General features: G+C 49.9%; 4 protein-coding genes and 1 pseudogene across 4 annotated transcripts; 4 read left to right on the top strand and 1 right to left on the bottom strand.

Moving 5' to 3' along the window:
• The first annotated feature begins 45,661 nt into the window (after positions 1–45,661).
• Positions 45,662–53,165, top strand: LOC123862496 (serpin A12). The gene is made up of 4 exons (XM_045902026.1): positions 45,662–46,301; positions 47,958–48,228; positions 51,258–51,405; positions 52,974–53,165. The coding sequence occupies exons 1-4, from the start codon at positions 45,662–45,664 to the stop codon at positions 53,163–53,165; spliced, it is 1,251 nt and encodes a 416-aa protein (XP_045757982.1).
• Positions 53,166–66,303: 13,138 nt separating this feature from the next.
• On the top strand, positions 66,304–76,626 carry LOC123862225 (serpin A9). The gene is made up of 4 exons (XM_045901819.1): positions 66,304–66,826; positions 72,332–72,605; positions 74,689–74,836; positions 76,423–76,626. The coding sequence occupies exons 1-4, from the start codon at positions 66,439–66,441 to the stop codon at positions 76,624–76,626; spliced, it is 1,014 nt and encodes a 337-aa protein (XP_045757775.1). The 5' UTR covers positions 66,304–66,438.
• Positions 76,627–84,268: 7,642 nt separating this feature from the next.
• LOC123862495 (uteroferrin-associated basic protein 2-like) lies at positions 84,269–92,262 on the top strand. The gene is made up of 5 exons (XM_045902025.1): positions 84,269–84,283; positions 86,476–87,143; positions 88,192–88,459; positions 90,037–90,184; positions 91,972–92,262. The coding sequence occupies exons 2-5, from the start codon at positions 86,498–86,500 to the stop codon at positions 92,179–92,181; spliced, it is 1,272 nt and encodes a 423-aa protein (XP_045757981.1). The 5' UTR covers positions 84,269–84,283; positions 86,476–86,497; the 3' UTR covers positions 92,182–92,262.
• Positions 92,263–93,884: 1,622 nt separating this feature from the next.
• Positions 93,885–107,612, top strand: SERPINA11 (serpin family A member 11). Its single transcript, XM_045902024.2, has 5 exons — positions 93,885–94,062; positions 97,416–98,061; positions 101,929–102,202; positions 105,022–105,169; positions 107,409–107,612. Exons 2-5 carry the CDS (start codon positions 97,419–97,421, stop codon positions 107,610–107,612), a joined length of 1,269 nt encoding a protein of 422 aa, XP_045757980.1. The 5' UTR covers positions 93,885–94,062; positions 97,416–97,418.
• LOC123862013 (ubiquitin-ribosomal protein eL40 fusion protein-like) lies at positions 101,160–101,645 on the bottom strand (annotated as a pseudogene).
• Positions 107,613–109,223: the final 1,611 nt, after the last annotated feature.

Genomic DNA, 109,223 nt, shown 5'->3' with positions numbered 1-109,223 from the left:
CTATCTTTCTGAGCTCTGCGAGGCACCGGCCTCCTTTCTCATCCCAGAGACTCCAAAAATGACTTAATCAGGTCACCTAACTGGTAAGTATCTGAGCTAGGGCACAAAGTCTCCAGACTCAGCCTGGGGCTCTTTTTACCTTTCATGTTTATTCCCTCAGCCAAGTGACCCAAGGTTACTGTAGCATCTACCCCACCGACATCCATGGTATGCTTTACAGTTTACAACATCATTTTAATGTCATTTTGTTTGAGCCTCTTACCTAGGTAGAGGTCAGTAGAACTGGCATTCCTACCAACGCTCCATACAGACACTATCACTGACATTCAAAAACTGATCTGCCCAAAGTCCCAGGAAAAGGATGGGTCTCTTTTCCTAGTAAACTTAACTTGCCCAAAATAGGGTGTTCTCTTTTCTTCACCAGATCTGCTCTGTTGCATCAAATGGATCTACCATTACTCTCTGGTTGTCATCCTTAACCTGTGTCTGGCCTTCCATCCCCTTAACTCATTCTATCTTTCTGCATGTCTGGAAGGCTCTTTCCTCAACCCCCGAGCCTCTCCACTGCCATGACCCTCACTCAGGCCTCCAGTGTCGTTCACCCGGACCACGGGTCAGAAAACCTTTCCTGCAAACGGTCAGAGAGTAAACATCTTTGGCTCTGTGGGCCATATGGTCATGTTGCAGCTGCCCAACTTGGCTGTGTTGGCTGGAAAGTGGCCACCCACAAAGCAGGCTTGTGTGTGGCTGGGTTCTGGTGAAACTTTATTTATGGACAATGAAATATGAATTTCATATACTTTTCATAGGTCACAAAATATTGTCCTCCTTTTGATTTTTTTCAACCATTTACGAATTTTGTACTTATATTTATATCTTATATTTATGTTATATCTTGCATTCTTAGCTCAGGGGCAAGACAAAAATAGGCAGTGGGCCAGATTTGACCCATAGGCCGCTGTTTGCCGAGCCCTGACTTAGACCACTGTTGTTTCCTACCTGGTCTTTCTACTTTCTCTTCTTTTCTTGTTTTTAAAGATTTTGTTTGTTTATTTGACAGAGAGACACAGCGAGAGCAGAAACACAAGCAGGGGGAGTGGGAGAGCGAGAAGCAGGCTCCCCACGGAGCAGGGAGCCCAATGCAGGGCTGGATCCCAGAACCCTGGGATCATGACCTGAGCTGAAGGCAGACGCCTAACGACTGAGCCACCCAGGCTCCCCTCTATTCTATTTTCTACCCCGGAGTTGGAGTGTCCACTTCACTCACCAACTTAACGCCAGTCCCCAAAGCATGGCTTCCTACCAAGCTATAATACCGTCTCCCGCCCTAACCCTCACATGCATATTTCTCTCTGACTTTGCAGCGAGTTACCCAGAATTCCCCTCTGTCAGGCACCCTCCAGAAGCACCTGGATCAGGAGCCAGAAGACCTGGGTCCTAAGTCATGTGTGGCCTTGTGGGAGGCTGTTTCTGGGCCTGGACACCAGGTCCCCCACTGGTGTGATGAGAAGGTTGATGCAGTCATGTGTAGGGTCTTTCCAGCCTTAGGATGTGTCACCTCTAGGTCTTTCCTAGTCTTAGCACTGAAAGTCTTATGTTGCAGAACTCCCAGTCCTGGGCAAACTAGAAGATTGGTCACCCTCCCTTTCAAGTCTCAATTGCGGCCCTCAGAGAGTTACTCACGGTCGGTCCTGGTATGGTCCCCCGGGCAGGTGTCTGAGCGCTAGAGGAACCCAGGAACATGGCCTGGATTTATCAAGCCCAGGAAGGTTGGCAGAACTTCTCAGCACCACCAGCACCACCTACCACCTCCCCTATTAGGTAATTATTAATGAACAGACCTATGGGTTCAGCGTGGAGTCTCAACACAGAGAAACTTCACCGAAAGCTGGCTCAACCCCTCCGGAGATGACTCCCCTTCCGTCCGGGGGGACTCCAACAGAGTTCACCCCTTGCTGTTTGTGTCATGCACTAAGGTTTGCCTGGCACATGCTTCCCCCTGAGGCCCAGGGGGCCTGTTAGTGGATGTGGTCTCCACATTGCCCCTCATTGGCCATGTGAACTCAGACACATCTATTCCCTTCTCTGGGTTTGTCATGCCCCCCAACCCATCCCCCACCACCTCTCATAAAATGAAGAGATGGACCAGACCAGGGGTAGCAAACCTCAGTGCCTTCACAAACCTGGGAAGACTGTTTCCAGGGTGACATAATGAGGAATGGTAGGCATGTGGGACTGGAGAGGGTTAGCTCTCTGCAGCCATCAGGACCCATCAGGAGGGGCTGGATCCTGCTCTGGGACTCCAGTTGTCAATCCTGGACTATGTGATTGCTCAGGAACTTTCCAGCTTTAAAGGTACATGATTCGGGGCACCTGGGTGGCTCAGTTGGTTAAGCGACTGCCTTCGGCTCAGGTCATGATCCTGGAGTCCCTGGATCGAGTCCCGCATTGGGCTCCCTGTTCAGCGGGGAGTCTGCTTCTCCTTCTGACCCTCCCCCCTCTCATGCTGTCTCTCTATCTCATTCTCTCTCTCAAATAAATAAATAAAATCTTAAAAAAAATAAAAAAATAAAGGTACATGATTCAGTGATGGAACCCTCTGAGAGACCACGTGTCGGCCTTCAAGGAGAATGCATCCAGGGGCAAGGGTGGCATAGGGTGGGAGCAAACCCCTCTGTGGGCCAGGAATCCAATTGCACACTTCCTTTTTAATTTTGGATCTTGAAGCTGCTTTACGTGCAGTGGTCGGTGAGCCTGGGCACCCTGGGACCATTCCGGGGCAGTTGAATATGTGGGTGACATGTGGCTGTTTCTTAAGCCCAATGGGGAAGGAAGCGACGTGGCCCTCGGTGTCCTGAATGAGATGCCCTTGACATTCAGGCTTCCTCTAGTGGGTTTTTCTGAATGTGTCTCCAGGTGCTTGGGGCTTTGACTTGAGCAGCAAGTTTGGCCTGCGAGCCCGGAGCTGGGCAGAGCAGAATGGTAGGGAAGCTAGAAGCACAGTTGGCCTGGGGTCTGCATCCCAGCCTGTCGTTGGGCTCTGAGAAATTCAGGGGTGTGTCCAAGTTCACATGACAGAAATGCATCAACGCCAGGGCAAGAGAGGAACTTGCCGTGCCCGGTGAGAGCGAGAGCTATTACCCACTTGCATCTCCTCTCTCACCACACACATGCACACACGTCCCCAGCAGGACTGTCCTTATCCCATTTCACAGATAAGAAAACGAAAGCCCAGAGAAGTTGCTAGCTCAGATTCCAGAGTTAGACTGAAGCCCATGTTCCTTGGACAAATCTGCTTGGACGAATCTGCCATTCCTCTAGAATATCAGCTCTGGTTTTGTCCTCAGCTGCAACCAACTTACTAGAACACGTGTGGCACACAGGAGGTGCTCCATCAATAGTCACCGAGTAAATGAATGAAGGCAAGGTGGTTACCGGTTCGTGAGTGTGAAAATCAATTATTCCCTTTCCAGAGTCAGCAATTTGGGTTTTGCTTTCTTAGTCTGGCTTCTGCAGTGAGTTAGAGCCCAATGCAGCAGATTGCAGGAGACAGCGTGTGCTTGGGACAGCTGGAAGGACAGGCGTCCTGACCCCAGTGTGAACACATGGCGACTGCCCTTTGGCTCCTGGACCCTGTCCCTGCAATGCTCTGGACGGAGCGGGGCTTTGAAGTCAGCTAGACGGTGCTGCTGCTGAGCTGGTGAACCTCACTCCACCTCTCTGAAACCCACTTTCCTCTCCTGCCAAATCAGGAACAATCACTAATTGGAAAGGCAGACGTGAGGGGACCGGGCATCCCCAAATGTGCTGGGCTCCACCTCTGGTTCCACTGTGTTTCCTTCTTTCCTCCTGGCTTCTTGCACTGGTGAAGAGCAGGGACTGTGGGGGCTCAGTCCCCACCCCACCACCAGCTGCGTCACTTCCTCTGCTTCTCCTCTGTAAGCTGAGGGCGATAATTTTTCCAAGTCTCAGGCTTGTCATGAGAAGTCAGCAAATTCGTGTCCACAAAGTGCTTCGAGTAAGTGTCGGCAACAGGGGGTGCAATGTAAGTGTGAGTTACTCTATCGTATTACTTTAGACAGTTTGTACACTATTTATTTATCCCTAAATGTGTAAATATGGCAAAATCAGTGTTTTTAAACTTTTTTTTTTGCATTGTGGTCCTGACAGTATCTCAAGAAAGCCTTGGACTCTCCCTAAAACATGCACATACTCTCAAATTTTCTTGAATCACACAAAGTCCTGTGTGCCAGGAACCATTTTCTCCCACAGGAAACATCCTGCATAATGGAAAGATAGAAATGACCTTGAGATCCTTAAAGGAGTCACTGCCTGAGAGCCTAGAGGATGGGGACCGATGGCCGGCAGCTCTGGCGGCAGGCCGGGCTCGGCCACTAGCTTGGAGTTCGCTCCCCTCCAGCATCTGGCTGCTTCTTGTCTTCAGGCCTCTGCATGGGCTTAAGGAGTGTGAAAACCTTGCATGGTATACCCCAGAATGCCAGGAGTTTCTCATTCATTGTCTGTGAGGTCTAAGAAGGCAACAGATCGTGTCACAGTCAGATTTGCATCTCTGTATCAGAATAGGACTGGCCCAGAGAAGATGCCTCATGGAAGTCAGTGAATGAATGAGTGAGTGAATGAATGAATGGACACCAGAGGCTCTGCTCAAATCTTGGGCGGGGGTGCGCTCCTGAAAACAGCAATGATCTCAGCAAGTACCTGTTTAAATGATAGAGGAAAAACTCTCTGACCTGGAAGTCCAAGGTGGAACAGGAGAAGCACGGGGCTTGACCATTTATCTCTGCCCCCCAGAAATGCTAGTGGATTTCACTGCTCCACGTGGGGCTGCTGCAGGGGCAGGGTCGAGGTCCCTGAGGGGGAGCTGCTTTCCCAACATCTGAGCAGCGACCTGAGCTGTCCCACAGTCAAGAGCCCTACTCCCTTGGGGCCCTCCCTCTGTCACATTGCAGCCTGAGACCCAGTCCTTTGCAGATGTCCTGGTTTCTTCCTCCTCACCACTCCCGATCCCTTTCTCATTCCCTGGACTCCAGGGAGAGCCAGGATCTTGCCCTCAAAACAGGCTGTCATTGTTTTTCAGCTGACGGTCCATGTAATAATGGTTGCTAGGAAAAATCGGGGAATGTGCAAAGTCTAAAGAAGAAAAGAAAATCATTTGTAAACCTGTCATAGCTAGATTTAGTTTATTTACTTCCAGTCTTTTTTAAAAAACGGTGTGTGAACATATAGAATGTCAACAATGAGGCTCTTCCTGTCTTGGTTTTGATGGAAGCACGAAGACAAAAAATGCTACCGTCCAGAGACACCCCCCTACCCCATGCAGAAATTTCACAAAAGAGGGTCAAGAACTGGTCTCCTGACACTTAAATACTTTACTGGCATGAAGGAAGATTCAGAAGTGGGGAGAAGGTGAAGATAGGAGAGGGATTACAAAAAGAAGGGAGCGGAGGGCCCCCCCGCCCACCACCCGGCCCTGTTGAGAACAACGGGGTCACGGTCTCAGGGCCAGCATGGTCCCATTCTGGTGAGGGCCCTCTTCCTGGTTCGCAGATGGCACCTTCTCGCTGTGCCCACACATGGTGAAGGACAGGAAGCTCTCCAGAGCCTCACTTTTAAGGGCACTAATCATTCATAGGGGGTCCACCCTCCTGACCTAATCACCTCCCAAAGGCCTCACCTCCTGACATCATCTTTGGGGCCAGGATTTCAACCTGTGAATTTGGGGGGGACACAAACATTCAGACCACAGAAAAGGCCTTCAGTGGGGGCATTCATAAAACACAACGTGCACCCCTATAATTGGGGGGGCCCAGTGCACTGGGGCCTGCTGCTTGTCTGAACCATCTGCCAGGCGCCGGTGGGCTGGTCGGACTTCCGGGGGACTCACTGCATCTACTTCTTGTTCCTCTCTGACTCATCACCTCCCACCTCGCTTTGAGCTAGGTCGATACGCATGTGCTGGGTTATGTATACTGGTAAAAAACCACCCCAAATTTAGTGGCATAAAAGAGCATCAGGCATTCAAACCACCACATCTTATGTCCCCACTAGATTCTGGGCTCTTTGGAAACAGGGACAGAATTTTATTCACTTTTCCCTCTGCGTCTGTCCCCTTCCCTCTAACGTTCGACGTTCAGCCCAGAACAAGCCCTGTGTGGGGGGTCTTCTGTTTGGTGATTTAACCATGTTATGTTCTCCTAGGGATCCTACACTAACCAGAGGAGTGAGTGGAGGCCGAGAGAGATTAAATATCTTGCTTGTGCTCACACAGCTGGTACATGGGAAGCTGGGGTTTGAGCCCGGTGATAGCTGGGCTCAGAGCCCAAGATCGTAGCCTCCACTTTTGACTCTTACTATTAGAAATGGGGTGATTAACCTCAGCATAGCAGCCAGTCAGTGCCCACGACGCCCCCCACCACTTTTCCTCCAAGGGAACTGGGCTTTCTTTAACTGGGTGATGCTGGGGACTGACAGCCACTGAGGGAGACACCGTGTGCCACCCGGACCCTGCTAATTCCTGCAGCCACTCTCAAGGTCACAGGATGGAGACATCTCCCTGGTAAGACCGCACGGCGGCTGGGAAACTGAAGGATTCGCTGCTTTTTGCCCAAGACCGACGTTCCTCAAAATGTGGCCCAGGGTCCTCCATAAGGGGGTACTTGTTAAAAGTGAGGGACCACAGGCTTTCCCTCAGGTTTCTTGAGTAAGAATCCTGGGGCTGGCTTAGAGTGGGTCCAGGAATTGCATTTTAATAAGCTCCCCAAATGAGTCTTGAAAAATCAGCCACTGTCTGGAAGCAAGGGCTTTGTGGGGCGTAGTCCCTGTAGTTTGACATTTCACCACGAGAGGGCGCGCCACCACTTCTTAATTGCACAGGCGGTTCCTCGGACCGACATTCCTAGAACACTTATCTCGGGGCTTTGGGTGAAAAAAGGGGTTTTGTGTTCAGGAAAGCACAGCTGTTCCTCTGCTATTCTGAAAGAGCATTAAAGCTAGCTCATTTAGGCCAAACACCTCCTCTTTCAGAGAGGGACAGAACTTGTCCAAAGCAAGTAAGTGGCAGAACTGGGCTCAGGAAACAACGCACAGCTCTGCGCAAACCACCACAGACCTCCTTCTCCTCTGAGCTCAGACTTGACTACAGCTTGGAGGAGAAATAGAAACCCCCACTGATCCTTGCATCCATTCATTCACTTCCTCAATCATTCCAGCTATTTACCAAGCTCCATCGTCATGAGCAACATCATTATGTCCTCGTTTGCGGGCTAAGCAGATGACTCCAAGTTAAAGCAAGGGGTTGCGGTGGGGGTACAGGGTTCCAGAAAGGGAAACAGCATGTGCAATGTCTTGCAGAAGAATGAGGCATGGAACGATGACGGATGCAAAGATGCCAATGTGCCTGGGGGTCAGGACATGAAAGGCAGGCTGGTGGGAAAGGACAGGGACAGGTGGGACTCAGGGATACACAGGTGCATAAGACGAAACCTTGACCCTAGGGGGCAGGAGATAAGGTCTGACCAGAAGCAGCAATAACACGAGATAGCCCAGGCAAGGTCATAAGCCACAGAGCAAGGGATTAGAAAGGTGACACAGGGGTGAGTTTCATGGAGGAGGTGACATCCAGGTTAATCCCAGTTTGGTTTGCTTTAGGGTGTTTGGCTCCTTTCTCTGATTTGGCAGAACGACTATTATCTTAGCCATGAGAGTTTTCTATCTGACCCTGAGCAAATTATTCCAGAAGGTAAAAAGCTTTCTGATTGGAGAGGGAAGGGAGGAGGTGAAGATGTCTGCTCTTCAAGGGCCAGCTTCATCTTCCAAACTCTGTCTCTCTCTCCAGCATGGCTCCATCCCACCCCAGGCTCTTCTGCAAGCACAGCCAGTTCTGTAGAGCAAAGTTTAGGCTTTGAGCCCCCTGCCCATGAACCCAGGCATCCCTCAGCCCAGAGCCCCCTGGATCTCAGCACTTGAGGGCTGATGAGGGTTGTGGGATAATAGGAAGGAATGGGTTTTATAAATGATTGTGCAGATGTGGAGGATTTACAGCAGGCCCTCATAACAGAATCTGATTCCATTTTCTGATGTTTGGCTGCTGAGGGCTTTTAAGCCTTGTCCCTCCATCTTGCCCTTTCTGCTCCTTTCTGGGAAAGTTGATGAAAAATCCCGTTGGCAGTAGTTCAAACCCTCCCCCAGCCCCATCCACCAACCATCATCAAAACCCCAAGCCAGCCTTCCATCGCTTCTCAAGCTGTTTTTGGACCATCTTCGGAGGCTGCCCTGGTCTCCCCAGAAAGCTTTATTATTTGAATAGTTAACTTTTTCCTGCCCTGAGTAGATGTGTGGTGTCATCACTCAATGTCCATACTCAATTTTAGGTGGGGATGGGTTATGAGCTGAACTGCGTGGCACCCCCCACCTCTCCCCTCCCCCGCCATCACATACTGAAGTCCTACCCTCACCCCCAGTGCCTCAGAATGGGACTATATTTAGAGACGGGCTCTTAAAAGAGGTAATTAAGTTAATATGAGGTCATTAGGATAGCCCTAATCCAATGTGAGGGGTGTCCTTATAAGAAGAGATTGGGACAGACACACATAATGGAAAGGCCATGTGAAGACACAGAGAGAAGACAGCCATCTACAAGCCAAGGAAAGAGGCCTTGAATAAATCTATTCCTTAGGGCCCTCAGAAAGAACCAACACTGTTGACACCTTGAGCTTGGATTTCCAGCCTCCAGAGAAATGAGACAATAAATGTCTATGGTTTAAGCTCCCAGTCTGCGGTGCTTTGCTCCGGCAACCCGAGCTGACTAGGACAGAGTTTAACCCGCCTCTGGTTCTCAATGACCCTTTTCCCCCAACACACTGGGCAGTCCTCTGTGCCTCTGTCCCTCAGACTGGGACTGATGGTGTCACTGATTGGAGGCAAAGAGTCCCTCACCTGAAAGTGGAGTAACAAGGACCGAGAGCCTTGTGGCAGAAGCTAGAAAGGCAGTTCCCAAACCACCACGGCTGAGTCCTGGGATTGTTCCTCCCATGGTCCGGTGGTTCTGCGTTATGTGGGATTCCGTGAGGTTCTCTGACAGTCTTGCTGTCCTCCAGGTACATTCTCTTTTGTTTATGTGTCCTAAGTCTCTTGGCAGCCAAAAGGGGTGTAACTAACCCAGTTGTTAAGCTGTTTTACAAATAAGGAGATGATTTTCTCTTAAGTTGGGCCGACATTCTCTGTCAATTTTGTCCATCGTGTGAGTTTGCTCAATAAGCCCATCCTTTATAGCTTAACCATCATTTGGCTTATGCTCCATGTGAATAATCATAATTATCAAGCTCGTGGCACTGGGTGAGGCCCTACCCCATGTGCCTGGAGCATAACAATCCGGGTCTTTCAATCAGGGCCTGGGAAGGGATCAGTCCCTGTGGTGAATTCAATATGGCTTCCAAGTCTTGCTGCTCCTCCCATCCGGAGGTCAGGCTATTGCCCCTCCCTCTGAGTCAGGGTTTCCCTTGTGACTTGTCTTAATAACATGGAGGCTGAAGTTGCGCTGTGTAACATTCGGAGGTTGAGCCTTGAGATTGGCCGCTTCTGCTTTCACGTGCTGAACGTTCCTTCTTGGAAACCAGTTGCCATATGAGACTCCCTGGGACCACTGTGCTGTCATGAAGCCCACGCTAACCAATGGAGAGAGAGGCCTCATGATGGAGGCGCCAGACATGCAGATGAGCTTCCGAGGACCTTCCAGCCCAGCCCAGACGTGGTCTGAGTGCCTCTGAGTGACTGACCCTGGCCAGCATCACACAGAGCAGGAGACCCCCCTGGCTGACCTTTGCCTGAATTCCCAACACACAGAATCCCGAGCAGATCAAGTGATTGTTTTCAGCCACTGAGGTTTGGGGTTGTTTGTTACATGTGCAGCGCATGTTCCAAACAATCCCAGGCTCAAGGCTTTTTAAATGTCTGTTCTTTTTCCTTCTTCTTTTTGGAAACTCCAAAGCACAGCCCAACACCACACCTGGACAGATGACGTTCTCATGATGGGGAAGGTGAGGTCTGGAGAGAAAGCGCAAATGCATGCATTTGCTCGTCAGCCCTTCAGGAAGCATCTGCAGGTGTAGGCACTTTGCAAGGCTCTGAGAACTGAGCATTGAGTGGGACAAGGTCCCCACCCTCATGGAACTTACGTTCTAGCCAGGGTGATGGACAGTAAACACAGAAACAAGTGATAGAATTTCAGATCGAGGTTCAGTGCCAGAAGAAATACGGTGAGGGAAGAGAGGATAAAGACTGATTGGGACTGCAGTCAGGGAGTCCACTCTAAGGAGGCGGCAGTTGAGCAAGACCTGCCCGAAGGGCAAGGACAAGCTGTGGAGACAAGTGTGGCTGAGGGAAGAGCGCCAGTTGCCCAAGACACACGGTGGGGGGGCGGGGGTCAGCAGCTGAGGCAGGTGGCGGGGCATCTGAGCTACACCAGCAAGACTGAATCCTCAGCTCCCGTTGCCACGGAAACCTTCTTGAAAAGACAGTGATGTCTCTCTTCCCCACTCACCATAGAAACCCCAGAGAGGGAGACAGGGCGAGGGGGACAGAGCCAGTGAGGTTGCCGACCTCCAACAGGTGTGCGGGCAGAAGACAAATAGCATCAGACAGCTGACAACTAGCCACGCATCAGCTGAAATGACTGGTTTCGGGACAGGGATGGCTGGGTTGGATGTGCCTGGTGGTATTTGATCAAAGTAAGTTAAAAAAAAAAATTAGAAAGAAGCCACAGTGTTACTTAAATGACAACGTTCCGGGCTGTGATTAGTGATACGCTGATGAGCCTGGGCAGCTGTGGGAGCTGCTGGTAATCTGCTGATAACGTGAATTTAAGTCAAGAGATGGAAGGGTTTATCTCCCCTCAGCTGGAGGGCAGATAGAGGGGCAACATAGCTGGGAATGGGAGTCAGGAAGCCTGAATTCTGCACCACATTCACCAATGATTGCTGAGTGGCCTTCGGCAAGTCACTTTCTTGCTCTCTGCCTCAGTTTCTCCATCTGTAAATCAAGGTGGTTGGATCGGTAGGAGATTGCACACTGGACTGTCTCAGGGACCAGGTTTTTAACATGATGATGAAGCAGGCCACAGGTGCATGGTGGAAAACCTGACGTCAGCTCCACAAAGACAGATTTCCAACTGCGCTCGCTCCGGGCATATTGTCAGTACTCGGTGGCTGCCATGTAGTAGATGCTCAGTAAATGTTTATTGAAGGTACACATACATGAACCTATGTACCCAGTCTAATGACAACTCCAACAGACCTTCTTACTATTCCAAGGAAGCTGGAACTTTTTAATGTGAACTAACCCGATTTTTAAATGCGGACCCCTAATTTAAGCGAGCTTTTAGAATCTGTACGTGTCAAACAGTTTGCCTGGGTTCCGCCTGTTTGTTGCCTGTTTGCCGTGACCTTGGTGCAGATCTTCAAGGCCTTTTCCAGCTTGGCATTCTCGGAAGACGGAAGAAAAAAAAAATGTTTATGACTCACTCGGTCCCATAAAGTATTTGAGGCCGGTTTAGGGGACTTGTCTGGATTTAAATTTAAAGGCAAAGCATTTAAAAATCAGACTCACAATCAATAAAAATATAAATTAAATCAGAATTCTTGACAAAGCAATGATAATAATAAAAAAAAAAAGAACAAAGCTGAGGACTTACCCTACCTGATTTCATGATAGTATAAAAAAAGGCACAGTAAATGAACAGAAACAGGATGCCACAGCTCTAAGATCAAATTAAGTCCTTGCTTACAAGCTAGAACATCTCACACGACTATTTGCCTCTAAGCTGCCTAGAGACCACAGTCCCCAGGGTCGGGCTCCCTACATTGTCCTCACAGGTTATCTGGACAGGGACGCAGCCTTGCTACTGAAGGAGACTTCTGCTGTCGGCAAGCCCACGGCTCTGGCTGGCTGCACACCTGCTCATTTCTGCTTCCCAGGATGCAGCGGGGAAGGACTCTCAGGATGGGCAGAGCAGGTTGCTTAGAAGGGCCTCCCTTGGGGCAGAACGCTTGGCTGGGGTCAGGATGCTCAAAGGGCAGCCTCTCTCTGTCGGCGTTAAGCGGGAGGAAAAGGAGGAGCTGTGTATTCAAGCCTGTCTCAGGTTGGGGGAGAATCAGGAAAAGGGGGGCCTTGGGATTGCTCCATGTGTGCCCCCTGGGAGGGAAGCACCAGCTTGAGATGTGGGGCCAGAAATGCACTTCCTCTTTGCTTCCTTGCCTCTGCTCCTGCTGTTCCCTCTGCCTGGAATGGCTTCTCCTCCTCCTGCTGGTCAGGAGGCACCACCTTCCCTTGTCCCCACCACCCGCCCACAGCTCCCAGTGCCAAGTAAGAGATGCTCCTTCTAGGGCTTCATATCATTCTGGTCGTTGTAGGTCAGAAATCGTCAATGCTGGTAATTTGTATGGTTCATTTTAGTATGTAGAGCATTGTGTCCTGCTTGTCCCACTCAGCATTAGGCTGTGAGTAATCCCCCACATTAAAAAACTCTTCCAAACATCCATTAATATCCCCTCTTCAAGATCTGCCATCATCATTGGTTTAGACAATTCCCTCCCACTGGATACTGCAGTTACTTATGAATTCTTTTTCAGCCTTCTGTGATTATGCTGGGTGTACATCCTTAGACCAAAATGCCTGCCCATTTCCAATTTCTTCCTTAGGACAGAATCCTAGAAGTAAGAGGGTTTTGATACTAAATTAGTCTCCTGGGGCTGCCATAACATAGTACTACACACAAGGTGGTTCACACCAACAGAAATTGATTCTCTCACAGTTTTAAAGGCAAGGAAATCCAAAATCAAGGTGTCACCAGGCTCATGCTCCCTCTGAAGTCTCTAGGGCAGGACCCTTCCTGATCTCTTCCAACTTCTGGTGGCTCCCGGTGTCCCTGGACTATGGCCGGATCCCTCCAGTCTCTGTCCCGCCTTTACATGGCTTCTTTTGTAGGTCTCCTTGTGTCTCAGATCTCCCTCTGCCTGGCCCTCTGTTTGCTAGATAGGGTGCTGCCCAATTCATGGATTGTTTAATAAAGCCAATTAGATCTTTGAAATTAAAAAAAAAAACAAATTCCCTCTGCTTTTTTCTTATAAGGACACCTGTCATAGAATTTAGGACCCACTGAATAACCCAGGATGATCTCATCTCAAGATCCTTAATTATATCTACAAAGACTTTTTTTTTTCCCCCCAAAAAAGGTCATATTCACAGGTTCCAGGGATTAGGACTTGGACATATCTTTTTGGGGGCCATATTCACCCCACTACAGATACCCTTGGCCAACTGCCCTCTGTGGAGATGCTCTCCCACTTTACACACCAACAGCATGTACCAGAATGCCCGTTTCTGTCACCTCTTACCAATGGCCTTGGGGAAATTCTTTGCTTCTTGAAGGCTCAGTTTCTCCTCAATCAACCAGAAATAATAATTCCTGGTTCTCAGAAGGTCAAAAGGAGATCGGGGGCTTTGTGGCTATTCAGGGGCCCACCATGGATGTCTGCAGGTTACCCTTCAGGTGCAACCTCAGGGCACCACCCCGGAGCAGATAGGACGGGCTGTGAGCACAGCCAGAGAAGACAGCCCAGTAGGAAGTGGGGTGTCTGAGGGAACTCCCCGGCAGGCAGCCACTGCCTTGGAAGCAGATGGGGTCACAGGAGATCTTGGCCTCAGGAAACAGGTGCAGAGGGCTGGGCCTGGTGGTATAGAGATTCTTCACGCGGCAGCCTTGCTGTAAGGCCCAATTCTTTGACTCTTCCCAATTAGATCTTTGAAATTAAAAAAAAAACAAACTCCCTCTGCTTTTTTCTTGTAAGGACACCTGTCATAGGATTTAGAATCCACTGAATAACCCAGGATGATCTCATCTCAAGAGCCTTAATTAATTACATCTACAAAGACTTTTTTTTCCCCAAAAAAGGTCATATTCACAGGTTCCAGGGATTAGGACTCGGACATATCTTTTTGGGGGCCATATTCACCCCACTACAGATACCCTTGGCCAACTGCCAGGCCAGCCTCCAGGGCAATGTGGCACCAGTGGGCTTTGGGAACTGCAGCAGCACCTGGAAGGGGGCCAGCCCAGCGGTGCCATCTGGGGGCTGAGCACGTGCCCTGAGGTCACAAGTCTACCCCCCAGATCTCCCCAAACCAAGGCTAGGTGAGCAGGCTCACAGAAGTCCCAGATGTGGAGAAATGTTATAGATGAGATATTAACCAGAGAGAAGGGAAGATAATAAATCCACCTTGTTTGTCCTAAATATAGACGAGATATTTGCATGATAGTTACAAATCCACCTTGTTTGTCTTTAGGGTTATAGACGAGATATTTACCAAGTTCCCTGATCAGTTTTCTATGAAAGACTGACCATAAAAGCCCTCACTGGCAACCCAGTGGGGACCCCTCTCACTCTTTCTGTTCTCAGCTTCCCTTAATAAACTTTCACTTCACTTCACTCTTTTGTGTCCAGGAGAGATTCATTGTTTGACTCCGAGAGAGACAAGAACCCTGCAAGTTTGCAACATTTAGATCTCTGCAAATTTGCAACATTTAGATCTCTGTAAAGAGTGTGGTCTGTAGTTGGTTACATCTGGTCTACATGTACTTCTGTCTCTAGAATCTGTCTTTCTACATAGACATGGGTGATTTATGTTATGGTTTATATTATATTGTATCCCATTAGATTAGGTTTCTTTCTGACACGTGAGCACATGCACTCCTGCGCGCGCACACACACAGGGAGGACGGAGAGAGAACGCAGAAGCCGTGACTTTTCTAGACCTACTTTCAAGGGGTTTTCCTCCCACAGGAAACCAGCTGGTGAGTGGGCCTCAAGGAGCAGCCAGACATCTGTACAAGTTGTTTAATCAAGGCCCGAGGAGGTGTCTCGCCGAGTGGCACAGATGCAATCAGTCGGCCACGGGTAAACACACACAGAGACACCACAGTCTCCAGCCGGTGAGACAGACATCGAGGGACCCCGGCTTTCTGCAGGCAGCCTCACGTGCCTCGAGTCCTTGCCGAGACAGTGTGCAAGTCCTTGATGGGGTGAGGGCCTCTTTTCTCCAAGAAGAACTTTCCAGATCCTTTTACACGGTTTCTTTCTTGGCAGCCCCTGACTTTGCGGTTTGTCACCAGGTACCCCTGGGCCGCTGAGGTTGGGGGTCTCACATCCTTTGCCAGTGGAGGGGGCAGGCACAGGGAAGCAGGACTTCTTCAGGAGTGGCATTTCCTTTGGGGGATTTAATCCTGCTGGTGTGTCAGGGAACATTCAGCGAGATGTGCTGTCCTTCCTGATCACACAGACCGCAGGCTCTCTCCACGTAGAGGCCACCAGAAGAAGGTGACACTTCAGCGGGCTTGTCTTGGCTGAGCCCTAGCGAGTTGAGGCTTTGGGCGCAAAAGGAGAAATTCCAGGCTCTGGAGGGAGCCCTCCGCCTCCATTCCCAAGCATCCTGCGGTTCCAAGTGGCCACACTGTGCAAACTTCGCAGTGGATAGACCTGCCATCAGGTCTGGCCTTGGTACTTGGTGTTTGCATGCCGAGAAGCAAGAGATTTCTTGTGGGCCTCAGTTTCCACATCTGCAGATTGAAGATTGCCCTACCTACCACAGAAGGTTGTTCTGGGGATTCACTGGTAGAGGAACCTTAGAAAGCTCTGTGAACTTCAAGTTCTAGCCCAATGTATGGCACGTGGATGCTATCTGACCCCTTGTCAGCTAGTGCACCTTAGTTGAAAAGCCATGTTCCCGCTATGTCTTCCCTTTTTTCCAGAAGCTCTGCCCTTCACTGAGATCTCCTTTCACTGACTACATCTGAGGGTGCATCCTTGGCCACATACTTCTGGATATGCTGCTTCCCTCTCCCTACCATCACCTTGCTGAGGGTGACCCTGCTGTGTGCTCTTGACTTCCCTCCCAGGGCGTCAGCGGACTGGACCAGGGAAGCACGACCCACCCACAGCTCGTCTTCCCTCCCATGAGGGTTGGTGGTCTACGGAAGGCCCCAGAAAAATGCCTGTCCTGGCCAGTGACCCAGTGACCAGTTGGATTCCCTCTCTCCAGGGGGCACAGGGTGCATTAGCAGAGGGCGATGAGGCTGGGGAGCCACGAGGCTGAGGAGGAGCTGGGGAGGTAGAAGCGGGAGCAGAGGCAACAGAAGTGGGAGAAGCTGAGTCACCTCCAAGGTGGTGACATGCCTCCCTCCCAAAAGCGTGGCAGCCAATGCTTTCCAAGGCTGTTCCCGTTCTGTATGCGAGGTGATGGTGCCACTGCGAGGCTCCTCCCTCCCTCCCCGAGGTCCTTGGGGCCCCTTCCAATAAATCTCCTAATCGGAGGTGTCCGAGTGTGTCTTTATTTTTTTATTTTTATTTTTTGTATTCTTTTTTTTTTTTTTAAAGATTTTATTTATTTATTTGAGACAGAGAGCATGAGAGGGAGGAGGGTCAGAGGGAGAAGCAGACTCCCCGCCGAGCAGGGAGCCCGATGCGGGACTCGATCCCGGGACCCCAGGATCATGACCTGAGCCGAAGACAGTCGCTCAACCAACTGAGCCACCCAGGCGCCCCTATTTTTTGTTATTCTTAACCAGTCACGTACCATCAGAGTTGTAGAAAGCCAGCCCCGGGGCTCCTGCCTTCCAGTGACATATTAAGGGTGAAATGAGGGGACAGATGAGAAGGGGCTTCCCTCGAGGCAACCACCACGTACAGGCCACAACACCAGCTGATACCGCGCACTTCCGCGGCAAACACAAAATTGTTCTGTTGAATCAGCCCCGCTCCCCTCGGAGCTTCGTACTGCTGGCATCACGCCCATTTCCCAGATGAGGAGACTGAGGTTTCCAGAAGTCAACTGACTTTCCCCAGGTTGCCCAGTGAGAAAATGGCAGAGCTGGCCTTCAAGCTTGGTCTAATTCCAGTTTCAGGGCTTTGCATCCCTCAACAGCACCAACCCCCAGTGAGCTACTTGCTTGTCCACTCAGCACAAGGCTGGGGCTTCAGGAATCATCATGTAAACGGCCGCGGCGGGTGGACTGCTCGCTTCGGCACGAGGGAAACTGACCCTTCTGGCTGGGTTATAAGCAAACCTGCTCTTGCTCTATTCCCTCCTGATCCTGCTACTACAAATTATTCCAAATGCATTTTCTGTAAGTTCTGGGCCTTTCCCCAGATTCGGCGAGTGCATGTTAGGGTGTCTCTAGGGACACCAAGACTCAGGGTCTGTCCCATGAGGCAAGGAGCTCTTGGTTTAGAGCAGGATTTCTCAGCTCAACACTATTGACATTTGGGCTAGATCATTCTTTGTCGGTGGGCCAGGAGGGGTGCTGTCCTGTGCACTGTGGGATTTTTTAGCAGCATTCCGGGTCTCTCCTCCCTAGAAGCCAGTTAATGCCCCCTCAGTTGTAACCACCCAAAATCTCTCCAGACATTGCCAAATGTCCCCGGGGAGGCAAAATTGCCCCTATTTGGGACAGACTGGAATAGAGAAGCCTGAGGTTTTCCCAGCCAGGACCCTGTTAGCTTTGGTTTCTGCCCAAACTTGTGAATCTTCTACAAAGCACACACATGAGCCTTACTTTCTCTCTTTGCCTTTCTAGCCATTTCCCCAGGCTGAGCTGAACCTCTGGGCATCCATCTTCCAGGTACATTTGCATCCCTCATGGAGGGGCAGACACCAGGCTTGGAGAAGACAGGCTTCGGGCTGCCAGCAGATGGCATAGAAATGCATCCAGGGCCTCTGAAGACCCGGATTTTTTTTCTGTGTGTCCTGATTAAACACCGAGAACCAAATAATGTTGGGGCTGAGGGGAGCTTTAATGCCCTGGCTCTCAATTTGGGGTGAGTTTGCCCCTCAGGGGCCATTTGGCAATGTCATTGAGACATTTTGGGTTGTCACAATTGGGGGACTGGGTACTCCCGGCATCAGGTGGGTAGAGACCAAGGATGCTGCTGAACACCCTACACATGCACAGGAGAGACCGCACCCCTTCCAGAAGCCCAGGCTGGATCCAGATACTGGCTGGCCCCAGAAGCCTCTGTTCAGAAGCCTGCTCCCCAGAGGGACCTGAACTCTGCCCCTAACAGTCTCGTCAACTCTGCTCCTGCCGGGCAGTCATGGGTTCTCCGGGTCTTCTGTGGAATGTCATCTGTGCCCTGGTGGGGAAACCCTGCTTTCTGATGTTATGATGGGTGAACAGAGGGGCCACTTGACTGCAGGGTGGCGTCCTACCATGGTTCGGAGACTGGATGAAAACTCTCTGTGATGAAGATTTGCAAGTCCAGCGGGAGTGTTCTGGAAAAGCTGGCTGAACTGGATTGAATCAGCCCCTCCATGCCTGAAGACGGGCTACAAGTACAGTTTGGCATGGCTTGTGGCTGCTTGGAGCTCCGGATTGAGAAACACAGGACTCAGTAGGCAAGAGCCCTAGGATCAACTAGTAATGTCTGCCACGGGTGCAGAACTGGATGATCAGAAAATCAGCCTTTTTGCTGATCCTAGGAGAGATACCAGAATACAGATTGGGGAGGAAAAGATCCCATTAGAGAGGATTTTTCTTATAAATCATAAGTCCTCTGAATTGATTCATGGAAAACAGATAAACATCAAGATGTGTGCAGAGAGGGTCACAGACAACAGAGGCAATGGTAAACAGGGAGGCTTCTGGATTTATTTCCCTCCCTCTAGCTGTGTTTTTGCAAATCAGTTTCGTACATTACATTGTTGCAGGATCAGAACACATCATCCACCAGAATTACTCTCATAGGGATTTCTGTCCTTGAGGAAGCCCTGAACGACCTCTCTGGGCTCTGGGTCAGGTTGGCTTATCTGGTCGCTCGGTCCCTGTGGGTGTCGCCTCCCTTGCTCCCCCCTCCACCTGTGGCATGTTTGAGGCCAGCCCTCCAATATACTCTGACTTCAGTCTTTGCCTCTGTGAGCTTAGCCAAGTGCAGTCACCCAAGCTTCGGGTTGCTCGTCTGCAAAATGCGAGTGATAATACTCCCCTGGCAGCTCTGTTGACGAATTTCTTGAGATAAGCGGTGGGGAGGTGTTTCCTACATTTTGAAGAGCCAAACGGCCGCTCGGAATCGTCCGTGAACCGCGCAGCAAGTTACGTGCTGTTGTCTCGTTCTCCTTGAGATGAGCACGAAGGCGAGGGTTTGGTTGCTTGTTTTGTCTTTGTTCCCTCATCCCCCAAGGCCTTGAGGCTGATAAACCTCTGGAACTTTCAGCCTCAGCCCTCTGCTGCTGTCATTTGATCATCTCCTTTATGTTTTTACCAGATAAAGACGGCCTTGGCTGGATTAGCTTTTCCAGGCAACGCTATTGCAACATTTGAACTGGGTTTTCAAAGCCTCGCCTCCCCCACTCCTGGAGCATCTGTGGGTCTGACTCCCTGAGCCGGCGGGGCCTCCCACGGCAGCTCCCATGGCCCACCGGGGGTACTTTTCATTGTGCCCTGATCCAGAGACGGGACCCTTAACCTGCCCCACATTCCCAAGGGCGTGCGAAGGGTTAGAGCCCATTCCCTCTACTCTCTCTCTCTCTGCTGAGGGGTTCTGGGACCACACCGCTGTCCTTTGCTGGGATGGGGCTGCGATAAGGGAGTTGGGGAAGCAGGGGCGGGAGGTGAAGGGGGAGCGATGGAGGCTTGTCCAAGACCCGGAGAACCCATGACTGCCCGGCAGGAGCAGAGCTGACGAGACTGTTAGGGGCACAGTTCAGGTCCCTCTGGGGAGCAGGCTTCTGAACAGAGGCTTCTGGGGCCAGCCAGTATCTGGATCCAGCCTGGGCTTCTGGAAGGGGTGCGGTCTGCAGAGGTTACAGAGCTCAGCTGTTTCCAAGCAACTGGTGACAATTTAAAGCTCTCCATGCCTGAGCCTCAGGGTCCTCCTTTATATAAGTGGGGACACCTGCCCCATGGGGCTATTAGGAGTAGATTCAATCATGTGCATACCCTGCTGGCGCATGATGGGTGCTCAATGCTTGTCCCTCTCCTTGTGTCACACCCATAAGTTGCATTAGAAGAAGAATAGAATCTAGGATAAGGGACATTCTTCTGCCTGTTTGCAACCTTGCCTGGAGCCCAGGTTCCCAGAGAGGGTGGCCCCCTCCTGCAGGCATAGACCGGGGACCATAGCTGGAAAATAGGACAGGGGTGATGAGGGCTCTCAAGATGGTGTCCTGAAGCCTGGGTAAAGAGAAGGTGGCGTTCACACTGGACAAGAGATGAGGTAGGCGCGTGCTGAGGTGCATCGTGAGATGTCTGAAGGCCGCCAGCCCTGCACTCAGCCGAAACTTACCAAGTGTGTCCCCGTGCTAGCAGCATAGAGCGCTCTGGGAACACGATGCCAGGCACAGTCCTCTCTCCCAAGGAGCTCGAAGACTCCGCAGTCTTCCCAGAGTTTAGGAAGGACTAGGCTTTGCCACTCCAATGTCCAATGGCCTCTTGTTTCACTTATGATACCAAGAGTCCTTACAATGACCCCAAAGGTCTAGAATGACCAGGCTTCTACCTACTTTCCCGCTTCACCTCCTACTACCCTTCCCTTCACTTATGTTCCTCCAGCCTCACTACTCTTCTTTCTGTTCCTCCGAAATGTTAAGCTTAGTCATACCTCAGGACCTTTGCATAACCATCTCATTCCTCCTGCCAGAAGCGCACTTCCAAAGTGGATTTTTCTTGTCATGCAGGTCTCTGCTCAAATGCAATGTCCTTTCTTTTTCTGCCACCACTGTGACCAGCAGTGTCTGGGAAGGAATCTGGGTCCCAGAGTGAAGCTGGTGTGCAGCAGACCCCAGCAGCCAGCTGGGGGCTCACATGTGGCGTGGAGCCTGGCCAGTGAGGCAGGGAAGGGGTAGTGATCTGGTTTGGTGGAACCGTTGGGGAGAAATAGCAGAAAATCGAGAGATGAGACTAGAAATGCAGGTTGGGATGGCACGGAAAGGGACCGGGCATCGGACGGGGGTGTGGGGGTGTGGGGTGTGCACTGGGAGTGGAGTCCCTAAGGAATCCCAGAAGGGCTGTGAGCCCGGGAGACCAGCCCAGAGCTTGCCTCGGAGAGTAGTTAGCACATCACCTCCATTGACGCAGTGGAGAAACGAGGCACGTCGGATGGGATTGTGGCGGCGGGTGGAGGGGGGCTTGCATCCGTGAGGCTGGCAGAAGTGGAACTCTGTGGTCCGTGACATCCTGCGGAGTCTATCTGTGGCAGTAAACACAGAAGCTTCAACTATCTTTATCAAGTACTGGGCTCTGTAGGGTACTTCACACACATGGCAAGGATCATGATGCTGCGTAACACTTAGGAGCACCTCCCCGAGGATCGGTGCCGTTAAAATCCTCGTTTCACAGAGGTTCATGTGCTGGGTAGATTGCAAACATAGCCCCAGTTCCTCACCTCTCCCTGCGTGCGCACCCTCGGCACATAGATTTGCAGTGTCCTCACGCCCTGATCCCGATTCTAGGTTTGGCCAACAGATTGAGGTGGAAGAGATGGTGTGCGAGTTCTCAGCCCCGGCCTTTCATGTGAGTTCCCGAGTTAGGATGGCAAGAGGCCAGCCCTGGGCGGCTCACAGAACCTGTGGCTAGTGGTGCCCCCAGGCTCAGCTGCCTGCATCCATGCCCTCCCCCCATCATGCCTTCTCCCCCTTCTCCTCCTTCCTCTCCTCCACCTCCTTCTCCCCACCTCCTTTTCCTTCTTCCAGTGCTTTATTTTTCTCTCTTACCACCAACCAGTTTATCCCCCTCTTCGTCCACAGGGCAGAGTGAAGCCACCAAGAGCGCCGGGCTTACATCTTTTATTCCAGAGAGCGTCAGACTGAGCAGGACTTAGCTTGGGCTCCACATCCCAGGGGAAGGAGGCTGAGGGGCCCAGCTTGTGTCTGGAGCTCCCCTGGGACCAGCCAAGTATGCATTGAGTTTGGGGACATGCTGTACCATACAGCAGCTGCCAGGGTAACGACAGAGACCCAGAGACGGGGATTGGGAAGTTTCTGGAAAAGGGGGTTCTCAGCAAGCAGAGGCCATAGATGTCCATTACAGTTATTTAATTATTTTAAAGTTAATGAGTGTGCAGCATTTAATTGAATAACAACTTTTCATATCTATGCATAAGGTTTCTGCTTATATATATTATTCCATTTCTTAGCATGACACCTACATTTCCTCACAAGAGAAAAGAAAAATATGACCTACAAAAACCTCCCTGTTCATGTTTGTCTCACAATCCAAACCCCCGATTTTCTCTTTTCTATGCACTAATATGCGTAACTGTTACGCCAGTAACAAGAATGTTCTTTTTTTCTGGTGTCATTCAGAGGAAGACGTCTCATGATAATGATCCGTGGTGTTTCCCCAACCTCCGTGAATATGCTAGAAGCCACTGAATGGTGCACTTTTAGTGCAGGCGCTGTATGGAATGTGAGCGATTTCTCAATAAAGCTGTTAAAAGAAAAATCCATGCCTCCACCCATCCAGTAGACATCTGTTGGGCATCTACCACCCACAAGCATCATTCCAGGCCCCGGAGGAAGGGGATGGAGGTGCCTCTTCTTGCGGACAGGGAGGGAAGGGCGAGACAGATGGCAGGAGAAGAAATAGGGTAGCAGGTGCCAGGCAGGAAAGTCAAGCAGGAACAGAGGGTGGAAATAGGGCGTTAAGATTTATTACTAGGTCACCAGGGGACCCAGCGCTGAAGCTGATATTTGAGCAGAGGCTCAAGGAAGGAGGACACAGACCTGGGGTTCTAGGGTTCCAGTCCGTCAAGGCCCAGGCGCATCGCCAGGGGTCTCGCTGTCCAGCCAGTGTTTCTCCACCGTGCTCCATGGCAGCCCGGACATCCTCAGGGCCCAGGCAGTGAAGGTGCTAGGGCAGAGGTTGTCACCTCCAATTTTCACCCCCGTCCCTTTTAATCAGAGAGCACCGCCACTCTGTGTTTGTGATATCAGAGGAGCGCGTAAAATTACATTTTAAAAAATAAGCATGCTACAAAATCCAAGAAGGTTGAAGACCACTGATCCAGGTGTCGGGATGGGGACAGGGAGGGGAGTGGCCCCAGGAGAAGAATATTATGCCAAGGTGTAAGACTAAGGTAGAGTCGTGACAGGTGTCCTGGGTTGAAAAAGATACATCGAAGTCTTAACTCCTAGTATCTCAGGATGTGATCGTATTTGGAAACAGGATCTTTATGGAGGTAATCAAGTTGAAATGACATGATTAGAGTGGGCCCTAAGGTAACTGGGGTCCTTTCCAAACAGGGAAAATTGGAACACGGAGGCAGACATGCACAGACGGGAGCTGACATGAACAGACATGGGGGGAGCATCACCGGACGACAGAGACAGCGACTGGCGTGTCACAGCCGCAAGCCAGGGGAGTCCAAGGGCTGCCTGGGGCCCCCAGAAGCTGGGAAGGGGCATGAAAGAGATCTCTCCAGAGTCTCGGAGGGAGCCCGGCCCTGCTGGCACCTTGATCTCAGACCTCCGGCCTCCAGAACTGTGAGGGAACCTTTTTCTGTTGTGTAACGGCCCGGTCTGTGGTTCTCTGTTACTGTGGCCCCAGCACACAGACGCACCGGGTGCTGTGGGATCCAGGAGCCGGGGAGGGGGGGCTTCGGTCACGGGGCACACTGGATCTGGATCCCGAGAGCGAGGAGCATGCTTCCCGATGGAGAAAGGCGATCTGTCAGGTGAGTATTGCTATAGCTGACAGCAGGGGCCGAGGGCCTGCCAGAATGTGGTGCAGCAGTCCCTTTGGCTTCGGGTGTGGTCAGCCCGGGAGATTGGTGGCATTGGGGACCTGGTGATGTGAGGGAGGGAGGGGGCGGGGTGACTGCCAACATCTGGGCTGGGCGGCTGGTGGACAGGGGTGGGGTTCCCTGGGATCACACACACGGGCAGAGGAGGGTAGTAGGGACTGGGGATGGAAGGGCCCCTTGAGCCACCCCAGGGCCACCCCAGGGCCTGGGAATGTTTGGTGAGATATCCAGAGGCTGGTGGACAAAAAAGACCTGGATAGATGCATGCTTCCCATGGCTGGCTTCCTCCCCGCCTTCAGCCCTCCACTCTAACATCGTCTCCCCAGAGAAGCTTTCCCACAGCACCCCTCTCTGTCTGGGGCAGTTACCCCCAAGCTACTCTCTGACTCCAACCTTGTCTGTTCTCACGGCATTTGCATCATCTCGTTCATGCACGTGCTCATTTCCGTTCTGGGTCCCCACGTTATTTGCTCCCAGATGTCAATTGCCCAGTGCAATGTCCACACACAGTCAGGGCTCGCTCCAGATCTGCTGAGTGGAAGGCTGAATGAGGGAGTCCAGGAGAAGGCCGGGTGCTGCCGGCTGGCCTCTCTGAAGGAGATGCTGAGAGGGAGTTCAGGGTACAAGATGCTTGGTAGGGATCAGCACCTGCGAACGGAAGCGGGAGGAGGCAAGATGGGCAGATGGGAACGTGGAAGAGCAATGCCAGCCGACAAGGCTTTGGCCAATTCCTGAGCTGGAGAGGGAGCACCATTCAGTGGGGCTGGCCCCTCTTGGGTTAAAACAGCGGGCCTTTTAATCCCATGTCACTCAGTCACTGGACACAGCCTGCCTGGGGAACAGTGGTCCCTGAAGGAGCCAACAGCTGGATGCTATCTGCTGATCACATTCCGCAGGGCCGAAGGCAGCGCGTCTCCACGTCCACCAGACCCGGACTGGACACACAGGTGCTGAAATCGGAGGAAACGCTGAGCCCCAGACAGGCTGTGACCCTTGCCTCAGAGACATGCAGGCCGAACACTGTGGGGAAGAGGAGGGTGCGACCTCTTCTTCTAATCAAGCAATCAGGGAGCCTTCTGGAAGGGGGTGGAATTTGACTTAAAGGGCTCACTTGTGTGGAGGCTGGAGTGGAGGGGCTTCCAAGAGAAAGGGCAGCCCTGGAGCAGGGAGTGCGGATGTTTGTGGGGTGGGACGTGCAGTGTAGACACATGATTCATCAAAATGCTTGTAGAGATGTGGGTGGAGGTCACACACGGGGGCGGGGGGCGGTGCTGGATGGCGGGCTGGGGGCTGGGAGATAGGCACTTACCCAGCAGTGGAAGCCGCCTTTGCTTCTCTTTCGAGAAGGGAACCAGTGTCTCGTGGGGCTGCTTGGGGAACGGGACCAGGTCTGCGGGACAGGTGTGCAGGTGGCGGGCTCACCCCGGTAGAATGGGACGTTAGGCAACCACTCCAGCATCCAGACTCTGTTGGAAGAAAAGAGAAGTTCAAGGAAATGTCTGCATAGGGCATTGCCCTAGAAACTGCTGGGAAGGACAGAATAGGAACAGGATCACAAGTGGCCCAAAAAGTGACAAGAAAAATCTGCTTTCGATCACAGTCCCCCAGAGGCGGATTGGAGCTTTCATCTGCAGCAGTGCTGATGGCTGTCGCTGTCACCCTCCAGGGTAGGAGATGAGAGCTGCTGACAATGACACATTCTGTCCCTTCCATGAGAGAGAGAGAGAGTGTCGGGAAAGCTGGAGACCCAGCGGCCATGCCTAACGCCTCCTTCCCCAGAGCCCGCCTTGCTGTGCGGTGGGGCCCCTGCCAGCAGTGGGCGCTCCAGCCTCCCCGGGGCTGCTGCCCTCTGGGACCCCTGACTACACCTGCCTGCTCCCTCCTCCCCCACTCCTCGTCCCAGGCCCAAGTCTGAAGCCCCAGAGATTCCCCAGACCTTGGGCACTCTGGACTGACGTCTCAATTCCTTCGCAGGCTCCAGCAGAGTGCAGTGGAGGAATTACGTGCCTGTTTTCCTTTTGTTAAATTTCCAGAGCGGGGACTTAATTACCTAGGTCAGCAGACTGGCGGAGCGGAACTAAGGGTGTGTTCCAGGCATTTCTCTGCCTGAAGTCCAGATGTAAGCAGGTGGCGCCACCATATCTCCCCTAGGGGGAACTGGATCGGCGGGAGCCTGCGGGAATTCTCTGAGCCTTGCGTCCCCGAGCCCAACACAGTGCCGGGCACATAGACGCGGTCAGTAAAAACTTGCAAGCGGATGAATGACTGAATGAATGAATGGTAGTGGAGGGCAGGCCAAGGGAGGGAATCCCATCTTGTGCACCCACAGCCCCATTTTCTGCCCTTGTCCCACTCCAGGAACCCTCTGCTATTTCTCCCGCCTGTCTTCAAAGGCCACCTGGCTACCTCCAGAGCCTTATTCCCGCTCAGGGATAGGTGACCAAGAATAGGTTGAGCTGAGGGCCCTGAAGATTTAAATGTATTTTAATGTTAAGGTGAAGAAAAGGAAGGGGTGCCTGTGTGGTGCAGTCGGTTGAGCATCTGACTTCTTGGTTTTGGTTCAGGTCGTGTTCTCAGGGTCATGAGATCGAGTCCTATGTCAGACTCCGCACTCGCTGTGGAGTCTGCTGGAGATTCACTCTCTCTCTCTGTCTCCGTTCCTCCCACCTCAAAAAAATAATTGATAAAAAGAAGATGAAGAAAGGGAAAATAAGTTTTTCTTTTCAGTCACATGACAATTGTCCTTAAATAGTTATTAGGGTAAGGATTTGTTCACTGTCAATGCTACCATCACTACCACCATCATCATCACCATCACCATCTCCACCATCACCATCTCCACCATGATCACCACCATGACCATCATCACCACTATCACCATCTCCACCACCATCACCATCTCCACCATCATCACCACCATCACCATCATCATCACCACCATCACCATCTCCACCATCTCACCATCTCCACCATTATCACCACCATCATCACCACCATCACCATCATCATCACCACCATCAACATCTCCACCACCATCACCATCTCCACCATCATCACCATCTCCACCACTATCACCACCATCACCATTATCTCCACTATCATCACCACCATCACCATCTCCACCACCATCACCACCATCACCATCTCCACCATCATCACCATCTCCACCATTATCACCACCATCACCATCATCACCACCACCATCACCATCTCCACCACCATCACCATCTCCACCACCATCACCATCTCCACCATCATCACCATCTCCACCATTATCACCACCATCACCATCATCACCACCACCATCACCATCTCCACCACCATCACCATCTCCACCATCATCACCATCATCACCACTATCACCATCTCCACCACCATCACCACCATCACCATCATCACCACCACCATCACCATCTCCACCATCATCACCATCACCACCACCATCACCATCTCCACCATCATCACCATTTCCACCATCATCACCACCTCACTACCTCCACCATCATCACCACCATCATCACCACCGCCATCATCACCACCACTACCACCACTTCCACCACCACGTTACAACCTATGTGAAGGTCAGGACTCAGGTACTCCTGTGAACTATTGTATTCTTAATGCCAGGTATGGATTAAATGCTTGGATCATAGTATGAGCGAATGAGGAAGGGAAGGATGAAGGAAGACAGGGAGGGAAGAAGGATGAAAAAAAGAAAGAAAGGGAGGGAGGCAGACACAGAGTGATGTCTCATAGGCTCAGTGTGGAGACAGGCTTGGAAACCTGTAACTTTTCTACACAGAGAAGCGCAGTGGTTAGAGCAAGCCCCAGACCACAGACCCAGGGCAGGGAAGCACAGTGCCAGGAGTGATCAGCTCTGTTTGGGGAAGGGAGTTCAGAAAAGCCTGGAGGAAATCATATCTAAACTGAATTGTGAAGATAGATCAGCATTTCCAGGTGCACCAGAAGCGGGTATTGCAGGCCCAGGGTCCAGAGTGTAAAGACAGAAAGGGCTTGTGAGTAGGAAGAAGGCTAACACTCTGGGCCCTGGCAGAGTATAAAGACAGGGGAGCCTGGCTGGTGGGTGGGTAGAGGGGACGGGGAGTGGTAGGTGCTGACATTACAGCAACACATCTTAACTATTGCTATTTTTAAAAACTTGGATTTTCTTTCATAGGTAAAGGGGTCTTGATGAGAAAAAGGACATTTGTTCATTCAACTGGTTTATTCATTAATTTACCCAGCAGTTATGTATGAGTGCCTTTTATGTGCAAGGTCCAAGGGCTTACAGCAAGGAATAAAGCCACTGAAACTATTTAGATGATCTCATTGACTCTCACCATAAACCCGGCAGGTCCTGACTGTTTATCCACTTGGTTATTGTGGATAAAAGTAGCTTCCAAGCCTTAAGTCAGTATTTCCATAATTATTCTTCATGACACACTCTGTGTGGGGAGCGCATAGTCCATTTTCAGCTAATAAGGACTGTAGCCAGAATTCAAAGCCAGGCTGGTCTGACATTAAAACATGATCTTTGCCTTTCAAAGTGTCTCTGCAACAGGTGAATGAGGCTGTCATGCTGGTGCTTTAGACAGCTCAGCCATTAGGTGGGTTAAGAGCATTGAGATTTTGTGTGTAAGTTCTTATTTAAACTCCAATTAGTGGGGCGCCTGGGTGGCTCAGTCGGTTAAGCGCCTGCCTTCGGCTCAGGTCATGATCCCAGGGTCCTGGGATCGAGCTCCGTGTCGGGCTCCCTGCTCAGTGGGAAGCCTGCTTCTCCTTCTCCCTCTGTCTGCCTCTCTGCCTACTTGTGCTCTCTATCTCTCTGTCAAATAAATAAATAAAATCTTTAAAAATAAATAAATAAATAAACTCCAATTAGTTAACATCCCACGTAATATTAGTTTCAGGTGTACAAATAGTGATTCAGCACTTCCATACATCACCCAGGGCTCCTCACAACAAATGTCCTCCTCAGTCTCCATCACCTATTTCACCCATCGCCCACCCCTCTCCCCTCTGGGGACCATCAGTTTGTTCTCTAGAGTTAAGAGTCTGCTTCTTGCTTTGCCTCTCTCTCTCTCTTTTTTCTTTAGCTCTTTTGTTTTGTTTCTTAAATTCCTCATATTAGTGAAATCATGTGGTATTTTCGCTTAGCATAATACTCTCTAGCTCCATCCACATCATTGCAGATGGTAAAATTTCATTCTTTTCTATGGCTGAGTAATATTCCATTGTATATATACCATTGTATATATACACCACATCTTCTTTATCCATTCGTCAGTCGATGGACACTTGGGCTGTTTCCACTATTTGGCTATTGTAGATAATGCTGCTGTAAACATCGGGGGGCATTTATCCCTTTGAATTAGTACTTTCCTGAATAAATATCTAATATTGTGATTGCATAAGGTAGTTCTTTTTTTTTATTTAAATTCAATTAGCCAACATATAGGACATCATTAGTTTCAGATGTAGTGTTCAGTGATTCATCAGTTGCATATAACACCCAGTGCTCATCACATCACGTGCCCTCCCTAATGCCCATCACCCAGTTACCCCATCCCCGCAACTCATTCCCCTCCAGCAGCCCTCAGTTTGTTTCCCAGAGTCAAGAGTCTCTCATGGTTCATCTCCCTCTCTGATATTTTTAACTTTTTGAGGAACCTCCATACTGTTCTCCAGAGTGGCTGCACCAGTTTGCATTCCCACCAACAGTGCAAGAGGGTTCCCCTTTCTTCGCATCCTTGCCAACACCTGTTGTTTCTTGTGTTGTTGATTTTAGCTATTCTCACAGGTGTGAGGTGGTATCTCATTGTAGTTTTGATTTACATTTCCCTGATGATCAGTGATGTTGAACATCTTTTCATGTGTCTGTTGGCCATCTGAATGTCTTTGGAAACATATCTATTCATGACTTCTGCCCATTTTAATTGGATTATTAATTTTGTGGGTGATGAGTTTTAGAAGCTCTTTATATATTTTGGATACTAACCCTTTGCCAAATATGTCATTTGCAAATATCTTCTCCCATTCAGTAAGTTGCCTTTTAGATTTGTTAATGGTTTCCTTCACTATGTAGAAGCTTTTTATTCTGATGTAGTCCCAATAGTTTATTTTTGCTTTTATTTCCCTTGCCTCAGGAGATGAATCCAGAAAAAAGTTGTTAGGAGTGATGTCAGAGAAAATACTGCCTGTGCTCTCTTCAAGGACTTTTATGGTTTCAGGTCTCACATTTAGGTTTTTAATCCATTTTGAGTTTATTTTTATATATGCTAAAAAAGAATGGTCTAGTTTCATTCTTTTGCATGTGGTTGTCCAGTTTTCCCAACACCACTTGTTGAAAAGACTGTCTTTTTCCCACTGCATATTCTTTCCTATTTTATCAAAGATTAATCAACTACATAATTGTGGGTTTATTTCTGGGTTTTCTGTTCTTTTCTATTGATCTATATATACTATTTTTGTGCCAGTACCATGCTGTTTTGATGACTACAGCTTTGTAATATAACGTGAAGTACAGAATTGTGATGCCTCCAGTTTTGCTTTTCTTTGTCAAGATTGCTTTGGCTATTCAAGGTCTTTTGTGGTTCCATACAAATTTTAGGACTGCATGTTCTAGTTCTCTGAAAAAAAGCTGATGGTATTTTGATAAGGATTGCATTAAATGTGTAGATTGGTTTGGGTGGTATAGACATTTTAGCAATATTCATTCTTCCAATCCATGAGCATGGGATGTCTTTCCATTTCTTTGTGTCGTCTTCAATTTCTTTCATCAGTGTTTTATAGTTGTCAAAGTACAGGTCTTTTGCCTCTTTGGCTGGGTATATTCCCAGGTACCTTATGGTTTTTGATACAATTGTAAATGGGATTGATTCCTTAATTTCTCTTTCTGCTGCTTCGTTATAGGTGTATAGAAATGCAACAGATTTCTGTACATTGATTTTGTAATTCTGCGACTTTACTGAATTCGTTTATCCATTCTAACAGTTTCCAGTGGAGTCCTTTGGGTTTTCTACATAGAGTATCATGTCACCTGCAAATAGTGAAAGTTTTACTTCTTCCTTGTTGATTTGGATCCCTTTTATTTCTTCTTGTTGTTTGACTGCCGTGGCTAGAACTTCTAGTACTATGTTGAATAAAAGTAGTGAGAGTGGACATCCCTGTCTTGTTTACCTTAGTCTTCCCCCACTTACAATGAGAGCATTGGGATATTTTTGACACTTATTGGATGCACTTGCTGTGGATAATGCTTTTAGGCTCCCTTCTTTCTCCCATGCTCAATGCAGTGGCAGAGTTATCTCCTGCCAGTATGTTCCTGTTTCCCTGGAGAATATCAGAGGCTCCTGGCCAGAGCCACTGAGGCTTAGAACCCACTCATGGGCTTTTATTCCCTCCCAGTCCTATGCTGCCTTTCAGCTGGAACGGTCTCGGGAGATGTGGTGTGTCACAAGCTGGGAGGGGCCCTGGAAAATTAGGGAGGCCCCAGGCACCTGGGAAGACAGTCCTTACCTCCTCCTGGCTGGTGGCTTGCTGATGTCTGAGAGGACCGATTCCCATAGGCCCAGTCTACTGGGCATTCATCTTAAGTCTGGGAAATCACTCATCCCCAGGAGAAAAAAACAAAGCTTCCAGCACTGGAATGGGGAGGGGTGGGGAGGAAGAAAATGTCAATCTGACATGTAGAAAAAGAAGATAATCAACTTAACACACACATGCTGGGCATCCAAACGCACAGACGCACTGGGACTGTGGTCATCGTATTTCTCCCTGACTCCTGTGTCAGGTGCACAAGGATGTGGCTCATGTCGGCCTTGCTCGCTGCTGTGTCCCCAGGTCCAGTATGCAATTGGTGCCAAATACATGTTTATGAATAGATGGAGTGAGTAAAGGCCAAAGAAGGATTAACCCAGAGAGCAGGTGATGCCGTCCTGGAGGAAAGAGACCAGTGAGAGCTGTCCTGTTGACTTTGAGGAGACAGATGCTGAGTTTTGAAACATAAGCCTCCCAAACACACCCTGAAATCCTCTGTTGTTCTTCCTTCCACGACAGAAGCTGCCTGCGGCACCTGGTGTATTCGTGACTGTCCCATGCTCCGATTCCCATGGCACAGTGAGGGCCTGAGCCTCACAGCACATTTGCACTGACCTGTGGTGCTACAGATGACCGTGTGTCCTTCCTCACCAGGTCCTCAGCCCTGGGACCCAGACAACCGTGTGTTATGCCCCAAAGGGCGAGTTCATTGACATTTATGGCCAGCACACTGGCTGCCCACCTCTTAATGCTCTTTCTTCCTCCACATTGTCCTATTGCATTAATTTAACCTGTGTGTATGTGCTCGTGCATGCTTGTGTGTGTGCATGCAGGTGGGTGTATGTGTGTGTGTGTGCGTGCTTATGTGTGTGTGTAAATGTGCATGCATGCTTGTATGTATGTGGGATAACTGAGGTGCCATCTATAGCTTCACCCTCCCTGTCCTTTTTTTTTTAATTTTTATTTATTTATTTATTTATTTATTTATTTAATTTATTTATTTATTTTATTTATTCATGAAAGTCAGAGAGAGAGAGGCAGAGGCAGAGGGAGAGAAGAAGGCTCCCCGCCTAGCAGGGAGCCTGATGCGGGACTCGATCCCAGGACCCTGGGATCATGACCTGAGCCGAAGGCAGACGCTTAACCATCTGAGCCACCCAGGCGCCCCTCCTCCCTGTCCTTCTTATGGACACTACCCCTCCCCGGGTGGCGGCAGCTGCCATTTTATCACCTGTCCCACCTTGACCCCTCACCCAGGCAGGGAGGAACTGGGCCCTGGGATTGGCGAGTGGGACCCAGGAGCGCTAAGGCAGCGTGTTTGGGTGGCAGAAGATAAGATGTGAAGCTTGGAAGATGTTGGGCATGAAAGTCCCAGCAGGTGTGTCCACTTAGCTAAGAGGGCACCCCGAGGTGACAAAGGAGCAGAGAACCACAGGACAGAGAGAACAGCAAGGACAGAAGCCCCTGGGCCAGAGTGAGAATGGAAGAACAACTGTCTTTGTGGCGGGAGCAAGGCTACGGGGCGGTGTGCTCGTGGCCACAGTGGTCCTCGAGGTCCTGACTCACTGCTTCTTCTCTCTCACCTGACACACAGCTTTACTCTTGTCTACCCGCTCAGTCCTTAAGCCCAGGGGCCCCCGAGGCCCTGACTCAAATGACCATGGCCTCAAAGCTCCACCACCTGCCTGTCTCCAGCCACCAGCTGCCATCACCTCAGAAGCCGCTCGGCCCTGCACTTCCCGAAGGCCCCCTAGATGCCTACGCTGGCCCAGATCGAGTCCCTGCAACCAGATCCACCGGCCCAGAGGACATCCGGACCCACCGGCACTCCCCCTGCCAGGTCACTCCCATGGACCCCGTTAATCGACTGAGCCCCCCAGGTGCCCCGACACCTGTTTTTACCAGTCTGCTTTCTCTTATTCTGGGAGGGGTGCTAGAAATGTGAATGAATGAGGGGAACCTCCCCTTCCCTATTTCTGAGCTGCCTCGCACCTCCGTCCACCTGCAGGCTGAGTCCCGTGCGGACGGCTTCCAGAGCTGGATCACTCCTCATTCCTGTACCAGTGCTTGCAGCTGGTCCTGGACGGGGATTTGGGGAATGGGATGGACGATTCCTGGAGAATGGGTGCATAGTCTTGAGTGTTTCCTCACCACTTCCCCACCCACATGGCTCAGCTCCCCCAGGCCCGTGGCTTGGGGTCCTAAGTAGACAGCCTTTCTGTTTTCCCAAATCTCTAAACACCCAGAAACGAGTGCTTCTCATACTTACCTGCACTGTAGCACATAAAACATCTAGTAGTTACCCAAATAGAGACATCTTTCCCTGTCTTTACACTGGCAAATAGCTAATTTATTTACAGACCTCAGCCTTCCTTAAAATTCTACTCTCGCTTCTGATCTGTTATTTACAGCACATATTCCCTTGGGATGGGAAGAATTACCCGCCACTGGGCCTTAAGCACCCAGTAAGCACCCAACACTCTCTCTCTAGATGCCAGAGGATGGAAGCGAGGAGCACTGCGTGTCGTGGCTAAGCCGAATCAGGTGCTCTCCCGCTCATTATTACTATTATTATTAATTATGTTGTTATTATTATTTATTACTCATTTACCGCCTTCACATTGACTATTGCATTTGAGAGCATTGCCAACAACTTGGTGAAGTGGGCAAAGCAGGTGGTTCTGTAAGCCCACCAAACAGGTGGAAACAGTGAGGCCCAGAAAGGTGAAGTGGGCTGGGTGAGGTGGCCCAGCTCCTGCGTGATTGATGCAGGACTAGAACCCAGGCCTCTCTGACTCCCAGCTACCTGTGCTTGATTCAGGAGGCCTTGACTCGCTTCAGTGTCCATCTCTAACGCAGTGAACCCACTCCACCCCAGCGTCCCAGGCTGTCCCGTCTGCCCTCCTCCCCTTCTCCTAGCCTGCTCACCCTGCCCTCTCTCCTCCTGCCGTCCCCAAGCCCAGCGTGACAAGAATGCAGGAGAGGGGTATAGCCAGGTCAGGTGAAATCACTCTGCTTCTCCCTCTTGCATACCGGCCCGGCCCCGCCGGGTAAACGAGTAAGCGTCTGGCACTTGGAAGACTCCGCCTTGCTCCTGGGCCCGGTTTCTAGGCAGGTGGGAAATGAATAAGCATTTTGCAGACGAGCCCACTGAGGCTCGCTGAGGAGAAGTAGATAGAATTCAGCCACGTGCCTGGTGCGCATATGCTGAAATTCTACCTGGGCTTGCTCTGGGGGACCTGGGGGAGGGAGGACTTTCCGAGGCCAGCCTTCACCCAGGCACGTTCCTCACTTCCCTGTGCCTTTGTTATGGCCACACTTCCTCCAGTGGCCACCGTGCTGGGATTGCTGGAGCGAAGCCTCAGACCCCCCTTTAGAAAGACAGGCGTCACCGACTCCAGGAAGCCTTCCTTGCTCTCCCGGCTGGCTAAGATGTATCTCTCCACTGGGAATGCGCGAGGGTTTGCTCAGGCCTCCGTCACAGCTCACAGAGCTCGCTCTGGTGGCCGTCCCCATTCTGGTCTGTGAGCTCCCGAGAGAGCACGTGGGTTCCTTGACCCTGCACGGCGCCCAGCACCTTGTAGACACTCGATCCGTGTTTCGACCGAAGCTCTGCCAGTCAGCCACGGGGAGGGGACAGGAAAGGCAGTAAGAGGCGAAGCCGAATGACTGGCTCAAAAGTGGAGAACGGATGGGTGCCTGGGTGGCTCAGATGGTTAAGCGTCTGCCTTCGGCTCAGGTCATGATCCCAGGGTCCTGGGATCGAGTCCCGCATCGGGCTCCCGGCTCAGCAGGGAGCCTGCTTCTCCCTCTGACCCTTGCCCCTCTCATGCTGTTTCTTTCTCGCTTGCTCTCTAAAAAATAAAATCTTTAAGAAAAAAAAAGTGCAGAACGGGGGGCAGCGAGGGCTCCTGTGGCCGCCGGGCCACGTGGAAGCAGATGAGCCATCGGGGCAAATTCTGCAAACACTTAAGCAATGGCTTTACACGCAGCTACAGACCATCCCCGTTTTTCGTCAGTCTCTCCCAAACTTGCTCCACTATGGTATCCACAGTAACTTTTTTTTCTTCTTTTTTTTTTTTTAAAGATTTTATTTATTTATTTGAGAGAGAGAGAATGAGAGAGAGCACATGATAGGGGGGAGGGCCAGAGGGAGAAGCAGACTCCCCACCGAGCAGGGAGCCCGATGCGGGACTTGATCCCAGGACTCCGGGATCATGACCTGAGCCGAAGGCAGTTGCTTAACCAACTGAGCCACCCAGGCGCCCTTTTCTTCTATATTAAGATATTCTGATGAGGTCGTCCATCTACTTAATAACCGTGTGATAGTCAACACATGCACTAATCTAACCTCAGTTTTTAAATCTACATAGTGGGCATCCCAACAGTCTTTCCCTCATAGACTAGTAAGAATTAAACGCGCGCGTGTGTGCGTGTGTGTGTGTATGTATACATATGTGTGTGTACATGTGCTCACACTGCTGACATCTAATTGGTGAACTTACCCCAAAGCGTAGTGAAACATTAAATAGGGACTTTTTTTTTCTTTGTGATTTGCAATTGTCCTTCCATAAAGGTTTTTCTGAAACATTCTGCTTTTTTTTTAAAAAAAGATTTTATTTATCCGACAGAGAGAGACACGGCAAGAGAGGGAACACAAACAGGGGAAGTGGGAGAGGGAGAAGCAGGCTTCCCGCAGAGCAGGGAGCCCGATGCGGGGCTCGATCCCAGGACCCTGGGACCATGACCTGAGCCGAAGGCAGACGCCCAGCGACTGAGCCTCCCAGGCACCCCTGAAACATTCTGTTTCTATACCTTCTGTTGTTCTGCTGTTATACCAGACTCTAGTCCTGGCTAGAACATCATTTTTTAAAAGATTTTATTTATATATTTATTTATTTATGTATTCATTTATTTATAGTGCATGTGAGTGGGGGAAGGGACAGAGGGAGAGGAAGGGAGAGAATCTCAAGCAGACTCCCCAGCTGAGCACAGAGCCCGATGCAGGGCTCGATCCCATGACCCTGACATCATGACCTGAGCTGAAACCAAGAGTTGGATGCCTAACCAACTGAGCCACTCAGGCGCCCCTAGAACATCATTAAACACAGACTTAAGGCCTGTTTAAATGCAACTGATTCATAGGATAACTGCCAAGAGATTGGCCTCCTCAGGCAACCAGAGATCCAGGTACCCCCTGCTCCCCCACTGAACAGGTGGGTAAACTGAGACCCAGGGCCTGGTATGGCTTCCTCAGTCACCTGGGCATTACAGGTCAGCTATGTCCGGAACCCAGAGCACAGGCCGAGGCCTGTGGGTTCTAGACTTCCCAGAGCTTGGGGGAGGGCAGGGGGGTGCGGTGCCCGTGCCCAGCCTCCATCTGGGAAGTGGGGCAGGGGTCATGTCCACGTGTGTGCTGGGTGCCTGGTGATCTACAGCTCTGCCTGGGCACCCTGGCCACTCCCCTCCCGCCCCAGGGAAGGAATCTGGGCTGGATGATTCTGTTCAGAGACGTTACAGAGATCAGGGCCATGGAACCAGGGACTGGAATGGAGTGTGTCATCCTGATATCTGGGCAGCATGCCCTCACCTTTCTCTGTGAGCTCACCCACATGCCAAACACGCAGGTCCTAGCTAGCTAGGCCTCCATCGGTGGACCTACAGAGTTCCCACAATAGGCCTCGCAGAGTGCCGGGTGCTGTTTGGGATGGAGGCAGAAAAGCAGGCCTTGGCTTTTCTAGGCAGGGAGGAAGGGGACTCCCAGGCAGTTTGATCTCTTGATGTGGACCCGAGCAGGGCCTACTGGCCAAGCTGGGCCAGTGGGGGAAGGGAGGAGGTGACAGACGCAGGTATGGCAGGTCCTGAGCAGAAGCCCACCCAGGTTGCAGATGAGGCTGTGGGGCTGGGGCGTCTAGAGGATCCTACTTGAAAAATTGGGGGCTGTGGGACGAGGATATGAAGAGGGCCAGCAGTCTGGGAGAAGCAAGAAATGTGTGTGTATTGTGTGCATGGGTGTGTGTACATTTGTGTGCATGGGTGTGTGTGCGTGTGTGTGTGTGTGTGTGTCTTAGGGGAGAGAACTAAGGGCCGAGGTAACCGTTCAAATAGACAGACATTTTGTCCCCTTTCCTGTGCCTGGCTGCAGGGGCTGGAGCACCAGTCTGGACGGGGATCCCAGGGGTCAGGGCTGGTTGTACAAATACTGTGGCCACCGATCCCATTTATGTTCTTCCAGAGCTGTGGCTAGAACAAGGGATTAGGAAACAGAAGGTCCAAGTCTTTAGTCTTGGGTCTGCTCATAATCTGGCTAAATGAACCTCAGTTTTCTCACATGTGGAATGGGTCTAACATCACCTAACTTACAAAGTTCACGTGAAAAATACATAATATCTATCAGTAAGTGTCTCTTGTAATAATGCATAATAATAAGGCTTCACCGAGCTTGGCTCTATCTCTGTGCCCTCCTGTGTTCCCAGCAGACCTGTGCTGTGGGACCTGGGGCCTGGCATGGTCACTGCTGTGTTCCTAGGTCTCTCACAGGCCTGGCATCTGGGACAGCCAAAGAGCGAGGGGGCATCTGGACGCTCCCTGCTCTATCCTCCCCCGGACACAAGGCCATGCCATAAAAACACACTGGGGCCATGCCCCAGCCATGGGCCATTGCCCTCAAACATCAGCTCGTTGCACGGTCCCCAGACTGGACAATCCTCTTCACCCTCCTAGCCCTCGATGGACGCCAGGCCCAAATCCATGGGCCTCGAGTGCTCCCATCTACGTACGGGTGGTCAGACAGCCCCGAGTCTAGGCGGCGGCCCCTTGATGGGTGCTGGGAGGGGGCTGTGCTCTCCACCAGCACCCACCTCTGCAAGCCTATACTTTGGCTGATCAGGACCCCTGGCTGGCGTGGGCAGCTGGTCACTGAGATTCAGGGCCTGGCCTCCCTCAGTGGCTCCCCTCCACTGTGGCCGACTGGTCTGAACTCAGGCGTCCCCGGTGCAGCCCCATATTGCTCAGCAAGCATCCCCGCCTGCCCCCACCTGCTGTGCCTCCCTGGCCTCACCCGTGCATCTCCTGTGGGAGTTCACCCCAGGGCAGAGTGTGTCTGTGGCAGCCAGTGGGTGTGGGCCGAAGACTCACACAGGTCTCACCCTGTCATTAACAAGCAGGGTTCTTCCCTCCCAAACCAGGGCAGAGATCTGGGTCAGCATCTGCCCGGCTGGTCTCAGCCTCAGCCCCTCCTGCTGCCATGGCCACATTCCCATCTGCACCCCTCAGTGAACAGAGCCTGACAGTGGGGCCTCTTGCCTCATCCAGTCACTCGGTGGATCTGGCCCAGATGCATCGCGACAGACAGGCCTGCCTCCCTGGCAGAGGGAAGGTGGTGGTTCATGGCCTCCCGCAGGGGCTCTTCCTGATTCTAGCAGCTCTGGAGCCCCACATCTCCACGGCCTGGTGGATCTGGTCTGTGAGTGGATCAGGATGTGGCTGACTCAGGCCTGTCAAAGAGCCAGTGGCCCCTCTTTTCTATAAGGCTTCGCTGGGCCATCTGCTCTGTACAGCTTTGAGGATGCGAGTCATGTCTTTGCTAAAAGTAGCATCCTGAAGGAAGAGAAACACTGTCCATGACTGTTGGTACTGTGGTCACATGGGACCTATTATGGAACGTCACTAAGTGGGGAAGGAATATTTGCATGATTTTTCTGCTCATTAGAATTAGAGAAAGCCAGGGCGCCTGGGTGGCTCAGATGGTTAAGCGTCTGCCTTCGGCTCAGGTCATGATCCCAGGGTCCTGGGATCGAGTCCCACATCGGGCTCCCGGCTCAGCGGGGAGCCTGCTTCTCCCTCTGACCCTCTCCCCTCTCATGCTGTTTCTCTCTCGCTCGCTCGCTAAAAAATAAATAAAATCTAAAAAAAAAAAAAAAAAAAAAAGAATTAGAGAAAGCCGAATTGAAAACAGGTGTAGGGGCACCTGGGTGGCTCAGTCGGTTGAGTGTCTGACTCTTGATTTTGGCTCAAGTCATGATCTCAGGGTTGTGGGATCGAGCCCCACGTTGGGCTCCCTGCTCAGCATGGAGTCTGCTTGAGATTCTCCCTCTCCCTCTGTCCTTGCTTGCACAGTCTCTCCCTCTTTCTCTCTCTCAAAAAAAATAAAATAAAATCTTAAAAAAAAAATAAACAGGTGCATTGGGCTCATCGCTCTTGCATCCTGGGATCAGTGGGTTTGAGGGTAAGAATTTCATTTTATTTTAAATCTTTTAAAAATTAATTCTTAGGGGGGCACCTGGGTGGCTCAGTCGTTAAGCGTCTGCCTTCGGCTCAGGTCATGGTCCCAGGGTCCTGGGATCGAGCCCCACATCGGGCTCCCTGCTCTGCAGGAAGCCTGCTTCTCCCTCTCCCACTCCCTCTGCTTGTATTCCTTCTCTCGCTGTGTCTCTGTCAAATAAATAAATAAAATCTTAAAAAAAATAAAAATAAAATTAAAAAAATTAAAAAAATTAATTCTTAGGGACTACCCATTCCTTAAAGACAGATGCAGAAACGTCAGGAGGGGGAAACCACCCATCATTTCATTGCCCTAGCGCAACAGGCAGGCGGAAAGCAATTTGTCATTTTCTTGAATGATCAAACACTTTGATGTGAGTCTTTGATTCCTACTAATCCCAACAGAAACTATGTATTTCATTGTTTCTCTTCCCCCAAAAGAACTCCATGCCAGCTAAGGTAATGGAACTGATCATTGTAGAGTGCTGGAGAAATAGCAAAAGAAAGAAATGGGGGATAATAGGAATGACCCTAAGAAACCCAGCTATCAACCTCTTCCCATCAATGACAGCAGTGATGTTTGGGTTGACTATTTAATAGTAATCTACCTGTAGAACACTCCAGGTTCCAGACCCACAGTGATTGGGAAATGCGCTCGTTGCAAAAGATATAAATGGACTTCATTAGAAAAGCCACAGCCCAGCAGGTGTGGTCTAAATATTGCGAGGCTGCCTCCGGGGATGAGGAGAAACCCCCGAGGAAGTGGTGTGGTCATTGCTCCCAGAGTCTCTATCACCTGCCCACTCTGGCCGGCTAATTCTATTGGCCTTTGGTCTACTTTACCAAGAGGCTATGGAAGTAAAAATTATAAAGCAAGAAAAGTAGATCCCTTTGGCTGGCTCAGTGGATTTCTCCTGAATGTACTGTGAGTATCCAGTGTTGTTGGTTGGTTGCTTTTTGTCTACTCCGTGCGAAGTTGTGGGAGGATTCAGTGCAGTCCCAGGGTGGGTGTCCTGAAGGAAATTCTGGAGGATTTCCAAATTGGGAAACCCTTCTCTTGAGGAGTGTGCTGGGCATTTTGGCGAGCCCTGATTCGTTTTCATGGATGTCGATCCCCAGTGCTTTTCTAGAGGAAAATCCTTGGTGAGAATGGAATGGGGGTTGTCCCGGGAGATAAGGGGGTCCTTCCCCTTCAGGTCTGCCCCTGCGCTGTGGCTTAGGCTATGCCCAGCCTTGTCTGTGAGCTGTTTGTCTATCTTTATCTCTCCCTGAGGACAGAAGCTATATCTACCAACTCAAGATTTTGGGGAAGAAAGGGAGGCCAAGCAGCCAGGCCCACGTACTGTTGCAGAATTGCCTTAATGAGTTGGATTTCCACTCTGATCCATCAAAATGCATGGCATGACCTCAGATAGCTCCCTTGTCTTCTGGGCCTCCCTTTCCCCTTTATGGCATGAGTGGCCCTGAACTTGATGGTGGCTCAGCCTTTCCGACCCATGCAATCCCTCATCCTGGAATGAAGTCACTGAAGGCAGGAGGAATGGGCCAGATAAAGAGCTGGAAAGTGCATGAGGATTTGGAGAAGTCTGTGGGGCTGGCGGGGGACATCACCCCCAGGAGAGAGAGCTCCACGTGTGGGGTCCAGGGAAGGCTGAGGGTGGGCACATAGTGAAGGCTCCAGATATTTCTTAAAAGGATGAAGACAGAAATCTCCAGGGCAAATGTAGAGGTGAGACTGTTGACTCGTGTCCCACCCTCCTTGTTTCCCAGGAAGGAGGACAAAGTCTACTGCAATACTCATTGGATTTTGTTCCTGGGTCTTCTCTCACGTCCAGCAGGGGAGGGAGGATATGTCTTCCCACCACTTAGTTCTAAACCTGCTTCAAAAAATAATCCTAATATGTCTAGCGCAATCTCCCCTTAAAACATTATCAATCCTTTAAAATAGGTGGATCCCAGCCCATAGCTGGGATGTCCTCAAGCCCAGGGCTTTGGTGCTGGTCTTTTGGGGTGCCAAGGCACATCTTTAGGAAGGGGCCTCAAACCCTGTAGTCCAAGGGAGGGCATTGAGTTTATGCAAGGGCTGTGCCCTCCATGGAGAGCTCTGGAAAGGACTGGAGGGAAACCTGGGTCTCAGGAGTTCTGGGGTTCCTCAAGGCAGGACAGGACACCACTGTCCAGCCTTGCAGGAAGAGGCCCCTCCCTGAGCAGGGGGCACTGTGGCTGGCTGGCAGTCACTCATTAGGGCTCAAGCCGCTGGGGAGGGGAACCTGTCCAGAGCACCCTAAGCTTTTTAGTCTCACTGGTTTGAGGACCGAGACTGCATGAGCTTTTCCTCGCCCCAAACCGCCATGTGCGGAGTGGTTCTGATTCCTTCCGGGGCTCTGTTTGCTGCTGTCTTGTTTTCCCAAACTACCAGTGAGAGTAAGAATGAATGGACTTCCAGGACTCTTGTTGAAAGTGCTAGCCTATCCCTCTCTCCCCCACCTCAGTCTCTTCGATTGGCGGATTCCCATTACGAAGCTCATCAGGACGGTGTGGGAGGTGAAAGCAGAGCCCCTCCCTGAAGACCCCCTCCGCGTGCAGACCCAGGGTGCCTACGCCGCTCCTTCAGAGGGCTCCTCGCCCGGCTTGGATCTGTCTTCAGGAGGAATGACTCCTGAGTCAGGGCCATATTATTTCATCTATTCATAAGAGAAAGGAATCAATTCCCCAAATGAAAAGGGAATGTGGGAGCAGGAGAGTCAGAGACGAGCTGCAAGGCGGTTGGTAGCTTTATCTGCCCCATGTGGCCCCCACCAGGCTCAGGTCCTATCTTGTTCTTTTTCTTCCTGATTGTGTTTATTTATTTTATTAGGGTGACAACAACACACACCCACACATGCACACACTCCAAACTAAAAACCAACAAAGAATTGCTCAACGTGGGCAGTCTATCAATTTACTGGGAAATAACCAGTTGCTCAGCTATTTTAATGAATGGAATAAAAGTTAGCCTCCTCAGGCATTTGGGACTGGTACCCATCTAACAAGTTTGAATCGAGTTCAGAGCCTGTGATGACGAATGGAGAGGCCCAGAAATGGGGCTAGTGTGGGCTGTTTGGGGGAAGAAAGGCCAGGCTGTTGGGACTCTGTGGGACAGGGCAGGGGGCTGGTGGGGAGCCCCGTGACACAAGCCCAAGGAGGCGGGGTAAGCTGAGACCCGGCCAGGATGTGGTCCTTGTCTCCACCGCCAGGGCCAGCGAGGTGATTAGCAGCATCTAGTGGGGAGGAGGCCAAAGTATCACTCCCCTTGCCCATTTAGTAGATGAAGACACTGGGGCTCGAAAGGGTTGACAGACTTCTTCTGGGCCACCTCACAGACACATAAGCAGGAGAGGACCAATATCCAGACTTTTAATTCCATAATCAGTTCTTGTTCCAAAAACTTGGAGAAGTAGAAAACACTTTTAGGGGCCACTGACCGAGCAGTGTGTGTGTGTATGTGTGTGTGGGTGTGTGTGTGGGTGGGTGGGTGGGTGTGCTGTCCATGCCAGAAGCTTCCAGCAGCTTCCCTCCTCTGCTGCAGGTTATGCGGGTTCTGGCCCTGTGCCTGGACCCACACTCTGCTCCCAGCAGGTTACCCAAAGGCTTTGCATCTCCGCTGGCTGGTGGTGAACCTACTGTTGAGATTGTTCTCTCCGTACCTTGACGGAGGCGGCTAGCTTCCCTACTCCCGGGTGTTGGGAATTAGTTCCCAGGCAGACACCGTCTACTCTGAATACAAGCTTCTATTTTTATTTCTTTTATTTTTCCCCCCAAATTTTATTTAAATTCTAGCTAGTAATCATATAGCGTGAAATTGGTTTCAGGAGTAGGATTTCGTGATTCATCACTTCCGTACAACACCCAGGGCTCATCCCAACAAGTGAAGCTCCTATTTTTAAACCAGGCCGACTCTGTAAACAGTCCAGCCCACTAACCTGAGAGATCGAATCCTTTCCATTTTTAATTTTCTTTCCTTTATCTGAAACATCCTCAGGGGCTTTACAAATCTTGCCTTCTAAAACCTATCTTCAGACAGTCCCTAGAGCCCTTGTCCATCACCAGCTACGTTTAATTTTTACTGAAATCTATGTCACTAGGAGTGGAAGGTGCTGAGAGATCACCTAAGCTCAGAGAGGGGGCATCCTTTTTGAGTGTCATACAGCAGAGAGGCATGTGAGAGCAGAGCCCGGAGTCCTCACTGCTTGGTAGTCCTGGGACTTTTTGAATACACACTTGTATTTGTTAGGATGCTTTTGGCCTCGTGTAGCTGACAATGTAACTCACACTAGCACTGCTGGAAGTCTAGAAGTAGGGTGGGTGGGCTCTGGGTTCACCTAATCTGTGGCCCCAGCTCCAGTTTCTCTGCAAAGCCCTGCATGCATTCAACCTTCCTGCCCCAGACATCCAGAGAAAGAGAGAGCGCAGCACCCCAATACACCAACAAAGAGCCCCGAAATTCACCTTCCTTGGATCCCTGAAGTCCCGTGCCCCTCCCTGAACAGCTCTCGGGGCTGAACCTCACTGTGACCTGGTTGGATTGGGTCCAGCTCCTGAACCACCCCCTTGGACCTGGGGAGGAGGCCCTGCCCCTGAGGCACGTGGGCAGTCTAAGGAGGGGGAAACACCTAGAAAAATAAAGTTTCATGAGGAAGATGGAAGCAACGGGTAAGATCCACTAGAATTTTCAAACCCTGGGTCAGAGCCTCTTTGAAGAACCTGTCCTCTGTGCTGAGGGCTGTGTCCACAGGACCTGGCATAGAGGGTTTGAGGGCACAAAGAACTTGCGGATTTGGGGCACTCCCAGGCACAGGTCCCATGCAGGTGTTCATTCATCCTCTCATTCAGTCAACTGGAAAGAGCCTACTCCGTGCTGGGCACCAGGGATTTAGCTGCGTGGACCCTATTGGTGCCGGGCCCAGTTCCCCCAGGCTGGTGGTGATGTGCGGGTTAGTTGCTAACAGCTCACAGCTTCCCTCCCCAATCCAGAAAACTGCCTTCAGTGAGTAGGAGCTAACTGAACCCAGGAAGTTCTACCCCAGGCCCCAGGTCTCCTGGGGGCAGACCATAGCTACTGACCACTGTCCAAAAGGCCTGTATCCTCATCCTACAGTGTCGATGCTGCCCTGTGGTTGATGCTCCAGAGCCCTCTCCCGTGGATCAGGCCAAGTCTCCATATTACAAGGGGTCAGATCCTTGCTCAGTTCCTTCCCTTTCTGTCCTGCTTCCCTCACTTCCTGAGAAGTTTCTCCTATACGGGCAATGCCTGAATCCCCATTTCAAGCTCTGCTTCTCGGGAATCCAATCTAAGACAACCATGAACAGCTTTTACCGTTGAGGATCATACTATTTCCCGTGGATATAAACAGAGATGTAAATTACAGGAGAACCCATAGTAATAACAAAGGATCAAGCGAAAAAATCTGCTTTCATTTGACACATAAATTGGTGTAAAAATCATTGACAGTACCATGTCCAACTAGAGAAATCAACAGGCTTTTTAGAATATCATACTTTTGGCAGATCTCTATAGCCTTAGGACTAGAAATGAAGGGAAAACCGAAAATGAAAGTTATGTGCCCCCAAAACCCAGTCTTATTGGGAGATTCTGAGCTGAGAAGTGGCGACAGGAGCAGCAGTCCTGGAAGCAGCAGATTTGGCCTTTCCTCTCTATCACACTGCCTCTCTTCCTGGAAAAAGCATAGGGAAAGAGGTTTATGAGAGACCTGGGTTCTCCTGGGATGTGATCTTGGACAAAGGGCTTTATTTCTGCAAATTAGTCAGGATTCTTTTGGTTGTAAGGAAAAAAAATCCAACTCAAGCCAGCCAACCCTAAAAGGGAAATGTACTGGCTCTTATAACTTGGAGAAACAGAAGTGTGTGAGCTTCAGGTAAAGCTTGATCCAGGGACTCCAAAGATGTCACCACGTATATCTCCCCATTTTTTTCTTTCCATCATAGGGGCAGTGGATTGTTTTGTTCCTTTTTTCTGCTAACCTCAAGTCTACTACTCAACAGGACAATCTCCAAGGAAAATGAACCCCTTGCTGGGCCTGGGCCTACTTTTGGCTGGCCTTCTCACCGTGGAAGGTCTTCTGAAGTCCGACTTCCCTCTGGGACCACAGTTTCGTGGACCTGTGAGCCAGATCCAGTCATGGAAGGGAAGGAGGGCAGCCCAGGAGCTCACAAAGCGAAACACAGACTTCAGCTGCAAACTTTATAGAAAGCTGGCCTCCAATAGCCCCAATAGGAACATCTTCTTCTCCCCCTTGAGCATCTCCACAGCCTTCTCCATGCTGTCTCTGGGTGCCCAGGACTCCACCCTGGATGAGATCAAGAGGGGCTTCAACTTCAAGAATATGCCAGAGAAAGACCTTCATGAGGGCTTTCATTACCTCATCTACAGGATGAACCAGGGGAGCCAGCACCTCGAGCTGGACCTTAAAAACACCTTGTTCATCGACGAGAAGCTACAGCCACAGAAGAAGTTTCTGACAGATGCCAAGAACCTGTACAATGCAGACACTGTCCCCACCAACTTCCAGAACTTGGAAGATACTCGGAAGCAGATCAATGACTATGTCAGTCAGAAAACCCAGGGGAAAATCAACAACCTGATCAAGAATATAACCCCTGGCACTTTGATGCTTCTTACAAATTGCATTTTCTTTCGAGGTAAGGCTTGGAGCATGTTGGTATGGAAAGGATAGGATTTCCAGTAGACTTGGATTAAAGACCTGGTTGGCCACGTGCTTGCTCTGCGACCTTGAATTCATATATAATTAATCTTTCGGAACCTCACTTGTCCTATGTAAAATGAATGCCTTTATATGTAACTCCTAGGGCAGTTGTTGGGACTCAAAGTAAAAATGCATGAGAAATGAATTTGGGGAAGTCTACATTATTCTCCATATGTGCATTTTCATTAGTACTGATTATCTTAACACAACTTTGGTTGTAGAGGTTGGAGTGACTTTCTTTTCCTCATTTCTTAGATGAGGAAAGTGTAACACGGAGAGAGATGAATGGACTTAGAGTTACAAAGCCAGGACTAGAACTCACTTCTATTGACCCATCGGCTGTGCACTTTATGTTAGTCCAAGTAGATACCCAGGACGGTGATTGTGTTGGTGATGATGATGATGATGTTCATTTTGGTGGATGCATTGGCCTCCTTGTCACATTCTATTGATTGCCCAAGTCTGAGGGTGAGAGACTAAAAAAAAGATGAAAAAATATTCCCAAATCCAAGCTTCAACCCTCCCCACCTACCACACTCCCCCACTCACCTGCCCCATGCACACACAAAGGTTGGCCAGGGTGGGGGAGAATCAGAGGCCAACAGGCCTCAGGTCAGGCCAGATCTCTGCTGGGCTGTCAGGGACATGGTCCTGAATACAGAAGTTCAGTTCTCCCAAAATCCACAGTGAGACTGATGGCATAGAGGAAAAGAGCAGAGGGAGAGAAGAGAATCTGGAGTTTTCCAAAGTCCCCACATCACTTAGATTGCAAAAGCAATGGCAACAGTGAGGCTGATGATGACTAGCATCCACTCAACACTCACTGTACAAGGTCACTGAGCTGTCCTGCCTTTCCCACTCAGCCACACAGCAGCCTTATGAGGTACCCATCAAAATCTTCATTCTTCAGACAAGGACACTGAAGTCCAGAGAGGTTAAGACACTTGTCTAAGGTCATCCTTTCACAACAGTGAAGCCAGAGTTGAATTCAGGGACTTGGCCCTCAGGCCCCCTACTGGGGGCTCTGAGGTTGGCAGGTGCGAAAAGACCCAGGTCCAAGTTTATGCCCAATGGCATCAAAGAGTTCCTAGGGTGAAAAAGGAGGGGTCCAAACACTCAGCTTTGAGTGTTTGCTGCTCTTCAGCAGGTTCCCAAGAGCAGCCTGTTCCATTGGTTTTCTCATTCCTACATGAGAGCAGCTACTCCAGGCCTGACTTAGAATCGAGTATTTTTCACTCACACCAGACCCAAATAACTCCCACTAAGTATCACCCAGACCTCTCTGCTGGAACACAATCTGCGGGTTCTCTCAGCCTCAGGAGCACCTGGGCTTCAGGCAGTCCACGGTACCCTCTCAGCTTAGCAGCCCTGGTCGTGGCTACTTTGGGAACAATCAGACCCATGCCCATCTTACCAGGAGTTTCCAGGGCCTGGCACAAAGAGCAAGGATTCCTGGAGACCTGCCCTGACATCCCAGAGCATCCAAATGCCCTCCTTGAATCCATGTGGACAGAGACCAGTGCTTACCTGGGTCCAGTCAACCCTTCCCTTTCGGGACACTCATGCCACTTTGTCTTTCTTCACTCCTAAGCCAAGTGGCAACATGAATTTGATCCAAAAGCAACTAAAGAGGAAGACTTCATTCTGGATGGAAACAAGCGAGTGAAGGTGCCCATGATGTTCCATGGGGGCATGTATGAAGCCGGCTATGATAAACAGCTCTCCTGCACTGTTCTGGAAATGCCCTATCAGGGCACCATCACTGCCACCTTCATCCTTCCTGACGAGGGCAAAATGAAGAATGTGGAGGCGGCCTTGAAGAGGGACACTCTTGACAGATGGAAGAAATTAGTCACACGAAGGTATGAGGGGGCCCGGCATATGCAGCTGCTTCCTTCTTCCTGCCTTCCCTTCCACTCTTTGCTTCTTCTAGCCCAGATTTATTGAGCTCTGACCCCATGGCCAAGTCCTATTCTGCGCTCCATGATGAACTTGTGTTTTGGTAGGAAGTAGACCAGAAGACAAGTCACAGGAATATAGTGAAGCTCTTGCTTGTAGAGGGAGATGCTTATATCATGAGAGTAGAGTGGGCAGAGCAAAACCATGGTCCCTGGTGGTGGTGGTGGCAGAGGGGGGCGCCACGGAGCAGGGAGCATTGGAGCTAAGTCTTCAAGGCCCAACAGTGGCACGTGGGGACGGAAGAGGAGTCATGGAATCCCAGGCAGAAAGGAACCACGAGGACAACCACGGCTGTCAGAGGGAGCTGTTTATTGTACACGGAATCATGTTTTCAACTGTAATATCACAACAAAACCAGCAAAGTGTGCTCCAGATAAGTTATAATAGTTGAAGGACCAAAGTCCTTATTGACCAAATTGACCAAAGTCAATATTTTAAAAAAGAAACCATAAAATTAGAACAGATTTAAGATGAGCCAACAGAATTCTTCTCAGGCACTTGCTGACCAGTCGATTTTCTTGAGAAGGGTCAGGGCTGGGGCTCTCAGGGTTGACTTGGGTAGGAGTGGTGTTGGGATGGCCTCCTCCCTGCTCTGCATACTCTCTCTTCTGCCTTGCCCTCACCCCTGTTCTCCACCCAACAGGTCTTTACCAAGAGCTTCTGCCATGGCTGACACGCTGTTGGGAGCCAGGGAGGGTTCTAGGGGAGGTAGATAGGATGCTAGGACAGAGCTGGGCTGCAGTGGGTGCTCTACCACACAGAACACATCTTGGATATCTCAATTGAGCCAAAAGCTCCATAAAAGAGAAATTCTGGTTCTGAATGCTGCAGATAAAGTCGCTGTACTAGGGGGATGGGGAGAAGCAGCAGGCTACATGGCAGGTCATCCCAAGAGGGCTGCTAGGCTTGGGGTCTGCACAGCATCCCCCGATCCTCCCTGCTACAAACCCAGTCTGGCGGTAGTCTTGGCCCCGAGGGCTGCAGAGGGGCTTGGCACAGCAACATGGAGTACCACTTGCCGGCCCCAGAGCTGCACCCCATGGGAAATTGGCAGGAATAACTTGGAGATGAGGATGCTGAGTCCCCCTAATCCAACTGGAGGGTCTCAAGTCATCATAATTTGAATCCTAAAGGAAATGTGACCTTACGGAGCCCACATTGCATGAAGCCAGGACTTGTGGATAAAGTGGGGGTAGAGGGAGTGGACCCCCCTTTCCCTTCACCTCGCATACCCCTCATTCCCCAAGACACCTCTGTGAACTCGGAAACTGTAGGGCACAGGCGGGAAACCACCAGTCTCCTTGGCAGCTCATTTCACTCAAAAGAAACGACCCAGCTTGCCTGACGCCTTTGCCTCCTTTAGAGTTTCTCCTTTAGAGAACCTCAGCATTGCTGATACCCCCAAGCTGATCTGTATTTTTCTCCACTGCACGCACTGTCTTCTTATACACGGACTCCCAGTCTATGTATCGATGATTACGGGATGCTTTTCATCGTATGGACTTTCTTGTCTGTCTTCCCTGCTAGAGCACGCACCCAAGGGCACGGGTTATGCTTCTTCTGTTCACACATGCATCTAAGCATCCGATTTGTAGAGAGGAGGCACTTAATTTGTTGAGCGAATGAATGAGTGGAAAGGTAAGTCTGGGAATCATTGGGCCAATGGCCAGTATTTAAAGCCATGACACTGAATGAGGTTCCTCTGGAGGGAGGAAAGACAGAAGAGAAGAGGACCGAGGGGTGAGGCTTGGAGGATCACAGACAGTCCAGGTGGGCGATGAGATGGTTCTGGCAGAGGGTGAGCGAAGGAGTGGCCGGTGAAGGAGGGGAAGATGGACTTGGGTTGGAATGCTTCAAGGTGGAAAAAGGGGATCCACTCTCTGAGAGCTGTCTCTTGGGTCAAACAAGCTGAGCTCAGCCGTGGCCCTGGAAAGTGGAAGGTGGAGGGCAAAGAACCAAGTGGAGTAGGCTGCGGCAGTTGTGGGAGGAAGTGGAGATCTCTGGCAGAGACAACTCCTTTCTGCTATGAAAGAAAGAAAAGGAATGGGCTGGAAGCTGGAGAAGTGACTTGGGGCCAGTGGAGATGTGTTTGCTCTTGTTTTGTAGGATATCAATTATCGGAGAACATGGTCTCCTCCTGAGGGTGATCAGGCAGACACCATTCATGATGGATGGCGCAGAACAGAGAGGAATGCAGGCAGGGGCGAGGTCCTGGATAGGCAAGAAGAAACAGGGCTCAGGGCCAGGGAGACAGGAACCCAGGGTCCACAGGTTTCCCGGGACCACTGATCCCAGCTCCCACGGCGGGGAGGCCCATCGGGTCCCACCCACGGAGGATGTGAAGCTGCTAACTCAAGGACAGAAGGAGGAACACCTGCTGGTCAGGGACTCCTGAGCGCCCACATGCATTTGCTTTACACTTTTACTGCCCCGTCTGCTGTGATTAGCACCATCGTTTCGCCCAAGTGGCTTAGGGAGGGGAGATCATTTGCTCCACGTCACGGAGCTCATGAGAGTCAGAATGCATTTGAGCTCAGTTCTACCTGGTTTCAGATCCCAGGCCCTTGCGGCCTCTGGCATCCAGCCTGCTGGGTCAGGACTGGCTCAGGGCTTGGCCAAGGCCAGAACTGTGAAGGGGACGACACCTCTGTGTCTGCAACCAAAGGGGCCCTGAAACAGTGGGGACTTGAGACCATTTCTGTGGGTGAGGGCTCTGGGGAGGGTATGCTAGGAAGAACGGACACAGTTCAGAGATCATAGGTGTTTTGAAGCCTGGGTCCCGGGGTCAGAGTCCCTCCTCATTGTGGGGACAAAGAGAGGGTCTGAGACCTCTGGGGCTGGGAAGACCAAGGTCCCATTCATCACCTCTCCTGCGGCCTGCCCAGGAAAGCAAGGAGACCCTGCCACTCACCTGTCACCCCCATCTCCCCAGGGTCGTAGACGTGTCCCTGCCCAGGTTCTCCATCACTGGTAACTATGACCTGAAGAAGATGCTCTCTTACCTGGGTATCACCAAAATCTTTGAGGAGCATGGTCATCTCACTCGGATCACCCCTCATCAAAGCCTGAAAGTGGGTAAGGTAAGCCTGCCCGGCCCGGATGCCACCCCACCTGCAGGGAGCCTTCTTGCAGCCCTGGGCCAGAGCCACTGTCCCAGCAGCTGAATGAGCCGGGTCTGGTCCTGCCAGGCAGGCTGGGCACCGATCCAGCACTGTCCCTCACCAGCCTTGTCACTCTGGGACAATCACATCACTTCCCCAAGCCTCATGTTTCCAGTCTTTAAGCTCCTGGTCCCATTTTGGAGGTCGATTCTGTGCAACAAACAAGTGATCAAGGCCTGGCACATTTATTGGTCCTAGAACCAGTCTAGGTCTGACCCAGAGCCTCTCCCAAAGACCTCACGGGCTTGTTGGGAGTGAGTTGCAAACATGTGCATGACCAAGAGATGAACCAGCCATGGGCCCCGGGGTTTTCAGCAAGGCTGAGCACCTGCCGGCTGGGGGCAGAGAGGACCATATGGGGTAGGGTCCCCAGGTTGAGCAGATATAATACAGGACACCCAGTTAAATTCGCATTTCAGGCAAGTGACCAATCATTTCTTTAGTCCAAAATATTGCAGGGAATAGACTTACACTAAAGATATTCATCGTTTATCTGAAATTCAAATTTAATGGTCCATCCCCTATTTCACCTGGCAACCCTACTTTTAGGTTAAAAGGGCATTGGGGGTGGGGAGATTGCAAGGAGCAGAGGTAGGTGTGGGGAGGATCTCCCAGTAGGGGGAGCAGCATGGCCAGAGGCTGGGATGGGGGAGAGCTTGGCATCATGGGCAGTGGGGATCGGCGTGTTCTAAGTGGGAAGTTCGAGCCAGTCTGGGAGAGATCCCAGTAGGCACTGATTCAGATTTATTTTCCAATTTGCAAGAGGAAGAAAAACAGTAGAATTTTCTCCCTTTTAACATAGACTTCCCATAAATAGTCAGTGCCAGCTACCCCTTTCCGGGGGCCTTTACTCAGTTCCATGGCTCATTTCTTTTCTGCAGTTAGGTGTGCCCATGGCTGTGATTGCCAATGGCTCCTGGCTGGCCTGCTAGTAAAATTGTTAGGATTTTGTAGAATGGAATGAAATGCATCAGTATGTGCAGAAACTTCCATGTCCTAGGGTGAATCACTGCGTCACAGATGTGGGTGCCCTAGGGTAGATCTGACATCTCAGTCATCTCTGATGCCCCCCCTCCCATTTGGTTCCTTTCTCACCATCCCCCAGGAAGCTAAGAGGAATGTGAGCAGGACTGGAAACTTCCTGGTGGGGACCTCACCACGTCCCTTCCATCTAGCTAAGGTTCCGCAGACTCTTTCTGCCATTATGCTGCTCGGCACTTCCCTGTAATTCATGGAAGGATAGCGCACCCCACTCCATCCTCCCTGCTGCAGCTGAGGCTCCCCCAGCCGCATTGGTCCCTTCACGCTGAGTCTGCTTGTCTCGCATCCTCCCGGCAATGACAGCAGAAGGAGCCTGGGGCGCCTGGCACCAGCCAGGTTACTGCTGTGCTGGGCCACCCTGGCTGAGGCTTTTCCCTCTCTGGGCCTCTCACTGTCCTTGGCCCAGAGTGGCTTGGCGACACTGACCTCGATCCTGATTCCCGCAGGCGGTGCATGAGGCGGTGCTGAAGATGGATGAGAAGGGTACAGAGGGTGCGGCCGGCTCCGGAGCCCAGATGCTGCCCATGGAGACGCCGCTCTCCATCAAGCTGAACAAACCCTTTCTGGTGTTTATTAGGGATAGCGTCCTGCCCACCATCATCTTCTTGGGAAAGATTGCTAATCCTACTGGGGAATAAGGGGGCGTTCCAGCTCCTTGCGGGCCCCAGCGGCAGCCTGGGACTGAAAATGTTTCATCTGCCTCAAATTGGGATCCCAGGACCTTTTAATCTAATCCCACACCTTCATGAGCTCCCAAGACCACCAGCCAAACAGGCAGCGCCGCTGGCTCTGGGGGCTCCTGTGCACCCCCACCCCGTCCCCATCCTCCCTCAGCCCCCTCCCTGCCCGGTCCAGCGTCACTGGGCTTAGATGCCCCACCCCCACCCACTTGGATGGTTGTGATCTTCTCTCCCCGGAGAGGCAGAGGGGCTTTGTGATTTAATAAACACCCCCAGTTCTGCTGGCTGTTGGTGGATAATTTGGAGAAGCTATGAGACAAGGCAAGTACCTGGGCTTTGGAGTGAGAGAGACCTGGGTTCAAATCTTAGGAACAAAGTGTCTTTGGGAAAGCCACATATCTCCTCGGAGCCTCTATTTCTGTATTCCTGAAAGGAAGACAGGGATACTCCACTCTGGGGCTCTGAAGAAACTAGCACGCTACTTTAGAAAAGCTAGTTCCGCTTGGTGAGCCCCTAGCCTTGGGTCTTTGGTATGTGAGCTACAAAGTCATGTCCCCGCAGGGTCCACATGGGAGTTTGCTGGGCTCAGCCAGGCATCCAATCAGATGGCAAAGCGGAGGTGGGGCTGGCCCGGCATTAGAGGGATGGAGCCTGGAGTAGAAGTGGCTAGGATCCATTGCCAGGTTTGCCTGATTCCAGAGCCCACCAAGAAGAGTCTGGGGTTTGGACCTGTTAGCAAGCTCAGCTGAAGAGTGAATGGGGTCCCTGCGCCTGCCCTGGAAAACGTGGCCCTGCAGGGTCTGCCCATGACCACTAGGGGGCGCCTGATCATGCCACAGGGAGCCCTCATTGCCTGCAGCTGATTCCTTTGCCTCTTGCCATGAATCCCCGCTGCCCGAAGTGTTTGAGAGGAGGGGCCCCCGACTGGCCTGGCACTACTAAGCCTGAGCCGGCATCAGCTGTCACCTCCTGGGTGTGCCTAGCAATTCACAGCTCACTGTGCCTTTTGTGTTCTGGTCACAGCTCCCCTGTGGGCGGCCAGAACGGACATCCATGTGACAGATCCATATGCAGAGCAATGAAGTGACTTTCCTATGGTCACGCGGTTAGCCACGGCCAAAAACACTGGTCTTCTGGGTTAGGGCAGGAACGGGTTCCATGTGGACTTGGGGACCCCGCTGGTCCTTCCTGAGCTCCTCTCCCAGGTACGAGAGCCCCCCCTAGGCCCCTTCGGCTTGTGAGTATTCAATAAACACCCCCTCCTCCATCCTGGGCACCCCCAGGGCCCTGGAGACCCAGCCCCTACACAGGCTGGCAGAGAAGGCTGGTTTACAGTGTGGTAAGGGCTCAGATGGGAGAGCACCAGAGTAAGCACCCCTCTTTGAGAGGGAGGGAGACAGAGAAGGCTGAGACCCTGCACCAGCCTGAGGGGGCGGGGTGGGGGTGGGCAGACACTGGACACACACGGAAATGCTCAGTGGTCAGCTCAGGTCTGCAACATTAGCCACCGGGGACATGCGATAGTCAGGTCGGCCATTGAATAGCTGGGTGGCTTGGACATGTCACTTAACTCCTCGGAGCCCCATTTATTAAAAGGGGGTAGTAATACCTACCCCAGGGCGGTGAGGAGCTCTGAGGGTTACACGGCACTGCGTAGACATCGAGCCTGGCACGTAGCAGGTGTTCGGCAGAGAGCCAGAGCTACGGTCTTCTGCTGCCCTCACTCACGTCCCGGAGGTGACCAGCTCTTTTCTAAAAAACGGTGCTCCAGGCACTTGCCTGTGCTGTCCCCTCTACTGGGAAGGCTCTCATCCTGCCTGACGAGCTCCTGCTCATCCTTTAACGCCCAGTCCATTATGACATCGTTATGAGATCTTCTCTACCTTTCTGGCAACTTCCAAGCAGCCCTTCAATAAAGCACTCACCTCCATGGCTCCTGGGTCTGAATTTCCCCTCCACCTCGATGTGGGCTGCAATCAATCCCGCATTAAACAATGATTTATGGGGTGGCAATCCGTGCACTAGTTACTGATCCAAGCAGACCTGGTTCCTGCCTTCATGTCATTAATACCCAGTGGGAGAAATAAGTTGCAAGTCGCATCAGCACCCCTGTGCATTTCTGATCACGAGCTCCAGTGAGCATGATGAGAGAAAGCCATGAGGGCCTTCGAGGGTATGGAACAGGGGTCTGACCCAGGCTGGGGACTCCAACAAGGCTGAGAGAGCTCCGAATCCTGGGAGCTTATCTGTTCTTGAACTGCCACTATTAATTAAGCCCACATACAGGTATGTTTGTCCCGGTGTAGTTCACAATCTAGAAAATGCTGGCTGGTCTTCCATAAGCTCTAGTGCTTGACTGATCTTCCCTTTAACCGACTTTGTTCTAAGAACGACCACTGCAAATCTTAAATATTTTTTATATGATTTCCTACCTTCGCAGCCATATATTCATTGTGCACTACAGAAATAAACTCTATCATGGGGGAGAAAAAGAAGAGGGGAGGAACTTGGAGTGGTAGCAGAGGAAGACTACCAAGCACGGGGGAGCAACATGTACAAAGGCCCTGGGGTGGGAAGTTGGCAGGGCCGAGAAACTGAAATGAGATTAATGTGGCCAGCACAACAAAATAAGTCAGGAGGAGGTGGGCGGTGAGGCTGGAGATGTAGGCTGGGGCGTCAGGGCCCCAGGGGGAATGCTGGGCTTTAACCGAAGAACTATGGTGAGCTGTCACTGGTGTTTCACTGGAGGATGACTCAGGCACACTCGTGTGTTGTAAGTGTCCCTCTGGCTGCAGACCGGGTATCCCCTGGCCCCAGTTCCCAGGCCAGGCCACAGAGAACACACTCAGTGTGTGTTTGCTGAGAAGACAGACTACCCTTGCTGTCACCCTTGCTCCAGACATGGCCAGCGCCCTCCCGTGGTTCTGCCGAGCAGACGCTCTGCCTCACCACCTCCCTGCGCCTCCCTGCGCCTCCCTGCACCTCCCTGCACTGACTGGCTCACGCGGCTCCAGCCTGCCCTGCCCGGCGCTCTCCTTGTTCCCCATTCTCTGCCATGCTCGCCAGCTCCTTTCAGAATGGTACTCTTGCTTCCAGAAAAGACTGACTCCTACCTCTTCTAAGAAGCCTTCACGGGCCACCTGTTGTGGACTGACCGACCTCACAAATGAATAAATGAGTACATGGAGTTTGCCTTTGAAGTAAGCAACCCTTCCTACCTGCTTCCCATGGGACTGGCGCTGCGTAGGCTTTTCCACTGACCCGCCGACCCACCGACCCACCAACCCTTCAAGCTGGTGGGACCATTTCACTCTACTGATGAGAAAACCGAGGCTCAGGAGAGGCCACATAACTTGCCCACGTTCCCAGGGCTGGAGAGCCGCAGATAGGAGACTAAATGCAAGTCCTCTGAGTATTTCGGTTTTCATTTGTCCATCCACCCATCTAGCAAATATTTGCAGAGTATCCACCCTGTGCCACTGTGGGGTTGAAACACATCGGTGAACAAAACATACAAAGCTCCTTGCCCTTGCGGAGGTTCCCAGCTAGTAGATGGAGGCATGCAATACACCATAGGGTTAACAAATGTGTAAGAACATTACGTAAAGCAGGGAAGGGTGGTTGGAGGTGCCGGTGTGCTGGCGGTGGTCAGATCGGCCTCACTGCGAAGTTGACACTCACTGCTGAGATAGGAGATTTGGCGATTCTGCTCTCCATGGCTTCTGTTGCACGATCAGCTTCTGGAGACTTCTGGAGCTGCAGAGATGCCCACCAGGAGCATACTTGATGATATGAGAAGGATTAGCTCCGGCCAAGAAGGGAAGTGTCCAACGTCAGAACCCCACTGCAGAACCCCTTTGATGTGATCCAGCTTGACCTTCCACATAATGCAGAAAGCCTTTGTGTGGCTTCCGAGCAGGTGGCTTTCCAAATGCATGTGGGATGTCAGGAGGCTGGTTTCCTGTCTGCCCAGGCTGAGGTCATTCATGTGGGCACACACCAGAGGTGACAAGCTGGTGCGCTGAAGAGGATATGACAGGCAGGAAGCCCTAGTTCCCGGCCCTGCTTTGCCCAGACGCTGACTCTGTGACTTGGGCAAATACCTTCTCCTTCCAGGGCCTTTGTTTCTCACCTGCGCAGTGAAGGGATGGCCCTGGATGATCTCCAAAAGCATTTCAATCTCGGACAACACTTTGACATTCGTCTTGGAAATGATAGAGTCTACTCCAAATTTCATCTACCTATTCTTTTTCCATGCATTCATTTGGCCAACAGATACTTATTAAGGATCTCCTGTGTGCCTGGGAGGGTGCCAGGTGTGGAGAAGCCAGGTGAGAGCTTAGAGACCCATGGCCGGCTTCCTCCCATTCAGGCCCAGGTGGGTCAGGGCCGTGCGTAGTCGTGACAGTGGGAGTATGAGGCCGGGGCCCCCTTCTCGTTGGGACACATGCTCTCTATTTCCACTCAATTCCCCCAATTTCTTTCATTCCCAAAACACTGTTGATATTGTGGCTGAATCCCCAACTCTTTTGTGCTCTTACGCACTCAAGAGGGATCTTTAAATCAATCTATGTTTAAAAAAAGAAATTTGTTCAAACAGAAAAATTAACATCACAGCCATCTATAGAAAACCAGAAAACAGGCCACAGGTAGAAAATAACTAAAAATACATACAACACAAACAACTTGGCAATTCAACTCCACCCAGACCTGAGCCCGAAGCCTGTTCCGTTTGGTTAAAGAGGAAAGAAAACAGGGGCGCCTGGCTGGCTCAGTTGGTTAAGCAACTGCCTTCGGCTCAGGTCATGATCCTGGAGTCCTGGGATCGAGTCCCGCATCGGACTCCCTGCTCAGCGGGGAGTCTGCTTCTCCCTCTGATCCTCCCCCTCTCATGCTCTCTGTCTCCCATTCTCTCTCTCAGATAAATAAATAAATAAATAAATAAATAAATAAATAAATAAATAAAAAAGAAAGAAAGAAAACAGACAAGACAGCGGCCGCCAAGACACTTGTCTGCTTGAGCTCAAGGCTCAAACTCAGGACGCCATGTTGTCTGGTGTGGTGGTCTTTCATTTTAGGGACTTGGTCGGGAGCCTCAAGTGGTGGGAGGCTGGCAGGAGGCCCTGGAGTCCCGACAGGCTGAAGTTCAAATCTGAGCTCTGCCATGTGTTTGGTTTGTGACATGAGGCAAGGCACTTTGTTGTGCCCAATCCTGAGTTTTTCCTCTCTGTGAAGTGGGGACCATTCTGTTCATCTCATCGGCTACTCAGGGGGATTACACGACATGATGCGTGTGAACCTCCTTTGCACCTGCTAGGCACCCATCCACATCAGTGATGCCTGGTGTAAAGGCATCCAGAGTGGGGAGGAAGGCACCTGAGGGGGCTTATCTGAAGACTGCGTGTCCTCCCGGCACAGGTAGCCTTTTGTCTGTTGTTTCTCTTGGTGTGACATGAACGAAGGAATCTCAGATTCCAAGACTGGGCTGGGGAAGAGTCCCTCCAGGTGAAGATCCATTCTGGAGCAGTAAGCCCACGTGTCCCGTAATGTTGAAATAGTGACCTCTTTGCCAAAACCACAGAAAACAAAGGAACAACTAGACAAAACACCTCAGGGCCGGAGGGTCTGTCTGGATCTACCCCCTTCCCCATCTCCACCCTCAGCTTGGCTCAGATCCTGAAAGTCACGTGGCCCCTGTGAGCGGGCTCAGGAATGAGCAATGTTGCAGCCAAACAGTGCAGGGAGCCCTGGGGAGCACTCCCCCATGAGACAGGTGCTCACGTCCACACTGAGTATTGTTGGGTCCCTCTTGGGGGGCTTCTGGCTAAGATGATGTGGAAAATCCAGCGATGAGGCATCCAGCGTCCTCTGCAGGTAGAGCAAGAATAGGTGAAATTGAAAAACATATATATATATATATATATATATATATATATATATATATATAAATATAAAGAGAAAAGTATAAGGATGTAGACAGATTTAAAGAGTGATGTGAAGATCTGTATAAACCAGAAATGGGGCAGAAGCGTAAAGATGTGTGAGGTAGGCAGGAGAACTTCTAGCCAGGAAGAGAAGGGTCTAGAGCAGCCCAGCCATGGCAAGAGAAGCTCTGTGGAGGAGGATGGACTTGGGATAAGGCTCCATCTTGATGGGACCTTGGATGGACCCGTGGGATCTGCTCCTGATCTGTCGCTGTGGCAGCAGGATTGGTCTTAGGAATTTGGGGAGAAACAGGGCTTTGCTTTCCCCATGCCCTGAGGTGCTCAGAGCTGGGGATCATCTCGGATTGCTGGGCAGAAGCTGTGCAAGGAGGAAGCAGCCCGCTCCCCTCACTCCTTAGTTGGCTCATCTTTCCCTGGGAAGTCTGACTCAGTGGCTCTAGGTGGGGCCTGGGAATGTGCATTTTAATGAGAACACAGTTTCTCCTGACAATTAACCACGCTTGGGAAACTCCACACTTCAGTAGGCCAACCTGTTTCACCAACTGGAGGCCTTTTTACAAAAGTCCCTGGGTGTGGGCCAGTGAGCAGAGCCTGGCCCTTGGGGTTCCTGACCTGCCTCCCACTGCCCTCCCACCCCCTCCCCCACCTTCGTCTTCCCTTTATTGTTCTCCCTCTGTCCCCATCACTCACTGGGGATAGTCCCTGCCCCGGAGGAAACCACACAAGGTGCAGCCTGTGCACTCTGGGAGACGGACACATGAGGAGGTAGGTTGCTGTGGTTTGCTCCAGGTGTTTGCGAAGGGAGGGCCCGACTTTCTGTGGGATCTGGAAGACTCCATGGCGTGGGAGGTCTGGAGCTGGAGCTGGAGGATGGAAAGCAGTTGGTCAAGAGGGGAGGGAGGGGAGAGCCGTCTAGACAGACCGAGAATCAAGGGCTCAGGGTGTAGCTTGGGGGAAGAAATGGCAGGGCTGAATTCATTTTATTGTCTTGTAGTTCACATAGAGTGCGTTACGCAAATATTTCTGGCTATGATTTCTTCTAGACTTGGTCTCTCCCACCCGCCCCGTGCCTAGGACTCCAGCTGCCCGTCTGTGAGACCACGTGCTTTCCATTCGCAGATCACTGGGGCTGTTTTTTCTCCCCTGTCTGTTCTATTAAGTTTGGGCAGTTCCTACTGCTGTGTTTTCAAGCTTCCTGATCTAGCTTCTACCATTTAGATTTTCTCTTACAATAGTTCTGGCCTGGATTTTATTGTCCTCCCTTACTGTGGTGACACTGGTTTTAAAAGCCACCGAAAGTATTTGCAGAACTTTTTTCTTATCCTGTCAAGGATTTTTATCACCTTTTCCTGATAAAATGAATGTCCTATTTCAGATACAATGTTGCTAAGGTGTCTAGGGCAGCTTCAGGCTAGAGTTAGCGTAGCCCTAACGTCAAGATGTGCCGCTTGTCGGGTATCTCCTGAATGCCTTAGATGTTCCTGGAGGTCCTCTAACTCGGCCTGGTCAGGGTCTCCCTCCCTCCCCAGCTACGTGAACTCTGGGGCTTCTGCTTACATCACAGCAGTTTGGGCGTTTTGCTTCTGCACCGGGACCGTCCTTGTGGAATGTCACTTTACGCGTGCAGAGCCGAACACTTCGCTTTGCACTGAAGCTAACGCACGCTTTTGCTGCTTGCGCCTTCCCAAACTCTGGTCCCCGTCCCCTGCGCTCAGCCAGCCTGCCACTTCTGCTTGGGTTTCCCTCCCTGGAGCCAGAAAGTGTCTTTGGACAGAAAAGCAGGGCAATCACAGGGCTCCCCTAATTTGTCTGCCTTCTCTGCCTGTGGTCCAATGTCTGCATTATTTCACTTATTTTTCTCAGTGTCTCAATTGTTTCATGTATTTTGTCCAGTTTTCTGTTTACTACTGTTCATAAGTCCAATGGCAGGTGCTTTGGCCACAATGGCCAAACGCTGAGTCAATTCAAGTGTTATGTATGCATAGCCTGTCTAACTAGCACCTGAAGGAAGACCTGAAAGGTCTTTCTTGCTCATTTCCCGTCAGTATCACCCGTCCAGGTAAATCGTCCATTTAATTTATTTCAATTCACTCCTTCATCAAACACTTAAGGGGAGCCCTTTGTACTGGCCAAACAGGGGTGTAGGGGGAGAACAGAGAGGCAAGTGCCCTGATTCGTTTCATTTTCCGTCAGGCAAATAAATGTGAAATTATGACCATGATAAGTATTTCACTAAGAGGTTAATGGTGCTATAAAGACATTTAAAGGGGGGAATTTTCCTGATCTGAGCGCTCAAAGAGAGCTTCCTTTAAGGGTGTGACATGACAGAGGACCTAAGCAGTGGAAAGGAATTCATTCCAGGGGAAAGTCTGGTGGGAGAGGGGAGTGGGGTACAACAAAGATCACCTGTGAGGAGCATAAAAATGGGCAAAACGGCTGGACACAGCAGCCCCAAGCAAGGGGCTTTGAGGTCTGTAATGAAGTTAGAGGGGCTGGTAGAGTCCAGCCAGTGCAGGTTGGATGAGAGGCTGGTGCCCGCTCTGGGAAATGGGAGGCTACTGGAACAGTTGAAAATAGGTAAGCGATGTGTTGGTGTGGGGAATGAAGAACAAGGAGATGCAAGTGTGAGTCCTGGGCTCGAATAACTAGGTGAGTGCTGTCTGCGGACGGAGATGTTGAAAAAGGTCTCAGCTGTGACTTCCATGGGAAGATGGTGTTTGGGAAAGAGTCTGAGTTCAGTCTGGGTCTTACTGAGCTTTAGGTTCATTTGTGACATCAGGAGGAAATATCAAGGAGGTGGTTAGAAATACGGAATTCCGAGGAAAGTTCTGGCCCGGGGATTAAAAATAGTAAGTGATGTGCATCTTGGTAATGAAGCCCTGGGCGTGATGAGATCAGCTGGAGGCAGAGGAGAGCACCAAGGAGAGGGTGCCGAGGCTCGGGGGGCGCACCAGGACGGGGCACAGGAGGGGAGGCCCAGAGGTGACTAAGGAGGAGGAACGGAGGGAGATGGGGGGAGAGGAGAAAAGCAGGAGGTCATGGTGTCACAGAGCCTCAGGGAGGGACTGGAGAAGACAGTGTGGTCTCCAGTGTCAGCTGTTACTGGGGAGGCAGCTAGGGTGAACCTGGCCACGTTCGCAGGCTGGTCCCGTCTCTGTGGACCCAGAAGCCAGACTGGAGTGGGCCAAGGGTGAGTGGAAGTGAGACCGTGAGGACAGTGAACACACAGCTCGTGAGGATGTAAGTCGGGATGGGGAGGATGGAGACAGGGAGCGAAGGGGGGTTTTCATCGTGCCGTTGGTAGTGGTTTGTTGGTCCTAGCGGGCAAGCCTTGACCATGTTTAAAAGCCAACAGCAAGGATGTAGTTGGGAATATGGAAGAGAGAGGTGTGAGGGTCCTGGATGGACATAAGGGATGCTCTCCAAGTTCTGCAAGGAGTGCTGGACAGAGGGGGATATGTTCCTTTTCCAAGGGTCTGTCTTTCATGGGAGGCGGGGGCCAAGGTGGTCTCGTGTGTGTGTGTGTGTGTATGCACAGATGCCCTCACGGGAGGCTCAGGAGTCCGTCTTCAGGAAATGGAAGACCGAGGTATTTCCTGCAGTCAATGGGAGAGTGAGGTGCCTGTTGCCGGGCACATCAAGATCGGTGGTTGGGAAGTCACTGCGGACCAGACCGCCTCAGTGAGCCACTTCCCTCCAGTGGCTGGCAAAGAAGGAACAGACAGGTGGCTTATTCCAGGTTTGGGGCTTTGCCAGAAGTGTGTGTCACCAGGAGTGTGGGGTTTTAGAATGGAATGAAGCCCTTTGGAACTCAAGTAGACAAGGAGGCAAATGAAGACAGGGCAGGGTGGGTGGGCGGAGGGCCATACAACCTTTCCAGCAACGTGGAACAGCTGTGTGCTTGAGGATGAAGCTCGGGAGGTAAGTGAGAGCCCAGCAGAGAAGGACCTTGAATGACAGGTGCGTGGCCGTTCCTCCCAAGGTCAGTGGGGAGCCATTGAGGAAGCTGAATAGGTGAGTGACACATGAGCTTTGCATCTGGAAAGCTCCATCTGTCTGCGGTGTGGATGAGTGACCCAGCCGGGAGCCAAGTGGGGGATTGAGCAGGGGAGAGAGGATGAAAGGTGGGATAAAGGCAGTGGCCCCCCGGGCGAGAGGGGCCCAGGCAGGGTCAGGTGCAGGGGGGACAGTGTCCCTCTCTTCGAGACGGGCAGAGCCCATGGCAGGACTCACCCCCCGCCCCCAGCCACAGTCATGTCACAGCAGGGAGGCAGTGGGGGGCCTCCGTGGGAGACAGAAGGGGCAGCCATGAGAGGATAGGAGTTGGGCATGGGGAGAGGCCAAGTGCGGAAGGAGGTTGGATTTTAAGAGCTGAATGAGTAAGCTTTCGTCACAGCTTTTCCTCAAGAGCGTGAGGATCTGCCCCTTGAGGCCCATCGCCATAGAGCCCTTGGAGGCCCCCTCCCTGAGGCCCAGAGAGAAGCAGCGGCTCGCCTAAGGCCACATGAAGGCCAGGGCCTCGAGGGGCCAGGACACTCACTAGCGGACTGCCTGAAGGGCTACTGGTCCAGGCCGGTCTCCCCTGCTCAGCCCAGGACTTGGGGCATGGAGTCAGACGCCCTCTGGCCAGGCCGTGCCTGCTGGTGGGGGTGTGGATCCTCTGGGAGGTACAGCCGGCGTTAGCAGGGGAGCCCCACTCCCACCCCCACCCACCCCGAGAGGGATACAGGCCCCCGATGTCCTGCGGCGTCTCCCTTCCCCCTCCGGCGTGGCTGGCGTTCTCTGCCCTCAGCCCCGTCCCTTCCGACGGTCAGGAATACCCAAGGGCAGGCCTGCCCCTTCACCCTGCTTCCAAGTGAGGGACACAAAGCACAAACAGCCACGAGGGAGAAGCAGCTTTGACCTCAGGCCCTCTGCGGGCCCGACACCATGCTGGGTGGTACACAGACTGTGTTCCTTCTTCCTCGGGGCCACCCCCTTTCACAGACGGGGCGGCAGTCGGGGGGCGGTGAAGCCAGGCCTGGGAGGACAGGATGCAAAGGTGGGCGCGCGAGGCTGCCATTCTTTACCCAGATCGTGGTCGTGCAGGAGAGTGCTGGTCTGGCCGAGGCTCTGGCCCCTGGCTGACTGTCGAGCTCAAGCACTGCTCCTGGGAATGACAGGCCCACCAAGGAAAAGTTAAAGGTCTGATTGGCTTTATTAAATGACACATGACTCGGGCAGCAAACAGAGGGGCGCTCCGAGGAGGTGTACAAAATGGCAAGTTTTCATAGAAAGGGGGTTTGGCAAGGACGTTATTGGCAAACAAAAGAGATTGTTCCAGGCCAGGCGTTTTGCCCTAGAGGGAAAGGCAAGGGGTCTTCCCACACAGATGACCTCATCTCCCTTGGGGGGGATGCAGGGCCCACGTGGCCGACTCACTGGCCTGATGGAGAGATTCCTGACCGACTGGGTAGAGGCGGAACCTGCAGTTGGATGAGGTTTTCAGCCCTGTTGGGAACTCGGTGTAAGTGAGAGCATGTTGGGCCCGTGGTTTCCACTTTGACACGACCCCACGCTAACCCAGCAGGCCCCTCCACCCATCAGAGCTGTCCTTACAGACCCCACATTCTTGCACGGCGTTTTGAGCACCCTCCGCCTGTCACGGGGTTCATCAAATAGGAGAAACTCGGGCTTTTTGTCCCAAGTGCCTCTCTCCTTCAGTCCCTTCCACACTGGTGTAAACGCCCTTCCGCTCAGGACAGTGCACCAAGCTTCTCCTGCCGCTCCTACCCGGGGCACTGTGCCCGGGGCGGGGGGAGCAGTGACGGACACGCGTGGCTCCCAGAACAGTCCTTGGAAATTCCTTTGGAATGGAGGTGCTGCTCTGCATCCCCTCCGTGGATCCCACGGGCAGAATCAAGTCTGCACCTCCTGCCGGTGGCCCCGTCTCTGCAGCCCGCCTCACACTCCCCTGCCTACAAAACAAAAATCACCCAATTAGATAATTGGCAAAGGGGACAGATTTGCAGTTTCCCAAAAGAATTACTCATTTGGCAAAAAGATTCTTTGTATAGTTCCTTCTGATTTTAATCACATCTGGTGTGATCAAGCATTACTCAATTTACATAAATTGAGTTTCAACCAAGAGGTTGTTGGGAGCATGGCTATGATCTTCGGACTGCCCTGACGGAGACCAGTGGCCTCATCACACTTGATCCTCTGAATAACTAGGTAAGGTGCAGACCATCCTCCCAGAGCAGAAGAAGAAAACCGAAGCCCAGAGAAGCTAAAACTTGCCCATCGTGAGCATCAGAGTCAGATGCAAGCCCAGCCCTGTCCCGCCCTAAAACGACTGGTATTTCCACCTGCCACCAGCTCACTTAATCCAAAATGCTCCTGGTGCTTCAGTCTAGCCGGATGAGGCATGCAGGGGGCAGGCGGTGGAGGCTAGAGCCAGCAACCCACCAGCAACTAGGCACCTGTGCTCAAGGCCCCTGAGGACTGCGGTCCCAGGACAGCCTGTTGAGGGACATCGACATTGCCAGCAAACGCCTGTGGCTGGGGGTGGGCAGCCACGGCAAGGAAATGATCAGTTCAACACAAAAGGGACCAAGAATATCTGGAGGGATCTCTGAGGGGGAAGAGGACACCTGTGGCTGCTACGATTGGGAATTTGCAGTCTGGTTCCACTGTCTTCCTTTCTGAATAAGAAGCCTACGAAGCAGAAACAGCAAAGAGCGTGGGAGCTGAGATTCAGGATTTAAGACCTGACTTTGAATCCCAGACGGAACACAAACTAGCTGGGTGGCCTGAGGTCAATGACACAATGTCTCTGAGGCCTGTTTACTTGTTTGAAAGCTAAAGACAACAATAATATCTGCATCTCCTTCAGGAGAGCCAATGAGATTACTTGAGTGAACTGCCCTGTTAACCATCCCTCATGTCCCCATTCTATCTCAAATGGGGTGGAGTGTTGCAAGATCTCCGATTCGGGGGCCAGACGCTCGGCTCACCCTCCCTTGATGGTTCTTTCCTCTCTTGCAGACTTACTTCCTTCCAAAATGGCATCTGCCTTTTATCGAGTGTTCCTCATTGTCAGCATCTGTGCTGCAATCCACTGCGTGCCCCCACCCAGGGACCCCAACAAAGGATTCTCCTGCCTGTCCTCCCCAAGGAGCACCACCGCCTCCGGGCTGTCTTCCAGCAACACCAACTTTGCCTTCCGCCTATACCGGAGGCTGGTTTTGAAGACTCCGGACCAGAACGTCTTCTTCTCCCCACTGAGTGTCTCCACTTCCCTGGCCATGCTCTCCCTCGGGGCCCGCTCAACCACCAAGACCCAGATCCTCCAGAGCCTGGGGTTCAACCTCACACACGTGCCAGAGCCCGCCATCCACCAGGCTTTCCAGCACCTGCTCCAGTCGCTCAGAGCCCCCAGCAAAGACCTGGACCTGAGGATGGGGAGTGTCCTCTTCATCAAAAAGGAGCTGTGGCTGCAGACAAATTTCTTGGACAACATCAAGAGGCTGTATGAGTCGAAAGTCTTTTCTACAGATTTCTCAAGCACCTCCACTGCCCGGGAGCAGATCAACAGCTATGTGGAGAAGGAGACCGAAGGGAAGGTCGTAGACTTAATCCAAGGCCTTGAACCTCTGACGGTCATGGTACTGGTGAACCACATTTTCTTTAAAGGTAAGGCTCTGAGAGGTTGATTTTGACTTTAATGTTGTTTCTTTTTTTTCCCCCAGTTGAATAAGCAAGCTAAACAAACCCTAGACAACACAGTCAGGTAATGGGAAGTCTGAATTTGGACCAGGCGTGTTAACTGGCTGGCTGCATGACTGTGGCTGCGTCCTGTTTCCTCTCTTAGCTTCAGTCGATCGATTATGATGGAGGCTCGTTCAGCTCTGACTTTGGATAGCCTGGTTATGTGCCCTGAGGGACTGACTTTGGGCTCAGTGGGCAGCCCATGGGGCAAATCTTCTGGAAAGTAGCTTGTGAGTAAGGGCCTCATCTCTTGCTACCAGCAGCTGCCCTGGTTGCCTCCCGAAGGTTTCGAGGAGGGACACAGAGTTCTCTGACAACCCAGCTTCAGAGGCAAATCCAAAGGCCAGAGCACTTTTAGAGGTGTAGAAGTGCAGACAGGCCAGGATGACTGCCATTCACAACACCTGGGCATCCGTCTAGAGCTTTACAGTTTATAAAAACACTGCTGCAGCAGAATGGACATGGGCTTTGAAGTCAGACAGCACTAGGTCTGAATTCTACCTCTGCCCCTTACTTGTTCCATGATCCTGGGCATGTTGCTTTAAAACATCCATCGTGTATTGAGTGCCTAATGTGTGTGAGTCTCTGTGCTAACCGGCTGGATGATGATAGAGCCAACTTCAGCAGAATCGTCACTACTGTATTAACCCTCCATCCTTCCCCTCTCTCTCCTTCCCTTCCTTTCTCCCTCCTGCCATTCATCGCTCCCCCATTTATCTTTCCTTCTATCCGCCCGTTCACCTTCCCACCCATTTACCTATCCATTCTGCAAGGAGGGAGGGGAAGCGAAAAGAATTAATACACCGTGAGCCCCTTCCAAGTCTCCTGAGCTTGATATACATTGTTCCATTTAATTTAATCTTATTTTTTAATTGAAATATAATTCACCTACCACAAAATCCGCCAAGTTAAATTGCACAGTTCAGTGGGTTTGGATTTTGGTACATCCACAAGTTGTGCAAATACCTCCACTATGTAATTCCAGAACATTTTCATCACCTCAGAAAGAGACTCCCTATCCACGAACACTCACTTCATTTCTGCTCTTCCCCCAGAAATAAGTAATTTATCTACTTTCTGTCTCTATAGATTTGCCCATTCTGGACATTTTCTATAAATAGGATCATATAATACATGCAAGGATTTGTGTGGACATAGTTTCCAATTCCTCATACCAAGGAGCATGCTTGCAGGATTGTATGGCAAGAGTGTGTTTGGTTTGGAAAGAAACCACCAGACTGTCCTCCAAAGTAGCTGTACTATTTTGCATTCCCACCAGCAGTGTGTGAGTCCCTGTTGCTTCACGTCCTCGGCAGCATTTGGTATTGTCAGTGTTCCAGATTCAGGCCGTTTGAATGGGTGTGTTGTGCTTATTTTAATTTGCATTTCCCTGATGTCATATGATATGGAGCATCTTTTCATGTTTATCTGCCATCTGCATATCTTCTTTCATGATGCATCTGTCAAAGTTTTTGGCCCACTTTTTAAAATTAAGTTATTTGTTTTCTTATCTAAGTTTTAAGAGTTCTTTGTATATTTTGGATAACAGTCTTATCAGATGCATATTTTCTCCTAGTCGGTCGCTTGGCTTTTCATTCTCTTGACGTTGTCTTTCACGGAGCAGAATTTTAAATTTTAATGAAGTTCAGCTCATCAGTGATTTCTTTCATGGACATGCCTTTGGTGTTATATCTAAAAATTATTGCCATGCCCAAGATCATCTAGTTTTTCTCCTCTATTATCTTCTAGGTGTTTTATAGTTTTGTGTTTTACCTTTAGGTCTGTGATCCATTTTGAATTAATTTTAGTGAAAGATGTAAAGTATGTGTCTAGATTCTTTTTTTTCTTTGCATATGAATGCCAGTTGTCCCAACACCATTTGTTGAAAAGATTATATTTGTTCCACTCCTTTGTGCTTTTACTCCTTTGTCAAATATCAGTTGACTATATTTACATGGGTCTATTTGTAAGCTTTCTCTTTGTTCCATTGATCTGTTTGTCTATTCTTCACCAATACCACACTGTCTTGAGTACTGTAGCTTTATAGTAAATCTTGAAGTTGGTTATTGTCGGTCCTCCAACTTTGTTCTTCTCCTTCAATACTGCGTTGCTTATTCTGGGTCTTTTGTTTTTTGATATAAACCTTAGTATTAGTTTGTTAATATTGATAATATAATTTGTTAGGATATTGATTGGGTTGCATTGAATCTTTAGATCAAGTTGAGAAGAACTGACATCGTAATAATATTGAGTCTTTCTATTCATGAACATGGAATATCTTTCCATTCATTTAGTTCTTTGATTTCATTCATCAGAGTTTTATAATTTTCTTCATATCGATCTTACACATATTTTGCTAGAGTTATACCTAGGTATTTTCTTGGATGCAAATGTAAATGGTATTGTGTTTTTTATTTCAAATTCCACTTGTTCATTGATGGCATATGGAAAAGCATTTGACTTTTGCATATTAACCTTGTATCCTGCAACTTTGCTATAATCACTTATTAGTTCCAGGAGTCCTTTTGTTTGTTGACTCTTGGAATTTCTACATAGACGATCATGTCATCTGTGAACAAAGACAGTTTTATTTCTTCCTTTCCAATCTGTATACTTTTTATTTCTTTTTCTTGTCTTATTGCATTAGCTAGAACGTCCAGTAAAATACTGAAATGGAGTGGCTCTAGGGGGCATCCTTGTATTATACCTGACTTTAGTGGAAAAGCTTTGAGTTTCTCACCATTAAATATGATGTTAGCTATAGGCTTTTCGTAGATATTTTTAATCAAATTAAAGAAGTTCCCCTTTATTCCAAGTTTACTGAGAATTTTTATTATGAATGGGTGTTGGATTTTGTCAAATGCTTTTGCTTCATCTATTGATATGATTAATTTTTCTTGCTTAGCTTCTTGATGATGGATTATATTAATTTATTTTCAAATGTTGAACCAGCCTTACAAACCTGGGATAAACCCCATTTGGTTGTGGTATATAATTATTTTTATACATTATCAAATCTGATGGCTAATATTTTGTGGAGCATTTTTGCATCTATGTCCATGACGGATCTTTGTCTGTAGTTTTCCTTTCTTGCAATGCCTTTGTCTGATTTGGTATTAAAGTAATGCTGGCTTCATAGAACAAGTTAGGAAGTATTTTCTCTGCTTCTATCCTCTGAAAGACATTGCAAAGAATTGGTATAATTTCTTCCTTAAATGTTTGGTAGAATTCACCAGTGAATCCATCTGGACCTGGTGTTTCCTGCTTTGGAAGGTTATTAATTATTGTCAATTTCTTTGATAGATATAGGCCTATTCATATTGTCTATTTCTTCTTATATAAGTTTTGGCAAATTGGAATATCTTACCTAGGTTATCAAATTTGTGGGTATAGTGTTGTTTGTAGTATTCCTTTATTTTCCTTTTAATGTCCATAAGATCTATGGCACTGTTCCTTCTTTTATTTTTGATATTAGTAGATTGTTTGGTCCATACTTCCTTCTTATGTCTCATACTTTTTTCTTTTGTAAAAGCTGGATTTTTAAGATTATGTAATGTGACAACTCTGAAAATCAGATTCTCCCCCTTCCAAGGACTGATTGTTTTTGCTTGTTGCAATAGTTGTTGTTTAGTGATTTTTCTGAATTAATTATTTAAAGTCTATGCTTTGGGGCACCTGGGTGCCTTAGTCAGTTAAGCATCTGCCCTCAGCTCAGGTCATGATCCCAAGGTCCTAGGATCGAGCCCCGCATTGGGCTCCTTTCTCAGTGGAGAGCCTGCTTCTCCCTCTCCCTCTGCCTGCCACTCTGCCTATCTGTGCTCTCTCTCTATCTCTCTGTCAAATAAATAAATAAAATCTTAGAAAAATATAAAGTCTATACTTGTGATGTGTGGCCACCGAAGTGTCTTCTTGGTTAGTTAAGTGCTTAGCTGTGATTGGGCAGAGATTTCGTATGTGTCTAGAATAAATAAATCTCCTAGTCTTTGCTGAGGGCTTTTGTGTGCATGGTGGAATGTGCCATCAACACTCAGCCAAGCAGTTTATAACTCTGACTCAGTCTTCACTTTCTGTCTATGCAGACCCTCAAGGTCAGCCATAAGTAGGAACTTACAGCCTTCTCATATTTTTTCTCAAATATGCATACAGCTATATACATGCCCACAGCCTCTAAATGCCCAAGATATAGTGGCACTTTCCAAAGCTCCTATGGACATCTTATTCCTCAGCTTTTCCTTTCAGAATTTTTGATCACTCTGTGGTTTGTCCCATCTATTATCCTCATCCAGACAACCATGAAACAAAACACTTGCCTATAACTGTTTCTAACAAAAACTTCCAGCCCCTTGGGAAGAAGGCTTTAAGCACTGAGTGAGCACCATTCAACCTTGTAAGTGGGGTCTTCCAGATAACTACCAGAGAGGTCAAGTAATAGTAATTGTTTGAAAATAAGTCTTTGAAAATTCTTCTCCCGATGATATTGGGAATACAGGCTGCTATTTTTCAAGGCTACTGCAGAGCTGGAGAGTAGAGGGTGGGACTCTCACAAGTTAAAATAACCATGAAGTTGACTGTTCTTACTGAGATTCAGCCATTTTTCTTGAATTAACTCCCCGGTTGCTGCAAGCCTTTGGTTAATTTCCAGAGTTCCAAAAAAGTTGATTCTGAATATCTTTGCCAGTTTTTCTCATTGTCCTAATGGAAGGGGAAATATTCAGAGGTCCTTACTCTGTCAGATGCCACCCCTGCCCCCAGCCTGTCTTGTTAACTTTTTGATTAATCTGTTGTTTGTCCCAACTGTTATTTGCCCCCAGCCTCTCCTGTTAACCTTTTTGATTAATCTGTTGTTTGCCTCAACTGTTATCTACAGCCTCCAGCAGCTGCAAAATTTATCACCACCTGTGACTGTTTTTACTAATTTCCTCTGAGGAATGGGCTTTTTGCATTGGTTGAACTCCAAATCAGATCAAATACAGACAATTTTTCGAGGGATGCCTTCCAGGGAAGCACAGGACGGGTCAAATAACAGTTCTTTGGGAATGAGTCTTTGAAAGTATTCCAGCCCTATTTTTTCCCCTTCAGTGGCTGCCAGCCTGCTGGCTTTCACTGCAAATGCAGGCTCTTATTTTTCAAGGCTATTATTGAAGAGCCAGGACAAGAAAAATGGAACTAGGGCAAGTTAAAATACCACAAAGCTCACTTTCTTACCAAGATTTAGCTGCTTCCCTTTAATAAACTATTCCCTAATTTGCTGAAAGAGTTTGGTTAATTTCTAGAGTTCTAAGGAAGTTAATTCAGACCATTGTGGGTGGTTTTGTCTCATTGTTTTTATGGAGGAGCGAGTTTTCAGAGATCCTTACTTCATCATTTTTGCTGTCTTCACCTCACTGACTATACTTAGACCTAAAGACCTCTCTTTTCTCTTTGTGCTAGCCAAGTGGGAGAAGCCCTTTAACCCTGGATATACGAGGAAGAGCTCCCCATTCCTGGTGGGCAAGAGGACCACTGTGAAGGTCCCAATGATGCATCAGGTAGAACAGTTTGCTTTTGGAGTGGATTCAGAGCTGAACTGCTCTGTGCTGCAGATGGACTACAGTGGAGACATTGTGGCCTTCTTTGTTCTCCCTGGCCAGGGCAAGATGAGGCAGCTGGAACAGGCCTTGTCAGCCAGGATGCTGAGGAAATGGAGCCACTTACTCCAGAAGAGGTGGGAATCTGTGTCAGTCTCCTGGGGTCCGAGGCGGGTGATGGGATACCTCCAAGGATGGGGGGAAAGACCATGATAGCAGTTGTTGAATGCCAACTGAGCACCTGCTGGATAGGGAACTTCACAATCACCTGACAGGTGAAGAGTGCTATCACCCCCATCCACAGGTAAGGAAGTAGAGGCTCTAAAACGGGAGGTGAATTGTCCAAGGCTAATATGTAGCTAATATGTTCCTGCAACACTATTATGTCATTGTAGCGATTCCCTGCTAGCAGAACTCACTCAAGCAGCCGATCGGATATTAAATTCCATGGAATGAGTCCATAAAAATAAACAGGCAAAAAAAGCACTAATGCTCACCTAGAAAGTGAGGACAACACTATTACTCAACCCAGAAGTTGTTGAAAAGATAAAACAAGTTACTATTTATAAAGTGCTTAGAACAGTGCCAGGAAGAGCGTATGCATTCGATAATGTTAGCTAATAGGTAAGATTATTATTCGTTCTGTAACGATTATGGAGACTATCAAAAGGATATTAACCATAAGATTAAAAAGAATGTCAAAGTCTTATGTATAATCTCTTAGCAATATTTTCTTGGCCTTGTCGGCACCATTCCAAGGTGCCCACAGCCAGGAGGAGACAAAAGACAGGATCAGGGATAACTGTAATTCAAGAAGACAAAGATCAGTGCCTCAGCAGAAGGCAGGCAGTGTGCTGAGGAGCTTCTGAGCAAAGAGAGTTCGCTTTCAGCTGGGATCCATGGAAGGCTTCACGGAGGTAGTGCATTTGAGTCAGGAGCATAGGTAGGACGTGAGGCTACAGCTAGGACATACAGGCTTGGAAAGGAAGCAGCACTGGCAAAGAAGCGTAGCTGGGAATCAAGGAACACTGCAGGATGCTTCATAGGTTTCCTCTCTGACTGCAGCCATGGTTGGACAGAAGAGGCAACACAGAGGCTGGGGCAGGGGGCAGTGTGTGAAGAGCTGCAGACAGAGCAGGGAGGAGATGGCCAGGCCAGCGCAGGGCACCGTAACAGGGAAGAGAGAGCTGTCCATTGTGCTAGATGCTCATCGATGAGGACGTCAGGGTCCATCCAGCACTTCTGTGCTTTCATTTCTGTGACTTACCAAGTACATGACCTCGGGTAAAGTACTAAAACTAACTCTTAACATCTTTAAAATGGAAATGAAGCTCATGAATGTGCCTGAGACGTGCCTGACACATAGTAAATGCTCAGTAAATGTGGGCTATTCATTCTTGGTTCAGGGAAACCATTGCAGAGGAAGAAAAAAAGTTATGCTGAACTCCAGGGTTGTGCTGTCCATCTACTAGCCCCATGTAGTTATTTAAATTTAAATGAATTAGGGCGCCTGGGTGGCTCAGTTGGTTAAGCGACTGCCTTCGGCTCAGGTCATGATCCTGGAGTCCCAGGATCGAGTCCCGCGTCGGGCTCCCTGCTCGGCAGGGAGTCTGCTTCTCCCTCTGACCCTCCTCCCTCTCATGCTCTCTGTCTCTCATTCTCTCTCTCAAAAATAAATAAATAAAATCTTTAAAAAAAATTTAAATGAATTAAAATTAGTGAAACTACATTTTTTTTCCCTCATTGGCACGAGCCACGTTCAAAGTGCTCGATAACCATGAGCTCCTCGTGGCTAACCTACTGGTCAGCACAAACAGAATATTTCCAACCTTGCAGAAAGTTCTACTGGACTCTTCTGCTCTCAGCACTTAGCAGGGTTTGTCTCAAGAAGGGCTGGGGGAGATGGCAGACACGCTTCCATCACCACCTGGTGTCCCCCATGGGTCGCGGGCATGGGCTCCCTTGCTGGGCCCCCATCTATGCTCTGTCCCTACTTTACTACAGGGCCCCGTTCCTTCTTATTCATCTATGGGGCTAGGGCTGCTCATCCAGGGGCCTTACCTCCAGAGCAAGCTGGGTTGGTTGTCTGGGATGTGTTGACTACTTTAGCAGCAACCAGGAATAGCTAGAAGAACAGAGTCTCCCAAAATGCCACCCAGAAGCAGAGATAGAGACCAAGGGGCTTGTGACCTCACCTTTTTCTTTTCCCCATCTCCACAGGTGGATAGAGGTGTTCATTCCAAAATTCTCCATTTCTGCCTCCTATGACCTGGAAACCATCCTCCCGAAGATGGGCATCCGGGATGCCTTTGATAAAAATGCTGATTTTTCTGGAATCACAAGGAGAGACTTCCTGCAGCTTTCCAAAGTGAGCTGGTCCATGAGAACATTTGCTCGAGCTGGAAGGGCCTATAGCGACTGGCTAATCGAGCCCTCACATCTCACTGATACAGAAACATAGACCCCCAAGAGGGAAAGTGACCTCTCTATGGCAGAAGTAGGGCTGAATTTCAAGGCTGCCAGGCCTGTGGCTTTATGGCCATCATCACTCTGACACACAGGCAACTTTTATCCCTCTTCCAACAAATGTTCCTAAGATCCAACTACCGTTCCTTGAAAATCAGATTTCTCCTGGGAGGGCAACACTTTTACCTCAAGACCTATTACAGATGAGCAGGTGTCCAACCTGCCATTTGACCTCACCACCCTGAAGCCTAGGGCCTCACACTGAGGCCTAATTGGCTGCCCATGGGCCATTTGTATCCTCTATAGATGTGCTGTGTTTGGCCTGCAGTGTTAAAAAGAAAAAGAGAGCCAATTTCTTTCTTTTTTTTTTTTTTTTAAGATTTTATTTATTTATTTGACAGAGAGAGAGATAGTGAGAGCAGGAACACAAGCAGGGGAGTGGGAGAGGGAGAAGCAGGCTTCCCGCCGAGCAGGGAGCCCGATGTGGGACTCGATCCCAGGACCGTGGGATCATGACCTGAGCCGAAAGCAGACGCTTAACGACTGAGCCACCCAGGTGCCCGAGAGCCAATTTCTAATATGTAAGATATTGTACCTCAAAGTATAGATTTCTGACTGTCTTGAAAGAAATCACTGAGTCCAGTTCCCACACGGCAACCATGAGCCCAAACCCCTACATAGAATCCATCAGCTGGAGCTGAGCCGTGAGCACCCCTTTTAGTGAGAGGGAACCTTCCAGGTACCCTGTGTGCCCCCTGCTCTTACGAGAGGTCTGGTCCTTGTCTGCATGGCGGTTTCTGATCCCTGACGGAAAAATGTATCTTGGTAATAGATCAGAATGGTCAGAAGTGGTCCTGGGTCACTGAAGGGGGCCTTTGTCATGTGTCGGGGGAAAGAATACAGAGGTCACAGTGAAATCTGCTGAGCGTAACGGTCCTTTTCCCAGTATGTGTTTATGTGCACATATGAACAATAATGACTGTAATCGTCTGGAGTTCTCAGGCCCCCTGAAGCTTGGGAGGACAGGAGCCCCTGGTGAAGTCTCTTCGCTACAAGACCCAGAGGGGATCCGGTATATAATAACACCGCCCTGCGTCTCCAGGGCTACGGTGCGGTCATACTACGGTTCCCGTACTTTGCGTCTCCTTTCATTCACCCCATGACCTTGTGGGAAATACGCCATGACGATGACCCTTTCAGAGATTTGGAAAGTGAAGGCAGGAGCCCCTAAGTAACGTTCGCGACAATAAAGTGGCAGAACTGGGACTCGACCCTAGGTTCCCGGTGCGCACTTGTAACCACCCGACTCCACGTGTGGGGGCCCAGTTGACCAGTATTAGTTGCACTTGCCCACCCCGTGCCCGGCACCGGGAGCAGTGAGCTGGAGGCCCCTGGAGGGGGCATCACCGTCCCCAGGCAGAACCCCAAAGCCCAGTGAAGTAGAGGTGCCTCCATGGGGACCGCTGACGTCCGTTTTTCCCTTGGCAGGCCGCCCACAAAGCTGTGCTGGACGTCCGTGAGGAGGGCACCGAAGCCGCAGCGGCCACGGCCACCAAGCTCACAGTCCGCTCCAAGGACGGCCCCTCTCACACCGTCGTGCGCTTCAATCGGTCCTTCCTGCTGCTGCTGGTCAGGAGAGCCACAGAGGCCGTCCTCTTCCTCGGGAAGGTTGAAAATCCCACGAAATTCTAGGTGGAAACCTCCTGCGACGGAGTCCACGTTGAAAACACTCAGGAAATAAACCATGTTGTGATGATCCCGGTGTGACTTGAGGACGTGGCTCCCCGGCTCTGAGGGTCCGCCTGACCCCAGCAGAGCTGCATTTGCTGCTGGGATGTCCTTGTGGGGGCTCAGTCAGTAAAAGTCAGTAGAGATCCGGGTCACAAACCCCCGGTCACAAAGCCTGTTCACTCCCCCCACCCCACCCCAGGCGCTGCTCTCTTCTACAAATCCTCCCCAGTAACTAGCTTCATGGACGTTTCTGGTGGGCATATTCCCATTCCTCGAAGCCCCGGGGGACGGTAACCTGCAGGGCAGTCACCTGTATTGCAGAGTTATAGGAAAAAAGTCAATAAACCCAAAATGAGGATTCGGCCAAGAACAATGCTCCCACACGCCTTCAGGGTCCAAATCTGATCATGGTTATGGGTTAACTCCCAGTGGCCAGGTTGTCATGATGTGACATTTCAGGGGTTGAATGAATTCATTCATCCATTTATTTTCTTTTCTAGATTGTATTTATTTATTTATTTATTTATTTATTTATTTATTTATTTGACAGAAAGAGAGAGAGAGAGCAAACAGGGGGTCAGCAGAGGGAGAGGGAGAAGCAGGGTCCCCCCTGAGCAAGAAGTCCGATGCGGGGCTCGATCCTAGGACCCTGAGACATGACCTGAGCCAAGGCAGGCACTTAACCGACTGAGCCACCCAGGTGCTCCGCATTCATCCATTTCAGCAAAAACTCACTGAGCACCTCCCATGTGCTGGGAGTGAGTCAGACAGATGAAGTCCCTGGCCCCCTGGGCCTAGACGGGGGTGACGGACCCCCACCATCACCACACAACCAGACCTCTAAGTAAATCAACAACGAAGGCTGTGAAGACATAGAATAAGGTGCTTGCAAGAGGGCAGTGGGACCGAGGAGGGGCTCCTGCAAGCACAAAGCCTGAGTTAACAATGACAGGCACACCGCAACAGAAAGAGGTCCCTGGGGCTGGCGTGGTAGAACTTAGGCCAGAGAAGTCCAAGGAGGTCGGAATCGTTGGCGGGTTTGGTGAGGGCTCCTCGAAACCAGGTGAGTGTCTCAGGCAGGAAGACGAAGGGCTGGTGTCTGGGTCGTGACAACCTCTCTGAGTGGGTGCCATGGCTCTCCGGCCGGGCTTCGTCAGGGCTGGCTGGCACGCATGCCCTCTGGGTGCCCAGCCTCCTCCCTGCTGGCTCCTGGGGACCACAGCTCGGGTCCCTGACTCGGAATCCTGAAAGCCGCCACGTGGTCTGGGCACGGCAGGACTGGGCCAAGACAACCCCACCATCCCTCCCTGCTCGCTACCATACAGGCCGTTCTGGCTCCTTCTACTTCCCCTTTCATCGCTAAAGGCCCCTTCTGCAGCCTCTACTAGAGCCCCCCTGCCCATCAGATCTAGACATTCCTTTTTCGGGGGGCACTGGTGCCCCCCACCATCTCAACATGTCAGGCCCCTCACGCTGGCTTTTCTGAGCCCTTTTACACAGGAAGAGACAAAAACAGAAGGCGCTTAGGCTGGATAGCTGGAGAGGCGCTTCAGGGGACCCCGACCCCCACGGTCCCACCTTCTTTTACAAACAGGAGAACAGAGAGCAGAAGCAACTAACCCAGGCCAAAGGGGCTCCCTGGGCAGAATCAGAACCGGGACCAAAGCCCAGATCCTGGGGCCTCCAACATGACTTTCACCACGATGCCATACGCACAATGCTCTGCCCGCAGGCGCGCCAGAAACTCACCGTGCAGAGCCAGTGATGGGTGGGACCTGGCTCCATGCACACGCGGCGAGCGTGCCCTACAACGGCACACAGAAGTGGCAGGCGCGAGGGACTGGGGAAAGGCACTACTGTTGTGTGGGACTACTACTTCTGTGGCCATCAGGAGCCCCCACTAGTCAGGGGACACTGAGGGCTGCCAGCCTCCTTCCCCCCAGGCTCTCCCCCAGGTGGCCCACGACAGTGAAAGTCAGGCTCCGCAGCTTTCCAGAGCCCGTTCAGACTTGTATTAGCAAGGAGACGCAAGAACGGTCCTAAAACAGATTTTGCCAGCTTGGTGAGTTCGAAGCTCTCTGTTTTTTGTGTGTTTTTTGGGTTTTGGGGGGTTTTTTTTAGATGCCTATCCCTTGCGTTTGTTTTGAAACATGTGCAAGAATTGTTTTAATCAAGATTTTTTTTTTTTTTTATTTGACAGAGAGAGAGACAGTGAGAGCAGGAACACAAGCAGGGGGAGTGGGAGAGGGAGAAGCAGGCTTCCCGCAGAGCAGGGAGCCCGATGCGGGGCTCGATCCCAGGACCCTGGATCATGACCTGAGCCGAAGGCAGACGCTTAACGACTGAGCCACCCAGGCGCCCCAAGAATTGTTTTAATCAAATATGGTCAGATGGAGACACAGAGACAACCGCCCTTAAAAGAACGGTGTGACCCCTGATTCCCAAGAGGGAGAAGGCATGTCCGCTGTACGGGGCCTCATGGGGCAGCACCAGGAGGCAGGAGCAGGGGGAAAGCATGGACGAGAGCCTTTCTTACTGTGGTGGGGGTGGGTTAGGTGGGACAACACCCCCTTGAGCCGGAGGCGGGACACAGATGTTGAGGTCACGGTTGGGAGGTTTGTGATAGGATTTTTGCGGGCCGGTAGAAACACAGCCATCCTGTAGATGGCAAAACTTCAGGCCTTAGTCTGACCCGTGATTTAAAGACACCAAATCATAAGCTTCAGAAGATTCAGGAATGATTTTTACAGAACTGCTTCAAGGTCTGCCTCAGGGCAGAAGTGACCATGTGCTATAGGGCAGATTCAGAGAACTTTCTCATCAGAGCCAGGTGATGCCTCAGAATCCTGAGTCCAGGAAACATTCACACAAGGACAGAGGCACCCATACAAGGTTTCTAGCCAACCCACACGTCTAATACACCGGTCACTTCATTGCTGGAAAATCACTCTTTAAAGACTCATCTGTTCGGCTTATTAGTGTTGACTCTTTTTTTTTTTTTTTAAGATTTTATTTATTTATTTGAGAGAGAGAGAATGAGAGAGAGCACATGAGAGGGGGGAGGGTCAGAGGGAGAAGCAGGCTCCCCGCTGAGCAGGGAGCCCGATGTGGGACTCGATCCCGGGACTCCAGGATCATGACCTGAGCCGAAGGCAGTCGCTTAACCAACTGAGCCACCCAGGCGCCCTAGTGTTGACTCTTAATCTAGTGTTCTAGATCAACCTAGTGTTGATTCTCGTTAGCCAGAGATTGTAGGCCCCCCCTGTGGAGAATGGGTTTCTGATTAGAGTCTTTCAAATACTGAGTAACCCCCTCACCCCGTGTGTATTGCTGATAGGTCAGGTTAGGAACTGAATGCCAATAGAAGTAATCACCACTTCCTGTCTGTGCTGGAATATTTTTTTTTTTAATTTTTTTTTTTTTTTAATTTATTTATTTGACAGAGAGAGAGCGAGAGCAGGAGTACAAGCAGGGGGAGTGGGAGAGGGAGAAGCAGGCTCCCCGCTGAGCAGGGAGCCCGATGTGGGACTCAATCCCAGGACCCTGGGATCATGACCTGAGCTGAAGGCAGATGCTCAACGACTGAGCCACCCGGGTGCCCCTGTGCTGGAATATCTTAAAGTGCTTCAGAGACAATAAATATGCTGGCAGACCACCCAGCAACCCCCCGACAGGCATCTCGGGTTTCCAGGTGAGCATTGCTTCCCCACCTGCCCAGTCACCTGCCAGTGAATCCGTGTGCAGCCGTTCGGGTGAACTGAGCTGAGGCTGGGGGGCCACACATGCTACCCGCTTCGTGGCGATTACAATCCAGAGAGGAGGAGGGGAAGATATTGTTAGTGTGACCCTTCAACACGACCCTGCACCAAATTTCAGGACTGGCAACCGAAGCTATTGATGTGGTCGAAAGCACTCACCGGGTCTCCAGCACCGGGAAGGTCCCCCGAGGGCAGGGCGGTCACCCCAACTAGTGTCATTGCCCTCTGGGGGAATGGTGACGCCCCTGTGCCAAGGCAGGCAGAAGCTGCCTTCCTGGTCCGGAAGCCCAGCTCCACCATCGCATAACCGTGTGACCTTCAGAGCCTTAGGGAAACTCTTTGTGCTGCTCTCTCCTCCTCGGAAAAACTCACAGCTCCTGCGTCACGGATTGTCCTGGGAGTAAACACACAGAAAGTGCTTAGGACAATGCCCTGCAAACTGTTGGCCCCCTGTAAATGTTAACCATAATGCCATTGTGTTTCTTGTTATTCATATCGGAAACCTTTCCCAAAAAAGGTGTTCCTTTCTAGCTCATTTCCCAGCTAAGAGCTGGGAAGAAAACACAGGCATTCAGGCAGAATGCTCCCCACCCCCCACGCTGCCCCCTAAAGCATCTCTCACGCTGCGCGGCCAACGTCCTCTGTCCCACTCAGATCTCAGAACCATCTGCGAATGGAGGCCCCCTTTTTGTTCCCTGGGGTGTGTCTTATCTCTGGTACCAACGCACCCCCTGCCCATCAGCCTGCTCAATCCCCTGCAAAATATGTTCAGAGGCCCAGCTTTAAAATTACACACCACAGTGCCTGTTTATTCATAATTGTCAAAAAGTAAAATCTCCCTGTGCCAGGGCACTTAAAATAGGATGCTGATGTTGCGATTCTTCATAACTAATACAATTACCATATAGCATAACACACTTGTAAAGTCAAGAGGCAGCATTTGAAGAAGTTTTAAAAGCCCCTACCTATAAAACTTTGTCCATTGCCCATTTAGTCCAGAGTCTATTACCAAAGAGAGATCTCTGGTTAGGGAGCTCTGGGTTAGGAGCGCAGCTGTGGTGTCAGGTGGACATGGGTCTGAGTCCCAGCTCTTGCTCCCCACTAACTGTGTGACTGTGGATAAGTTACTGAACCTCTCTGAGCCTGGATCCACACCTCTAAAATGGGGCCAGTAATAATAGTACCTGCCCGGCGCGATTGTTGTGAGAGGGTTAAGTGAGATACTGCAGATCAAGGGTGCAACACAGAGCCCAATGTATGGCGCTGTTACTGATGCTCACCTCCAGGTGCACGGGACCCCAGGCCCACCATCTTTCCAACAAAGCTTGCTGCCACTGCTCATCTTTTTTTTTTTTTAACAGCTTTATCGAGCTAATAATTTGCATGCTATAAAATCCACCCATTGTCCGTGTATAATTCCATGGTTTTTAGTAAATTCAACCTCACTCCAACCCAGTTTTAGAACACTTCCAATACCAAAACCTGTCCTCAAGCCCATTTGCAGTCTGTCCTAGCACCTTCTCTTAGACCCAGGCAACTGCTGATCTGCCTTCTCGCTCCCTTTTCTGGACCTCTCCCAGGAACAGAATCCAACAGTATGCAGTCTTGTGAGCGGCTTCCCTGTCTAACACTATCCATGCTATTGCACGTATCACTGTTCTGCTTTCCAACCCACGATGAATGAGGATTCCAGTTTCTCCGTGTCCTTGCCAACACTTGGTATTTTCTGTCTTATTATATATAACCTTTCTAACAGGTGTGTGATGTCAAGTCACTGTGGGTTCAATCTGCTTTTCCAGGTGTTTATTGGTCATTCATATTTGTCCTCTTTGGTGAAATGTTGGTTAGAGTCTTCTGCCCATTTTAAAATTGAGTTTCTTGTCTTATTATTATTATTGATTTGCTATGAAGCCTTTGGCTGCTGAAGTCAGTATCTGGGGATACTCAAAGGCTGTTTTTATTGACTTCTTTTCTCCTGAGTAGGGGTCATGCTTTCTGGTTTCTTTGCACATCTCACGATTTTTTTCTTGAGTGCTGGACATTTTAGAAAATATGTTATAGTAACTCTGGATTCTGAATCTTCCCTCCTGGGGGTTTTCGGGTTTGTGTGTTTATGTAGTAATTTGCCTAGACTGAATCTATAAAACATGTTTCCCCTGCAACTTCTGGCCACTGGTGCTTCTTGTTTTTCTTTTCCTTATTTAATGTATAAGCCTGCCTCCTAGCGGTCACCCTTGTGATTGTATTGCTTACTGTTCAGCCACGTATTGATCAGAAACGGTGTTCAAACACATTGAGCCAATAAAGCTTCCACTTGCCTATGATTGATCTGTATGTGGGCTGATGAGCCCGTTCAAACCTCAGGCAATTCTCAAGTACCACCCAGATTTGTCTTTCCAGTCTTCTCTCTTGCTTCTCCATGGACCAGGGAGGTGTGTGGAGCTTGCCCCTGTTCCAGTCTCTGCTGTATACATGCAGAGCCTCCCCTCCACCTCGGACATGCAGAAGGCTCATCAGGCCCCCTGGAGCTGCCACACCTCTTGGGACCCCCTGTTTAATCTCCTGCTACTCCACTGGCTTATTTATTGCCCCAAACACAACCACAGACTAGCAGAACCACTGGCCGCCACCATCCCACCCCCTGAACACACATACTGCTGGCCACTGAGATCGTCACTTGAACAGACAACACTCCAAATCAGGTGAGTTGGCTCTGCTCTGGTTCGACCACCCACCAGCAGAGCCGGGTTGGGAGGAAGCAGCCCCAGACAAAAATGTCACAGACTCTGTGCTTCCCCAAAGTTTAGTACTTCTCATGAATGAATGCTTCTCTGTTTGTCATAGACCTTTGGTAGATTACTAGAGCACAGAAATGGTTGTTTTTGACAATGGTTGTTTGTGTCTAGCTTCTTAGTTGCTACTAAGGAAAGGATTTGTCAGTGATTTCTCTCCATCATGCCAGTAGTAAATTCCGTCTAGATTTGGAATAACCCTACATATATAGTCTTGACCCTTCTCACAAGTGCCAGGCATCTTCACCATCCCACCCCACCATCCAGAATTCCCTGTTCAAACTTCTGTGAGGATGTGTAGACTCCTGCCTATCTTTTTTTTTTTTTAAAGATTTTATTTATTTATTTTTGAGAGAGAGAGAGAATGAGAGAAAGAGAGCATGAGAGGGAGGAGGGTCAGAGGGAGAAGCAGACTCCCTGCCGAGCAGGGAGCCCGATGCGGGACTCGATCCCGGGACTCCAGGATCATGACCTGAGCCGAAGGCAGTCGCTTAACCAACTGAGCCACCCAGGCGCCCCCTGCCTATCTTTTTAAGACCTGGATGAAAGGTACCCACCCTCTCCTGATGGTCCCAGGTCATTCACTGGGTCCTTCTCTTCCCTTGCACAGCTCCTTCCTGGGAATGTGTACTCTTCCTGACTAGTCACATGGGCCCCACAATCTTTTTACATGTGTGTTTCTCCTTCTAAACCAAGAGTTCCTTGGGGCCAGGGGTTCTCTTCAAGTGGGAGCCAGGCCTTAAGCATCTTGTTAGTCCGGTACTAAGCCAGAGCATGGCTCTCAGGAGGGGTTAAGTGGATGTTTGCCAAACGCTGCCTGAGCAAATTCATGACCAGTAACACAAATGGCTCCATAGCCATTACTTTGCCCATTGTCTCACTGGGGACTGATGCGCAAAGAAAAATAACATAAATGATTCAGTTGTTGTTTGCTTTGGACAGTATATGAACATGATCTGTCGGTCGTTAATATTAACTCAGGTTTATCCACGTCGCTACCCCCGCGGCAGTATAAATAAGGCATGGGCAGATACAAAGAGCTCGTGGCAACCCCAGCTCCTCTGGAAGGTAAGTCACCTTTCTCTCGGAGACAGAACTGGTTCCACGGAGTGTGTGTTTCATTGTTCCTTTTTGCCATGTTTCAGGTAGTATTTGCCTTAGGAAGAGGATGGAAAATCCAGTGTGATAAGCGTGTGTGTGTATTTTCTGGAATCTCTTCCATACGCTAATTTCCCCACCCCATGGCCCCCTCCCCCTCATGCCCCCCCTCAACCACAGTGCCCTACTCCCCTTACTGCCCCTTCCCCCACTCAGATGAGGTGGATGGAGGGGGCAGGGAAGGAGGGGGGCTGCTGGGGGAATGTCAGGGGTGGGGCAGTGGGAGGCAGGGCTGTGGCTGGGGGTGCTGGAGGGGACAACGAGGGCATGGGGCAGGCTGCTCAGGGCCGGGAGTCTGGTTGACAGGAACCAGGGTCTTTAGAGCTTCTCTGTCACCTGAAGAATTTGTACTCCATCTCTTCGAAGCTCATGGGGAGCCAGGAAGAGGAAATGACGATTATGCTTTGGGGAACCCACGCTGGCTGCAGAGTGGCTGGAAGGGTCAGTGGGGGGCAAGACTGAGAACTGAGAGATGCTATTTTAGTCAGCTTGGGCCGCCATAACAAAATCCCACAGACTGGGGGGCTTGAAAACAGACATTTATTTTCTCACAGCTCTGGAAGCTGGAAGACTGAGGTCAGGGTGCCAACACGGTTGGGTTCTGGTGAGAGCCCTCTCCCTGGTCTTCTGGCAATGTCCTCATGTGACCTCATCTTTGTGGGTACAGGCACAGGGTCAAGGACAGGGGAGAGCCAATGCTCTGGTGTCTCTTCCTATATGGGCACTAACCTATGACCATATATAAGGGACCCTCATGACCTTGTCTGACCCTAATTCCTTCCCATAGGCCCTCCCTTCAGACACCATTACATGTGGGAGTAGGACTTCAACATAGGAATTTTGAGGGACATAAACCTTCATCTACAGCAGATGCTATTTCGGTAGCCATGACAAGAGATGCCATGGTGATGGATCACCAGACACATGCAGAGGAGCGGACCCTGTGCCCAGAGCTGTGTCAGGAACTGTAGGAAAACCAGGCAGGAAGACAGGGCCCTGCCCTAAAGAGGTTGAACTGAACACAAACTCAGGGCATAGTTCACATCTTTTCCCTTCCCATTGGGGGTGCCAGAAATCCCACCATTAGAGCACCTTTCAGATTGCAGGCCTGACTTCTAGTCCCAGTCAATCGTGGGGGGCACATCCGGGGGAAGAGAGAGGTTTTCCCCCCAACAATGGGATGGGGCAGTAGCTGTGAGGACCGGGAGGGCCCACAGGAGGTGGCCAGGATCACCTGAGACAACTTTGCCAGGCCCTCCATTCAGCTCATGACCCAGTCACCTGAGCACCACCTGGGCTTCCTTTCAGAAATCACACCCGGCCGCCCTGAAGCCAGATCTGGTCTCCATCTGAGCTAGATAGTGTTAGCAAGTGCTTTTGACAAGATTGAATTTTTCATGCAAAAATCTAGGTTTCCAGCTTCTTCAGAAACATTAAAAAAAAAAAAATCAGGCACCACTGACCCAGCACTCCCACACGGTGAACATAGCTGGGCTGAGTAGTACCTGCCTGCCTCTGACCTGGGCATGCCTCTCCCTTTGCCACAGTCCCCAGTGGTCCTTATTACATGATGCTTGCTGGCCTTGTCTGTGTGTATTTCTGGCCAGATCTCTATAACATTTCAATCTGCACTCCCTGCTTTATCCCTCTCCTTGCCTTCCCTTTCCACACTTTTCGGGACTTTGTTATGAGCCCTGTATTAAAAAAAAAAAAAAAAAAAAAAAAGAAAGAGCAGAAAAAAAGAAAAGACAGAGAGAGAGAGAGAGAGAGAGAGAGAAGTCCCAGTGTAGAGTGCTGCTCAAAATCATAGAATGTCATAGTGACAAGAGGTGCTAGGACCAGGCTGGAGAAGTGACTTGCATTAGGACCCACTTGTAGCACAGGCCAGAGGCAGAATTGGATCCCTTGTCATCAAGTCATTTATCTTTAATTTGCCTAAAGTCACATTCCAAAACACTTTAGCCTTTCCTCATTAGCCTTAGTTAGCATCCTCCAGTCAAGGACTAAGAGTAAACCCCCAGCTCCCAGGTAATAATGGGCCCTTTCTCAAGCCCCTTAGCATCGAGAACATGTTCCATGGAATGTTCCTTCCTTCCAATTAGAGCTCCCTGGATTGCTGCAGAAATGTCCCACAGGAAAATGCACCTGGCTCTCTCTCTGGTCCTCATCCTCTGTGGCCTTCTTAATAGCATCTGCTGTGAGATGAAACAAAGATCCAAATGGAATATTTACCCAGTCTCACCATGGAAAATTTCACCCATCCGCCACAAGATAGAAGCTGGCAATAAGGATTTCGCCCACAAATTGTTCAAAACCCTGTTAATGGAGCATCCCAGAAAGAATATCATCTTCTCCCCTCTGAGTATCTCTGCCTCCTTGGCCATGGTTTCCCTGGGGACCAGATCCACAACACTCACTAACCTCCTCGAGGGCCTTGGATTTGACCTCAAAGTCATGAGGGTGTGGGACGTGCACCATGGCTTCCAGAGTGTCATCCAGATGCTGAAGCAGCTGAGTAGGGAGGGGCACCTGAAGCACAGGGACATGCTCTTTATCGATAGCAACAGGAAGATCAACACCCCGTTTCTGTGGGACACAGAGGGGATATATGACGTGAAGGCCCAGATGATTGACTTTCGAGATGTAAAACACACCAAGAAGCAAATCAACCACTTTGTGGCTGAAAAAATGCACAAGGGAACCAAGAGATTCATCACCTCTCTGAACCCTCATACCTTCCTGTTTCTTATAAATTACGTTTTCTTCAAAGGTAAGGTTTATCAAGTGCATGAATTCCTGTTTGGGTAAACTTTGCCCTTGTGTTTCCTGAAAAATCTCAGTCAGAAAAAAAACTAGTTTTTGTGATTCTATCCCAGGTCCCATAGGCCAGTAGATTCAAAACTTTTAATTTGCTTTTATTTCATTGTGCTATCTAACATTTTTTTTAAAGATTTTATTTATTTATTTCACAGAGAAAGAGACAGACAGTAGCAGAGGGAGAGAGAGAAGCAGACTCCAGACTGAGCAGGGAGCCCGATGCGGGGCTCGATCCCAGGACCCTGGGATCATGACCTGAGCTGAAGGCAGACGCTTAATGACTAAGCCACCCAGGCGCCCCAATTATCTAGCATTTTTAAGTGTTTCTGTTCCCAACCCTTTCGGTCATATCGTTGGCCAAACTTAAGATATTTTGGCGTAAGATGGAGTAATTCTTGATGGCAGAAGAGGATTCTGCGCAGGAGTGAGTGTGCACCCATGTGCACGCAAGTGTATGTTCTTCTGATGAAAATTCTCCCTCCTTGAATACGTTAAACAATTTTAAGCAGATTTCTTTGTCATAAGACTTCTCAGAACTCTTTTTTAAATTATCTTATCTTACTTAAATTCAATTAATTTATACATAGTTTCAGTTGTAGAGCTCAGTTATTCATCAGTTGCCTATCGGAACTCTTAATCCACTAAAATGCGGTGGGAATTTTCAAAGAAGGGGTGTTGTGGTCATTGTTTCCCAAATTATTTGACAACAGAATCCTTTCTTGGTGTTATAGTTCCAGAGGCAGGCAGTATTTTAGGAAATATCTTTTGAAGAATATAGATTTAAAGAAATCCTATGGTGAATATTTTCAAAACTCGTGTGTTTGCCTTTTTTTCCTTCGCATCCATCTGGGATTTTACATATTCTGTTCACTGAGGTCCAGGTATCGCTGGAAGGAGGCTACTCCCTTCTCAAGCCCCTCACCTCTGGGGTCCCCAGACATGTGGGTGCTGATGCCTTCTCCAACAGGTCTCTTTGAGTTTCTCCTTTCTGATTCTCCTAGGCATTTGGAAAATGGCTTTTCATACCAACCTCATGCACAAGGAGGACTTCTTTGTGGATGAGCACACCACAGTGCAGGTGGACATGATGTGGAAGAAGGAACACATGATTTATAGCCGATCGGAGAAGCTGTTTGCTACAATGGTTAAAATTCCTTTCATTGGAAACATGTCCATAGTCCTTGTGCTCCCAGATGTAGGACAGCCCGACTGTACTGTAAAAGAGATGGTTGTTCAAAGAGCTACACTTCTGAAATCCAGTGGCATGAGGTATGCTACTCTGGAGGGACATTCTAGATTCACACTGAAATTTTGCTCAGATCTCACTTCCTCTGTACAAAAGTCTTATTTCAGGGAAATTGAGTATTTGCTTATTTCCTAGCATATTTGTGGAAAATGAAAGAAGCCAAGCAGGAAAAATGAGAGCCTGGCTTCCATTATCAGCCGGATGCCCCTTCAACTGTCTAAATGATGGTTCTTTTTGTAACATGTATCAAAAACCCACTCCATACAAGCTCAAGGGGGTAAAGAAAGGTATGTATCAGAAAGATGCACCTAAGACGATAAACGCAGCCTGGTGTCACAAGGGATTGGACAGGGGACCGCAACATCATTGGGAACTCCATCTCCCTGATGTCATTTGTCCTTGCTCCTCACCTCTCTGGCTCAGCAAACCAGCTGGTTTACTCACCCGACACATGTATCCTGAGCATCGATTCCATGCCAGACACTGCTCAGTGCTGGGAATACAAAGGCTAGCCAACACGTCTCTGTCACTGTGAGATTTCCAGTCCGGTGGGAGAGGCAGTAAGACAACTAATAAACGTATAAATTCAAATTGCAGTAAAACTATGGAAAAAATGAGTAGGTGATAGAATAGAGGATTCAGAAGTAGAGTATTAATTGGGGATCTTAATTAGGTATGATGCTCAGAGAAGGATCCTACGAGGTAAATTCCCAGCTGAGTCCATCGTGGACAGACTTGGCTCTCTTCCACTCAAGCAAATGCTCCACTTGATACTGAACCTAATATGTTTCTGTTCCAATGACATATTCCTGGAAGGGAGTATTGGACTGATCCAGCTTAGTTATGGTATCCACCACGGTCCAATCAAATATGGGCAAATTACATAATGAAAGCATGATTTCCAATGGCTCACTGATCTTGGCGAGGGCAGGGGCAGTCTTTAGGCAGTAAACGTGTAGACTGGGGAAAAAATCTCCAAATAGTGTTCACCCCATGCCATGTAGGAGCACCAGCTACTGCCCATGTAGCATATCCGTGGTTGAGGACCACAGTGGAGCGTGTCTGCCATCATCTGTCATAGCTGTACTTCACACAGTGGCATGGTTGGGACAGGGGGTACCCCAAGAGAAGAACCCAACTGGATGGGTTATGACCCATTCAGAAGCTTAATATCACACAAACACAGGTGAAAATATACTGGGTCGTGAACAACACGACATGCTGGGTAGGGGGAGGGCACTAGGCACTAGACCTCCTGCACCATATTTTGGATCACCACTCAATTAAATGCCTGCCTATAGCTGGAGGGTTGGAGGGACTCAGGGCTGGATCCCCTGCCCTGACCCTCATCTTCTCGTGGTTGGGGAGACTATGAGGGGCATAGCTTGAATCGTAAGGTGTATTTTAGGCAAGTGCGTGGCCTGGAAATGCACAGTTGCTGCTTATGCTCCATCACCATCAACCTCTCCCCACACAAGCACCCATGCCTCATCCTTTCTTAACTCTCCCTTGGAAGAGGCCTAAAAGCAAAAACGAGGTGTGTCCCCTGGACCTGGGAGAGAGACATGTTCAGCTTCCTTGCGGTTTTCACTCCTAACAGATGGGTGCACTTAATTATGCCCAAGTTCAAGATCTCCTCCAAGATAGACTTAAAAAAAATGCTTCCCAAAATGGGCATCAGCAATGTGTTTACTACAGCAGCAGACTTCTCAGGCATCACAGAGGAGGATTTCCCAGCTATTTTTGAGGTGAGTAGAGCAATTTCTAGAGCTTCTGTTTTATCCACAACAGTTCTGAATGAAAAACAATTAAAAAAATAGTTATAAATATTATCTGCCCTGGTCCATTGGCTTTTGAGATTCTTTGGTCATTCAGGCATTCATAAGCAATTGCATCAGGCACTTTTGGAGGCTCTGGGGATAAAGTCGTAAATGAGCCAAAGTCCTACCATCATAGATGTTCCATTCTCCTGATAGGGTCAGACAGGGGACATACCAACGAATAGCTATGTCCCATGTCAGCCAGTGATACGTTCTGTGAAGGCAGGAAAGGCAGAAACCGAACAGCATGCTGGGGTGCAGTGGGCTGGCTTGCAGGGGGGCTGTCCAGGAAAGTTGTCGGGCTGGGTTTTCGTTCGTGCAGAGGCCTGAAGAAGGAAAGAAAAGCGCAAGGGAGCACATCGAGAGGACGCATGTTCAAGTGCATCCTGAGGGGGATGTGGGCTTGACATCCTCGAAGAACCCTGAGGAGGCCCACACAGTTAGCATGGTGCATGAGAGCGAGACAGGTGGCCGGTGAGGTCAGAAAAGAGGCAGCGTGGGCCACATGGGTCTGCAGGTCCTGCACAGGCCCGGGGGCTGTTCTGACGGACATGGAAGACCACCGAGGCTGACACGAACTGACGTGTGTTCTATGAAAGCGATGCTCTGCGGTGTGCAGGAAGCATGGCCCATAACCCAGATGAGGCCTAAACGCGGTTTGACGGGGTGTTGGTGGGAGCGTTAGCGGTGGTGAGGAGACCCTGTGTGACTTTTGAAGACAGAGCTGGGGTGCAGGGAAGGACGTGTCAGAGAGGGCAGCTCTGTAGTTGGAGCCTGGCCCACGCTGGAGCCAGCCCCAGACAGGAAAGACAGAGGGGCCGCGGGGGGTGTGGAGGAGCAAGCAGGGACTGCTCTGCCAACTGGAGAGGCCTGCAAGACATCCAGATGCCTGCCGTGGAGCATTTGTGGGCACAAGGGGCTGCCTCTCATTACTCCACCAAGGTCACAGACCGGCTGGCTGCTTGGTGGCCATCCCGTAACACATTGCCCAGGACGAGCCTAGTGATCATAATCCTTCATCATGGTGCAGCACTTGATAGATTACAAAGCAATTTTTCAGGCTTCTCTCACCTGATTCTCCCAAAGACCTTGGGGAGGGGACAGTGTCTGTTCTCTAACTGAGGGAAGAGCGAGCTGTCACTCACGGAGGACACCGGATGGAGTTCCCAGGGCCGGGCCCCGGCTGGGATGCAGTTTTTCTGGGGTCACAGGTTTCCCTACTCACAGAATCCCCTGGATGAGCACACACTGAGTGCGGGAGGGCTGGGCTGGGGCTCAGGGATGCCGTGCCCCTCACAGGACAAGAGCCTGGTCCCCAGGGGCCTGGCAGAGCCTCCTGCAGATCAGAGGGGGGACAAGCTCTTCCATACAGATGGAAAAACCAGCCCCTTCCCTCCCTCCCTTTCTCTCTACCACCACATCCTTCTTGAAAGCATTTGAGAGGCCCACCCTCAGTGATTCTATAGGATCTTTTCCTAAGCCTTCAGACCACCCAGGTTTGCTCTGAGTTCTAGTCCCCTTTCCTCTCATTTAAACACCTAAACTCCTCGAACTTTCTGCCTGCACTGGGGGAGATGGAGCTCGGCAGTTAGTGTGGACCCTGTCCTGAGGCGTCTGGGTCCGACAGCTGAGAGTCTCAGGTGATTCTCCAGGAATGGGAGCCAGCGTTCCCCCCCACCATGCCCAGAGCTGAGACAAGACCTGTTTCTCCCCAGGCGATACACGAAGCCACAATGGAGGTGAGTGAGGAAGGCAAGATGGACACCCCCGAGGACATGGACTCGAGCAACGCCATCCCCTGGCATACACATGCAGCAGCTCCCTTGGTCGTGAAATTCAACAGACCCTTCTTCCTGTTTGTGGAGGATTGGATGACTCAACAAGCAATCCTCATGGGCAAAGTCTTCAACCCCATAGCTGAGTAGAGATGGGGCCAGGCTCTGCGGAGCTGGAACTCAGCAGCTCCTGAATAAAGTGAATAAAATTCACTGCTATTGAATCAACAGAAGCTGAGTCTGAGACGTGTGGGCTGAGAATGGAGCTGGGGCGGGTCATTGCTGGTCTTCTGTCCTGGGAACAGGGCAGGATAAGGAGAGGTGGGGGGCCTGCTGGGGACACTTGGCAGGTGTACCTTCTGTCCTGAAAAAGGATGGATATATGCAGGGAAGCAATTCTGAGAGGCGCAAGCAGGGTGTGAGGGTCTCTTCGGGGGGGGGCTGTCTTATTGGCCTTGCTTCCTGCCCAGCTGGTAGTCAGAGCCTGTCGGCTCATCTACACAACAAGTATAACTCCTCCAGGCAGCCCCAGGCAGGAAGCTGGGTGGGCAGAGGCAGGGTCCCACCACAGAGAGGAGCACCCACAAACACGTCAGTGGGCCTCTGTGTGTCCACCCAGCTCCAAGGGGAAATAGGAGGGTACCTACAAAGGCAGAGACCCCCAAATATTTTGGCAGCACCTTCTCTGTCCAGACCCCTTATGAGAAAGTTATTATTGCCCCCATGGGATAAGAGGGAACATGGACGAGGTTTGAAGAGCCAGGAGGATGGTCATGCACAGAATGGAAGGTGTGTGTGTGTGTAGGAAAGGCTGGGACTCCACCTTGGAATCACACTAGCTCATTGCCAGAGTCAGGATAAAGCCTATCCTGGCCTCCCCCACTAAGGCACCACACGCTGGGGCACTGAGGTTTAGGGTCGCACAGCCCCTCGGGACACTCAGGCAGCCGGGCTTTGCTCAGCCTACGGCACTTTCGTGGATCACTGCTCACTCTCCTTTAGCATGTGGGACACCAGGCTCCCACCGTCCTCCATGCTCACCCTTCAACATACTGGGCATTAGGACTGAACAGTATCCATGAGTGCCCTTCAGCATGAGGGACGCTACGCTCTGGCTGTCCTCCATTGGACACCATCTACTCCATGGGACACGAGGCCCTCAGCGCACCCTCTCTGCTTTTGCCGTGGATCTGCTTGGACATGAAACACGCACAAGTGGGGATCTCCAGGCCTTCCTCCATCTGCTTATGCAGTGGACGCCACTTCCTCCGCATTTTCTAGAACAAACTACCTTGTTGCTCATCTCTCAGGGGAATGTCTTGTGCCAGGGTCTAGATTAGAATCCAAAATGTGAGACTCCCAGAGTTGGTTCTAATTTCCTTCAGTCATTTTCTTTTTCTGTATGTGGACAATATTTATTTAAAGTATCAGTAAAATATGGGAATGACAAGAATCAGTAAAACATTGGAGCCTCGCCACCCACTTCGCGAGCAGGTAATTTAACCTCACAGAGCCTCAGTGTCCCGTCTGTAGGTGTGGTTGACTGTGCCTCCTCACATTCTTTCTCTGTCCCGTTTTACTGAGAAATAATCGACACACGTCACTGTGTGCATTCCAGGTGAACAGCAAGGCAGTTCAGTCCACGTGTGTTATGAAATGATGATTACGACGGGTGGGGTCAGCATCTCCTGGTCTTGTCACTAGGGTGATCTGTCCAGATCACAGGAAACATCACTGACGGGTCAGCAGCAGCCACATTGAGACTTCTGTCATTGTCACCAGTAACGGAACATCCTCAAATGGAGTGGGGCCCAGAATCACCATCCGCTCTGATTGTAGGACGGGCAGGCAGGACAGATCCTTCCAAATAAAGAAGGTCCCTTCCTGGTGGCTGCACATTGCTTTAGTCCAGTTCCAGGAATTGACCTGGCAAATATTGACTGGGCTGCCCTGATCTCCAAACACCATTTCCTGTGGGTAGGAGGCCACGCAGTGCTGAAGACCCGGGGCCCCCAGCCCAGGGAGCTTGCTGTGAGTACCGTGCTCATGCTGAAGTGCAGGCATGCGGGTGTGCGGGGTACTCCTCTCTCTCTCCCTCCTTCTCTCTCTCTCTTTTTTCCCTCCTTCTCTCTCTCTCTTTTTTCCCTCCTTCTCTCTCTCTTTTTCCCTCCTTCTCTCTTTTTTCCCTCCTTCTCTCTCTTTTCCCCCCTTCTCTCTCTCTTTTTTCCCTCCTTCTCTCTCTCTTTTTTCCCTCCTTCTCTCTCTCTTTCTCCCTCTCCCTCTCTCTTTCTCCCTCCTTCTCTCTCTTCCTCCCTCTCTCTCTCTTTCTCCCTCCCTCTCTCTCTCTCTCTCTCTCTCTGGCTTTGGCAGCAAGGATGGGAGAACTGAGTCCCCCAAAGGAAAAATGCCACGATATACTGCTTCTAAGGCTTTAAGTGGGAACTTCAGGTTTTAAACAACTTTTTATGGAAAACTTGGCCATCAAAAATGCTGAGAGAGGAACTCCCAGGACTCCTGGTGGTTAGACAAGAAAACGGGATAATACAACCCAAAGCAAATGACAACATTGCCGTAGCAAATTTACTTGAGACACGGTTGTAGCAAAAGGCTCACACTTCAAGAGCCCTTGTCTAGAATCTGAATCATGCTCCTGCCACTTAACAGGTGCTCATCTTGTTCCTGAGTCCAGTTTCTCCGTCGGCACAGCAAGGGTACTAATCCCTGTGTGTTAGGTTCTCATAGGGATTCCATTAAGTGACATGAACCAACTATCTCTCGACAAAGGCACGCCTGGCATTTGTACAAGACCATTCTTCACTGCATGTGACTGCTCTGGCATTTCCAGAGCTGTCTGTCTCCCACCAAACTCCAGGAGCAGCCCCTGCTCCAGTCTCTGAGCTGATCCCAAATTCCATCCCCTTGCATTTGAGAACACATCTGGCTGGGAGCCTGTGATACAATGGATCTAATATCCCCGCACAAAATAAACAATATATGGGAATATTATCATTAATTAATGGAGTTCTTAATTTTCATCTGGCATCTTTCTAGAAAAGAAAGAAAGAAAGAAATTGGGTGTAATTACACCCGACCTCTATAGAAAGGGGTGGAAATTCACATTGCGTGCTTCCTACGTGTCAGGTGCTTTCCACACCATATGCCTTATAATCCTTAAGTGCCTCCCACCCCGGAAGGTAGGCATTATCCTTTGCATTTTGCAAATGGGGACACTGCGGGTCAGAGAGTTGCCTTTGCGCAGACCCCACAGTGAGATACTGTGAAGTCTAATTCAAACCCAAGCCCTCTGACTTTCCATCCTCTTTGGGAAATAAGCCTTCTGCAAGTCTGGGAATCGTTAGGGTGCAGAAGGGCAGACATGGTGAGGTCAATGGGATAAAAAGAATAAACCAGAACCAGTTTTCTTACAGCTGTATTTCTGAATTTCCCCAGGAGCAGGCCGATTTTTAAATTGTTCTGCTTCCCAACGTGAATGGAACCTGTCGTGAGGGGAGCCCACCAGAGCTCTGGGGGAGGGAAGGAGGAAGGACGCGGCCTTGGGAAATGGCCTGCAGTACTTTGCTCAGCAAACTGTTTCCACATAACTGATAAGCAGGCTGTATTCGTCCCTCCCAACAACTGGCCTGTGGGGCTTTTAGGGCCCCGGGTGCTGTAAACCATCTACAAAATGTGATCTCTCCCATACCACCATGGCGTCTGTAATTGACCCAGAGGTCAATGCTTTGGGCAAAGTGTGGCAATTAAGACACAAACGTTATCAAGACAGACAAACGGCAAGGATCGGGTGGTCAGCGGTGGAAGGGTCAGTTCTGAAGGGGACAAGGGACGGCACTCTCCTTACTGGGGACATCAAGGTGTGGGGGAGTCCGGGTGGCCATGTGATAGTGCATGCTCTATGAGGACGTGCGGAGGTGTGTGTGTGGAGACCCTGAAAGGGACAGGGGCACTGGACCAGGGGCAGAGGGAGCAGAGATAAGCCACATCTACACTGCAGTTTCACCTTGAGCTGGAGATGCCTTCCCTGCCCTGAGGAAGGAGTCCCCTGCTCCTGCACCATTTTGACTCCCTAGAGGTAGAAGGCTTCGCTGGCACATTTTGTGACCTAAAGTACTAGAGAGATAAGATTCATTTCCTAGCGCTGCCCCAACAAAGCACCACAACCTGGGTGTCTTCAAAGACAGAAATGGATTGTCCCACAGTCATGGAGGCCGGAAGTCGGAGATCCAGGTGCTGGTGGCAGGGCTGATTCCTTCTGAGGCTGGGAGGGAGAACCCGCTCTAGACCTCTCCCCGAGCTGCCGGGGGGTTGCTGGCGATCTCTGGTCTCCTTGGTTCTAGAAGCATCACCTCGATCTCTGCCTTTGTCTTCACAGTGCATTCTCCCTGTGTGCCTGTCTGTGCCCAAATGTCCCCTTTTTAGAAGGACACCGGTCTTACTAGGTTAGGTCCCATCTAATGACTTTGTCTTAACCAATTATACCTAACCGCCCCATTTCCAAACAAACTTTCAGAGATACTGGGGATTCGAGCTTCAACATATGAATTTGGGGGGTGCACAGTTGAACCCTTGACAGATGTCTTCCCTGAACCTCTGCATCAATTAAGATACAGGTTTCAGCGGCTGCCTGTGACAAGGGGTGCTCGAGATGACAAGTTTGATGGAAACAGAGCTGATCCGTCCTCCCAGGCTCCATCCACCCCTCATGGGTGGCCCCCATCCACCAGGCCCCATGACTCATCATCACCTCAACACTCCACCTAATGAAAAATCAGAAGAGGAGAGGGCACTCCCCTTTCTTGAAGGATCTGACCCAGGAGCTACACACACCAACTTCTGCCCTCCAATTGGCAAGAGTGACGTGAATGGCCACACCTGGGTGCTAGCAAGGCCCAGCCTCACTCACTGTCACCGTGTCCTGAGCATCTGCTCCGTAGTCACCCCCAGTCCCTGAAAGTTAATGAATGATTCAAATAATGCCTGGAAAGAAGAAAGAAAAAAGAAAAAGGAGGGAAGGAAGGAAGGAAGGAAGGAAGGAAGGAAGGAAGGAAGGAAGGAAGGAAGGAAAGAAAGAAGGAAGGGAGGGAAGGAGGGAGGAGGGAAGGAAGGGGAGAGGGAGGAAGGGAGAATAAACAATGGAAGTTTGTTTTTAGAGCCCAGAGTCCTTTTCTCAACAAAACCTCATAGACAGATGATCAATATGTCAAGCAGATTTAGGGCTATGGCTCAGTCTGTAGCCTCATCCTCTGCAGAGCCACTCATGACCCCCGTATGGGGTACAGTTCGGATGTGAGGCTCACCGTGTGAGCAATGGGGAGTGCTGAAGTTACTTATGAAGTAGGATGACATGTTCAACATTTTGTTTTCAGGGGATGGGTCCAGCCTGGCTGTGGCTGCTGGGAGCAGGGATCCTGCCCTCTGTCCACTGTCAGCCCTTTCCTGCCCACAGAGATAAGAGTCTGGGGGTCCCTCAAGCCCCCCGTGATCAGCTCTCCGCGCCAGCCCCCGCCTACCACAAAATCACACCCACCGTCACCAACTTTGCCTTGCGTTTGTACAAGCAGCTGGCCACGGATACCTCAGGAAACATCTTCTTTTCCCCCGTGAGCATCTCTACCTCCCTGGCCCTGCTCTCTCTTGGGGCCCAGGCTGACACCCCAACTCAGATCCTGGAAGGCCTCGGCTTCAACCTCACAGAGACCCCAGAAGCTGACATCCACCGGGGTTTCCAGAGCCTCATCCACACCCTTGACCTGCCCAGCCCCAAACTTGAACTGAAAGTGGGCAACTCCTTGTTCCTGGACAAGCAACTAAAACCTCAGCAGCATTTTTTGGACACTGTCAGGGAGCTGTATGGAGCTTTTGCTTTTTCTGCCAACTTCTCGGATTCTGCCATGACCAGGAGGCAGATTAATGAGTACGTGAGAAAGCAGACGTACGGGCAGGTGACGGACTGCCTCCAGGAGTTCACGCAAGACACGCTCATGGTTCTCTTGAATTACATCTTCTTCAAAGGTGAGGACTGGCTCGGGCAAAAATACTGCCGCCTCCACCATCTGCAGTCCTGCCCCTGAAAGCCACCTGTCTTCAAGTCTTGCAGCTGTCCCTTTGGGTAGTTACCTCCATATATTTACATAACCTTCCTGTAGGACTACTCGATTTGTCAATATTTGTCTTCTCTTGCCATGTTTCTTCCATTCGGTTTTTATTCTGATTTTTTTTTCTGTTAGGCATTCAATCATACTCTTTTAGGTAGAACCCCCTTTTTAGAAAAATCTTACTGTTTATATTAGCATCTATTTTGAACAAAGAAAAATATACAGAGAGTGATATAAAACCACCATATTCTCCCCAACCAGGAACGAACAAATATTAACATTTTACCCTTTGCTTCAGATTTTTATTTTTTTAAAGAATACTATATTGCAGGGAGAGGTCAGTTCCTTTTTTAAGCCTTCCCTGGTCCCATTTCCCTCCTTCTATCCCTCTCCAGAGGCAACCACTATCCTAGGAGTGGTGTGCATCCCTTTGCCTGTGTGCTCCCTCCATGAGCATATTAAGTATCCATAATCCCATCTGATACAGTGTATGTGTTCTAAATTTTATGAGAATGGTATGGTACTGTACAGATGATCTTGTACTTACGTGTTAGTATCCTCACCAGATCCTTTTTTTTCTTAAAGATTTATTTATTTGAGAGAGAGAGAGAGAGTGGAGGGGGAGGTGCAGGGGGGAAGAGGGAGAGAATCTCAAGCAGGCTCCCCACTGAGTGCAGAGCCTGACGCAGGGCTCAGTCTCACACCCCTGAGACCATGACCTGAGCTGAAACCAAGACTCGGACACTTAACCAACTGAGCCACCCAGGCGCCCCATATCTTAATTTGTATAAACAACTTATTAGCTTATTTTGACTGTGGCTTTGAACATGTCATACTTGCGGGGCTCATATCTTCTACTCGTGTTATTTCCTGATTTAGTAGCTTATATCTCTATCATGATACTAGGAAAATGAATTCTTCCATTTTTTTAAACTCAGGTCCATTCAGATGTCCTTTGTTTTTACCTAGTGTTTTTGTCTATTCCAGGATCCACATTACATTTAGTCACCGTGTCAGTGTGGGCTCCTCTGGGCTGTGACAGCTTCTCAGACTTTCATTGCTCTCAATGACCTTGCTGATTTTGAAGAGTATCGGCTAGATACTCTGTAGCATGTCTCTCAGTTGAGATTGACTTGCCTGTTTGTTTCTCATGATTAAGACTGGGGTGATGGGCCATGCGGAGGAGGGCCACAGAGAGGAAGTGCCATTCTTTCTTATCACATCAAGTCAAGGATGCATACTATCAGCGTGACTTATCACCGTCAATGTTGACTTTGACCATCTGGCTGAGGGCATGCTTGTCAGATTTCTCTGTTGCAAAGTTACCCTTTCCCCATTGAAGGAGGTCACTAGGTACATCCCACACTCAGGGAGTGGGGTGTTATGCTTCATCTCCATGAGAAAGGAGGATCTACCTAAATTATTTGGAATTCTTCTGCATGGGAGATTTTTCTTTTCTCTTGCATTTGTTTATTCAATCACTGACTTATATCATTATAGACTCAAGGATATTTATTTTATATTTGAGGTTGAATCCACTGCTACTTAGCTTTGTGGCTTAAAATTTTCCAACATTGATCATGAGAAGATCCTTCCATTGGTTCCTGGGTCCCTTGACATGCCCCCATCATTGCTGATTTTTTTTTTTTTTTCTTTTTAGAGCACTTCCTTACTTTCTGGCACTGCAAGAAGCTCCAGGCTCATCTTTCATATCTCCTGCCCCCTGGAAAGCATCTCTTTGTCTCTCTGTGCTGCCATCTGGCTGATTTCTTCAGCTCAAACTTCCCTTTTACTAATTCTTTCAAAAGAATTAGTATGGGGCGCCTGGGTGGCTCAGTTGGTTAAGCGACTGCCTTCGGCTCAGGTCATGATCCCGGAGTCCTGGGATCGAGTCCCACATTGGGCTTCCTGCTCAGCGGGGAGTCTGCTTCTCCCTCTGACCCTATCCCCTCTCATGCTGTTTCTCTCTCTCTCTCAAATAAATAAATAAATAATTAAAAAAAAATTAAAAAAAAAAAAAGAATTAGTATCTAGTGTTTCACCCATCCACTGAGTTTTCAATTTCACTGACTATATTTTCACTTTGACATCCTATTTTTCTCAAATCTACCTATCATTTTGTCATAATGACCCATTCTTATGAATTTTATTCCTTCCTTTTTTTTAATACACTAAAAAAAATGTTTTTCAGATTATTCTACTATCTGGAGATCTTGAACTTTGAATTCTTGGTTTTGCTGCCCCAACTGATTCTCTTTCAATAGAGGATTGAAATTTTTATCTTTGGGCTCATTTTCAGGGGAAATTATCTTTTCATGAGTTTCTGATGGCCTGTTGTGGAAGGGCCTCTAGGAGACAATTTCACATTTGCCTCTGGTATAGTCCTATTGGTTTCACTAGTTCCATTTTAATTTCTAGGTTGAGGAGTCCCTGCACTGAATGATTAATGAGAACATAGACTTAGGTTGGGGAGTTCCTACACTGAATGAGTAATAAAAACAAAGAACCCAGAGCAAGTGACTCTCCCCCTCCACCCCCACCTGGAAATGTAGTGACCTGTCCTAACTCATCCCTGAGCTGCTGGGCAGAGTTTTTTAATCCAGGCTTCCTAGACGGGGAAGGGATTGCTTTTCATAGCTTTTGACTATTTGCAGAGAGATCAGTTCCAAGTGTGGGCCTGGGTTTCATTTATTTCCCCTGAGAAGACATTAAACACCACCCCTGGGGCTGTATCTGATTCTGATAACGAGCCAGATGACTTTGGTTCTAAATCAGAGATATGCATTCCTGCTTAGTATCTGTAAGCTTTGATTCTTGTTTTTGAACTCAGCTATTTATTTATTTATTTATCCATTATTTTGTCCAACTTATCTGGGTGTTTATGCAGAAAAAAAACAGGTTTTTCTGCTTTAACTAAGTCTATGATACTAATCAGAAGTCTCATGGACCTAAGTCTTAATCATTTTTAATTCTCCAGAGTCTGGCACTGTGTCAAGTATGTTTTATTTGTTTATTTTATTTTTCCAATCGATGAAAGGGAAACTTATATTGAGGCCCCAGGGCCTTGGGGCTTAGGCAGGAGGCCGCCCTGTGGACAAAGGAAGAGCTGGTGGAGTGGCCTTCTCTGACTTTCTTCTTGGGGCGCAGGTTGTTGGTGTGGCCATAATTCTTCTTGGGACGGTTGACAGCGTGGGTGTGCAGGAGAGCATAACACTTGTGGCAGATCATCTAGCTGCAACTGTACTTCTGGGCAAGCTGGCAGAGGGAAGGTTCCTTGAGACCACCCCGCAGGTGAAATACCAAGTGCAGGCTGGACTCTTCCTGGATATTGTAGTCTGAGAGAGTGAGGCCATCCTCCAGCAAAAATTAGACACTGCTGGTGAGGCAGGATGTCCTCCTTGTCTTGGATTTTGGCTTTGACTTTCTCAGTGGTGTCCGTGGGCTTGACTCGAGGGTGATGGTCTTGCCCATCAGGGTCTTCACAAAGATCTGCATCTCTGCATCTGCCACAAGGCCACCATCACCAAACCACTCGGACACCTTGTTGAAGAGAAAGAGGGGTCAAGTATGTTTTGAATGTCTGCTGCATGAATGAAGTTTCAAGTTAAACTTAGGTCTCATGTTTGAGATGTATAGGAATGGTATTCATTAATTTATTCAAAAACATACATCAAGACTGACTACATATCAGGGACTTTGCTAGCATCTTGGGAAAATCTATGAATAAGATAGTTTTCTTACCTTGAGTATGTTCTCACAGTTTTATGGATTTTTGTGTCCTAAGCCAAGTGGAAGCATCCTTTCAATCGCTACCAGACCCTGAAGCAAGAGAGCTTCTTTGTGGATGAGAGGACCTCCCTCTGCATCCCCATGATGCACCAAAAGGAAATGCACAGGTTCTTCTATGACCAGGAAATGGCTTGCACTGTCCTCCGGATAGAATACAGCGGAAACGCACAGGCTCTGTTGATCCTACCTGACCCAGGGAAAATGGAGCAGGTAGAGGCAGCTCTGCAGCCAGAGACCCTGAAAAAATGGGATCAGTGGCTTCAGCCCAGGTAAGTGTCAGAGCAGAAGGACTCCAGCAGATGTGGTTCAAGAACCGAGGCGAGGCTTTGATCAATGCCAAGTGCAAAAGCCCAACCCCTGGGTTTGGCTCATCATTCTGCCCTTTAACTAACTATGTAGGTAAAATGAGGCCATAATCACTGCCACATTGGGTTAGCTGAAGGATTGATCAGGTTGGCACATAGAAAGTTTTGAGATTGGTCATGGTAAGTGCTCACCAGGGGTTAATCATTCTTATCCTTTCCTGAGTGTTTTTCTGGTCAACCTTTTTTCTTCTTATTTCTCCCTTTTCCCAGAATAATTTACTACCAGAAGGTAGTGAAGTATAACCAAAAAAAAATCAGATTAAGGACAATTATTAAGAATAATTATGACTCCCACATATTTCTTAAAAGAGCCCCTCTTTTTTTTTTTTTTAGTTTATGTAAAAATTTGTTTGACCAAAATGTAGAAGAAGTAATACTATACCACATACGTTACAGTTGCAAGAATCTAAACAAAAAGTGTACATTTTATTCAGTTGCACAATTTGCTAGTGTACCTCCTGGGTAGTATGATGCTTAATAAGTAAAAGTGAGAGGCAAAGGATTTGGATAAACTGGAAGCAGGGTGATTTTTGTCAGAACTGTAAACTTGAGTTGGCTGCCACAGTGCTAGGGAATGTGGACTCTGAGATGTTGACAAGGAAAGCAGAAATACAACAAAGCCAAAATGTGTAGCCTTGTTGACAAAATAGTCCATATCCAATTTAATTAGGAGTTTCTTGGTCTTTTATTAACTTGGCCCTGAAGAAGGACTTAAAGCCCTAGATAGGCAAGTCTTCAATTTGCCATTCCCTGAAGTAGAAGAGAGACAAACCTAGGCCAATTACTTTATCTCCGCCTTGCTGTCAGAGAGCGCCCCCTGCCCCACCCAATGTTTGGTTAATATTGCACAATTATTGATGGCTAGCAGTCTTTTTGATAGGGCTTCTTTGAAGAAAGTGCCCCTATTTTAATTAAAACATTTCTTAAGGAAATTAAATACCAAGAAAAGTATTGTAAAAATCAAAGTGCTAGTTTTATGGGATCTCAACTTTTACCCCTTTTGATCTCACTTTTCAGTTTGTGGTTTTTCTTACAATGGTTTCAGCCTTTTCTGGTATGCCTAGACCCCATTTTCTAGCTAACTCCCTCATGGGATCTATCTTGTTTCATGAGAGCTCTGATATGAAATCTGGCCCTGAGTTCTAATTACCTCTTGCTGCATAATAAACCACCCCAAAATGGAACGGCTTGAAAAAAAAAATCTATTATCTCTCTCCATCCAGTGGGTAGACTGGGCTCAGCCTTGTGGTTCTCCCATGGGGCTTTCCTGCATTGGAGTCAGATGCTGACTGGGCCTGGAGCATGGAGGTCTTCTCTACTGGATATCTGGTGCCTGGGCTAGCCAGGTGCTCAGATAAGGGCTGAGCAGGTGTCTTGCTCTCTCGGCAGCATCTCCGTGACACTAGGTTGAGCTCCTGAACAGCAGCTCAGCATAGTTGATGTTGTTATATGGCAGCTCAGGGCTCCAGGAAGGAGTGTTCCAAAACGCAGGAAGTGAAAGTTCTTGCTCTTTTAAGATCTGAGCTCCAAAGTGTCTCTTCCACCATATACTTTTGGTGAGAGCAGTCACAGAACCCACTCCGATTTGGAGGGAGGGGTATAGACCAAACCTCTTGATGGTCATCTTTCATCTTGAACCCACCAGCAGTTGGTAGACACCAGTCGCCCTCATGCCCACAGGATCCTTCCCTCAGCTCCCCAACCACACTGAGGGATAGGAAAAGGTATTTGTGCTTGGGCAGAGATTCAAGTACCAAATAAAAGAGATATAAGTCAAGGACAGAGGTCAGGATAGGACACTATTCCTGTTGTCTATGAACCTACATGGCTGTGGTCAGTTTCGGATTCCAACGCCATATTCTCAAGCTCCTTTGGGGTGAGCCTGTCCCTCCCCCTTCCCCTAGCACAGGAGGAAGTACCATAGAATCTTCTAGACCAATAGATTTTCCCTCAAGAAGGTCTGGGGTTTTTTGTTTTTTGGTTTTTGTGTTTTGTTTTGTTTTTTAGTAGGCTCCATGCCCGGTGTAGAGCCCAATGCAGGGCTTGAACTCAGGACCCTGAGATCAAGACCTGAGCTGAGATCAAGAGTGTGACAGACACTTAACCAACTGAGCCACCCAGATGCCCCAGGAAGGTCTATTTTGACCTTCAAAAAGCAAAACTAACCCAAGTTAGTTTTCAAAATCTCAGAAATCTCCTGTTACTGTTTCTCATGCCAGAGAGTTATAATATCACAGCAGCATGTTAATGGGCTTTCAGACATGAAAAACTTCAGATTGCCAGGCCTCCCTCTGTTGAGCTGTGAGGAAGGTTCACTTGCCCAGGGGAGTCGTGCTCCCCGGTAACTGTTCATTCTTCATGATGTGGGTTGAACACCTGCCGTGTGCTAGATTTTACGCCTCGTAAAATCCCTTGCCCGATGTCTGGCATGGAAGAAGTCTTCCATAAATGTGTGGGAGATGAAGACACATGGCCATGCCAAGAGTCTTCTCAGATCCAGACAGAGGAGGGCTGAAGAGGTCACGAGAGGTCTGTAAGTTCTAAAGAGAAGGGGGTTCCAGGGTTCTGGAATGTTCCGGTACAGCGGGGAGTGTTGTGGTAGGACTGGTTCCCTTCCCTCTGGGAAACACTTCTCCTTCCCAAAGCTCGGGCTGCCCACAGACGGGGTGGGAGCAGCGCATTTAACCAGATAGCACCACCTCTCTGGCTGATTGTCTCTGCAGCCTGTTGGATTTACATCTGCCAAGGTTTTCCATTTCTGGGACATATAACCTTGAAGAAATACTTCCCCACATGGGTCTCACCAACATCTTCAACTTAGAAGCTGACTTATCAGGAATCACTGAGCAGCTCAACAAAACCATCTCCCGGGTAAGGTGGTGAAAGTGGATGGAGGGGAGGGTCTTTTCTCCTTTGAAGTGTGCATTTGAAAGTCAAGTTTCCCCTTCTTTTTCCCATTCTGGGTCTTGATCACAACCTATAAGGCTTCTTTTCATGGGCAGCTCCCTTCCCACCTCTCCTCTGTATTCCTCAGAGCAGGGACACTGAGTCCTGAATAAAATAGACATGCATTCGGGGTCATCCATGGAGCCAAAATTTCTGCAGTATGGGATTAGCTTTGCCATCATTCCTTATATTTCCCCCAGGGCAGGCAGTGAAACTCTGTCTTTGTTATAGAGAGTAGTGGGTCATGGACAAAAAAATGTATCCATCAGCCTTGCTACAGAGACAAGCATCCCCTGAATCTCAGAGCCTGAACAGGCTTATTTCCTGTTTATGTTACATGTCAGAAGTGTGTCACGACCACGGGGCTACTGATCTACCTCACATTGCTTCTCCCTTCCAGGATGCAGGTGAAAGGAGAAGCCCCTATTTAGGACATGTCATTCACATAGCAGTGGGAAAAAAAGCAAGAGAAACTGTGTGATGGCTCTTCACATTTCTCTTCACTGTGGCCTATGCCAAGGCCACTCATGTGCCCCTGGCTAAAGCCCATAGTCAAGGGCCATCTGTGTTCTCCTCCTGTAGGAGGCATTGCCAGTCACGGGGCATGGGTGGGGATCCATGACTCTCTACTAGGAAAAGAGAGTTAATAGCTGGGAATAACAATGTAATTTTATATTAGAGTCATTGATTATTGTTTGGAGCTTTGTTATGAATTTCTTTTTTTTTTTTTAAAGATTGATTGATTTTAGGGGCGCCTGGGTGGCCCAGCCGTTAAGCGTCTGCCTTCAGCTCAGGTCATGGTCCCAGAGTCCTGGGATTGAGCCCCGCATCGGGTTCCCAGCTCAGCAGGAAGCCTGCTTCTCCCTCTCCCACTCCCCCTGCTTGTGTTCCCTCTCTTGCTGTGTCTCTCTCTATCAAATAATAAAATCTTTTTAAAAAAAAAAAGATTGATTTTAGAGAGACAAGAGAGAGAGCACAGGGGGAAGGGGCAGGGCAGAGAGAGATGGAGAGAGAATCCCAAGCCGACTGGGGATCGAGCCCCCCATAGGGCTCCGCAGGGCTTGATCTCATGACCCTGAGATCACAACCTGAGCCGAAACCAAGAGTCGGTTGCGCAACCTACCGCACCACCCAGGCGCCCCTTTGCTAAGAATTATGTAAGGAAAGTTTTCTATCTTTTGCTTGGGAAAGGCCAGCTGACATTAGGAATGTGAACCAAGGGAAATAGGGATGTGGTCCTGTGTGTGAACGTGAGTGCATGTGTGCATGCCCATGGTGGAGAGGGTGAACAAGAAGGAAAAGAAATAACTTAGCCTTTTAAAGAATTCCTTTTGCAGTGACCTTAAATGCTAGGTGTATATCTTCATAGAACTTTTTAGAAAGGAAAAGGATTGTCAAGGCCAAAAATGTTTCAACTCTTTTTAAAGCCTCAGAATCCTTTCTTCCTAAAAAGGTGTGTGAAGATGAGAGTTTAAAAAAAGGAATTCTGGAGGGGTGTGGGGGGCTGGGGTAACTGGGTGAAGGGCATTAAGGAGGGCACGTGATGGAATGAGCCCCGAAGTTGCATGCAACGGATGAATCACTGAACTCTACCGCTGGAACTAATAATACACTTTGTTAATTAATTGAATTTAAATTAAACAATTAAATTTAAAATAAAAAAAGGAATTCTCACAGAAACTGGTAGAGGGTTTGGCACATCAGACAACCCAGTTCCCTGAACTCATGTTAAAAACCGTTGATTTAAGCTGAGCAGGTCATTTCAAGAAGAGGCCAGCAAGGCTTAGAGATGTACGTGCAGCTCGGAACAGAGACTGGTGCTCAGCCTGCGGTCCCAGGGCCCAGGTGTTTCAGGCGCCCTCCTAAAACTTGCCGTTGGGAGTTTGCAGCCTGGTTCCTGCACAGCCCTGCTCAGGCTCATCTGTGTTCCGCCTCGGAGCAAACGGCACTGTCAAGGCCATCCTCCAGATGCGGTGGGGAGGGGGAGGAAACGCAGGGAAGAAGCAGAAGCAATGAAGGCTGGGGGGTTGCCTCCTGGGAAGACGGGGCCCATGAGGCCTGAGGGGGTGACTCTGTCTGCAGCTCCCTAGAACCACACAGGTGGGATCTGTCCCCTGAGAGTGCCCTGAGCTGACGCTGTCGCTGTCCCCGTTTCCCCTTCTAGGTGTCACACAAGGCGGCCGTGGACATGAATGTGTGGGGAACCAGGGCAGGGGTTGCCTCCGGCCTCCTCTCCCAGCCCCGGGCTCTGAACACAACGTCGGCCCCACAGGCCCGTTTCAACAGGCCTTTCCTGGTGCTCCTGTGGGAGGTGACCACTCAGAGCTTGCTCTTCCTGGGCAAAGTCGTCAACCCGGCTGCAGGGTGACCGTGGTGGGAGGCCAGGTGACGGCTTATCTCCCCATCCCCCAGAACAATCAGGAAGGCCTGTACCAGCCTGCACCACGGGCTGCTGTGAGGACCAGTTAATCAGTGTGCAAAGATCCTAATAAAGTTGACCTTGGGTTGTGTGAACATTGAGGCGCAGTGTTTACAAGGGAAGGTCAACGCACAGAGCAGCTTTGAGTCCTCAGCTCTACAATCTCATTGAAGCCAGGATCAACTGTGATTAAAAAGTCAAAAACAGAAACAGCCTCATGTTGTGGCCTCCCAGGAGATGTCCACCACTGCGGATCTTTCCTGAGGGTCCCAGGAAAAGGCACAAGGGACATCGGGAGGAATAAGCAGCTTTCTCCCTTCATCCTGACTAACCTCAGCAGTAGAGTGAAGTGAGGCCATCCCGAAATGTCATGGCCCAGATATCAGGGACTAGATCACCTTCAGAGGAGATTGGGACCAGGGCAGGGGCTCCAATTCATGCTCTAGGGAAAGAAGGGGGTGTGATAATGGGCCAAGGTAGCATGGGAGGTCAAATGGCCAAGGGCAACCCCAAGATCAAAGAAAGTGGGAGGGTCCACATGGCCAGGTGGGCACAAACTTGGTCAGTGGGATGAATTGGGGGGCAATATTCAGTTGCAATAGGGCCTCTTTAGAGTTGGAGTCTCTACCCCTACAAGCGTGCCCCACCAGTCTCAAGGAGGCATCCATCTGTCCAAATCTAATGGGGAAACACAATAGGATGCCAACTTCTCTGCATGTATGTATCATGCATGTGGAAATACCCATCCCCACAATGAAGTTAGTGCCAAGACCTAGAGGGTGGCTGTGGGTGGTGCGTGTCTAGGAAGGAGTCATCCCAAAAGGTGCCCTTGGAAGAAATACTCATACACACCCTAAGGAGGTCATACTTGAGTTGGATCCTAAAAACCAGGTAGGTCTTAAATAAAAGATAAAAGAGTAAGATGGTCTCGGGGAGAGTGGAGGAGATTCTCTGTGGGCAAGGGCCAGTGAGGAAAGAAAGGAAAAGGTATGTTGTGATAAAAAAGAGAGAGAAAAACCCAGTTTTGCAGTAATAGAAGGTTCACATAGGATCACAGTGGAAGGTAATGCTGGAGAGGTATTTGGAGGTAAAAGGTTGGAGGCTTTGGATGCTAGATAAATGGTGTGGACGTTGCCCTGTAGACGGGGCGGAGTAGCTGTATGCAGCGAGCAGATGTGGATGTGGACCAAGTGTGACTGGGAAAATGAGCATAGATAAGACCCAGTGTGGTGAGGCCAGGGTGAGGGGCCAGCCAGGAAGGTGCCACACTGTAAGGCCCACCCCACCACATGCCCTGTCCTGGCCGGTCCCATATCCCTTCTCTGTCAGACCACCTGCACCCACAATCCTCTGTCCCAGCCCACCCCCTGTGGCCCTCGGCACCTCCCCATCCCATCCTCCCTGCCTATTGGTCCTGTGGACACCACTTCTCATGTTTGAAAGGAAGGAACCCCAGAAAGCCCACCCCATGCTCTGGGCAACCTGACACATGCAATTCCTTTCTGTTGCTTTGGACTAGATATTGAGTAATAGCTAGGTTCAAATACTTGAAGAGCTGCC

Source organism: Mirounga angustirostris, unplaced genomic scaffold (genome assembly GCF_029215605.1).
Source record: "Mirounga angustirostris isolate CCGP_5_RB_7025 unplaced genomic scaffold, mMirAng1.0.hap1 SCAF_9, whole genome shotgun sequence".
Classification (NCBI taxonomy): Eukaryota; Metazoa; Chordata; class Mammalia; order Carnivora; family Phocidae; genus Mirounga; species Mirounga angustirostris.
The sequence above is the reverse complement of the archived record's forward strand: the minus strand, read 5'-3'. Positions and strand labels throughout refer to the sequence as shown.

What these genes read in the sequence shown, in the direction of transcription:
- SERPINA11 (XM_045902024.2), top strand. Translation starts at nt 97,419, where the DNA reads ATGGGTCCAGCCTGGCTGTGGCTGCTGGGAGCAGGGATCCTGCCCTCT. An exon ending in GATCAGTGGCTTCAGCCCAG is followed by an intron (nt 102,203 to 105,021) that starts GTAAGTGTCAGA and finishes TTGTCTCTGCAG; the next exon opens with CCTGTTGGATTTACATCTGC. An exon ending in TCAACAAAACCATCTCCCGG is followed by an intron (nt 105,170 to 107,408) that starts GTAAGGTGGTGA and finishes TTCCCCTTCTAG; the next exon opens with GTGTCACACAAGGCGGCCGT.
- LOC123862225 (XM_045901819.1), top strand. Translation starts at nt 66,439, where the DNA reads ATGCTCTCCCTCGGGGCCCGCTCAACCACCAAGACCCAGATCCTCCAG. An exon ending in GAACCACATTTTCTTTAAAG is followed by an intron (nt 66,827 to 72,331) that starts GTAAGGCTCTGA and finishes TCTTTGTGCTAG; the next exon opens with CCAAGTGGGAGAAGCCCTTT. An exon ending in AGCCACTTACTCCAGAAGAG is followed by an intron (nt 72,606 to 74,688) that starts GTGGGAATCTGT and finishes CCATCTCCACAG; the next exon opens with GTGGATAGAGGTGTTCATTC.
- LOC123862495 (XM_045902025.1), top strand. Translation starts at nt 86,498, where the DNA reads ATGTCCCACAGGAAAATGCACCTGGCTCTCTCTCTGGTCCTCATCCTC. An exon ending in CTGAAATCCAGTGGCATGAG is followed by an intron (nt 88,460 to 90,036) that starts GTATGCTACTCT and finishes CACTCCTAACAG; the next exon opens with ATGGGTGCACTTAATTATGC. An exon ending in ATTTCCCAGCTATTTTTGAG is followed by an intron (nt 90,185 to 91,971) that starts GTGAGTAGAGCA and finishes GTTTCTCCCCAG; the next exon opens with GCGATACACGAAGCCACAAT.
- LOC123862496 (XM_045902026.1), top strand. Translation starts at nt 45,662, where the DNA reads ATGAACCCCTTGCTGGGCCTGGGCCTACTTTTGGCTGGCCTTCTCACC. An exon ending in AAGAAATTAGTCACACGAAG is followed by an intron (nt 48,229 to 51,257) that starts GTATGAGGGGGC and finishes CCATCTCCCCAG; the next exon opens with GGTCGTAGACGTGTCCCTGC. An exon ending in AAAGCCTGAAAGTGGGTAAG is followed by an intron (nt 51,406 to 52,973) that starts GTAAGCCTGCCC and finishes TGATTCCCGCAG; the next exon opens with GCGGTGCATGAGGCGGTGCT.